Source organism: Podarcis pityusensis, assembly GCF_964106645.2.
Source record: "Podarcis pityusensis genome assembly, chromosome: 17".
Taxonomy (NCBI): domain Eukaryota; kingdom Metazoa; phylum Chordata; class Lepidosauria; order Squamata; family Lacertidae; genus Podarcis; species Podarcis pityusensis.
The window spans coordinates 39,225,843-39,334,112 of NC_138042.1; the positions used below are offsets into that span (position 1 = coordinate 39,225,843).

At 46.2% G+C, this 108,270-nt stretch overlaps 4 protein-coding genes across 6 annotated transcripts; 1 reads left to right on the plus strand and 3 right to left on the minus strand.

Annotated features, from left to right (window-relative positions):
* Nucleotides 1-69: 69 nt before the first annotated feature.
* Nucleotides 70-27,344, minus strand: LPCAT3 (lysophosphatidylcholine acyltransferase 3). Of its 3 annotated transcripts, none has more exons than XM_080987172.1 (13): nucleotides 26,846-27,344; nucleotides 8,222-8,329; nucleotides 8,003-8,109; nucleotides 7,759-7,852; nucleotides 7,206-7,243; nucleotides 5,484-5,662; nucleotides 4,997-5,105; nucleotides 4,213-4,299; nucleotides 3,943-4,109; nucleotides 2,070-2,217; nucleotides 717-875; nucleotides 491-617; nucleotides 70-397 (listed from the first exon to the last, which is right to left on the minus strand). In XM_080987172.1, the coding sequence occupies exons 1-12, from the start codon at nucleotides 27,057-27,059 to the stop codon at nucleotides 501-503; spliced, it is 1,527 nt and encodes a 508-aa protein (XP_080843298.1). In that variant the 5' UTR covers nucleotides 27,060-27,344; the 3' UTR covers nucleotides 70-397; nucleotides 491-500. The 3 variants fall into 3 exon arrangements, with proteins under 3 accessions (XP_080843298.1, XP_080843299.1, XP_080843300.1); XM_080987173.1 differs by lacking the exon at nucleotides 26,846-27,344 and adding an exon at nucleotides 19,107-19,295; XM_080987174.1 differs by lacking the exon at nucleotides 26,846-27,344 and adding an exon at nucleotides 14,876-15,137.
* Nucleotides 27,345-33,765: 6,421 nt separating this feature from the next.
* C1S (complement C1s) lies at nucleotides 33,766-55,980 on the plus strand. Its single transcript, XM_080987127.1, has 12 exons — nucleotides 33,766-34,001; nucleotides 34,398-34,510; nucleotides 35,544-35,748; nucleotides 36,231-36,408; nucleotides 37,761-37,886; nucleotides 41,814-42,013; nucleotides 42,709-42,862; nucleotides 43,900-44,015; nucleotides 46,157-46,235; nucleotides 47,988-48,122; nucleotides 50,456-50,530; nucleotides 52,765-55,980. Exons 2-12 carry the CDS (start codon nucleotides 34,491-34,493, stop codon nucleotides 53,562-53,564), a joined length of 2,088 nt encoding a protein of 695 aa, XP_080843253.1. The 5' UTR covers nucleotides 33,766-34,001; nucleotides 34,398-34,490; the 3' UTR covers nucleotides 53,565-55,980.
* A 6,362-nt stretch (nucleotides 55,981-62,342) lies between these two features.
* Nucleotides 62,343-79,198, minus strand: C1R (complement C1r). The gene is made up of 11 exons (XM_080987123.1): nucleotides 79,046-79,198; nucleotides 77,040-77,280; nucleotides 74,785-74,977; nucleotides 73,065-73,205; nucleotides 71,688-71,884; nucleotides 70,798-70,945; nucleotides 70,590-70,711; nucleotides 67,127-67,205; nucleotides 66,078-66,215; nucleotides 64,650-64,724; nucleotides 62,343-63,386 (listed from the first exon to the last, which is right to left on the minus strand). Coding segments are annotated over exons 1-11 (2,172 nt in total). The 5' UTR covers nucleotides 79,048-79,198; the 3' UTR covers nucleotides 62,343-62,550.
* Nucleotides 79,199-88,051: 8,853 nt separating this feature from the next.
* On the minus strand, nucleotides 88,052-99,133 carry RBP5 (retinol binding protein 5). The gene is made up of 4 exons (XM_080987274.1): nucleotides 98,779-99,133; nucleotides 97,032-97,210; nucleotides 91,422-91,523; nucleotides 88,052-88,240 (listed from the first exon to the last, which is right to left on the minus strand). Exons 1-4 carry the CDS (start codon nucleotides 98,849-98,851, stop codon nucleotides 88,187-88,189), a joined length of 408 nt encoding a protein of 135 aa, XP_080843400.1. The 5' UTR covers nucleotides 98,852-99,133; the 3' UTR covers nucleotides 88,052-88,186.
* Nucleotides 99,134-108,270: the final 9,137 nt, after the last annotated feature.

Below are 108,270 nucleotides of genomic sequence, written 5' to 3' on the forward strand. Positions count from 1 at the left end.
AGCTAGGAGACAGAAACAGCACCAGCTTCCCCAGCCAGTTTGTTTTTTAAAAAGCAGATGAGGCACGAGTGAAAAACCAACTGGGACCAATTTTATCTAACAGAATTGGAAAGTAGAAAAAGTCAGGCGGTGGCTCCATTCCTAGATGGCAGCTGCGTCAAGTGCTTTACAATCATCTGACATTTCCAGAGACTGGAGTGTCCGTAGGGAGAAGTTGAGAGATAAGGCAACCTGTAGAAGGGGGGAGGGAGTTTGCAGCCAGTTCCCCAGTCCCCCTCAGTCTGGGGTCTTCGCCCCTGTGCTCTTTTCCCAATGTCACTCTGCATGGGTTTGACCGCAGCAAGTTTGGCAGGTGATGCTTCTACCATCCCCATAATAAATGCACGCGTGGTACAATCTAGAAGAGAAAGAATCAAAATTAATTAGCTGCGTGCCACCTGATTCTGCTTACGAAGCAGTAGCACACCCCCATGGCTTTTTTTTTTTTTACCTTTTGGTTGTTACTCGGCTTTCTTTAACTTTTCTTTTCGTGGCACAAGTACTTTCCGCATGTAAGGCATTGCAAACAGTAATGTGAAGAACACCACGTGGCCTAGGAAATAAATAGACTTGTATACCTAGAAGGAGCGAATGAGGAAGCGAGAGTTAAGACATGCTACTGCTGACAGTAAGGGGGGGGGAGTCCTCCTTCCCCATGGATTAGACTTCTTCAGTACCTTGAGCCACTTTTCCAAACTGAAGAGGCAAAATGGCACCAGAGAATATCCCATGAACATCCAGTGGACAGCTTGCTGAATCACGTAGAAGAAAGGCCGCAAGATAGTAGTCGAGGCCATGGCAGCCAGAGGCGGACTGTCGTGTACCAGGTCAATAAGCTGTAAGAACAAGAACTTGGTCTCCATGGCTAGGCTCAGAACACCAAACCTTACTTTGTACTAACAGCAATTAAGGGCCCACACCATAGTTTGAGCTTCCACTGACTGGACAGGTCTTAGCTGTTTTTCTGATTTCTGTTTGTTCAGTACTAGAATCCAATGAGCAGCAGCTCTTAAAGTGGAACAGCAGCCCCAGCTGTGGCTTGTCAGTGGTCTTAAAAGTGCTCAGTAAACCCCCCAAAAAGCTAGTTTGTGGGCAGGCTTGAGTTGAGACAACATGAGCCAGAGTTTTGTGTGGTCTAAAAGCAGACTACATATGAAACAGGGATGGGGAAACTCCAGACCTCCAGATGTTGCTGGACCCCCACCCCTGGCCATCCGCTATGCTGGGCATGAGCTGGGAGTTGACAAAAATGTAGGATGAACACAGGCACCCTAGCCTGGTCTACAGAATTAGATTTCACCGAAGGGACATGTATAATAAATTGACTGCTTAATATAGCTGTCAACCTATAGCCCCCAATCTTAAATCGGTTTGATTCATTGGCATTTACGAAAGCCTTGGGTACTGTAGTGAGAAGAAAACATTTTCTTTCATTCTGCAGTCTAGAACACAAAAGATAGCCTGAAAAACCAAAACCCAACATGTCCCTTTGTAAAACTGATGCTGCTCACTTAGGAATCACACAAGGATGAAGTCAACTAACCTCCAATTCAGAAACTTCATTCCACATCCTTCCTGGCAATCTGGTGTTGCCAATTTATAAGATCTGATGGAGGACTTTCCAAGAAAGGCATAGTACCAAGATAAAGGTGAGCCACCTCGTGCTGCCATACCAAAGCTGGGTGAGGCCCTGGATTTTGGGGCTGAGGCCTGAAGGCTCTGACAGGGTCCTAGAGTCCTCCCATCTCCTTCCCTAAGTCTAGCTAGCACTTTAGGGAGTAGGTGGGAGGGCTTTAAGACCCTGCCAGAGCCTTGTGCCTCTTTCCCTAAGCCTCTGGGAAGGCAGCGACTTTGGGAAGAGGGCTGGGAGGGGACATCAAAACTTTTGCCTCGCTTCCCACCTCCAGTGAAATAAGGCTGTGTGCAGCCCATGGCTTCTGTGGTGAAGCACTCTTGCAGCCCACTTGGTGTGAAAAGGTGGGCCGCCCTGACCTAGAGGCTGACTTTACCACTCATTTAAAGCTGCTCACCTGTCTCTCAACAATGACAATGAGGAACTCCATTTGGAAGCACACCAAGTATCCACAGTGCAGACCATGCCAGATAGCCAGGAAAAGCAAGGACAGTGCTTGAGATAATAACTTGTTCCCCAGGAATTTCAACCGCTTATAAATGTAGCTGTAGATGGAAAACAATAAATCCTTTCAGTTGCCAGTCCTGAAGGCATTAATCACCATTTAGTTTTCTCAAGAAAAGAAACAATGTCATCTCCAAAAGGTAATGGTGGTTTCATCAAGTTTTGGTTTGGTTTGGTTTTTTGCTGCAGGAGGCTCAAACAGCAAAAGAAAAGGGTTTTAAACTAGCACTTAAAAACACTGGCGGGCCCTGGTTCAAAGTTATCTTTCTCCATGTAGCAGAAATAATTTGATCTCAATTTTATGGAAATAGCTGGTTTTAGTTAGATTGGGGTGGGGGCACTGGGCAAACAGATTAATTAGATGCTAAGAATCAAACTTGGGACGTATGCTTTGGTACTGCGCTATGGCTTTCTTTATATACAAGATTTCTGTGCAAGTTAAATCTATTGCTATAGACTGCCATGGTGATCACTTCTAACCTCTTAATTAGTTAACTTCTTAGCATAATTTGTGTTCTGTATCTTGGATTTGTTGTTGTGCCAACCTTCATATAGGTTTTATTTTACTGCATGAATTTTTTTCTTTATTGGACTAAAAGATAAGGAGAATGCTTTTCAGTTAGGGAAATACAAACATCATTTGCCCACAAGAAAACCCTCAAGTTGAACAACTTGCGTTCCGGCTTAATTTCTCAATGAGCGGTTCTGGGGGCTCAAACTTTGTGTGGAATCCATTTCCACTATCATAGGCATGCAGTGGATATTTTCTATTTCATGTGTAAAAGCACTTTATTGATTGGTGCTGTACAATTCCCAGAGTAGCCAAGGTGGTAGTCAACTACGGTTTACTGAGTGAAATTAACAAAAGTGACTAAATTAGGTCCATTCATTTCGTCTCCTCTGAGTAAAACCTATTTGAATACCACCCAGGGTATTAAAAATCATGATCCCACCAGCTCCAAACGTTACCAGCTTGTAATTCGTAATAGGACTTTGTCAAGCCAATTTGCAAAATAAGGATAGTTGCATAGTCGTCACCACTCCAGGTGATGTAAAGAAGGAAAAATGGGTTGGGGATGAACACCTTGCTCTGAAGAAGGTAATCATGTGAATCTACTGTGGAGCAGCTGGGTTATGCACAAAGACATTAGGTGAGGCATGGTGAACCTGCGGCTCCTTCAAATGTTGTTCAACTCCCAATTGGTAGTACCCTAGACAGCAGGGCCAGGAACCACACCGTGTGGCAACATCTGAAGGACCACAGGTTCCCCCATCCCAGAGATTTTGTGTGCATGCTGGGAAGGTACATGGTGCTTTTGTTCCTTGCTGAAGCTAAGCAGGTCTCAGGCTTGCTCACTTCCTGGTTGGGAGACCGCCAAAGAAGCCTTCTATATTACACCTAGAATTCCATGGGCAAAGAATGGTGGGTATACATTTACTAAGTAAGATTGCTTTACTTAGTAGTAAATCTAATCAAGAAATAAATCCTACTGAGTTCAAACAAGGAGACTTACTACATTGGGCTAATCGTGAGCTCAGAAGCCCTGTCCCTGCCCACTGGTATTTCTACTGATTTCCCTTAAGCTCTGGATATATGCTTTTTCTAAAAAAATTAAACACTGCTCACATTTCAAAAGTGAGCCAAGGTAGCAAACACAAAAAAAAGATAGCATCAGGACTTTTTCTGGTCTTGTACAAAAGGCTACCTCCTCTCTAGCCAGGTTTGGGGACAAGTGTTGTGCAGAAAAGCTATCAGCATTGCTCACCGAGCCACCCAGGCGTTGGTGTTAGTGTTGAAGGAGGCGATGGTGCCTGTAAAATAAGGGGTTGTCTCGAATAGCCAGACTTTCATGTTGGCACAAGCATCCCACTTTGGCCTCCCCTTTTCATCCTTTCCATTGTAGCCAAGTCCCGTGATGATGCAGACTCCTTCCTGCAACGAAACCGGCGAAGATTAACAAGTTGTCTTGACACTGCTTGGCCTTACTCAACAGGCGAAAGTGGTTTAGCAGGCCAAGTTTAGCTTCCAGGCTTACCGTGACCAGCCAGCAGGTAACATACTTATAGAGCATCGTCTTGCCCCAGATCAATATATAAACGCAGCGGAACCAGAAGGGTTGTTCCTGCAGGAAACAAAAAAATCTGTGAGGTATGTTAAATCATGGGTAACTAGCCCTCAGTTTGGGGACCTGATCTTGTTTCTTAGATTTATTAATAATAAATAATAGAGGATCCCTATCCCCACCCCAATGCGACTAATTTTGACAAAGCAATTTTGACAAAGCAATAAAAAGGTTGACACAGTACTGGGGTAGGTTAAGCCCAGTGCCCGGATAAGGTTGCAAATTGCCCTGTCCCTGGTCATTTGCAGGGATCAGCCAAGGTGGGCAGTCTGTATACTTGCAATGTGCACTTTTAGCCATATTAATATTATATGACTCTGGGGTTGCGGAGTTCATCTCGCTTTATTGGCCGAGGGAGCCGGCATACAGCTTCCGGGTCATGTGTCCAGCATGAATAAGCCACTTCTGGCGAACCAGGGCAGTGCACGGAAACGCTGTTTACCTTCCCGGCGGAGCGGTACCTATTGATCTACTTGCACTTTGACGTGCTTTCGAACTGCTAGGTTGGCAGGAGCAGGGACTGAGCAACGGGAGCTCACCCTGTCGCGGGGATTCGAACTGCTGACCTTTTGATCGGCAAGCCCTAGGCTCTGTGGTTTAGCCCACATACAAATACTCTAGCAATAATAATAATAATTACTAATACTATTCCTCCTGGAGTTACTGCTCTTTCTCCTCCAAGCCCTTCTTTTCTTACCAGGTAAGCATCTGAGACAAGGTATTCCTCAGGGATGTATGGGGCCACGACAGTGTAGACTACCATGAAGAAGAGGCCCAAGCCCAGGCGCTTAAGGGCAGGCACAAAGCTGAAATGAACGTTGGGGAGCAGGGGAGGGGAAAGACAGAGAGAGAGGAAATCAGTCATCCAGTGGTGCACTATTTCAGAACAAAGGGAAACTGGACTGTGGCTCAAATGGACAATGTTATGTGCTTTTAATTACAATGACTACCTTTATGGAGGGAACCCTGGAGAACCTGAAATCTTGGGCACTGCACATGAGTCTGTAATATTTTGCTTGACCCAATAAAGTTACAGCCCTTACATGGATTTTGGAATCACCACCATGAGGAAGCTGGAATGCCCCACACCCCGCAATGTTTGGAGTCTTGATTAGTAGCGCTAGGATGCCCAGGAAATGGACAAGAATACTCCAGGCACTGGGAAGCGGGGCAAGGAAAATTACCTGTTGGGTCTTTGGCCTGGAACGTCAGTCAACTCGCCTCTTGTCAGCTTATGATATTGTGTCATGGAGAACTGTGGCCCCACCATGAAGGCACCATAGAAATACACGAAGCCAGTGACTTCCAGTAAAGTAGGAACTCCCCGAACAGCAAACTGTCGTTGTTCAGGAGTGAGAGCCTGCTGTAGAAAAATAATAAAGACACCAACAACAGCATCAGCATTCGTGAATTTGCTTTTGCTTGCATGCATGAGATTTTTTGTTAGTCTTAAAGCTGCCTAACTCACTTGCTCTAAATGCTTTGAAGAACAAGATCCACCATTAGGAATCCCATAGGTCAATCATGGACAGAAATCTCTAGGTTCATAGCATGCTTTGTAGTGTCGTTCATAATCCTAATAGCGAACTGTTCTGGTATTTGCTTTCCTAAGGACTTGTCAACTGCAACTTTTTCTGGCTTTGTTCCCTGGAGTTCTAGAAATGGAAGCAGGGACTGGCACAGAAGAAGCCATGATAAGCTCAAGGGCACAGTAACAGATAGCATTTCTCTACCCAATCCTCCCTAACATCCTCAAATGAACTAACCCCCACTCCCACCCACATATGTCCTAACTTCAAGAAATACTGCTTGATAGACCTGAAAGCAAGCGGTTTTTGCAAAGGAGCAGGAGGATACAAAGTCAGCATTTGCACCAACTTTGTTATTTTTTTCCTTAAGTCATCACTCTATTATCTGTAATCTTTGCTTCAGGCCTATGGCCTGTTTAAAAGAAACTTCATTTAAAAGAGCCCTTCATTTTTCTGGCCTTGTTCCCAGAACCCTTATGCACAAAAGCAAAGGCATGATTTGGAGTCCTGCCCTCCCCCTCGAATCATGATCTGGATACTGCCGTTGACAGGTGTGAGTGGATTAATGCTTCATAGGTGTTTCAGCATATTCAACGTCCCAGCTGACCGCCCCCTCAGACTGGAAGTTTAAAGTCACCTTCTCATGGGCCAAGTTTATCAAGTCTCATTTGGATGGGATGAAGCACATTTTCTGCTCAGCCCCAAGGATAACATTAAAATAAGAAAGTGAGTTGTGTGTCTGTGTAGTGTTAAGGTGATCAAAATGGCTTAGGAATTTTGGCCCCATTTTCTTTGTATCCAAGGCTTTGTAAGTCTGCCAGCTTTGTTTGCTTCTTGCACCTTTTCTGCTTTCACTGCCTCATCTTTCAAATACAGTTGTACCTTGGAAGTCAAACGCCTTGCTCCCAAACGTCGCAAACCCAGAAGTGATTGTTCTGGTTTGCGAACGTTCTTTGGAACCTGAATGTCAGTCGCGGCTTCTGATTGGCTACAGGAGCTTCCTGCGGCTAATTGGAAGCCACGCCTTGGTTCCTGAACATTTTGGAAGTCAAACGGACTTCCGGAACCGATTCCGTTCGACTTCCGAGGTACCACTGTATCTGTAACTTTCTGATTCTCTTAACAAGCCTGACGTTTGACTTCTTATACCAGATTTTTCCTCACTGCTTGTTTGTACAAGTGTTTGGAATTCAGAGGTTCACTCATAACCTGTTTGAGAAGTGGACGTCTTCTACCCTGAAAGGAACACTTTCCTGGGTACCCAGCCTGCTCCACTGGACCCTTTCCTAATTGCTGCAGCCTTTATCTCCAATAACTCCCCTGAACACAATCCCGTTGAGAGGAATGGGGGAAAGAAAATGATTCCATTTCACTCACCACTTCCTTTCTGCCATCATAGTAATCAATGACCAAACCTAGGGGTAGAAAGAGATACCACATAATCAAGGAGGCCAACACTGTACAAAAAGACAGCCCACCGAATGGCCTGAAAAACCCAATGTTGCAGTTCAGTGAGTATGAACCAGATTACTATCTGCTTGAGAGGCCACTGGAAGCCCCATGTAATCTGCCCTGGGATTTCCCATTACGGTCGTAGCTTGGTTCTTGAACAGAATCCGTTCCGGAAGTCTGTTCCGACTTCCAAAACGTTCGGAAACCAAAGTTTGCCTTCTGATTGTCTGCAGGAAGGTCCTGCAGCCAATCGGAAGCCATCAGACATTCGGCTTCCAAAAATAGTTCGCAAACTGGAACAGTCACTTCCGAGTTTGCGGCATTCAGGAGCCAAAATGTTTGAGCCGCAAGGCGTTCGTTCGCAAACCAAGGCACGACTGTACACGTTTTAAAAGAGAAACATAGCTGGACCGTAGGAGGGAATCTGTGGCGCCAAAGCACGACGATGGAACAGAACTGGATGAGCAAAATTGCTTACCTATCAGCTTGAGAGTCAAGACACAGTGTGGCATGGTCCATTTGATGTCATAGCTCTCTGTGGCAGTGAAGAAATAGCCGGCCATCAGATATATCTGAAAGACATTAGCCATGAGGATAAACCACTGCTTCCCCTATCTGCCTTCCCGCCCCCACTCCCCGGGCTCCTGCTCAGCTCTTGCTGGGCAGAGCAAAAGACAGCAAGATCAGAATTTCAGAGAGGAACACAGAAGGAACAGGTTTACCATCTGAAAGCAGAAGGAAGTGCAGACGGCAGTGACTGTGCGGCCCATGAGCCTCAGTATGAGAAACTGAACGAAGACACATATGAGGGAGTGACAGAACTGCGGCCCTGAGGAGGTAAATGTGAGACAATTAGAAACTGCAAGGAAAATCAACATCACCCCCCCCACCCCCACTCTGGTACTCACTGGTCGGGCAGCCATCTTCTCAGCCCCCCTTACCAAAGTTGAAGTAGGCAACCGAGAGCCCCGTTAGCGTGTTGTACAGGTGTATGAGGTAGAGCTCTTTCTGGAAAAGGAAATAGCGCTGGAACAAGGCAAAAGGGTATCCTATAGGGAAAGAACAGGAAGACAGATCAGTCCAGACGAACACAAACGGATTCTATAAAAGCATTCCCTTTTGATTATTCTACTATCCAGGGGACGCAGAGGGTGCACCAAATTGACCATTTAGGACTCACATTAGCTAAATAAGACTTTACTGTGAGCTCATGGCTATCTTCTAGACTCAGCCCATTCTGTAAGGAGGAACAGGGAAGTTAACAGTGCCTTGCTCCAGGGTTTTTTTTCTGGGGGGGACGCAGGGGTACACATACCCCAAAATGTTTTGTGAATTAAGTTTGTACTCATTGAGGGGCAGTATTTCAATATGAGTAGAAAATGAGAGAACCCATAAACATTTTTTGAGGAAAAAAGCAAAATTAAAACCCCCAAAAGAGGCAAATAAAATTTTATAAAGACTTCAAACCATACAAAAATTATGACAGCATTTTTAAATGAGCACCAGTTCTCAATGACAAGAGAACTACATCAGATGTCCAACACTACGTAGTGATCAGAGAAAAAATAAACTTAGACACTCTTTGGAAGTAGAAACTCTGGAAAACTGCATCAATCTTCTAACAGACCCACCAAGGCTAATCCTGATAAAGATCTGCCCCATGGAGACAGAAAAAATTCACCACCCACTGAGTCAGTTTTAACTGGGCTGTTGGCAATGGCTGAGTATCCTTGGTTTCTCCACACACCCAGAATACTCTCCAGGCATACTAATGCTGTTAATAATAATAAATTTTATTTATATCCCGCCCTCCCCAGCCGAAGCCGGGCTCAGGGCGGCTAACAACAATAAAACAGTACAAAAGTACAGCATAAACAACAGTCTAAAATCATTCGTTATAAAATTAATTAATTCAAGCCACTGGCAACTATTGAGCCAGAGCTCCGCGAAGATTGCCGAGGGAGGGAGTCAGGCTGTTAAGTGATGATGCGATCTTCAGAGTGGTATACAAATTTAATAAATAATGATAATAATAAAATGTTCTTTTAGCACAATTCACTGTGATGCTGCCACATCTTTCTCTCTGTACTCAACAATTTAAAGTGACTAAGAAACAGAGCTTTGGAAGAAAGGTCTGGGGGAAGCTTTGGCTGACACCCTAAACACACCTTTCCTTTTTTTCAGTTCAGTCCTATGGAGGAAGAACTAAAGTGCTGCATTTGGAGGCACTGTTGCAGAAGCGGCAAAACTTGCCACCCCCACCCACCCCCATGACCTGGATGTTGGGGAGCTGGAGTTCACCAAGAACCTGTGATGAGCTGCAATGTATTCTAGGGTGCAGGATAGACCGAAATGCCATGTGCCATCCCAAAGAACCCTTGTAAATTAAAATGATTTGTTTCACACACGTCTCATTCCAAAACGCCGACGATAAACTTACCAGTGAAATTTCCTCGGTCGACTATTTCGTATTCAGGCAGTTTACTGATTACACAAGTTTTACTCTCTCTAACGTTTTGTAAGTCTGCATCAAGTCCTTCAACGCTCTGAACTGCAATGCAGTTCTAACCAAGAGCCCCCTTGCCTCACCTCTTCTCTCCCCCCCCCAATTCATGACTGACAGTTGCACATTTCAGTCAGTTGCACAATGAACTAGATTCTAGTAAGTGTAATCTGCCACACAAGCCATATTTTACCACTGCTCTCCAGTACAACCAGCCATGCTATAAATATTACCTAGTAACCAAGTGACATTGTAATTGGATCTCACACTCCTTTCCCCTGAAGAAGTGGTTTATTTATGAGTCTCCTACAGAGCTTTCTGGATTATTTTAATATCAGATATATAGCACAGCTACAACTTCTCTTGCATTTACTCTCATACCAATCCTGTGAGGTTGTACTCCATTATTTTGTTTGTTTTGAAATTAAAGAAACACATCGACAAATCCACAAGTTTATAGCCCAAAGGCTTCATGCCTCAAGGTTCAAATCTTCCTACTCCCCACCCTCAGGTTTAATGATTTACTAATGGAATCAAAGGTTCAAATCCCATTAGTCTTATTCTGTGCCACCTAATCCTTTTAGCAGAATTAGCAGCAGCCCACATTCTTGGGAGCTTTTAGACTGCAGATACTCACTAGATTTTTAAAAAACAAAGTGAGATGATGCATGACACACCAATTTAGCACACTTGCACCTCTGGTGAAACAAGTTTCTGAAGCACTGTAGAAATCTGCAAAACCTTAGTTTCCCAGTAATGATTGTAGGATAAAAAGAAATAAGTTGGTGAGCGCTTATTTCTAAGAGCACCCTGAGCTACAAGGGCTGTCACACTTCAACTTTCCTGGAAAGCGGAAGACAAACTAATGCAGCCACAGATAAACTGCTTCTCCTCTCTCAAACTAAAAAAATAACTAGCTATCAAGATCCAGGACCAAGCAGTAATTTTAAGGGATAAATTCACACACAAGTGTTCTGGTACGCAATGTGGATTATTGTCCTTATGACATGCCTTGCCAATGCAATGATGTCGTTAATCACGGGCACTATTCGCTTCAAACTTATCTTTGCAGCTATAAAAGCAAGGAGTTCCAAAAGAAATGCTGATTCTCAGAATGCTCCTGACGGTAGGAGGTAGGTGGCAAAGTTCTTGGCAAAGTTGAGGACGTAGAGCAACCATAAACTAAGAGTCTCTGAATACCATGAAACTGAGTCATGATTCCAATGTACTCATAATACCAGAGGCTTTGCCTAGGAGCTTGATGAAGAAAAAGCAGGTAGTATTTACACAGAGCACTGCTTACAGTCTGGACCAGGAGGAGATCTTACTAGCACCTTCCGTGTCCACTCCCATTAGATCTTCAGTGAGGTCCGTCTCTGGGTTCCCTTCTACTGGAGATGTGACCAGCATCCAGCTGGGGACTGGCCCTTCCTGGCTGTGGCCACCCAACAGTGGGCCGCTCTCCTCAAGGAGGCTGAACTGGTGCCTCCTTTGAAATCATTTCAGCAGCAAGCACAGGCTATTTTCCAGGCCTCTTAGTCCAATCAGTTTTTATCTCGGATGGTGATTTGTTGCTATCTTCTTATATTTTTAGAGTGCCTTCATACATTTTAAATGTTTTATTGGATTTTGTATTATAGTACCGTAAGTCACCCTAGGAATTAATTGAGAAGCAGGGCAGAAATTCCTGTAACTAAAAATAAGATAAGAGGGATCAATGTTTGGGGAAATTATCCTGTCGAGGCCCTATCTGATACAGTTTGGAGCTGCACCAGCGGTACGTGCCAATGGGGTTTGCACAGAACTCCCCAATCGATTGTACGCTGTGTGTCAAATTTGTATTCCTCCTATTCTGATCCCTTTCTTAGTGACCCCAAACTGCCCCCTCAGCTTCTCTCCTGGCATGGCCATCCCTGACCTCAACATGTATCCAAAAGAATGTTATTTAATCCAACATTAGACTTCCTGAGGACCTGGCAATGCTCACCTGGGAAGGGTCATCTGTCTGTGGTCCAGCACAGGTGTTGCAAGCTGAATGTCCCAGGTTGTATTTCCAGCCCCTCCAGTAAAAACATCTCAGGCTCCTGCGCTAGGAAATAGCACTTGGCCTTGACCTTGGGAAGTTGATGCCAATCAGAGTGAGCGGTACTGAGCTAATAAACCAATGACCCAACTCAAGATCATAGAATTGTAGAGCCTGAGGATAATCTAGTCCAGTCCCCTGCAATACAGGAATGTGCTGCTGTTCCGTATGGGGATTAAACCTGCAACCTTGGCATTGTTAGCACCGCTCTAACCAACTGAGCTATCAGTAGCAAACCCTTCTTCTCAGGGACAGGCTGTGGAACAAGTACAGTCAAAAGTGAGTTGGTGGAAACATAGCAGATTTTGTGCACTGCGAATCTTGTTCGCATCCAACCGTATCAATGCATCCAGAGACATGAAAACATGCAGAAGGAGTGTGAGTGGTACAGAATGCTGATATCATATTATCACTAGACAGCTGAGAACAAAAGCCCCAAATGCTGGACATCAAGACAGCCAACATGCTAGTGCTGAAGGCTAACTTTCCACTTCAAGTACCAAAAGAATACCAGAAATCCCCATTTCCCAGGGACAGTCCCTGGATTTATAAATCAATCCCCATACAAAATCCATTCAAGTTGAAAAGTGTCCCCGGATTCATTGAAAAAAAATCTGATAACCTTATACTAGAGGGCCAAAAACACTACTGTCAAATGAATACAGAAACTGTTATATGGAAGACTGGGACAGTTAAGAAGCTAGCTGGAGACCTGACATGGAAAAATCAGAAGTACTACATAGTAAATGAAAGCATTCATTCGATAAAAACGTGAGGAGCATGATCACAGTGCTGGATATTAGTTCAAAATGCTATCTTCCTGTAGATCTTACACAATGCCCATTGACATGAATGCACTTTTAATCCAACGCTCACCTGAGATGCGTAAAGCTGCCTCCAATAAGGTGTGGTGCTGAAAGCACAGGTGAAGCTAGGGCAAGATCCAATTACTATACAGCTCATGCCATATAGGATTGCATTTCCAGAAGGAATGACTATACAGGGCATTTTGTAAAGTGCTGTAGCTTATGCTTACTAGGAGTTCCGTGTGCACAGTGCCTCCTGAGTGTGCACCTTGAAGTACAACCACCTTGCCTGGCAGAGAGATAGTGAACTGTCTGTTTACAGACAAGGGAACAGTCACAGTGTCCCACATATGCAGCCCTGCAGAGCCGTTACCTTAGCATAACTTAAAGGCAATGGAGTTGGGTAGGGCTGAGCAGTGTTTCCCAACTTGGGAACCATATGGCCCCCTGGGGGCCCCCAGCGTATTCCAAGGGGGCCACAAGATAAAATCGCACAAATTGGGGGGGGGGGCATAGCACCAGCCTAGAGGGCCACAGAGGGAAGTGAGAAGTGAAGAGAGGGAAATCATTATTTTTTAAAATCCTGATTGACTGGCTATCCACTTGGCCAATCACAGCGGGTAAGGGGGCGGCCCACCAGGGCCTAGCACTCCTTTTTGCCACATGTGTTTTCTTGGAGCAGTCCTGGTTTGTTTCCGGGGGGGGAGAGGGCAATCGCTGAGGCTCCCGTTTTGACCAGTAGAGCTTGCAATCCAGAACCCCCAGCTCAGGCGGGGTGGTAGGGTGGCAATGGGTAGGACTGGGAGAGCCAGGGCTGCTTGTTGCTGCTGCCAGTGCTGGGCCCGGTGGCAGCCTGGGCCTGACTCTGCAAAGTGCAGGGTGCAATCCACCCCACCGTCTAGCCAAGGGGGATCTGATGCTGCTGACTTGCATCTAGTAAGTAAGTGTCTATTCAGAAGAAAGCTGAACTGAATTCAGTGGGCCTTACTCCCAGGTAAGTGTGTTCGGGGCTACAGTGTTTTATCTAGGCAGCCAGGGCACCTCCGGATGACAAGATCTTTTTGCACCAGGTCAGTGAAGCCTTTTAAAATTTTCCCACATATGCAGAACTCCCTATGTGCCTTTTGGACTGTATCTGTAGGTTTCCCCCTCTGTGTCAAATAATTGGGGTCAAATAATCATTGTTTGCTTTTTATAATTCACGGAAGATGGCTCTCCCTCGGGAGGTTCTGGACTCTCCTTCCTTGGAGGTTTCTAAGCAGAGGTTGGCTGGCCATCTGTCATAGATGCTTTAGCTGAGTTTCCTACATAACAGTGGGATGGACTAGAAAGATGATGCTTGGGGTCCCGTCCAGCTCCATGATTCTATGTTCTTCTGCTTCAACATTTCATTATGTTCCTATCATTTTATGTAATTGTATTTTGTTTCAATTATTAAAATTATAACTAAAACCTCTTCTATTTACAAACAAAACATTTAAATAGCTACCTTTCTACCGGTAGGATTGGGGGGGGGGGCGTGGGCATAGCCAGGATTTTTGTTGGGGGGAGGCAGAAACTCAGATTTGTATTGATTTTTACTTATTGGAGGAGGAGCTGTCCCCCTTGGCCACGCCCATGGGGGTCACAGGAAGGAAACAAGGTTGGAAGGGGGCCACGGTCGGAAAAGGGTTGGGAAACACTGGGGTAGGGAACAGAAGGCAAGAGAAAGAGCAGGTGGAGCAGCTCTGGCAAGTGGAGAAGGAGATAGGCAATAACACACACCATCACTAATCTTATAAACAAGACTGATGTAACCAGCATCAGATACATCTGAGATAGACAGGCTATTTTATCTTTGTAAGGAACACAAGAGTCGGGTGCGCACTTCAAAACAGATACAGAAAAAAAGCTTAAAAAATGATTGGTCTAGATTTAAAACAAGATTTATTCTGTCAATCCCTTTAAGTCTCCTCTCTCACTGTTCATAAAAACATGACGCATGGATGGAAATGGCAAAAGTTATTGCGGGAGTGAACTATTCTGCACTGACCAGAAGCGAATAGCCCACGAAAGAAGGGCTCTGCATCAAGCCTTAGTGGGAAGAAGCTGCTGACAGGTGTCAGGGGTTGGGAGAAATCTGGTGCCCCAATGAGAAGAAAGAGAACAAGAAGCTTGTTTGGGAAAGTCGTCGGTGGATACTTGTCTTCTTTCATTCCGCTACCTGATAAGGCAGAGGTGGGTACCTGTCCCCCTCCAGATGTTACTGGGCTCCCATCAGCCCCAAGAAGCATGGTGAATAGTCACAGGTGTTGGGAATAGTAGGACCGCATCTGGAGGACCACAAGTTAATTACTCCCTGACCTAAGGGATGAGAGTGTGGCGGTGCAAGTGACATGCTGATCATGGTCACTGGCTCTGGCACATTCTGGAAACTGGATGGCCACTGTGGGTTTGGCAAACTGGGAGGTTCTGTAAGAGGAGATTGGTTCCAGTTTCATTTACAAAATCATCCTGCAAGTGAGGATCAAGAGAAAGAAATTAGTAAGAGCCTCCTGAAATTAGCAATAATGTTCTTGACCATCAAAGTGAGGAAGGAATTGTGTGGCTCAAGAAAGATGTGCTGCATTTTGACAATGCTGAACCTCTGGAGTGCAGTACATTTGCACAATACTTCTCACGTGAGATCAGTTGATAGCAAGATCAGCAGATCTGCCTCGCCCTACGCAATAATTAACAGTGATCCAACTTTCCCACATGATCCTGTTAGTTAAGACAGCCACACCTTAGCAGAGTTCCCAGTCAGGTTTGGATGCTTCTCCACAGTATGTGCAATGCAAACCTTTTACTTCTGAGAAAACACACATGACCATGCTTGGTCTAAACTGAGACTAAGACATGTGGAGAATTTAAACTGAAGTAGTTGGTTTTTAGAAGTGATTGGCAAAAGCAAGTAAGAGAGACCATAAATAGGTCCCTAGAGCATTGCTTCATTGGAAGCATCACCACTATCCTGTTTGAAAGCAGAGTGGTTCCATCTTGGAGTATTACCACCTCAGGTTTCCCCATCAGAGGTCTTTACATAAACCCAGAGCTAGTTTTCATTTGCACAATTAAGATACAGTCCTCCTAGTTAAACTGAACACAGCCAGTTATCTTTTTCCTTTGATATGCATTCCTAAACATCTAAAAACCAAAACATTTTAAAATTAAGCCTGGTGATAGTGATTCATATTTAGCTGAACAGGTCTCCCTGGAAAAAAGAGAGTCCACCACCCACATTTCAGAATGCCAAGAGATCCAAAGGAACACAGAAAAAGACATTCTAACGTTGCAGCTCTGAATTGAGGGACTATTTCTTTTGGCCTGGGAACACACACACACAAAACTGCAAAGATGGCTTCTGTGGAACACAGATATGCTTTCCTCCTAGCAGAACTTAGCTTTGTGCCACCAAAATGTATATTAACCATGAGAGCTGGAGAGAGATAAAGAATACATGTAAGTTCCTGCCATAGCAGTGCCTCTCCAAGCCGTCTGGCTAGCTGGCTTTAGGAGGAAATTTGAGATGTCCTGTAATTGTTCACTTCTAATGCCAAGTTTGATTCATGCCCAAACTTACAGATCCTTATGCACAGCAGCAGATGGCACACACAAATTCAATGGCGTAAAGAAGGTATACACTTTCCTGCCAAAGAGAGGACTAAGGGTGAATGGGGTATCTGGTTTAGGTGAATTAGACTTAGAAGACTGTCAGAATTCAGAAAAACCACCCTAAGCCATCCAGATCCATTGTAAAGGCTGTTGGGAAGCCACAAATCCAAAACATAGCTATGACTCATCCTTTACTTTCAAGCCTGCCTATCAATCTGCATGTGGTGCCATGAGCCCAGCAATGTGCAGCACTCAACATGGTGCCCCCACAATCTTCACTGATGCTTGGAGACATAACCTTTCTTTCATCTAAAAATAACCTGGAATCCTTCCACCCTTTCTTTTCTTGTGTTGTGCTGGACTTGGAATAGGGCAGACAGAACTAGAAATTCTCCAGCCCTAACCACGTCTACTTAGAAATATGTCAATGGAAGTATGCTTAGAACTGTGTCACAGGTTACAACTCCAGCACTACTCATTTTATGACATGCATATGTGCTCCCAGGTCACTCATATATTTTTCTGCCCTAGACTTGGGCTGCAGGCAGACCACCAGGAGTTTCAAGCAGCTGTAACCAGGGGGTGATTGCTGATTCAGAAGGCAGGCAGCTGAACTCATGCACCTTTAAGAACTGCACAGAACATTTGTAAAGTAACTGCACCTGTTTCTGCTTCCTTCTTCTCCGCAATCATGAAAAAAGGAAAGGAGCCATGCTGCCCTTATTCAGTGCTCACTGCTCTAACTCTTAATGGCAGATCAGTGCTAATTTCACACAGCTGTACACAAGGAGTGATTGCAGATTAGGAGTGGCTAACCCAAGATCCTCCAGATGTTGAACTCTTAACTCCCATTAGCTCCAGTTAGCAAAGCTCAGGGGATGATGGGAATTGTTGTTGGTGTCTGTCTGCCAAACCACTATGTTAGCAGCATCGAAGCGGCCTTCCTGGGGCGCAAGCCTGGGCAGTGTGTATGGAGGTCCTGGGTTGCTCAAACGAGAAGACTCCCCTCTCAGCCTTGCTGACATGGTCCAAAGGAAAACAAAGTAATACATCTGGCACCAGCTTGGCTGCAGGAGTTGGCAAAATGAAGTGTACAAGGCACCATCCAACTCTCTCGGGAACTCCACTCTGGATTTGTGGGGTTTACCCCTTAGCCTTTTCATCTCCTGAAGATGTCCCGCAAAGCAGCTGAGGTTTAGGACCAGAGTTTTCCTTCTCTTAGATGGGCTACCTTTCCAGGCTGACAAGCTTCACCTGCCCCTCAATTCCCTCTACAGCATGTGCAGAAACTGCCTACTTGACCACTGGACCCACCATTGGTTTGATCTGCTCCGTCCACCGGAGCCTGTCTTCGCATGCAGGGGAAGTCCCTAACTCGCCAAGAATTTGAGACCCATCAACTGCCCTCACCTGGTTTAGCCAGCCAGTTGAAGCCGTTTCCTGGGGTGTGGCTGCTATCACACTGCAACAGCTTCTAGGAGCCACAGGTGAGAACTGAGTGCAGGGTGAGGATCAAAGGTGGACAGGACAAACTACCCCAGAAGGAGCATGATGTGTCCCCCAGCAGAGGTACTACCCCTCCCCTAGCACACCATCTGCAACAACATCTGGAGGCCTAGAGGTTAGCCACCTTTGCCATACATGTAATGAAGGACAGTAGGGTTCCCATGGCTTTGACAGCTATGTAAAACAAACAGCAGAGTTCGGCAGGACCCTTAAGACTAGCTGATTTATTACAGCATAAGCTTTTATGGATTCCGAGAGAGAAGACTGGTATGTGAAACCCACTGCATAGGACTGAGAAGCCACTGCTTAACTCAAGTTCTGTCTTCTACACAGTTATTAAAAGTAGGTAAGTCTTGCTGTCCCCTTCCTTGGCAGACAGTCAGTCAAACAACTTGCTGATCCCAATCTCTATGGCAGACATCTGTAACAAAGGCAAGGGGAACAGAGACCAGAAAGGCTATGGAGGTCAGTATATATATGTATATATATGTATATATATATATATATATATATATATATATATATATATATATGAACAGCCTTGCTAGGTCAAACAGAAGAACCTTTCCCTGTTTCGAAGTGATCAGCCACATGCTTCTAAGAAGCCCACACAGAAGGGCAGCCCACCATTTCCTGTTTTCTCTCTCTCACTCACACTCACACACACACACACACACACACACAACTGCAATTTAGGATAAGCAGCCTTATGGTAAATCAGACTATTTGTCCATACAGCTCTCAGTGGCCTACTGAGAAGAAGTAGCAGTGGCTCTCCAGCAGAGTTCTTTCCCAGCACCTGCTCCTCAAGATTTATTCTTATAACTTTACTTGTAAAACAATTAAGATCCTCCAGATGCAACGGGCTACCCAAAAACCCCAACAACCCCCCCCCCACTTCCTCTGCATGTAAACCGCATGCTACAGGCTCCCTCCCAGTTTTCCCAGGAAGTGCATTTCAGAGAATATGCGGGTTATTATAATTATTCTGTTTATTCCTACCCCGCCCTCCTCCCCCCCCCCCGACAGGGGCTCAAGGCGGCTTGTAGACGAAAATAGGAACAGCTGGAACATGTGCAGGAAGGAGGAATGGGCTTTGGGCGGGTGCGGCTCTATCCCTCGCGCCACAGGTGAGCTGCTCCACGCGGAGAAGGGTCCGCCTGCCCTCCTCCATGCCACACACGTGTGCGCGGGGTACGTGGGAACGGGGTGTCCCGCCCGCAAGCCACGACCCGCTCCCCTCTCTCTCGCACAGCACCACCACCACCCGCCGCTCCGCCCCGTCCCTTACCCACCCATGAAGATGGACAGGATGAGGCGCAGCGCCTGCTCCGAAGTGCCCAGCGAGCTCGCCACCTCCGCCAGGCTGGTGGCTATGTGGAAACCGGACCCGGCCCCGCCGCCGCCGCCGCCCTCGTCCGCCATCTTCTCCGCCCGCCCGACTGGACCCGCTCTGGTGACCCCTTCCGACGCCCGGCAACGGCACTGGCAGCACCGGCGGCGGCGGCGCGGCGGCCCCCTCACCCAAGCCACGCCCCCCGCGGCGCCCCGCCTCTCGGGCCTATTGGCCTCCGGGCCGCCAGCTCCCGCGCCTCATTGGCTAACAGGTGGCAGGGGGCGGAGCGAGCGGCTCCGAAGCGTAACTGAGGCAAAGGTTACTCACGCCTCCCCGCCCCCCCCCCACGCGAGAGGGCGGCGTCTAGGAGTGGGAGGGGGGAGAGGGAGGGGGAGGCCGTTTCCTATTGGGGAGGAAGGGCGGCGTCCTGAGCGCGAGGCGGATCCCCGCTTCTCATTGGCTCCCTTCAGACAGGAGAGACCCAGGGAGGGAGGGGGGACGGAGGAGGAGGCGTTGCCGGGGTTACTGTCGGGCACGAGGCGGGAGGAAGGGGCGCGCGCGGCCTTTGGGGTTGCATTGCACGTTCAGCCGCTGAAAAAAGAATTATATATATAATTCACACCGGTGTTTAAAATAAAATCATCGTCATCTTCAGAATAATAAAAACCCATAATTATAATGGAAATTAAGTTTCATCATCGAAATAAGCCCATTATCATCATCATCATCTGGCTTTTTTTTTTTTTTTTAAGGCACGTATGAAAATAAGGAGGGCATACTGGATCAGGCCGATGAATTGCCTAGTCACTTATGACAGCCCTTTCCTGAACTCCAGAACCCTTTCCTGATTTCTTCAGTATTCCATGCTCAACATCAAAAAACCTAAGATCATGGCCACTGGGCCCATCACCTCCTGGCAAATAGAAGGGGAAGAAATGGAGGCAGTGAGAGATTTTACTTTCTTGGGCTCCATGATCACTGCAGATGGTGACAGCAGCCACGAAATTAAAAGACGCCTGCTTCTTGGGAAAAAAGCAATGACAAACCTAGACAGCATCTTAAAAAGCAGAGACATCACCTTGCCGACAAAGGTCCGTATAGTTCAAGCTATGGTTTTCCCAGTAGTGATGTATGGAAGTGAGAGCTGGACAATAAAGAAGGCTGATCGCCAAAGAATTGATGCTTTTGAATTATGGTGCTGGAGGAGACTCTTGAGAGTCCCATGGACCGCAAGAAGATCAAACCTCTCGATTCTGAAGGAAATCAGCCCTGAGCGCTCACTGGAAGGACAGATCCTGAAGCTGAGGCTCCAATACTTTGGCCACCTCATGAGAAGAGAAGACTCCCTGGAAAAGACCCTGATGTTGGGAAAGATGGAGGGCACAAGGAGAAGGGGACGACAGAGGACGAGATGGTTGGACAGTGTTCTCGAAGCTACCAGCATGAGTTTGACCAACCTGCGGGAGGCAGTGGAAGACAGGAATGCCTGGCGTGCTCTGGTCCAGGGGGTCACGAAGAGGCGGACACGACTAAACGACTAAACAACAGCAACAACATGTGCAGGAAGCAAAGCTGAGATAGGGAGAAAGCCGATGCTGTCCTTCAGTTTGTTAAAGGCAAGGATGTCCATTCTGACTTGCCTATAAATTGTCTGGCCTATAATTGTTTTAAAAATAAAAATGGCATGCTTTAGATGATACAAACGACTCCACGTTATTGCTTTATAACTATTTCCATTCTGCTGTTCTGCTAGTTCCTAACAATGCAAATTCTTTAAAAGGGCAATACTGATTAAAAAGGAAGGCCCATTAAGCAGCAAACTTATTTCCCTAAAACTTTTGTGCCTGGCTTCCTTCCGAGGTAAACAAAATGAATTTTCACTTGCTGTTTAAGGACATCATTCTATACTCCAGATAGGCTGCTCACCCGTCCTTAGCTTCTCAGCCAGCCAGCCTTCTGCAAAAGGTTGCCATCCCTCTGGGTAATATGTCAGGGGGCACTGATACCATTTTCTCTCATTCGGCCACCCCCTTTTCTTTCTCTCTTCCCCTGTTATAGAAAAAAAACCTGCTCCTTTTCCCTCATGGGGAACGTTCATTATATACTTCTGTATGTGTTTGCCTTGTACATTTATGAACGTTCCATAGCCCGTATAGAGTCCTTAAGTGTGTCCCCTATCGGTAGGAGAAAATAACAGAGGCCAACCAGAGTATACTGAAAAGCAACAGAGTCCTTACTCACCTCATGCAGGAGGGAGGAGGAACCCCCAAAAATGGTGCGCAAGCCCTTATATAGACTTTTGAAATTGCCCACCCTGTAGCTCAAGACCACCCCCCAAAGCATCACAGAAGAGGGTGGTCTACAGCAGAAATACATCACAGGAGGTGGTCTGCAGCAGAAATCCTGTTTGCCAGGATATCTGTTAATGGTCACTGGTTGCTTTACCTGGGTGGCCTGGCCATTCTTTCATGATGGTAAATATTTTAATTCCTGAAACCAGGTCACAGGCTCACCCTATTCATACACAAATACGCTCTTAAGACAGGTAAGGAAAAGACAATGGAGAGGCTTCCCCATTTGCTTCCTCCTTGCAGGTAAATATTTGAGGTCAATTTGGGAGAGTCAAAATGGCTTCAGGATTGCTCTCCTGTTCTATTTCAGACACGTGGTTTATATACTTATGTATGTGTTTGCCTTGTACATTTATGAACGTTTATTTTATATTTGGAACCTTAGAATTCTTTTAACACCCCAATCCCAGCAGGCTGCTGGTTGGGCGGGGGGCAAATCACTCTTGCCAGCTCTGAGATGACGACTTGAGGAGGGCTTTTAAAGTTAGGCAGAGGAGGACCAAGGTTGTCAGGTGGGGGGTGGAAAAAATAAGGGCCCCTCCACCTTTAAGAGAAGGTTAAGCCATGCTATGTTCAGGGGCCCTGTCTGTGCATCCGATTGCCCATCCAAGTCAGCATCAAATTAGGCTGAATGACTAGGTTGCTCACTCTGAGCTACTGGCTATGAAGACTTGCTGTACCAGCAGAACATGAAATACTGAATGTTGCCACCACAGATGAAAGGCTTGCACAACATCCTACTGGTGTATCTATTCTGATGGGAACAACTCTGTCAACAGAACAGGGCAAGGATGTCAGTGGGATGTGGGGAACGTGGGAGGGGAACAGACTTATTCTCAGTTTTATCTTCCTTCAGCGTCCTCCTATGCCCCCAACAATGGTGGAACTGTACACAACAACAGAACTGCAAAATTCAACCCCCTCCTATAAAACTCAATGGAAGAGGGGGGCACCAGCCAACTGTTCTGCTCACACCCCCATTTTGACTATAGGATATGGCAGAACTCTGAGCCCCATCACAGCACTCCAACACCCCTATTTAAACTCCACACAAGGTACCCGTAATAACTCAAGTGACCCAGTGCGCAGCATGGGGCTGTATTTATTCTAGTTTCACGTGCATACAAAGAACTCGGGGATGGGAAACGGGGCAGCCCACAGGAAAAACAATAAACTGCTTAGCAGGGACAGCAAATTCCTCAAATGTTTCCTAAAACTCTCATGGGCAGGGGTGCCAACTTGAATAAAATATGGGGGGCAGGTAAGCCCCACCCACATAATCAATCGCATGACGCGGTGCATGCACACGATTTGAGTGGCAATGCCTATCAACTTGGGGGGGGGGAGGTGTCGGCCATCTCAAATATTTCATTGGAGGGGGTGAAGACCCCTTGGCCCCTAGGAATTGGCTCCTATGCTCACGGGTATCCCACCAATGATTGGCGTTGTGATCTCAAATTTCAGCAGCGCTCTGTGCGGCACTAAAATTACGCCCCCCCCCCAATCTCAACAGCATTGTTGTGGCGTCCCCTGCAGCGAGGTGTCCAGTGTGGCCGAACCAGTCTCGCTACCCTAAAACTGCCTCTGATCCCACACAAGTGAGCAACTGCCTCTGACCCCACATGAGTAAGCAAGGCAAAGCCGAATCCGTGTTACAGCTGCTGCAACCGTCTCCCACGCCCCTCACTGCAATTCTTTGCCATTGGTGAAAATTGCAACTTGGCTTCAGCTGTATCACTCCAGCACGCCGTCTCCCTGTGATAGCCGAGAGCTGTGTCTCTCACGCAGATAAGCTGGCAAAGGCCAAGCACTCCAACTATCTAGTTATATGAGCACGTTTGCCTCACAGGGACACGGCTCAGGCGCACGAAGCAGAACAAACTGTCACTTCATGCTGCATTCCACTGCAACCCCTTCAGGGGGATGTGGGTAAGTATTGCCTCAGTTACGGCAGGCAGTTTCTCTCTCTCTCTCTCTCTCTCTCTCTCTCTCTCTCTCACACACACACACACACACCCACAAACAAACACGAGTGGTAGCCCTAACATACCCCACAACCATAAGAATATCATAGGAACCAGACTGCTGACTCAGACCAAAGGCCCCTCAAAGGGTGGGCAAACCCAAAACAGAACAGGAGCACAATAGCTGTCTCCCGCTCATGATCCCCCCACTCAAATTGGTATTGGTTCTCAAACTTTTTTCTCTGGCCCACACTTCCAGAATAAAAATTTACTTCTGCCTCACCAGATTTTTTATTAATACACTGAAAAACAAGAAGCAACAACTCTTAGCAGGGCTTGATTTGTAACACAGAACACAACTTCATAATATGATCACGGGACGTCCAAAAAGTATAAAGCAATGCAGCTACATAAGAACATGAGTCACCTCCCCAAACACAATTATGAACGAGCCTGTAACATATGTACCTTAAGTATGTACACAAACTCAATGAGAGGTGTGAGCTTGTTTTTGTTGGGTAATTTCATTTTTGTGGGGTCTAATTTGAGACAAACTCCCATCTCCTCATCAGTGCAAAGCAGCCTCTCTCTTTTCTGATCGTTCTTATTATATAATAATAATAATACCTTTATTGTCAATGTACAACTTGTGTACAATGAAATTAACAGAGCCTCCCTCGCACAAACACTTAATCTCATTGCACTCTGTGTGCTTGTCGCACAACACACCAACCCCGAAAGTCAGTTGCACTATATTATTTTCCGTTCAGCAGCCTAACAGCCCATGGATAGAAACTGTTTTTTAGCCTGTTGGTACAACTGATTATACTTCTATATCTCCTGTCCGAGGGTAGAAGATTAAAGAGGTGCTGGCCGGGGTGTGAATCGTCCCTGAGAATTTTTCTTGCTCTCCTAAGGCATCGATCCCTTGCGATTTGCCAAGGCTGAAAATCACCATTCACAAGAATGTGTCATGGAGAACTGTAGAAGAATAGCCAACACTATTCTCCAGCACTGCAGTTTGAACGGCAATTCTGCATCACAACCAGGATTGTCTGCAGATTGCTCTCATTTTGAAATCTACCCATATTCTGCGATTAACAAAAAAAGTTAACACTAGACTACACTGAAATGTTTAAATGTTTCTTTGATTGCCCTTGAATCTTCCTGCCACACTTGCCATTCTCTCCTGACACACATCCTCTCCTGCCCTCCCTGGCCAGAGCCGGGCTCAGGGCGCCTAACACCAATAAAATTTAAGTAAAAACAAAATAAGAAAAAAAAATTAAATACAGGTTAAAATGCAATTTAAAATGCAGCCTCATTTTAAAAATCAAAACCATAAGGGGAGGGAAACATAAGGGTCAGACTGAGTCCAAACCAAAGGCTTGCTGAAGGGAATGCGTAATATCCATCAGAAGCTTTATTCTGCACAAATTGTTGAGGTCTAATGAAGATCATATTGACTAAGAAAGAAGAGAAGACATTTCTGGAGGAAGCAGGCCCATCATAGGACAAAGGTGGGGGATAACTTTCAGCCAGAGGGCTACTTTCCCTTGTTGCCAGCGGTGGCTGGTTTCAAAGGCAGAAGTCGGTATAGCAATGCATATGACAATTATCTTTCTTCACTAGGTTACGTTCCAGCGATGCAAATGTCACCGACTTCTACACACACAGTTACAGATGAGTAGCCGTGTTGGTCTGCCATAGTCGAAATAAAAAAATTCCTTCCTGTAGCACCTTAAAGACCAACTAAGTTAGTTCTTGGTATAAGCTTTCGTGTGCATGCTTTACAGGAAAAGGCAAGGGGTGAGAAGGTGAGAAATGGCTTAGTCATTTAGTAAGACCTATTGCAGTCGTTAAGAGTCGTCAACAGGCTCATCTCAGCTATCTGCCAATCTCCGATTCCCACCACCCTTCTAAGTAATACCCCTCCCCACCTTCTCAATATATAGAAGGATCTGGTAACTTCTGTTTCAGTGTATCTGAAGAAGTGTGCATGCACACGAAAGCTTATACCAAGAACTAACTTAGTTGGTCTTTAAGGTGCTACAGGAAGGAATTTTTTTATTTCTACACACACAGATATACGTACATCCAGCCAACCAGGCAAGCAAGAGGCATTATTACAATTCAAGGACACATTCCAGCCAGGCAAAAGCATTCAAGGAAGGTGATGAGAAACAGCAATGATGGTCTGGCAGGGCTGGCCCACCCATGAAGCAAGGTGAGGCGACCTCCTAGGGCGGCAGGATCCACAGGGGCAGATCCAGCCTCCAAGAAACACATTGCCTGCTGCCGCTGCCAAAATATATTGAGCTGGCCCTGGCGTGTGACCTGGGAATAGCCCCAAAGGCCAAACAAAGAAGCCAGGAATGCTGTGCTTTCTCATTTCTTCAGTCTCAGACGCAGAGAAGCCCCTACCGGAATTCACAGCCTGACTATTGCCAGTTTCAGAAACTTGCATGAAACTAATTTTTACTGAGATGCATTTTGGAGACCTTCACCAGGCTTCCCCGGAGGGGGGTGCAGTGAAATCTGGTGGGAAGCCGTGGGGATGGGATTTGGGAAGCAAGACCAGCGTAAGTGACCATACAGGAATTTGGGGCAGAATGGCCCATTCCAGTTAAAATCAAAGCCTGAGCCTGGAGCAGCGGTGTATGGTCAGTGGACTAGGCTAGTTTCCCTCATGTTTCCCTGGCACCTCCTTCCCAAAGCTCAGGAAGCTTCTTCCTGGCACAGGGAGGGAGGCACGATGCCCACATGCTTGACCATTCGCGTGACGTCGCCTCCCCCCAATCACGTCCTCAAGCTGGTGCCTCTGCCCCTAACTGTTCCCCTACGAAAAATTTCACCGCGTGCCACTGCTACATGTGCACTCACATCGCTCCATCCCTCACTTAAGCAAGCAAGACGAATGGTCCAAGGACACATTCCAGCCAATCAAACCTTGGAAGGACTGCTCCAGTCCCCGACTCCAGGCCTGAATCTTTTCATAGGGAAACAGTTTGCAAACGTGATGTGGGAGCGACGTCACGCACCTCCCTCCCTAAGCCAGGCAGCAGCTTCCTGGGCTGTGAAAAGGAAGCACCAGGGGAACATTTAAGAGACTAGCTTACTCCCCTAGTCCACTGACCACACGCCACTGTCCCATGAGAACTGCCACATCTTTTGCACTACCGACTTTGTCAGCAGTCCCCTGCTGACTATAGCCCTCTAATGTTGCCATGGGGGAATTGTGGCCCCTGGTTTGGAAAAGGCTCCCTGCCCCATCCTACATGCAGAAGTGGCTCACCTGGTGGCACAAAGTGGCCACGCTCACTTCCTGTCAGGTGTGACGCCTTCAGTTGCCCACCTTGCCAATACCTGAGCTAAAGCATCACCTGAGGCAGCGTATGGCTCTCTTCCTGTATGGTTGATCTGCAGGCTATCTTGCTTCCAACTAGATGCGTTTGTCTTGGCTCTCGTAGCTGCGTTATGTGCATCTGCCAGTGTCCAATGGATGGTGTGGTATGTCGACAACATTGTGGGCATCAGCAGCCCTGGCCTTGTAGGGATTGGGCTCTGGGGCACCTGTTCTCTGCATAGAGCTACCATCAAGAAGATAAACGTAGTGTGCACAGCATTAGCTGATCATGAGTCCTTCCCTTCCAAAATGATTATTGATCAGGGTTTCATGCCATTAGCCTCCATTGCAAATGTGCTCAGTTTTTTGGATGCCCTGTATAATGTCTTCAAGCCCAGAAAACACAAAGGTTTCATCTTTACTCTCTTCCCCCCATCCCCACTGGAGCCATTCTGGACTTAGCTGCAGGAACATTCGTGCTCAATTTCCTGGAATATGTCTTCCATCCTAGCGAAGGAAGGAAGTTCCCTGCAGTTTTGGGATCGCCGCTCTTTCCATAAGAGCAATGCATTGGAGCTTCTATTTATGTGGGGTACTTTGCTGCAGGTACACACAGCTCTGAAGCAGAACGCTTGTTCTTGGTGAAAAGTATTTCTGGAGATTCAGGGAAATAGACTCTTCCAAGGAAGCAATGGCCACTGATCCAGAAAACGTCATGGAAATTGAGAGCCCAACCCTGAGGCTAAATTGAAGGCCATGTGGATCTGCTGTGAAACTTGAGTTCAAAGACCACTCCACTACTTCAGGGAGATATAAAAGGCATATGAAAACGGAATCTATGCCAAACTCAGTTCTGTGGCTATGGGATGGCTCCAATCCTGGATATTACAGTATCCAATTTGTTGCTCTTATGTACATTCCATTCAAATTATTGTTTTATTCCTGTTGTATCCTACCCTGGGTTCTTCAACTGGACTCTAGTACTCAAGGGCTTTTTCCAGTTCTTCCTTACTTGTGTCTGACCTAAAAGATCTGAAAAGACCGGCGCTCGTCTGATCTGGTAACTGTAGCAACTGGAGCTCCTTTCAGTTCCTTGGCAGTTAGAATGCAGCTTGTTTTGAACGTTCACAACAGCACAAATCATAACTCCAGGCTACTGGCCGTTTGGAACGTTCGGCAAACAGAATTTTCAGGAGAACTCAATTTTCTCCTTTACCAAGGCAGACTGTATTTTTTAAAAAATACTTTATTGTCACTTGTACAACTTGTATACAGTGAGATTACACGAGCACCCCCCACTCAGCTCTCTTAGTCTTAATTCCCCTCGTTTACTGACGCACACCCACCAAACCCGAAATTCAGTTGCCCTGTTGTTATCTTTTCATTCAGCAGCCTAACAGCCCACGGATAGAAGCTGTTCTTTACCCTGTTGGTGCGAATAATCATGCTTCTATGTCTTCTGCCTGAGGGCAGGAGATCAAGAAAGTGCCGGCCAGGGTGTGAATCATCCCTGAGAATTTTCCACACTCTCCTGAGGCAACATTCTTCCGCACTTTCATCCAGCGGATTCACGGGACAACCTATAATATCTTGTGCTGTATTCACCACCCTCTGTAGGCGCTTCCTATCATATGATGTCAAACAGCGTACCACACCATGATCCAGTATGAAAGGACACTTTCTATTGTTGACCGGTAGAAGGAGATCATCAAATGTTGATTGACATCGTTCTTTTGTTTGAATAAACATTCAGAAACTATTGTAATATATAGATAGATAATTTGAGGATCTTTACAATTTTACAACATGCAGACAGAAAGATGTGTTGAGAAACCAGAGAAAGGAGCTGAGGGAAGTCCGGTGGGGTGGGAAACAATGTGGATGACGTATTTTTGTTAAAATCACTGTGTTGAAATTTCTAATAAAATTTCTTTTTTTTAAAAAAGGCATCGTTCTTTTGCAATACTCTGAGGAGATGGAGTCTCTGTATATATATATATATATTTAGAGAAACTGGAATTTTATGTATTTCAGCCATTTACATACCACTTATAAGAGGCAGTATGCTGTGAGAGTCCAGACAACCTGAACTAGTTGGGAGGAAAGGAGGAGCTGCTAATGGGATTTTCAGGGCCCCCCACCCCACACCCCTACTCTTTACCTTTCAAGCGCTTGCCTGGAAGGCAGGAATTCAAATGGTGCAGGCTTCCCGGCAGCCAAGATGCAGTTGATGGGCAAAGCTTCAGTACTAGGGGTTGGGTTTATCATCATCATAATTATTATTACAAGTGATTTATCAATCACCTTCTCAACCACTGTCTCAAGGCGACTTGCACATGAGTTGCTGACCGTGCATCTGCTAAAAACACAGCAGCGCTGGTGGAAACAAAGGCTGTGACCAGTGACTGTGTAGAGAGAATTAATATTCCTCAGTTCCGAAGAAGTAGTCTTATCTGGTGGCTAGGAAAGCAACCAATCACCTTGGGAAAAACTCTGACTCAAAGATCACCACCACGAATTCACTGAGTGGTCTTAAGCAAGAAATTATCTTCAGAAATCTCCACACCTCTGCCAGACTGCAATATGGAGATAATAATTTGCCTGTCTTTTCAGAGTTGTTAAGAATCAAAAGGTTTGGGCCCCTTCCCTACAAGAAATGACTGGAGAATATGAAGACTTTTTGTTGTTTTATTTTGTTGGCTCATGGAGGAGGGGAAGGAGTGACATGACAGAAACTTATAAAATTACGAATGATGTGGAGAAATAAATGTTTTCTTCTTATCTTCCAGCACTCAAGCTCAGGCTATATATACACCATGCATTTAAAGCACTTTACTTGGTCTGATCCATCAATACTACTGAATAAAACTGCTGTAATTCAGAGCGGTGTTCAAATCCCATGGAGACAATAAAATAGCACTGAACAGAAAGACTGGGAGAGAGTGTACTGGGGGTGGGGGTGGGAATCAACATTTTAATTTGTGCTAAACACATGCATTTAAGCCCTAATACATGAATATATCATTTTTTAAAAATAGATCAAAAGGTACGCTGTGATGATAGCGCTGATACTGAATTTGTGTTACAGTGTAGCTACATGTAAAAATAAATCTTTAAAAATAGATGGAAGAGTAGGACTAATGCAATCCGTACCTGTTCTGCTGTTCTGTTCTCTCTCCCCCACAAAAAACCCCCAGCTTTTCTACAGTCTGAAAAGGGGCTCAAAGAAGATAAAAGGCAGGCAGTGATTGGATTATAATATCACAAAAAGTGAGTCGATAAAGCTTGCCAACTCTGGAGTAACCACCAAGGGTGGAATTCAACGCCGGTGCTCTTATAAATGTTCCACCAACAAGGTTCTTGAGGTGCCTCCTGCTCCTAGTGTGGAAGCACCTGTAGTTATGGAACATAAATTCAATCCTGGCATTTGTCAGAGAAAAGCAAACCCTTTTGTAAAGGTAAAGGTACCCCGACCTTTAGGTCCAGTCGCGGACAACTCTGGAGTTACATGCTCATCTCACTCTATAGGCCAAGGGAGCTGGCGTTTGTCCGCAGACAGCTTCCGGGTCATGTGGCCAGCATGACTAAGCCGCTTCTGGTGAACCAGAGCAGTGCACGGAAACGCCGTTTACCTTCCCATTGGAGCAGTACCTATTTATCTATTTGCACTTTGACGTGCTTTCGAACTGCTAGGTGGGCAGGAGCAGGGACTGAGCAATGGGAGCTCACCCCGTCGTGGGGATTCGAACTGCCGACCTTCTGATTGGCAAGCCCAAGAGGCTCAGTAGTTTAGACCACAGCGCCACCAGCGTCCCAACCCTTTTGTTACCTTTGACTCAAATCTCTTTCTCCCTCCAGCTCTTGCAGCGGCGTAGCGTGGGTTATCAGCACCCGGGGCAAGGCAAGTAATTTGCGCCCCCTAACCCGGGGCAAGGCAAATAATTTGCGCCCCCTAACCCGGGGCAAGGCAAGTACAGTAATTTACTCTCCCAAGCAGCAGCAGCAGCGAGGCTTCTCTTTCCCCCGCGCTCTCCTGGAGCTGCCTCTTTTCTTTCCTTTTTTCCCTTTCTCCAAGGCTTTTCGCTTTCTCTCCTTAATTGATTCCTCCTCCACACCGCAGCGTTTCCTAGCTGCTCCCCCCCCCCTTCCCCTCTCTCTCCTCCTCGCTCTGCTTGCCTTGCCCTGCACCGGCAGCAGCAGGCGCAGCCAGACCCCCGCCAGCCAGCCCGCCCGCCCGCCCACCCGGCTTCCTCTCCTTTTTTTGCCCGCGGCAGAAGGCTTCGCTCTCCCCCTTCCGCGACCTCCTCGCCAAGCCGAGCGAGCGCGGGCTCCCTAACCCATGGATTTTAGTAGGGGCAGAGAGCTGCTAGTGCGAGCGCGCCCCCCGCCCATGTTGCGCCCGGTGCGGCCGGCCCCCCTGGCACCCCCCACGCTACGCCACTGAGCTCTTGTACTCTGTGCTTGGGGGTTGCAAACAGATTTCAACAAGCTCTTAACCTTGTTAGCTGAGATTCGGTGAAGTTGGGGCAGTGGACCATGCTGAGAGAGAGTTGGTCTCTAAAATCAGTTGGGCCATTGAGATGGTGCCCTTTAAGTTGTGATCTGCTGCCCCCTGCTGTCCTTATATATGTGGAGCTGGGGATTGACGTTTCACAGGGTTAGGCAATCTGTGGCTATCCAGATGTTGCTTGTCTACAAATCCCACCACTCCTGAGCCAAGCTAATAATAATAATAATAATAATAATAATAATATACCCCATCCATCTGGCTGGGTTTCCCCAGACACTCTGGGAGGCTCCCAACAGAACATTAAAAACACGATAAAAGAGCAAACATTAAAACGTCCCTAAACAGTGCTACTTTCAGATGTCTTCTAAAAGTCAGATAGTGGTTTATTTCCTTGACATCTGATGGGAAAGCGTTCCACAGGGCGGGTGCCACTACCAAGAAGGCCCTCTGCCTGGTTCCCTGTAGCTTCACTTCTCACAGTGAGGGAACCGCCAGAAGGCCCTCGGAGCTGGACCTCAGTGTCCAGGCTGAACGATGGGAGTGGAGGTGTGTCGCGCATGTCCGGGGGGGCCGGCTGCGATGGTACCCCCCTCCCCGATGGTGCCGGGGGCGGTACACTCCCCCCGCCCACCGTTCCTCCACCAGTGAAGGCGAGTGAGTGAGCAAGCTTGCGGGTGGGTGGTGGCAGGTGCAAGTAGGCCCATGATGGGGGTTGTAATGTGGGAGGAGCACCCCAAATTGCCCTCCCAAAACACTGGAGGATGTGATAATCCGCTGACACTCCATTCTATCACTGTTTCCTGTAGAAATGAGGAAAAGGCATTCACTTTGCTTTTTTCCATATGTTTTGGAGGCATTGTTAGACTGCTACTAATCTCTGGCTAAATTTCATTTCCACGTCTACCTAACAATGCATTTCAGCATAACTGTTTTGCCCTGCTATCAGCTCTATCAGCCATGAAATTTCCAGCAATTTAAAAAGAGAGCAATTAAGTAATAGTTTCTACAGCATCGCAGAAGAAGTAGAACTATGTTAAACCACATCAAAGGGGAGACCTTTGCTGACTGAAAACTGCCATTCTAAACACGCTTTCTTGGGAAGAACTACCTCTGAAAGGAATATAATTTACTTCTGAGTCAACATGCTGAAAACCTATCACATTACCAGTTCCAACTTAGTAATATTCACCCATTTTTTGGCTTAGCTGTGTGGCTGTAGCATTGTGAAAAAGCTAAATGTGGTGTAATATAGAAACACAACTGCAGTTCTATTTCCAGGTCATCATAAAAAAGACTGGTGCTTCGGCTGCACAAAAGGACTTTGGAATGGAAGGCCCTATCTGATGTAGAAAAAAGAAAACGGGGGCGTCCTACCATACCCTCCAACATTTTGCTGATGAAAATAGGGACGTCCTAAGGAACGCAGGTGGCGCTGTGGGTTAAACCACAGAGCCTAGGACTTGCTGATCAGAAGGTCAGCGGTTCAAATCCCTGTGATGGGGTGAGCTCCCGTTGTTCGGTCCCTGCTCCTGCCAACCTAGCAGTTCGAAAGCACGTCAAAGTGCAAGTAGATAAATAGGTACCACTCCGGCGGGAAGGTAAATGGCGTTTCCGTGCGCTGCTCTGGTTCGCCAGAAGCGGCTTAGTCCTGCTGGCCACAGGACCCGGAAGCTGTACGCTGGCTCCCTGGTCAATAAAGCGAGATGAGTGCCGCAACCCCAGAGTCGGCCACGACTGGACCTAATGGTCAGGGGTCCCTTTACCTTTACCTAAGGAAAAGTGGGACATTCCAGGATCAAATCAGAAACCAGAACGGCTTCTGTAAATCCAGGGCTGCCCCTGGAAATGAGGGGCACTTGGAGGGTCTTCAAAGTACCATGAGACTCTGTTGTCTCTCGCATTGCTTGACTTTTTGGTCTCATGCAGGGCTTTTTTTCCCAGCTGGAACTCAGTTCCAGCACCTCTCACGTGGCCCCATGGCCATTATAAGAGAATGGGGAGGCATTCACAGTGAGTTCTGGCACCTCTTTTCCTAGAAAAATATCACTGTTCTAACGGTGCGAAAAAAACAACACCTCAAAGTTGTTTCTCCTCTTGGTAATCAGGATATATGTTTCTAGCCATACCTACATATGTGACCATATAGACACTAAATAAGTGTGACAAAAAACATACATGATAAAAAACCTGTTTTCATCTTTTGGGTGCTTCTAATTCTCCATGTGTGTTTTGTGTGTTTGTTTTTTGCCCTTTCTGGAAAGTGATTGGAGGTCAACGGATGACGACGAACAAAAAGGCGAGGGAAGATTGCATAATGTTTGAACTTTTTCCCCCAATCTGGAATTCCCCGTCCCCTGTTCTCTTTGCAGAAGTCACCTGACTTCCCCGAAAAATGCCCAGTTTGAAAGGATCCAGCCTTCCCCATCTCGCAGACTTGGGCCTGGCCAAAAAAGAAAAACAGAGAGGATTGTGCAACCAGACACTATTAGAACTTTCTCTCTCGGATAGGATTTCTTAGTAAAGCCGGAGGATGGCATCTTTCAAACAGCAGAGGGCAATGGAGGTCTGCAATTAAGTGACATTAACAGCTCAGAAATGTGGATAAGGGTCGGTGAGGATTATGAAGAGGGAGATAGAAGAGGCAGACAAAGAGAGAAACAGCTGCAGAGACGAGGAGTGCAAGGTAAAATTCTTTTTAAAAACTTGTTTTTTATGTATAAAAAACCCAGAATCTGAGTATTAGCATTTGAGTTAAATGTTTCCTGATGGGAGTCAGCCTTTCTGGGAAAGAAAATGATGCTTCTCCTAAGCTTCTATGGTTGTTTTGTGGGGTGGGGTAGAGATAGCTGCCTTGCATAAGTTGCAGGTAATGTCTGTGATGAATCTCTCTCTTTGGCTCAGTTCCTGACCTATTGCCTTTACATGGCGCTATGACCCTGTTGCCACTTTGTGGGCAAGCGTGCATCATGTTGCACCCTGCTCTACTCTAGGAATCAGTTTCCCTTGCTAAAGGTGGGAACTGGGTGCCTATGGCTTCCGTGAGCTGGGTTTTAACTCCATTGCTCTGCCCACCAACCAGGCCCGCTTCAGGGGAAGAAGACAAACAAGCCAGCGTGCTTTGTTTGTCTAAATCTGAAGTCCAGCCACAGTGGATTTGAGGAAGAAGGCCAAGATGGAACTCTTGCAGACTTGGTAAGTTATTGAAAATATGAGCTAATAAGGTGAGACTCTGGCCAGCAACTACTTTTGCTGAAGAAGGGGTTGGGGGAGGCAGGCAAGACGCACAGCCCTCTTCCCACAAGAGTTTGTGGCTTTGTTCTACAGTGGAACCTCAGTTTTTGAACGTAATCCATTCTGGAAGACTGTTCGACTTCCGAAACATTTGAAAACCAAGGAGCAATGGGCAGCCGGCAAAATCCATTGGGGAAAAAATAAAAACATGCAGCGGAAGCCATTCGACTTCCAAGGTGTGTTTGAAAACGGAAGCAGGTTTTCAGCGTTTGGCTTCTGAAACGTTTGGCTTCTGAGAAGCTCAAAAACCAAGGTTCCACTGTAATAGTTGCCAAAGATGCTTCTTGTCCACACTCCTCATTTGCCAACGGTCTAAATACTACCCATCAAAGAAAAGCATCTTCCTCAGTGGCCCCTGTTGCTGACCTCAAATCTAGGAACCAAATTCCCTCAGTTGTGTTTTCAGCAGTGCAACTTTACCACCTACTCCCTAGATAGTAGAAGCAATCCTGTGCTGCTTAGGGGTGCTGAATCAAATTGACTTAACTCTTCCACCCCTTGGGTCATAGGTAGATGGGGCAGAGAGTAGAATTGGTAGCCACTATCAATATTCCTTTCTCCTATTTAGAGGGACGTGGGTGGCACTGTGCCTAGGACTTGCTGATCAGAAGGTCGGCAGTTCGAATCCCCACAACGGGGTGAGCTCCCGTTGCTTGGTCCCTGCTCCTGCCAACCTAGCAGTTCAAAAGCACTTCAAAGTGCAAGTAGATAAATAGGTACCGCTCCAGCGGGAAGGTAAACGGTGTTTCTGTGCGCTGCTCTGGTTCGCCAGAAGCGGCTTAGTCATGCTGGCCACATGACCCAGAAGCTGTACGCCGGCTCCCTCGGCCAGTAAAGCGAGATGAGTGCCACAACCACAGAGCTGGTCATGACTGGACCTAATGGTCAGGGGTCCCTTTACCTTTACCTATCAATATTCCTTTCTCCTATTTAGGGGCTTTGTTTCCTGCTTCCTCTTGGCTTGCACTGAGGCAGCTTCCATGTACGGGGAAATCCTGTCTCCAAACTATCCTCAGGCATATCCCAACAATGCTCTGGAATCCTGGGAAATCAGCGTGCCTCCTGGTTACGGCATCCATCTTTACTTCACCCACCTGGACATAGAGCCGTCTCAAAACTGCCAATATGACTCCGTGAAGGTACAGGGGCCCCATTCCACTGCTGGGGCAGGTAGATACACAGCATGGGGGGGGGCGGTGCTGGTGCTGAACCAATGTGTCTAAAACATTGAGCCTCTTGGGCTTGCCGATCGGAAGGTTGGCAGTTTGAATCCCCACGACGGGGTGAGCTCCCGTTGTTCGGTCCCAGCTCCTGCCAACCTAGCAGTTCGAAAGCACTCCAGTGCAAGTAGATAAATAGGTACCACTTTGGCGGGAAGGTAAACGGTGTTTCCATGCGCTGCTCTGGTTCGCTAGAAGCGACTTAGTCATGCTGGCCACATGACCCGGAAGCTGTACGCCGGCTCCCTCGGCCTATAGAGCGAGATGAGCGCCGCAACCCCAGAGTCGTCTGCGACTGGACCTAATGGTCAGGGGTACCTTTACCTTTACCTTTACCTTTACAATCTATTTCTATAAGCAGAAGCTAAGAGAGACTTGTCTTGTGTGCCTGTCACTTTTAGGTCCTGATTGGTAACCACATTGAGGGTCAGTTCTGCGGGCGGAAGAAGAGCCGCACTCCTGGCTCACCTGTCCTGGAAGAATTCCATGTCCCATATAACACGTTGACAGTCACCTTTCAGTCTGACTTTTCCAATGAAGAGCGATTCACTGGCTTTGCTGCCTATTACATTGCAGAGGGTAAGCCCTGGTCTGTCTCATCCTGGTGTATGAAACACTTTGTAGATATTGTATTCCTCCCAGCAATGCTTTGGGATGGCTATAGGAGGAACCCGTTTAGATTCCACTGAATGGACAAGCCAGATTCTTAGCAAGGCTCAAGGGCCCACTTCAAGATTAAATATCTCTCCCTACCCCCCTGCTAAGAAGAAGGGCAGAGTATTAAGAACACTGGTTATGGAAATTGTTTAGGAATTATAGCAAGGATATCATAACAACAGAAGAAGAAGAAGAAGAAGAAGAAGAAGAAGAAGAAGAAGAAGAAGAAGAAGAAGAAGAATTTGGATTTGATATCCTGCTTTATCACTACCCTAAGGAGTCTCAAAGCGGCTAACATTCTCCTTTCCCTTCCTCCCTCACAACAAACACTCTGTGAGGTGAGTGAGGCTGAGAGACTTCAGAGAAGTGTGCCTGGCCCAAGGTCACCCAGCAGCTGCATGTGGAGAAGCAGGGAAGTGAACCTGGTTCACCAGATTACGAGTCTACCGCTCTTAACCACTACACCACACTGGCTCTCACTTAAGCCATCATCTAGTACATATCTGCATATTTAGTACATAGATTGCTTAGGATGCAGAACTAGGAGTTGACCAAGAATGGAGGTGTTCCTGAGGAACTGTCACGTGTGGTCTGAAATGGCCTGATGGTTGCGTGCATAAAAGACCACAAACTTCCCAATAGTCACCCTGGGTGATAACTTGAAGCCATTGATTCGAGTCTTAACCCCCAGAGCAGGAGAAAACAAGCATGCTCCATCCTCCATGTGGCAGTCCTTGAGATATTTGAAGATGGCTATCCTTTCTCCTCTCAGTCTCCTCATTTCCAGGCTAAACATACCCAGCTCCTTCAACCGTTCCTCATAAGGCTTGGTTTCCAGACCCTTGATCATCTTGGTTGCCCTCCTCTGCACATGTTCCAGCTTCTCAACATCCTTCTTAAATTGTAGTGCCCAAATAAAAGTTATTTATTTCTGCCCCACCTTTCCCCCTTACGGCACTCAAGGCTGCTTACAGATCTGTTTTGGATCCCATAAGAGACAGCTGTCTTTTAAGCACTTGGGGGGGTCAGGCTCCGAACTCTGAGAGGAAGGCAAGTGGAGGTTTATGAGAGGTGGCAGGGCCTACCTGAATTTGGCTGTTCCAGTGAGGCTGTGTGAGGGTTGCAAAAAAGAAGGAATAATTGGGACTCTACCTTAAATGAAGGACCTCTCCTCCCTTAACCAGCACAGTGTTTATCCCACTGTCTATTTTCCTTTCTGCCTTTTATGATATTCCACACACATTCTTACCTCCATCTCTGTTCACTTCTTGCAGATGTGGATGAATGCACAGATTTTGTGGAAGAGGCCTGCAGCCATTACTGCAACAACTATATTGGTGGCTACTATTGCTCTTGCCCACCTGAATATTTCTTGCATGAGGATCTGAAGACATGTGGAGGTAGGAGCCTGGTTGCTACTGCTCCAGCAATCACAGTCCTTATCCCCACTGCTGATACGGTACTTGAAATGGGAAGAACTTCAGCAGTCTACTGTGGAACTGTGGCTGTTTACACACTATACCTTTAAAGTACATTCAAAGCACACACACCCTCAAAGAATTCTGGGTACTGTAGTTTGTTACGGGTTGCTAGGAATTGTAACCCCGTGAGGAGTAAAATACAGTGGACACTCGGGTTGCAAACGTGATCCGTGCGGGAGGCACATTCGCAACCCGTAGCGCCGTGTCTGCACACGTGCGGGTCACGATTTAGTGCTTCTGCGCATCCGCAAAGCACGATTTAGTGTTTTTGCACATGCGCAAGCGCCGAAACCAGAACATAACCCATTCTGGTACTTCCGGGTTCGGCACGGTGCGCAACCCAAAAATACGCAACCTGAAGCATCTGGAACCCGAGGTATGACTGTACAGTGCCCAGATTTCTTTGAGAGAAACATTGCACTTTAAAGTGTTTGCAGCCTGTGAACTTCCACAGAGGCTGATAAATGGAAAGAAACTGCGGTTGCTCACAAGGAAAGGAAAATAAACTAGCATTGCATAATAAAGAAATATAATTAAATCATCCCAAACACTGGGAGCTAAGACCCCGCCTCCCTCCGATGTAATGGAAGGAGACTTAGAATGAGGAATCTGAAAAAAGGGTTTGGCTTTTTACAAAAAGCAGCTGAAGGATGTTTAGATAATGTGTCATACAGCAGGCCAAGGGGGCAGCAAGATGCAGCCTGCATAGACGTCATTCAGGATTCAGATCTGAGCCCTTGAATCTTAGAAATATGTTGATAAACTGTGGGAGACTAAGTGAGGGCATAGGAAACAGAGGCATGGAAATTCTGGTATGACTTTGCCAAGCCCAGTGGAAACACAGTCAAGATAGGCATGTGCAAATTCTTGGCACTAATTCACTTGAATATATATTTTTGTTTCTTATTTCTTATTAAGATTTTTAAAATCATGAAAGAATAAGTCACATTTTAAAAGCGACAACCTATCACAGAAACTCACTACAGTAGAAAAGAAAAGTTGGCTTTGCTTACATGTACTAACGAGCTAGATTTTTTTCTTACCACAGCATGCTGGTGCATGTTGCTCAGTCATCCCAACGTCGCTCCTCGCCTGGCACAAGCAGGAGAAATCTTTGACTTCCCAGTACACTTGATCCAAGTCTCCCTCGCACGGCATGATGGCTAGGAAATTACCGAAAGTGGCTTCTTAGGGAGCAACAAACCACATTCAAACCGCGGTGCCTGGTTCGAAGGCTGCAAGAAGCCAAGCCTTCTTGGTTTGTTTCTCCCGCTTGGTCCATGGGAGGAGCAAACTGGAAGCAATTGAGCAATGTGCGGCAGCACACTGCTCATTCATGCTAAAGCCCATTAAGCCAGAAACCCCAGCATATCATAACAGGTAGTATTGGGCAGCATGACATCATTTTGAGGTTGAATCCTGACAAGACAGAAGTACTGTTCTTGGGGGACAGGGGGCGAGTGGGTGTGGAGGACTCCCTGGTCCTGAATGGGGTAACTGTGTCCATGTAGGACTAGGTGTGCAGCCTGGGAGTCATTCTGGACTCACAGCTGTCCATGGAGGCGCAGGTCAATTCTGTGTCCAGGGCAGCTGTTTACCAGCTCCATCTGGTACGCAGGATGAGACCCTACCTGCCCGCAGACTGTCTTGCCAGAGTGGTGCATGCTCTGGTTATCTCCCGCTTGGACTATTGCAATGCACTCTGCGTGGGGCTGCCTTTGAAGGTGACCCGGAAACTACAACTAATCCAGAATGCAGAAGTTAGACTGGTGACTGGGAGCGGCCGCCGAGTCCATATAACACCGGTCTTGAAAGACCTACACTGGCTCCCAGTACGTTTCCGAGCACGATCACAATTCAAAGTGTTGGTGTTGACTTTTAAAGCCCTAAACGGCCTCAGTCCAGTATACCTGAAGGAGCGTCTCCACCTCCATCGTTCTGCCCAGACACTGAGGTCCAGCGCTGAGGGCCTTCTGGTGGTTCCCTCGCTGTGAGAAGCAAAGCTACAGGGAACCAGGCAGAGGGCCTTCTCGGTAGTGGCACCCGCCCTGTGGAACGCCCTCCCACCAGATGTCAAAGAGAAAAATAACTGCCAAACTTTTAGAAGACATCTGAAGGCAGCCCTGTTTAGGGAAGCTTTTAATGTTTAATAGGTTATTGTATTTTAGTGTTTTGTTGGAAGCCGCCCAGAGTAGCTGGGGAAACCCAGCCAGATGAGCAGGGTATAAATAAATTATTATTATTATTATTATTATTATTATTATTATTATTATTAGTTTTCAAATCACTTGAACAGGGAAAACACAGGCAAGTAGCAACAAAAGTTTAAAATCAGCGCTGTGTGTTTGCCATGGTCCTCTGGGTGCACAGAAAAAAAAGCATACAGTGTATATATTTCAGCTTCCTAAGAATATTTGCTTTAATTATTTTATTTTAAAGAGAAAGTTTCTAGTCCTTATGGCTGTTTAATATATGCTTGAAAGTGTGCAGAAATCTCAGAAGCCAAAAGGCTTCCGTGTCCTTATCTCTTCTGTGCCCAGCAAAACAAAACAAAAAACCATGCAAAATAGCTATATGTATATATATCAGAATAAACACACAGGTTAAGAGAAATTATGCACATTTTCTTGATAAACCATTATTAATACAGGTTACAGAATCCAGCTTCCCTCGGATTTTGGATTGCCTGTGAGCAGAATTTCACTTTAAGAAAATATGGAATATATCATAATCGGATGAAATCACTGGCAGGATTTGAAATTTGAGCAATAGGAAAATAATGATAATATATGAAATACAGAAAGATGTATTGGAGGAAATATGTGATATAATAGAGGAATGTGTATTAGGTGAAATGTATGATGTCATGCAGTGAATAAAAGGGATGGGTTTAAAAACAACATGGAAGGAAAGTTGGGAAGTCAATTCATAAGAGAACTGTATAAAATAATTGAAATTAATTGGTTAAAGTTATGAAAATCTAATAAGAAAAAAGAAAATATGGAATATGAAAAAAATCCTGCTTCATTGGCAGTATCAGTTACTTTTGTGTTTTTTAAAATACATGTATTTTTGCAGAAAACCTTTTATTTACAAGTTAGAAACGGGTAGCAAAAAAAAATATCATGCAACAAATAATATTAAACAAACATCCTAATTTGCTTTTGCTTATTGCAAAATGAACCTGAAACATAAAGAGAAGGATGGTGCTTTGCTGGTGTTTTGAGTCTGAAAGCTTAAGGGAAACAGTGAGAGTTCACCAAGGGAACTGATGTCAGGAAGTACCGTATTTTTTGCTCTATAAGACACACCAGACCATAAGACGCAGCTAGTTTTTGGAGGAGGAAAACAAGAAAAAAAATATTCTGAATCTCAGAAGCCAGAACAACAAGAGGGATCGCTGCGCAGCGAAAGCAGCGATCCCTCTTGCTGTTCTGGCTTCTGGGATAGCTGCACAGCCTGCATTCGCTCCATAAGATGCACACACATTTCCCCTTACTTTTTAGGAGGGAAAAAGTGAGTCTTATAGAGCAAAAAATACGGTATTTACTATTACTGACACTTATTGGAGAAGCCCATGATATTTTGTTTTCTGAGATGGAAACACGGCATGCATCCGTGTGCAAGCACACACACACATGCCATGAGGGTGGTAAAAATGCAATTGGTTAAGTGTTGCCCTTTGTTGATACTTTAGCCCATCTAATATTTGGGCCTTAACACAAGGGGCAAAAGATATTTTGGGAGGTAGCTTCAAGCAAGATACCTAGAAGAGCGCTAGCTTCAGCAGAAAGTAATCTAACTTTGTTACAGATCTCCTGGCCGTTTCTCTTCCCTAAACTCTAGTGAACTGCACTGGGAATGTGTACACTGACTTGTCCGGGGAGATCACCAGCCCCAACTACCCCAGCCTGTACCCTGAGAACTCTCACTGCGATTACCGTGTCATCCTGGAGCCAGGATACCGCGTGGTCTTGACCATTGGCAAGAAGGACTTCGACATCGAGCCGGCTGACTCGGAAGGAAACTGCCCTGACGCCTTGAGAGTATGTGGTGTCTTTGCTCCTGTTCTGAATACATCTTAGCTGTGTGTCCCTAGAAGCCAAATGGCAGACCGGAGTCCCAGGGGCAACATTTGCCGTTGGGGGTTGTGGCACACTTGGGCAGGAGCCTGGTTTGGGGCACGGTGTCCGCCCTTTGCTCCTGCTTGCCTTTGCAGCACCACGCTGTTGTTTGCGCACCAGCTTAGTAAACTAAAAGGGGGAAAACCTCAGGACATGGGAAAGAGAGGACTGCATAGGTACGCACACTCTTATGGTCTGCCCCGCAGAGGACCTTAAGGTCCATGAATAATCATAGTTTAGAGGTCCCGGGCCCTAAAGAAGTCAGATTATCCTCCACCAGGGCCAGGGCCTTCTCAGTGATGGCTCCGACCTGGTGGAATGCTCTGTCCCATGAGACCAGGGCCCTGCAGGATTTAACTTCCTTCTGCAGGGCCTGTAAGACAGAGCTATTCCACCTGGCTTTCAATTTGAACTTAGCCTGATCTTTTATTCCCCTTCCTTCCCTCCCTCCCCCTCCCCTCTTTATCCTTAATCCCTCAAGTACCAAATTTCTGCTTCCCATACACCTTCTCCTCTCCAGATCTTGAGTGTATTTCTTTTAGATGCATTTCCTGTTAAATATGCCTCTTTTGTCTTCCTCTATTATTTTTCCTTAATCTGTTTCGTTCTTCTTGCAGTTCTCAGCAGGCGACCAGCAATTTGGCCCCTACTGTGGCAACACATTCCCTGGCCCTCCAGAAATCAAGACTAGAAGCAATATACTTGACATTTTCTTCCAAACGGACCAGTCAGAGCAAGGCAGAGGCTGGAAAATCCGCTACTTTGGGGATCGTGAGTAGATATCCCATGAGAGCAAACCTGTGGGGCACATGCGTGAGCGCTCTGGGACAGAGATATGTGTCGTTCTTAGGAGAATGGGCATGTGCTTGCAAGTAGCAAAGGTGCACCTTGAGTTGGAAGTCTAGTGCAGGAGAAAACAATTGCAGACAAGGAATGCCATTCAAGCAGAATGGCCGCTGTTTCTGAGAGCAGTTGTTCTTGGGGTGAATTGCTGCAGGAGAGAACACTTGAGGTTTGCTATGCACCCAAATTGTGAATGGGTATTTGGGTATAGCTAAGACTACAAATCTGGTGCACTGCTGGCAGAACATCTAAGGGGTTGGCTGGTGTGTTGACAAGTGGCTTCCTGGCTAGGGATGAGCCCCACCAGAACTAGAAGCAGGGAAAGAAGGAAAACCCAATGGGGACCTTGGGGTCTTGAATTTCAATGGCACCCTGTGCAGCGCCAAAATTCCACCTCCTCTTGCCTTTCACTCTACATCAAAGTTGCAGTAGCCCCTGCAGCAACCCCGAGGCTCCACCAACTAGTCACCCTAAATCCACCTCTGTAAAACCCATAGAAATCTGATAAATCTTCTGATCTCTGGTGGGCAATGGGGAAATTGAAAGGGGAACAAGGGTTCCAGCTGAAGGCCCTGCAGGCTACAGCTGCTAGCTCTCAGGAGACAGGGTGAACCAATCCGTTCTTCCTCATCAGTGGAACCTGGTCCATTAGGGCAAGGGAGGCACTGCCCGTCATGTCATGGTCCTATGCCAGATCCCACAGAAAAGGCAGATAGCCTTTCTCCTCCTGAGTCTTGGTGTTGCCTTTGTAGAACTCAACAGGGAGGAGGGAGGGGCACAATACTGGAATCATGTGTCTGTGCCTGTCAATGTCTGTGCCTGTCAAAGCATGGCTTCTGTTGACTTGGCTGTGACTGCTGGGGACAGAAAATGACAAGGGGCATGTGCATGTGTGAGAGAGCGTGTGCCAGGTGATTCAGTGATTGTTGACTGGTTTCCTTTTCCCCCCCTTTCCATTTGCAAAGCAATGCCCTGCAAAGAAACGGTCATTCCGCATTCCAGTATGGAACCCGTGAGAGAACGTTACGTCTTTAAGGATTCAGTGAAGGTGACCTGTGTCAAAGGCTATGAGATTGTACAGGTAAGTCCGTGCCCACCAAGGTCAGTTAGGCTCTGAGAATCCCCTTGGCATGAACAGTACATTGCTGCTACTTCTACACCGATATGCATTGTGCCTCTTCTCCATCTCAACATAGCAGTGAGAGAGGATTCTTTCTGCACTGATGTCAGGGGCCCAGACCAGTGGGCAGCCAGGTCTTCTGAAATGCAAGCTTCAGGCAGATTGGCTGGCTGAATAAACAACTACCTAGGAACAATCTTGGGGACGCGGGTGGTGCTGTGGGTTAAACCACAGAGCCTAGGACTTGCCGATCAGAAGGTCGGCGGTTCAAATCCCCACGACGGGGTGAGCTCTCGTTGCTCGGTCCCTGCTCCTGCCAACCTAGCAGTTCGAAAGCACATCAAAGTGCAAGTAGATAAATAGGTACCACTCTGTGACGGGAAGGTAAATGGCGTTACCATGCACTGCTCTGGTTCGCCAGAAGTGGCTTAGTCATGCTGGCCACATGACCCGGAAGCTGTCTGCGGACAAATGCCGGCTCCCTCGGCCTATAGAGCGAGATGAGCGCTGCAACCCCAGAGACGGTCACGACCGGACCTAATGGTCAGGGGTCCCTTTACCTTTACCTTTAGGAACAATCTGGGACCAGCCAATGGCTTGATTCACCAAATGAGAGCTGTGTGGCCTCCTTCAGGGACAAGCCTCCCACAATAAGAGTCTTTATACTTGCTGGTGGCACCAGATTGGTTCTCCCATATCACCAGACGTCCCAGGCCAGGTGGATTGTGGGCTGTTATATCAGCCTCCTGTGGCCAGCAGTATTAGCAGCACAAAGAGCCAGCAGCCATTGTCTGATCTACAGGGCTATTGACATGTCACTAGCCACCCTTCACTCCCCTCAGTACTTGACAATTGGTGCCATGGCCACAGACCAGGAATCCTGAGAGACATAGCCATCAGGAGGAGGAGGAGGAGGAGGAGGAGATGAATCTACTACAGGTGTTTTGCATGTGATGCTGAAGTCACCAGAACCTGCATCTCCTCCTTTGAACCCCAAGGAGATACTTCTGCCACAGAAATCTTCAGATGATCAGCAGAGTCCTCAGGATATATCCCCCCATCTTGAAACCTCGGTTCCTAGAAAGCTAACAGCTGCAGAGATATGCCCTGGCCCTTAAGCTGGCCAGATATGATGCTTCAGCTGCAGGATCAGTCACTGTGCTCCTGAAACCTACACTTAGGTCCCTTTCTAAGGCCCTGAGTGTGGCAGATATGTAGTCAAATCTAACAACACAAAGTTTTGCTAGTTAGCAAGTGAAGGGGTTAAGACCATAGAGCTGCATTGCTGATAGGCAGACTCAGGCCATAGAAATGTAATTGGTAGAGAAGGCTCTGTATGATGTCGTTTCCCATCCTCTCCTGGGAAGGAAGAAGCAAAGAAGTACCGTATTTTTCGCTCTATAACACGCACCCGACCATAACACGCACGTAGTTTTTAGAGGAGGAAAATCCGTAGGCATGCCACCCGTAGGCATTCCCTCCATAACACGCACAGACATTTCCCCTTACTTTTTAGGAGGAAAAAAGTGAGTGTTATGGTGCAAAAAATACGGTATTTTCTGTTTTGTCTCTCTCTCTTCCACCAGCCATGTATATGGACATCTGTCTGCTTGCTCCAGCATCAGGCACTTGCCTGAAGCTATTTTTGCTGTAAACACAAGTATTTTACCTGCCTTTATTTTTACTGCTGTTGCTGCTAAGGACAAATGCTTGATTGTGAGAAAAATACATGCTTTAAACTTCATTTTCAGTCTGTAGACTGTTTCTTTGATAAACTGGATAACAAAGGGGGAGACCAGCCTAATGGCTAGTTCCTACACTTGCAATTAAACTGTTCAAGATGGGATTTAAACTCTGTTTAGCCCCATGCTTTTAAATGCAAGCGGTAAGCTCAGAGATGAAATGCCAGCAGTTTTGCTTAGTGCAAATGTTCCACCTCCTTAAACAGCTTTTTTGCATCCTCTCCATATATCTTCTCACTTTACACAAGGGCCCAAGACTCCCCTCATGTAACAAGGGAGAGAGAGCAGTGTGTATGTCATTCTGATACATTTCTCAACCAATGAATTAACTCCAGTGTCTCTCAATTCTGTTCCCTTCAGTCAAAAGGCAGCCTCACATCCTTCTACTCTGTCTGTCAAAGCAATGGCGAGTGGAGCAACTCTGATCTCGAATGTGTCCGTAAGTGCTTGGCTTCCTATATTGGTGGTCCATAACATACTTTCAATTGGTCTTGAGACCACAGGGATCATAACAGAGAAGAATACTTGAGAAGCAGGAGGCTTTCTGAAGTTTTGACAAGATGCTGAAGAGGCAAGCCACTTCTAAATTTAAACTGGAAAGCAGCTTGCTTCTTCAGCAGTGTGAGTAATCACAAAGAAACTTCCAGCTCTCTTCATAACACTCTTCATAGCTGAGCTGGACGGCAGTCACACAGAATGATTGTTCCCCTTTGCGGTGGCTGTGTAAAGTAAGAAAATACAGTGATCCACAAAGTAATAAGGCAACCAAAATAGTGGTCCTCAGCAGTGCTTTTTTCTAGGGGGGAGGGACGACGCAGGGGGACACATACCCCTAAACATTTTGTGAATCTTTGTACTTTTGTCCATTTACTGTATTTATTTCCCCCGATTTGACCTATAAAATGGTGATTTTCTCAAGTCAAAATGAGAGTACCCCTAAACATTTTTTAAGAAAAAAAGCACTGGTCCTCAGTTCAGTTAAGCTTAAACACCATTGTGTGGATTACCCGAGATAAATGGGACTTTTCAATGGAGAGGGAATTTATGCCATTCCAGTTCTAGGCAACTGGTCCTGGAAGGAGATGGAAATAGGAAGGGATAACTTGGAAGTTAAAAACTGGCACCCATGAAGGCTTTCAGTGGTTCCCCTGGGCAGGTGCCCCAACCTTTGAGCTCTCATTTGGGGGGGGGAGTATTTAGTCACCCTAGAAAGAAAGCTGTGGGACCAAATGTGTAGTTAAGTGATTCCTATAGCTTGTATATTGTTCTAGATTGTGGGGGGCTAAACCCTAGAACTTAATAAATGGTAGGATTTTGATTATTTGTAATGCGAAGGGAGAAATACAAGCTGCAGAGGAATTCCTGAGCTAGTCTGTTCAAAATGACCTGGCCAAGCTAGGACCATTAAGAAACAATAGAGGGTCATTGGCAATGCAAGAGAACTGTCCTCCCCACTTGTCCTGAGGTGTGAACAGAGAGGGGGGGGTTGGGAGGTTGGGAAGGTTGCCAGGGTAACTAGGAGTGGGGTGACAGGAAAAAGAGAGTCTTGAGCAGGGGTTGCTGGGAAGGAGAAGGAGGAAGAAGGACTGGGATCCATCTTGGGCATGCTGGCTGAAGGCTGGCCTGAGAGAGATGCCTTGGACTCCAGGGCTGCACTGCTGTGGGAGACAAGGCCCTCTTGAAATCACCATGCTGTACAATCTGGACTCCATGCAGACTGAAGGTGTAAATAGGTGAATAAACCATATTTCCTTAAAGCTACGACAGTCTCCACTCTGTGTCAGTTCTCCAAAGGAGCACAAGACCTCTGGCAGACAGTGGGGGGTGGTGCCCAACTTCTGTAACAATAGTTTTCCTGGTACTGAGGGACCATAATCAGGAGCAGCAGGACATGACCAACTTCCCATGGTAAGCCTAAGGTTGTCACAGGTCGGTGCCTCTCTGATTTTGCATTATGCCACACCCCCTCCATGGCAGCCATCTTGCGACCGACACCCTCACCAATTTCTCAAAATTTGAAGTGTGCCCACTAGTCCAAAAAGGTTGGCAACCCCTGCTTTATGCACCATACGAGAAAAAGAAATGGAAAGTATGTTCAGGCCTGACGGAATATGGGTTGACCAGGATGAGGTGGCAGGTGGCAGCAGAGTGAAGATTCTAGTCTAACACCCCATCTTTTTCCCCCCGGCAGCCGTAAACTGTGGCGAGCCTGAGCCCCTTGCAAATGGGAAAGTCATTTACCTGTCAGGAACCGAGGACAACACGGAGTATCAAGACACGATCAGCTATTCATGCAACGAGAAGTTTTATACAATGCAGGGCAAAGGTAATGATGTTTCCCATCCTTTTCAGATCCAAGCATCTGATTCAGAGCTTAAAAAGAGCGTCATTGTACTCAGTTTATGATGACAGAATTAGAGGTGGCCAATGTTACGACAAACTCATTCCAAGAGTCTTTCACTTACGCTTCATCCCAGTATCGTTGTGAAACTGGTTGGTGTGTTTTCACTCACTTTGCATCCACTAAAGCAACACCGTCAAAAGTGGCTGCTTTCTTCTTATAGGCAGAGTCAGTGTAGAATTTAATGAGTCGTAAACACTGAAACGATTCCTTCCAAAGCACAGTTAAAACTTACGGCGTGTGCATGTGTGTGAGAGAGAGACAACCAAAGAACAAAGTTGAGATGAACAAGGAGACAGGGATGTGAAGCTCTTCCTGCAGAGTGTTTCTGCTTCCACCTTCTTCAGCTGATGTGAATCAAAGGGTGCTGTAGCCAAGGTGGCCATTCCTTGGCTCCTCCAGGCAACCTCTTTTTTGAGCATTCATTCTCATTGCTTGCATGCACAAAGCTTGCGCAGAGGTGATGCAATGGGTGGGATGTAGGATAGTGCTAAGAGGCATAAAAAGTAAAAAGATAAAGGACCCCTGGATGGTTAAGTCCAGTCAAAGGTAACAATGGGGTTGCAGCGCTCATCTCGCTTTCAGGCCGAAGGAGCCAGTGTTTGTCCGCAGACAGCTTTCTGGGTCATGTGGCCAGCTTCTGGCACAATGGAACACTGTGACAGAAACCAGAGCGCATGGAAACACTGTTTACTTTCCTGCCACAACAGTACCTCTTTATCTACTTGCACTGGCGTGCTTTTGAACTGCTAGGTTGGCAGGAGCTGGGACAGAGCAACAGGCGCTCACTTCGTCACAGGGATTCAAACCACCGACCTTCCGATTGGCAAGCCCAAGAGGCTCAGTGGTTTGGACCACAGCGCCACCCGCGTCCCTACTAAGAGGTGTAGGGGTGTGTGGAACAAGGTCTACTCATGCAACTGGACTACTTCCCTCCCCCCCCACTGTGTGCCCAGGGGCAGCCAATCTTGTTTCACCACCTGCGCCAAATTAGGAATGTGTCACGTCCTGCTCCCACCCACCGTCGCTCCTTCTCTCCACTTCTGCCCCCTCCAAAGTCGATGAGAGCTCAGGCACTCCTCAAGGCATTGCTGCTCATTTTATTCCAGCTGGTTTTGGACTACAACTCCCATCAGCCCTAGCTATCAAGACCAGTGGTCAGGGATGATGGGAATTGTAGTCTGAAAAACAGCTGGAGACCCAAGTTTGGGAAACACGGAGTTAAAGCATAGCTAATCTGTGTTAAGCGACCCAGTGTATCCATTCTTGGTTAAGCACATTAGAAGTGCATTGCTGGATCCATAGCTGTCAACCGTCCCTTATTTGGCGGGAAACTCCCTTATCCCAGCGCCGTGTCCCACTGCTGTCCCTTATTGATGATGTCCCTTAAATTTCCCGGGTTTCAAAGGAAGCAGCTCCTCTCCCTCCCTCCCTGCCGGCCTCCCCTCTGCCCATTGCCGCCGCCGCTCCCGCTAGGCCGTACCCCAGATGAGATGGGCAGCCTGGCATGGCCTATGAATTGCTGAGGAGCCTTGAGAGGAGAGCAAGGGCAACCATAGAGAAAGCAGTTCAGAGAGAGGAGGAGGAGGCGGAGGCGCGGGCAGGTGTTCCAAGGGCTAACCATAGAGGGGGAAAGCGGAGGAAGGACCGCAAGCACTTCTCCCATAGATTTGTAGTGGTAGACTAGCATAGATGGTCTGATCTGCGGGTTTACTTCAGGCGCTGTTTCCCCCCCCCCCTTCTTCCTCCCGCCCCGCCTGATGGAACTGAGAGCTGCAGATGGAGCACGAGAGAAAAGATACAGAATTGCAGCAGCATCTTCGTAGCTTGGACTTCATTTTGCGCGAAAAGTGGTTGCTGCTTGTAGTTATTTCATTGCAGTGTTTCATCGGCTGGTGTCTTGAGCAGCAACCTCTGGAAACGAAGGGCTAAAAACCGGCGCTGCTCTCCAAAATTATCTGGTCCCTTTTAACTGGTTGACTAAAATCCCTTATTTTGGCTGCTGGTCCCTTATTTTCAAGGCTGCTGGTCCCTTATTTTGAAATCTGTAAGTTGACAGCTATGGCTGGATCAGATCTGGAGCCAACATTATTTACAGGAACCCCATGGACAAGCAGACGCTACATGGCTTGCTAGAAATTGGCCAAAGGGCTACCAATGGCCTGCAATCTGTTTTCTGATCTCACCTGCATTTGGGTATGAAACACAGATTAAAAACAAACAACTGAATAGTGCTATGTGTTCTTTTATTCCAAAAGGACTTTATAGGTGTTCAGCCAGTGGGAAATGGGTGGATGAAGATGAGAAAACGGAGATTCCGGTTTGTGTCCCAGGTACGGTACACAGCCCTCTATTTCTAAATGTGGATATTGTGGTCAAAGTCCTGTGACAAGAGTCCACCACATTGTCTAGTTTACAGAAGAGCCTGCCAATATTTTAAAATTCTTGCTTCCTCTGCTGGGACATGTTCTTGAATTGCCTCAATGATTTGAGATGGTTGAAAACCAGAGCTTTAAAACCTGCTCTCCTCTTAGATGTTTCCGCAAAGCACCAGCCCTGCAGGAAGCAACAATGTTCCATGTTTCAAGAGTCCCTTCTTGCTGATCACGTTGTTGAGGACAGCCATCTTGGGGGTTAGGAAAAGGGAAGAGAGCATAGACCCACTGAAATATATTCAGAGTCGAGTGTGGATTTCATGCTTTTTATTCAGCTCATAGTAGTGAGGAATGGAAGTTCCCCTGAAATGTCTGCTTTCTATACATTATTTACACAATGGGCCCCATGTGACTGGCCAGTTCCGGGATTCTCCTGTAGGCCAATCAGGTTGCGGATTCACTTCCACCTGGAGCTGGATTGGGTGGCTCCTGTGGGCCAATCAGACTGCTGCATTCTGGATCCTATTGTTGTAGGACCAATCAGACTGCTGCATCCTGAAACCTATTGTTGTAGGACCAGTCAGACTGTTGCAATATGGATCCTATTCAACTCAGTACATAACACCCACAGTAGAAGAAGAGGCACAGGAGCCAAACCTGCAGCTAGTTTCTAATAGTTTTGCACCCAGCCCTAGTATGTCTGTTGTGTACATTCAGCAGTTATGGGGCTTGTGGGCTCCTGCAGGTTCTGAAGAACAAAACACCCCCTCCTGCATACCCGCAACTGATACCTATTGGACTATTTTTAATGGGCTATTTATTTATTGTTCTTCATACACATCTCTGATCGTATAATTCTTTGTGAAGCAATTTCCCTGAAAAGCAGTCTTTTAAATAAATAAAGCAAGCAAGCAAATCTCAGAATGGGGATATATGCATGGGCATAGCCAGGATTTATGTTGGAGGGATGGACAGGGCACCCACCTGTCCTGCTCCAGAACCAAGTTACCTGCCACACGATTGGTCAGTTTGCGGAAGCCATGCCTATCACTCAGTCGGGTTGCCAGTTGCATCGCTAGAATGCACCACAACAAGTTAGGTTTAAATACGGTTGAGATTTATGTTTGTTTGTTTGTTTGTTTGTTTATTTTTTGAAAACCCTTTAAAAAAATTGAGGGGGGGGGGAGAATGCACCACAACATCATCCAAGTGACCAAATATTCTGGTTATTTCTACTTCTAGTTAAGTATTTTTATTTATTTACTTGATTGGGGGGGAGCTGCCCCCATGGCTACGCCCATAGATATGTGTAGAGCAGGCTTCATTCTCAATACAGTCGTACCTTGGATCCCAAATGCCTTGCAAGTCGAACGTTTTAGCTCCCAAATGCGGCAAACCCGGAAGTGAGTGTTCCAGTTTGCAAATGTTCTTTGGAACCCAAATGTCCGACGCAGGTTCTGCGGCTTCCAATTGGATGCAGGAGCTTCCTGCAGCCAATCAGAAGCCGCGCTTTGGTTTCTGAACGTTTTGGAAGTCGAACGGACTTCCGGAATGGATTCTGTTTGACTTCCAAGGTACGACTGTACTACCCAGTTAATGTTTCTGGGCAAAGTTAGCAAGCTGCAGCAAGCAAAAACTTTGGGAGAGGTCCACACGCATGCATGCCCACAGGCCCCAAAACCGGATTCAACCTGAACCCTCTACCCTAAAGTTATTGCTTGCTTTCCCTCACGTCAGCGAACATACAGTGGTACCTCGCAAGAGGAATGCCTCGCAAGACGGAAAACTCGCAAAACGAAAGGGTTTTGGTTTTTTGAGCTGCTTCGCAAGACGATTTTCCCTATGGGCTTGCTTCGCAAGACGGAAACGTCTTGCAAGTTTGTTTCCTTTTTCTTAAAACCGTTAATACAGTTGCGACTTGACTTCGAGGAGCAACTCATAGCACGCGGTGTGGTAGCCTTTTTTGAGGTTTTTGAAGACTTTGGTGATTTTTGAAGCTTTTCCAAAACTTTTCCGACACCGTGCTTCGCAAGACGAGAAAAACCGCAAGACAAAAAACCTCGCGGAACGAATTAATTTCGTCTTGCGAGGCACCACTGTAAATGGCTTTGATTATTTCATTTGTGCAAATCCGGTCTTCCTGCTGCTCGCAAGCTCTTATTTCTGCTGTTGTTGTTCTATCCTTTCTCTAGTTTGCGGAGTTCCCTCTGAGCCCGTTAAAGGGGCAGGGAGGATTTTTGGAGGCAAACAAGCCGAAAAAGGAAACTTCCCTTGGCAAATCTATTTTGAATACCCACGTGCTGGCGGGGCTCTGATTTCGGACCGCTGGGTTCTGACTGCAGCTCACGTGCTGGATGAGACCCGGTGCCCGGTCATCCACGCAGGGATTCTTCGCATTGGGGGAAATGCCATGGAAGGCGCTAGGCCACTGGATGTGGAAGCCACGTTCGTCCATCCCGACTGGTTGGAAATGGCAAACAACCAGCCCCGGACAAACTTTGACAATGACATTGCTCTAGTGAAGTTGGCGAAACCCTTGACGATGGGTCCTACCATCTCGCCCATTTGCTTGCCTGGTGCATCGTCCGACTACGATTTGCCGATGGGGATCCTGGGCTACATATCTGGCTGGGGCAGGACACCTAAGACGCGTGTGGCAATACACCTTAGGTACGCCCGGATCCCTGTGGTTAACATGGACAGGTGCCGAAGCGTGAGGCCAGATCCCCCAGCAGATTCTTTGACCTATGTGTTCACAGACAATATGATTTGTGGAGGGGGCAACGGGAAGGACAGCTGCGATGGAGACAGCGGTGGGGCGTTTGCTGTCAAATATCTCCACGACGAATTGCACTACTATGTCGCTGGCCTGGTTTCTTGGGGGCCAAAGTGCGGCACCTACGGCCTCTACACTAAGGTGTCAAATTACGTGGATTGGATCGCAAACGTCATGAGCCAGAATGAGACCAGAAGGATGCATTTGTGTCCGTAAAGGCACCAGGCTCCCTTGACGTTTTCTTCAATCCTTTGGGCTCGTGGCATTTCTCCAAAGTGGGACCCAAGCTGTTGTTGGACTACAGCTCCCATCATCCCTAGCTAGCAGAGACAGTGGTCAGGAATGATGGGAGTTGTAGTCCAACAACAGCAGAAAACCCAAGTTAGAGAAATACTGGTAATGCAAGAGAGGGGAGGTTGGAGTGAAGGTCCGTGCACTGCCAATTTCTTTACACAACCTGTTTTCTTGAGAAGCAAATAGAGCAACCAAAAGCTTTCAGGCTGGATTTGTTCTTAAACGATTTCCTGTCTGCTTAATTTCTTCTTTTAGATCTTATGTCTTTCTTTGTAGCTGCTTAAACTCCTTTGGAAAGTGCCCTATACCACAGATCTTTTTTAAAAAACAAACAAACCAACAACACACATTTTATTAGAAGAATTTCATTTATTAAAAAAGAGAGTGAGGGGGGTGGGAAGAAAGAGAGTAAAAAGTGAGTGAAAAAATACTGTTACATACCCATACATTGATATACAGGTGTGTATATTCTTATTATCCTAATGTACATATAATTGTCAATAACCTAATGTGTTCTGTGTAAACAGATGGTGCCAATAGGGATAAGAACTTCATATGCTTATGGTTTGAACCAGACGCGGGTGGCGCTGTGGGTTAAACCACAGAGCCTAGGACTTGCCGATCAGAAGGTCAGCGGTTCAAATCCCCATGACGGGGTGAGCTCCCGTTGCTCGGTCCCAGCTCCTGCCAACCTTGCAGTTTGAAAGCACGTAAAAGTGCAAGTAGATAAATAGGTACTGCTCCAGCGGGAAGGTAAATGGCGTTTCCGTGCGCTGCTCTGGTTCGGCAGAAGTGGCTTAGTCATGCTGGCCACATGACCTGGAAGCTGTACGCCGGCTCCCTCGGCCAATAAAGCGAGATGAGCAACCCCAGAGTCGGCCACGACTGGACCTAATGGTCAGGGGTTCCTTTACCTTTGTGGTTTGAACCAACTGAAGAAAGCACAGTGCTCATCTCAACTTGTGCTTGCCCTGCCACTTTCTCCTGGTGAAACCTGATCTTTACCGCTGAATCGGAGTAAATGTCAATTTGGTTTTCTCCAGACTGAAGTTTGCTCTGAGCGGGTTTTCCAGGGGAGAGGAAGAACAGCTCTTCAGTGGGGGGAGGAAGCCTGTTCACACCCTTAAGAAAATAATTATAAAGGTGCCCTGCAGTGTTGGAGAAGGCAGGTGTGACTATACTTCAGAGACAGCAGGGGCCAACATTTCTGGCAATTGTGTCACATGTAGAACACAAATGGGGGGGGAAAGCAAAGACAGACCCTCCAAGTGTCCCTATTTTCCAGGGACAGTCCCAGATTTACAGAAGCCGTCCCGGTTTCCGATTTGATCCTGGAATGTCCTGCTTTTCCTTGGTTGTTGTTGTTTAGTTGTTTAGTCATTTAGTCGTGTCCAACACTTTGTGACCCCATGGACCAAAGCATGCCAGGCACTCCTGTCTTCCACTGCCTGCCGCAGTTTGGTCAAGTTAGTAGCTTCGAGAACACTGTCTAACCATCTCGTCCTCTGTCATCCCCTTGTGCCCTCCATCTTTCCCAACATCAGGGTCTTTTCCAGGGAGTCTTCTCTTCTCATGAGGTGGCCAAAGTACTGGAGCCTCAGCTTCACAATCTGTCCTTCCAGTGAGCACTCAGGGCTGATTTCCTTCAGAATGGATAGGTTTGATCTTCTTGCAGTCCATGGGACTCTCAAGAGTCTCCTCCAGCACCAGAATTCAAAAGCATCAATTCTTCCGCGATCAGCCTTCTTGATGGTCCAGCTCTCACTTCCATACATCACTACTGGGAAAACCATAGCTTTAACTATACAGACCTTTGTTGCTTTTCCTTAGGACGTCCCTATTTCCATCAGAAAAATGTTGGGAGTTTCTGCAAAGAGCACAAACCAAAACCCCTTTAAAAACCATTCCAAAAGCTGCATAGGCAGGGGGAGAGAAACAGTTCCTGGTCCTCAGCGATGCTGTAGAAGCTTTCTAGCAGATGACCATACAATCTATAATCTACATATCTCTATTGCAGTAAGTTTTTTTCTTCCTGGAGGGTGGTTTTGGATTGAGGGAGGTGCCACTAGGAAGTGCAACGAAGTCTGGTTTGCTGCCACTGATGGATAGTGGGGGGAAACAGCATGTATTGTGTGCAACAGGAAGACAGGAGAACTTCCCTGTCTCTGATAGTTAGCCGATCCTTGGAACAAGCCCTCGCTGCTGCTTCTGCTGCTGCTACAGAATCTCCACAGCTTCGTTTGTATGTTGAACGCAGCCCTGATTTTACAAATACATTACATATTACTTGTAACACATACTCAGTTGGATTATATTAAAAAGAGAACCAAATGCAGAATCATGTGTGCTGCCTTCTTGACCCCCCCCCCCATAGACTGCAAAGGATCTTTACTGCTTTGTTAATGTATTGCTCCTGGCAGTCAAACGTTGACATTTTGTGAAACTTTGGGCTTGACCATATTTGAGCTGGATCTCACTTAGAATCCACGTTGACTCCATTCAAATTTGGCCTCATTAGTCGAAACATGCATGTATTTGCAGTTGAAAAATCAAAACCACTTTCCTCTTTGATCCCTTTCCTCTTCGATACCGTCTTCTAATTTGTTGCTTTAAATGTGTTAATTTTGTACAAACGTATGTGTGCAAGGATCAGATGAGCAGCGTGCTTTTCCCCCCCAAGTGTTTGCCTAGGAATTGCACAATAGCACACATCCAGGAATTCCCAACTCAACACAAGCTTGCACACTCACATTTTATGTTGTCTTAAAATGATGGGCATTTTGCATTCTGAAACAGGAAGTTGGTTGTTGGAGAAATCAATACAGTAATATAGAGTTAAATCAGTAAGAGGAGAGGAAGTGTAGCAGGGAGATCTGGAGAAACCACTGTTTTTCATTATTGCACAAATCTGATTTTTAGAAAAATGGTTGTGGTTTCTGAAGCTCATTTGAAGTCTTAAAAAAATAATAATGGTATAAGCACTGATAACTGGGAAACATTGGCCTGCAAGGGCTGCAATTGGAGATCAGCCTATACCAAAGGTGTTAAGTTGTGGGTGAACATATCAGACGACCAGCGATTCTTCAAACAGCTCTTGTTAATTCAGAGGCCAGAACTGAACTGAACTGAAGAGCTCAGTCAGCCTGCTTATATAGAGCTCCAGAACAATGTAACTGTAACAACTTTCTAAAACTATCCAATCACTGAACGTCACTTTCAATCCTTCATTTGCATACAAACTATCCAATCACTGAACGTCACTTTCGATCCTTCATTTGCATAACTATGTACAGTATCCCCCTGCTGGCCCAGGGTGAGAACTTCAGTACATAACAAAAGGTGTCATGTGTTATGTATTCAACGGTACAGTGGTACCTCGGTTTACGAACTTAATCCATTCTGGAAGTCCAAAACCATTCTTAAACCAAGGCGCGCTTTCCCTAATGAGGCCTCCCACCGCCGGTGCCCTTCCACCGTTCGGATTCCATTCTTAGACCAAGGTAAAGTTTGCAAACCGGGACACTACTTCCAGTTTTGTGGCGTTTGTAAACCAAATTGTTCTTAAACCGAACTGTTTTTAAACCGAGGTACCACTGTATGTGTTTGCCTGAGCTTGAGTCTGGACTAAGGATTCTGAGCTCCTGTGTTCTGATTCATTACATGATATCCAATCACAGAACATTTCAGGATTTGGGCCTCTGCCATTGGCTCTTAAACTCTGACTCCTGATTCGCAGCTTGGAAGTTTAGACAGCCAATAACGTAGGGAGTGGGAGTGGCCCGTGCCTTCAGAAAAGTAAGCAGTTGCTTTGCCCCATTGTCCAGTTCTGTTAGTTCATTAACGGTTCTTGCTGTTATCACTGTTTATCTTGCCTCATGGGAACCCACGAGGACTTTGAAGAAGCATGAACTCAGGGCGAAAAAAGGAGAAACAAGCTAAGAGGAAGGCACGTTTGGCAAACCTTCACCGTGATCAACTCCCAGCCGAAAACCTATGTCCCCACTGTGGAAGGACGTGTGGATCCAGAACTGGCCTCCACAGTCACTTACGGACTCACTGTTAAGACTGTGTTCATGGAGACATAACTGGTGTTATGTCCCTGGGGGAAAAGAGACACTTGGAAGGTCTGGAAAATCCGTATTACTGGGTCCAGCTTTGGGGGGGGGTATAAGCACTCAGACCTTTCCCCCACCCCCTCTGCTGACTCCTGCAGTGGTCACATATTACACACCCACACACCCATTTCACAGATTGTTTCCCTTTCCTTTGTAACCTCCCAGTTGCTCCACCATTTGTTCAGAAGCTCAGGCACCATCCGTGTCTTTAAAAGTACATTGTGCTGAAAGAAGAAGTGGCAAAAGACTATTGCTTTTCCAACTTCCTCCTCCCAACAATATATACTTTTCAAGATGGAGACCCCATAACAAACTGAGCAGTCAGTCAGTAGGATGCTGGGAGATTTGGCAGGCACCAGAGGAAGCCTTCAAGGTCGCATGCCTTAACCGGAGCTGTATAAAATGGTGACATAGCCGGAAAGGTGCTTTTTAAAAAGGAAATTCAAGAAATCCGGGGTTCTCTTAGTTATGTGTTGGGATACTACATGTGCAAAATAGAGCTGTTGCAGCAGCTGTTTAAATAAACACCAGGGTCAGGATCCTCGGAATTAATGACTAAGCAAGCTGGGATTTTCCCCATCTGGGCTCAATAACTTGGAGAAAACAAAGACACAGTTTCATGATCTAAGGCTTTTCTACCAAAACAGTAACATTCTTTCCTCATTAAAAAAAAATAAATTAAAAATCCCCAGATTTCTGCATCTTAGAAATTCCTTTGGAGGAGGAGGAGAGCTATCCCAAAGCACTGAATTCAGGGAGTGGCAAAGAGGAAGGGAAGGCTTGAAGGAGTTTCCAAAGAGGAGGGACAGAAGGACTGAAAGGTCGCGAGGAACTCAAGGGAGATCGATGTGGAGGGAAGTCATGTCCCTGCACTTCCCATTAGCCATTTGTTCTCAGGCTCTTCTGGGGTGTCATAAAGGTTTGAGTCCTGACTTCCTTTTTCTAAACAGAAAGCTGAAAAATGCACACCACTCTGCCTCCTTTTTACCTGGGATAAATGATTTTTATGTGGTGGGTGGGTGGGTGTGACCACAAGGTAGGCCAACCCTATGGACCAGGTATTATTATTATTATTATTATTATTATTATTATTATACTGCCCTATACCCTAGGATCTCAGGGCAGTTCACAGAATAAAATGAAGATATAAAACCATAAAACACATGATAAAAACAACAAGCTAATAACCCCCCCCCCAAAAAAACACATTTTAAAAGGGCATAGGATGTATAGGCATAGGCTGAAAAGTGGGACAGAAATTGATCTGCTATCCCCCAAAAAAACTAATAACTACCAGCAGGTTGTTGAAAGTCTAGAGGGTGAAACCCAGAGTTTTGTAGGGAAACGGTGATTACTGAATGACCGCATGACTTAATAAGAGACATGTGGGGAGCTGAAGCCTCCTAGAGTTTGTGCTTTGTGTAGACACACAGTTTGTTGTCCTGGGGTGAGAACACTTTTGGGATTATTTTCCAAGAATCTTCCCCAGTTTGGTGCTTTTCAGATGTTTTGGACTGCACTGTCCATCACCCCAGACAGCATGTGAGACAAGGTGCCCTGTCACGGTTCTGTTGACCATCTGTCATTCTCAGGATGAAGGCCGGGCTTTAGCTGCTCTGCAAACAGTGCTCCAAATGCAGCCCTTTACTTTTGCCCACTGAAGTGAATGGCAGCCCTTATGTTATGTGGCAGAAAGAAAAGGGGTGCGTTCAGGGTGACGCCTTAACCCCATCTTTGCTCCTGCTGACCCCCACTTACTCAAAACACAACAGTCCCTCCAACTGCATTGCCAAACCTGTGTACAGTGGTACCTTGGTTGTTGAACTTAATCTATTCTGGGAGTCCGTTCAACTCCCAGAACCATTTGAAAACGAAGGTGAGGCTTCCAATTTGCTGAAGGAGCTTCCTGCACTCAATCAGAAGCTGCAGAAGCTATGTTGGAAGTTCGGCTTCCAAAAAATGTTTGCAAACCAGAACACTTACTTCTGGGTTTGCGACATTCGGGAGCCAATTTGTTCGGGAGCCAAGCTGTTTGACAACCAAGGTACCACTGTATTTGCAAAGTCCCATTGTATTTCCTGGGTCATGGCAGGCTGCAAAAGAACATTGGGTTAGCATGACTGCTTTATGTATAGAGTGAAAACAGAAAAGCACAGAAGAGTCTTAAAACAGAACCCAAAGTTTTGTGCAGCAGTAATTTTAATATTTGTAGAATGCCATTTTTGTGAGGCAATACATGCAAATTTACAGTTAGGCAGGAGCATTCTTTGGGGTGCACATAAGATGTGGTTGAGAATCTCTTGGCCAATAGTGGGACAGGTTCTAGAAGTCTGGATTGCACCATCAAGAGTTGGATTAAAAGTATTGCACTAATATAGCTTTACTCAGTAGGGTAGTTGCACTAGGAAAAAACATCAGCAGATAATTTGACTAGTAGTGAAGTAGGTTCTTTGGAGAAGTATGACTAATAATAACCTTTTAAAGGAAGAACAACTGGGCTAAAGCCTGACTCACAGATTCACGTTTATCACTTGAGTACTGTACACTTGACGACTGTGTGATCATCAGCTACCCTTCAAAAGCATTAAGATGTGAAAGTTCTGTGTGTCATGTTAGATCTGTCATGGCTCCATTGAAACATGAAAGTTTGGATGGGGCAGTCACCAAGCGATAAATATGCATGTGTGAATCAGTCCTTCGTTGCCCCTTAACCACAAAGAGCCCAGTTGTAGCCTGGGCAGAATGTGAAGCCATTTTATCTAGCTCTCAGCAGTCCTAACAAATTTGAATCAAGGCATGGAGAAATGTTTTATCTGTTTTGGGCGGTGGGAGCGAGCTCAAAAGTGGTTAGAGATGTTCTACACTTAAACCTCTCTTTGGTGTTTGAATGCAATAGCCCAGGAATCTCCAAAAGTGAAGTAGGCTTGGCAACATTTGATCTAGCTACTGTAAAGGTAAAGGGTAAAGGGACCCCTGACCATTAGGTCAAGTCATGGCCGACTCTGGGGTTGCGGCGCTCATCTCGCTTTATTGGCCGAGGGAGTTTTGTGCAGCAGTAATTTTAATATTTGTAGAATGCCATTTTTGTGAGGCAATAAATGCAAATTTACAGTTAGGCAGGAGCATTCTTTGGGGTGCACGGCGTACAGCTTCCTGGTCATGTGGCCAGCATGACTAAGCCACTTCTGGCGAACCAGAGCAGCCCACGGAAACGCCGTTTACCTTCCCGCCAGAGTGGTACCCATTTATCTGCTTGCACTTTGACGTGCTTTTGAACTGCTAGGTGGGCAGGAGCAGGGTCCAAGCAATGGGAGCTCACCCCGTCGCAGGCATTCGAACCACTGACCTTCTCATCGGCAAGCCCTAGGCTCTGTAGTTTAACCCACAGCGCCACCCGCGTCCCCTAGCTACTGTAGCTGTGCCTTTATTAGTAGCTTGCAGACATTAACAGGGAATGATTTCCTCCAAACTGTAAAAAGCTGCTAATTTTTGTGGGCCATTATCCTGTTAAAGGCAGAATAAGCACAACAGCCTTTTTGTTGTTGTTCTTCATCCACTGCCAACATTAGTGTAAAACTCACTGCTAGGTGGCAATGACTTTATTTTAGATGAGGGACGCGGGTGGTGCTGTGGGTAAAACCTCAGCGCCTAGGACTTGCCGATCGTATGGTCGGTGGTTCGAATCCCCGCGGCGGGGTGAGCTCCCGTCTTTCGGTCCCAGCTCCTGCCCACCTAGCAGTTCGAAAGCACGTCAAAGTGCAAGTAGATAAACAGGTACCACTTTATAGCGGGAAGGTAAACGGCGTTTCCGTGTGCTGCGCTGGTGCAGGCTCGCCAGAGCAGCTTCGTCACGCTGGCCACGTGACCCGGAAGTGTCTCCGGACAGCGCTGGCTCCCGGCCTCTTATGCGAGATGAGCACGCAACCCCAGAGTCGGACACGACTGGCCCATACGGGCAGGGGTACCTTTACCTTTACCTTTAAGAAATGGAGGAGGATGGAAGAACGGAAGCCCCTGTTGGACTATTTAAAGAAATATTATAATGTGATGGATTTGTGATCAGGATTTGAACTATGAACATCAGAAATAATTAGAGACTATTGTATTATGGCTATCGTATAGAAGAGTGAAGATAAGCTGTGGCAATAAGAATAAAAACACCACGGAAAATGGGATGGGAAGTCGATAAAACAGAAGAAAAATTATTATGTATGGGAATTTTATGTGAAAGTTGTGGAAATTCAATAAAACATATTATAAAAGAAAAAAGAAATGGAGGAGGAGAGGATGTCAGATTCAGGCTCCTGGACCACCTTTTGGAGAATGGAGCTGATCCTGAATATAGTGCCTATGACTATCCCTTGTGACAGCCACCCCTGCCTGACATATTTGGATCCACTGACAACATCTGCAGCTGCCTTATTAACTACAAGAAACTAGCATTCTTCCTAGCACAAGGATGTAATCAAAGGCATGCTGTGCTCCTTTGGGGATAGTGACACAGGAATATAATACATCGTTTCTATCTGTCCATTACGAAAGCAAGTAGTACAGAAATCTTTTAGCGATTATAACATCGACACGGTTTCAAACAAGCTATCATTTATTTGATTGTTATATCAATGAGCTAAACCTTAGATTGATTAATGAAGAGGATTTGCTAAACCGTGAGTTAAGGTCCTACTTATTCATTCCTGGGAGGGAGCTATGAAACAATACATTGGAGGTGACAGTTCTTTACAAAATGGCGGGAGCTTCCATTGAATCGCAACGGAGGCTTACATTCCAATATGTTAATCTGACCCTTGCATTGAGACCCAATCCTTCCCCACTATGCCCTTGATCCAGTCCAGGTAGTTCATGACTTTGGTGTAAAAGCCATAGCCGTTGCCGCAATCGATGCCCCAAGAAACAATCCCTGAGACCACCCAGCGCCCAGTCTGCGGGTCGCGCACAGCAAAAGCCCCCCCACTGTCGCCCTGGCAGGTATCTTTTGTTTCGTGAGGGGAACCTGCACAAAACATGTTCTCTGTGAAGACTGGGTCCCGGCCGTCAATCTTCTGCCCTTTCAGCCACTGCTGACAGGATGAACGCCTTGCTACTGGAATCGGTACGTATTTTAGCTTGTAAGCAAGGATGTTCTTCTCTACTCCAAAGCCACTGGCATAACCCATCCATCCTTGAGCGTAGAAGGTGCTGTTCCCTGGATCCGGGAGACAGATTGGCAGCATGGCAGGCCCAAGTGTCACTGGGTCCTCCAGCTCCAGAAGGGCAATGTCCCCGTCAAAGTTCTCCGGAAGGCCCTGGTTGTACGCTGGGTGGATGTAAACCTTACGGACGGGGCGATTGCCCAGCTTTACGAGTTCCTCCACGTCCGTGTGTCCCAAGAAGACTTGAGTCTTCTTAATCACCTCAGAGAGCTCAGGGCTCTGAGCCATCCGAGATGCACTGCTCGGCTTGGGGTACAAATTGTGCGCTGCGGTCAAGATCCAGCGGTCACCCAGCAATGCCCCGCCTCCACGTCCGGTGACGAATGTTTTCGCTTGCCATGGGAAGCTGCCTTCTGGCGCCTCTTGGCCATCAATAATCCGTTGGGTTATTTTGATGGGATTGTCCGGTCTTCCACAGACTGCAAGAGAGACAATATGGTCAAGAAAGGCGACAGCCTCCTGCCTTTTCCCATTTCCCACGTGACATTTCCTTATTTTGAATGCTTCCATTCGCTCTTAATAGAACATGTCAGACCTTCCCCACATAATCAGCTTTTCCCCACCAGCATTTGCTCTTATTATTAACACACTTAGCCCAGTACCTGGAGATTCAGGACAGATAAGAGAACATACTCTTCTTAAACAGGGCATTGTTAAACTGTGTCATTCACCACCATAAGCTGGGTGGCTTTGTCCAGTGCTTTTTTTCTGGGAGGGACTCATGGGTACACTTACCCCTAAACATTTTGTGACTCTAATGGGAGAAGAAACTAAAATTTTAAGTTTCTTCTCTAGCATGGTGAATCATCAGTTCCGTTGCTAACCCCGATGGCAGCCTTATTTCCTGTCACGGTGTTTCCTGAGTCTCAGATGGAAGCGAGCGTTTAATGTGTGAAGCAGTGTGGAATGTGGATGTGTGGAATCGGGAAGATGTTAGTGCACACAACCTCGTGCCAATGTGGAAGTCACTGTGAGCTGTCAGCTGCGTAATATGAGATAACACATGTTCTTTGTACTTTTGTCCATTTACTGTATTTATTTTCCCCGATTTGAACTATAAAATGGTGATTTTCTTGATTCAAAATGAGAGTGCCCTTAAACATTTTTTAGAAGAAGGGAAAAAAAGCACTGGCTTTATCATAGAATTGTAGAGGATAAGGCTATAAATGGCTACTTTTCATGATGGGTAAACTCTAACACCAGGACTAGAGGCAGAATAACATCAAATACTAGTCAATGGTTCATTGATCCTTCTCGCCTCTTCAATGGTGTCCCTCAGCTTTAGCTTCGACTTCTCACCTGAGCTGTGGGCTCCACCCTTACTCACTGCCTCTGCCTTTGGCAGACTGTTCACCTGAAGGAACCTAACCTTTGGGACACTAAGGAACGGAGTGCCTGACACAAAAATCTGTTTCTCCCCCCCTCCCCACTCCAACAAAATAAATCGCCCATCCCTGGCAAAGATCCCTTTTAACCAGGAATTGCTTGAACCTCAGAACCTTAGGGCAGAGAGAACGTGCTTCACCATCAGGCTGTTGTCTCTCTGTTTTCGATCCCATCTTTTCTCCCTCCTCTCCCTCCTCTCCCTTAACCTCATGTTCTAGCTTGCTCTTTTCTGCAGTGTTTGCCTGGTTTGTTTTTTTTAGACAACATGAGGAGGAGGATGAAAGAGTGCCGATTACCTGGCAGGCACACAGGGATGTCCTCATGGTCATCTTGGTCTGTCCAAGACCCCTTAGCAGAGCAGGTATATATATCTGAGGAAGGAAACCAGAATAATGAGAGCACAGTCTGAATAAACTTTGCCTGCTTAAACACCTCGGTTTTTCGACTCTGTAAGGGCACATCTGCACAGGCTGGGATGGAAGGAGCCATTCTTGGAAGGAACAGTTCTCTCAGTTTCTCATTTTTTCCAGTCACAAATTCAGTTCTCTCTCCACATACCTGCAACAACTTGTGATTATTATTATTTTTCAGCTCCCAAAGACAAGACCCAGCAGTTGTACTGCTTCTCTTGCCTTAACTACTTTCCCACCTTCCTTGTGTCTTTAATGCAGAATAGCATTAACCCCCCCGCACCCCAGAACTGACCCATTTCTGCTTTTCCAGCTTCTGCCACACAGTACCGTACTTTTCCATCTATAAGATGCCCCCATGCATAAGATGCCCCCTATTTTGGGGGGACTCTAAGAAAATTGGGGGTGGGGGATGGCACCGAGTTGTTGAGATTTTTTAAGGAGGGATTGCCGAAAATCACTCACCCACACGCGTCACAAAATCTGCCTCCCTTCTGTCCCATTGCCAGCAAAAGCTGCCAATCGCCCGCACAAATGCCCGAGCGTCAGCCAATCAACATCACCCATTGACGCAGCAACCAATAACACGCACAATAGCTGCTGACAGCTGCGGCAGCAACCAATCAAACGTCCACCCTATGCACCACCCATGTATAAGACGACCCCCACTTTTTAGCATGATTTTTTAATTAAAAAAAAAATAGTCTTATACACGGAAAAGTACAGTAAGTACAGTAATGCCAGAGCTACACCCTGTGCTTCTGCCCTAATGTGATCATGCAGACTTTGTGAGGCAATTATTCTCCATGGGCAGATGCCACAAAAGTGGAATCCCGTAGTGAAATGGCTGTGAACATGGCTGAGAGGCCCCTCGTGGAATGGAGGGGAATTCCTGCGTCCGCACTTCACCTTTAAAGCACATTCAAAGTGTTAAGTTGTGGGTGAACATATCAGACGACACAGCGATTCTTCAACAGCTCTTGTTTATTCACAGGCCAGGACAGAACTGAACTGAACTGAACTGAAGGGTTCAGTCAGCCTGCTTATATAGAGCTCCAGTACAATGTTACCGTAGCAACTTTCTAAAACTATCCAATCACTGAATGTCACTTTCGATCCTTCATTTGCATAACTATCTACAGTATCCCCCTGCTGGCCCAGGGTGAGAACTTCAGTACATAACACAAAGCACATTCTTTTCCGGGAACCGCAGCTTTACCTGTCACAGGGATACAATTCTCAGCAATGCTTAAAAGACAGAATAGGAAAGGATTGGGACTGAGGGGGGCACAGTTTGTGCTGAGCAGGACTCACCTCCTCCATTACTGAAAAGGCGGTAATAGCGTTCTTTGCAGCTGTACTTGACAACTGACAGGTAGTCGTTATTGTTTGGCTGGGACTCATAGCTGAAGTCCCCATTGGTCAGGCTTTTCGGTTCGCCGCAGTTCACAACTATGAGACAAATTCGACAAATAAATGAAGGGGAGGAAATATTTCTTTCAGGAATCCTTTCAAAGTCCAGCTGGGTCACAATCATTCAGTGGTGATTTCCTGCTACCAGTTGCCTACTAAAAAAAACCCCACACCCCTCAAGATGGCTTCCCACCCATGGCAAAATGATTACAGACCCTCCAAGCACCCCTATTTTCCAGGGACAGTCCCAGATTTACAGGTGCCATCCCAGTTTCTGATTTGATCCCAGAATGTCCAGCTTTTCCTTAGGAACAAGAGTCTCCTAACAATTATCAGCATCCTTCACAAAACCTTCCCTCTGAGGGAAGAAGCCACGACTGCTTAAAGAGATTTGATGCTGCTTTCAAGGTTGAGTGCAGAAGGGGCCTAGACCTTGGGAACAGGCCTAGCCCTAGATGTTTTGGCATTTGAAGGCTGCCCCCCACCCCATCCCTCTAGCAACTAAATGACCTTAAAATAAATGAATAAAATCATTGGCAACTTGCCATCTTTAATAGTACCGTATTTTTCGCTCTATAAGACACACTTTTCCGCTCCTAAAAAGTAAGGGGAAATGTGTGTGTGTCTTATGGAGCGAATGCAGGCGGGAGGCTCTGCTCAGCGCTCCCTTTAAAGAGCCACGTGGAGTGTGTGTGCAGCTCTTGGGGGCTTTTCCCCGAGGAGGGAGAAGGGCTGCCCTTCTCCCTCCTTGGAGAAAAGCCTGCAAGCGCAGCACACACGCTCCACGCGGCTCGTGAAAGGGAGCGCTGAGCAGAGCCTGGGATGCATACAGGCTTTGCTCAGCGCTCCATTTAAAGAATATTTTTTTCCTTGCATTCCCCCTCTAAAAACTAAGGTGCGTCTTATGGAGCGAAGAATACGGCACTTCAGATCTGTGACTAGCTACTCACTTTCACATTGGGGCATCGGGCGGTGCCACGTCCCATCCTTTTGGCAGACAGCAGTGAAGGATTTCAGTGCTTTGTCACCCTGCTCAAAAACAAAAAGGCAGTCGAGGGTTGGGCAAGTCCCTGCACACAGCTATGCCCCTTACCTTTGTCTCAGGCAATGTCGAAATTAACCAGGTTACCGGTCACTTGCGATGCCTGGGGATCATTGGATTAGGACTGATTTCACACACAAATATCACATCCTGTAGAAATCGACCAGCTATATTTTATCTGCACAATCAGAATGAATTTCAGGAACCAAAATGCGTTTTTTGTGCAACCTGAGCAGGAGCAGTGGACGACGTCATAGCTAATTGTTGTCGCTTGACTTCACTTACCCCACCCCCACAGTTGGGAAGGCTATCCCTGCATTTATGAATGGTCCGTGTCACCATTAAGAAAAAGCAGTTGGACTAGGCCAATAGATATGTGGACAGTCCCTGGACATTCAAGTGGCTTTTCTTCTTTACATTCTCAAAGCTCTTAACCTGGCTCAAGGTTGCCATCTGAACTAACCAGATGAATCAATCACAGTCAGTCCATCATTTGAAACATAAGAGTGGCAACTATACATTCAGTTTTGGATTAAGGAGCCATTTGGTGCCTAGCTTATATATCTGAATTTCTAGCACTGGTCTCAGGTAGCTGTTCTCCTGTCCCCAAACTTCTTGTAGCATTACTACTAAACAAAAACCAATTATTTGTATACTTGTTGTTAGTCAAAAGGTTGAGAAGCTATTGAAAAGCAGTGTTTTTTGTTTTGTTTTTAATAGAAAAGACTTGTAACCGCAACACAACCACAGTGGCCTTTTCAGCGTTCTAGCCCCCGGCACACCTCCATTTTCAGAGAAGTCTGGGAAGGCATAAAAACAGCCTAGGAGGCGAACAGAGTGTCCTTGTGCCATAGAGAGCTCCCTCACATCAGGCATAGCTCCAGGAAGGCAAGCTGACAAGCTACAGTTGACAAGAATTATCTTTCTTATTTTGTTTTGTTTTGTTTTGCCTTTCTCCTGACACTTTGCAGCACTCATGAAAATTGATAAAATGAGCAATGTGTTCTAGCTCAGGCGCCTACATATAGTGCTCCTTTGGTTTGGTCAACCTTAGCTGGAGTCCAAAATGACAAGAACAGCTTTGCTGCACCCCACCTGGGATGGCTTCATGACCCACCTGTTGGATCCTGGCCAGTGGGTGGAAGACCTATATCTTAAGATAGCAAATACTGTTTAAAAATCTGTTAATTTGTTCAAAATTCTACCTCAGATTCAGGATCACTGGGTGGCAGTTTTTCTTATTTTCATTGTGGATATGTGTGTGTGTGTGTGTTAAGGTGCCAAGGGGTTGCTCGAGAGCAAGTAGGCAAATGCCTCCCTGCTTGGCTGTGAAGCCTTGCTTTTGATGCCAAAATAAACTTTATCTGTCCAGAGCGCCACTCTCCCGTGTCTTGCTCATTCACTGGCAGAATCTGTGAGTGGGCGGCGCTTAAACCTTCCCCAGCAGAGTAGTTTCTTGGAGCCCAATCTGCGCCTCCCCTCTCGGCGCGGAAGCCTACTGCGCAGGGAGGGCGTGGGTAACGGAGGACCTCTCTGCTCCCCACTTTGCTCAGGCAAGGTGTCCTGGCACCGCATGGCCTGCTTCCCACGATCTTTGGGGGCTCTCTGTAATCCATCCGGCTTTTAACCTCTCGCCCCTGAGCCGATGGCAGTTCCCTGACAATATATATATTCTGATGCTCAGCTCTGCACAGAATCCACACCCTCTGCCTTGAATACCCTGCTACCTAGATATCAAGTGTGGAGGGTGCTGGAGGCTTAGCATGTTTTGGGAAATCCCCTTGGACATGCTTAAAGGAACTCCCCATTGCTACTTTAAACCAGCCTTTCCCAACATCTCCCATCATCTCTGCTTTGAGACCAAAATATCTGGAGGGCACCAGGTTGGGGAAATGCGGTTTTAGATCCTGGCAGAGCTGAGTCAAAACTACCAAAACAAATTCTGGGGCTGAACACTGGATCAATTTCAGGCCTGCTTGTTTGTTCTGCTCTACTTTCGATTTCCCCACTTATTCATGACGCTGGCCAGAAATTATGCAATCGTCACATCTCTTTCTGCCTTAATCAGATCCACAAGCGCAGATGCCTTTGGGAGATAAATATTTGTTGAATCAGATGTTTCTCTTGCCCTGACATATTCCTTAAACTGTTCCTAGGATAAAAACTGGGAGATGTAAAAGGGAAGAGAAGCGTTTAGGAATGGAAGAATACACACACACACACACACACACACACACAGCCTGAGGGATCATGAGGTCATCAGAGGAGGGAAAGGCTTAGAAGGCAGAGAGATAAAGTAATGGAGAATAATAATAATAATAATAATAATAATAATAATAATAATAATAAAATTGTATTTATATCCTGCCCTCCCCAGCCGAAGCCGGGCTCAGGGCTGCTAACAACAATAAAATAATACAACACTCAATGTACACATTATACCTTTAAAACACATCCAAAGCACATTCTTTCCTTCTCTAAAGGTTTTGAGGTGTTTAATAAGCGTTTACGCTAATGTAATTGAGATTCATGTGTGTAAACCTACTTCTGAGCATCAGCAATTAGCATGTGATGAGTTAATTTAACCTGGGCAAAGGTCCAAAGTGTGTACCAGCCTTTAATCCTACGTGTTGATGAAGTCACACAAGGAATCATGCTTGTATGTGCCCTGGAGACCAAGACAGGTTGCAGAACAATAAAGGAGCCTGATCGTGCTGCCGTAAAGATAAGCTGGCACCTTTACGGGTGCTCCTGCTGTGCGCCCCTTCATTGCAGGGAGTTGGACTAGTTGGTCCCATCCAACTGCAGTTCCGTGTTTCTATGACTGAAGACTAAAGGTTGCATATAAGTGTATAATAAGCCACATATTATTAAGAGACTAGCCTCCATTTTTGCAGTGCCGGATTGCCAAATACACAGAGGAGGCCTTTTAGGGCCTTCGCAACAATGGATCAAAATAATATTGATTTAGCTTATTAAAATTGTTGGTTGTTAAAATAAAAAAAATATTAGGAAATAATTTGCAAGTGGGCTCCTGAGATTTTGAATGCCTAGGGGTCTCTACAGGGTTTAATCCTGCACTGCCATTGTGCCTAATTTCCCCATAAGAACACAGACACCAATGGAGAGCCAAGACCCCCTGAAATCTTGTGCACTGCTAGGCAGAGATTGGTGTGGCTTGCAACACTGGTGTCAGAAGTGGAGTCTCTTCCTTGCCCTGCTCAAAAAGTTCTGGGCGCTGCTGTTTATTAAGGCTTGCTGGGAATTGTAACTCTATGAGGGGCAAACTGGGGTGCCGATAATTCTTTGAGGGGCAAATGTGCTTCAAATGTGCTTCAATGTGTCTGCAGCCCTAGATAAATGAGTCCCACCTCCATCAGCCGATATCCAGTCCTGCAGCTGGCAATGAAGTAGTCCTGGTATTGATACAATGGCTGTAGGTCTTGAATGATGGTGAACTCATCATTTGGAACAGGCTGTGGGCAAGGGACTCCTGTTGGAGATAAGAGAGGAATGAAGGAAGCGGTGGCAGATGGCTGAGTACCATTTATCTCCGTCTGCTGGATGGGGATACTTTACTTTCTGTGCTGTACCGGATCTTCCACCCACGGCTGTATCCTGAATCATCCGTGTGGAAAAGGACGTCCACCGAAGAGCCATTGGTTTCGATGCTTCCTGGAGACGTTGTGCCACAGAATTCGCCAACCTCTTCCCCACCAACTTGGATCTGGGGAGAAGCAGAGAGTTTGGGAGCAAAGGATTTGCTGGCCGTACGAGTGTGAACGCTATTCAGCACTACACTTACTACTACTACTACTAATAATAATAATAATTTATTTGTACCCTGCCCATCTGGCTGGCTCCCAACAGAATAATAATAATAATAATAATAATAATAATAATAGTAGTAGTAATAATAATAATAATAATAATAATAATAATAATGTGATAAAACATCAAACATAAAAAACTTCCCTAAAGAGGGCTGCCTTCAGATGTCTTCTAAACGTCAGATACCGGTAGTTGCTTATTCCTTTGACATCTGATGGGAGGGCATTCCACAGGGCAGGTGCCACTACTGAGAAGGCCCGCTGCCTGGTTCCCAATAGCTTCACTTCTCGCAGTGAGGGGAACACCAGAAGGCCCTCGGACCTGGAGCTCAGTGTCCAGGCTAAACGATGGTATTTGCGAATATATTAGCTATTTCAAAAACACTCTAATGATTTCTCTTTCCAAAAGAAGTTCAGCCTGCAGGGAAGGTGGCAATGAACATACAGAAGAACATTCTCGATCTATTCAAAAAACGGCTTTCAAGAAAAGAGCAGGACTTCTTTATTCCACATGCTGAGAACTAGATACTTCAAAGATAGATTGCAGATATTTGTACATTTTGGAGCATCCCTCTTTCCTCATTTATGATCCATTTGGAGCAAGCAGGGCTGAGTGGGGGGTACAGTGGTCTACAATACCTTGAGCTGGTCATAAGGACAGTGGACTTGCTGGTGATCATCAATTTCGAAAGGCTCCAGGAATTTGAGTGTGATGATCAGGCCTGCCTCCACTCGTATGCTGTAGTTACAGCGCAAATCAGCTGGGTAGGGTTGAGGGTAACCAGGGCTTGACAAGTACCCAGATTGCTCCGTGAACAGTTCGTTGCTGCAATTCACTGCAGGGCAAGGAAGCAAAATAAGGTTTGCTGAAAGCCAGGGACCCACAGAGCATCCTTTCCTTGTAGGTGGTCCATTTTTCTCTCTTTCACCACACTATTCAACTGGAAGAATGATCGGTCCCTGTTCTGTAGCCACAATTTCTAACACAGACTAAGCCGCTTCTGGCGAACCAGAGCAGCGCATGGAAATGCCGTTTACCTTCCCGCCGGAGCGGTACCTATTTATCTACTTGCACCTTGATGTGCTTTCGAACTGCTAGGTTGGCAGGAGCAGGGACCGAGCAATGGGAGCTCACCCCATCGCGGGGATTCGAGCCGCCGACCTTCTTATCGACAAGCCCAAGAGGCTCTGTGGTTTAACCCACAGCGCCACCCGTGTCCCTTAACACAGATTATAGACCTCACCTATATCAACACGGATTGAAAGTGCAGGAAAAGCTCCCCTTTTTTCGCTCCGATGACCCATACTGTGAATGCAACAGATCAAATGGGATTATGAAGGTAGCTAATCCATACTCAGTTTTATCTTCAGTATGGAGCACATGGCTAAAACAGGAATACTGAGCATTTGTACAGCATTTGCCATGTTCAAAATACTTCACATGCTATGATTACAGTAATCTTTACATCCACACTGTAGCAAAAACCACTACCATTTTCTATACATTGCAGGTGTGAGACTGAGGCCAAAAGAGAGTGGCTTACTTAAGAAATTAATAATAATAATAATAATAATAATAATAATAATAATAATATGCCCCACCCAACTGGCTGGGTTTCCCCAGCCACTCTGGGCGGTTTCCAGCACATATAAACACGTAATAAAACATTCCCAATACAGGCAAGTTTTTAATGTTTAACGTTTTCTTCTGTTTTTATGTGATTAGTCTCAGACGGGTGACATCTTGGACCACAGCTTTCCATAAGCACTATAATGCGGCAGTCCTCCGTAGTCCCACCCATTAACTTTCTGCAATATACACGCTATAACTTTACAGCATGCATTCGAAGCACACTGTTTCCCTCAAAGAATTCTGGGCGCTGTCGGTTAAAGGTTGCTGGGAAGTGTGACACTGTGAGGCCTCAGCGACAGTGCCCAGAATCCTTTGCAGCGGGAAATGTGCTTCAAATGTGTTTCAGAGGTATAGTGTGCATACAGCCTGGCTCGTCCTCTTACCTTTACAGGAATGTTGGTCGCTCTGGAGATGGTAGCCGGGCTGACAAGAGCAGAAGTAGCCCCCTATGTAGTTGTGGCAGAAGTGCTGGCACCGAGGTGCGCCATCTTCGACGTCGTTTTCAAGGGCGCACTCATCCAAGTCTGGGGATATCCCACAACGAAAGTTAGAAAAGGTTTATACACTAATTTGGCTTAAAGGTTTGCAGGGGGTTGGACTTGATGACCCTCCGAGTCCTAATAATAATAATAATAATAATAATAATAATAATAATTTATTTATACCCCGCCCATCTGGCTGGGTTTCCCCAGCCGCTCTGGGCGGCTTCCAGCAGAACACTAAAATGCAATAGTCTATTAAACATTAAAAGCTTCCCATGTGCTGGGAGGGTGTTCCAAAGGGCGGGTGCCACCACCGAGAAGGCCCTCTGCCTGGTTCCCTGTAGCTTGGCTTTTCGCAGCGAGGGAACCGCCAGAAGGCCCTCGGTGCTGGACCTCAGTGTCCGGGCAGAATGATGGAGGTGGAGACGCTCCTTCTGTGATTCTATGCTCTGTGATTCTAGTCAGACTGACCTTTAACCTTTAGTAAGGTTAAAGCTTACTGGGAATTGATATATAATGAATTGAAAAAAGAAGTTTAAAATAACATTTGTAAAAAAACAAACCCAGAAGCTTTCCTTTGGGGAATTATAGGGACAGAACTACTCAAAGGGTATAGAAATTTATTTATGTATGCGACTACAGTGGCAAGAATGTTATTTGCCCAAAAATGGAAAGAAGAAGAAGTCCTGATGAAAGAAGAATGGATACAAAAACTAATGGAATACGCAGAAATGGCAAAACTTACCAGAAAAAAAAGAAATCAAGGTAACAAACTTTTAATAAAAGAATGGAAATGGTTTATTGAATATCTGCAAACAAACTGTAAACAGAGATGAACATTGGCGAGATTATTGTAATAACCTGCAGTTTTATAAGAGTATACATTTAAAGTTGATGAACAAATGATTAAGTTAATTTGGAATATGCATAAAATATTTAAAAATAAATTTAAGGAACTGGAGAAAGAGGGGGAAGGAAGTCAAGTTTTGAAATGTTAAAATGATAGTAAAATTATTGAAATGTATAAAATTGAAAATCATAAATTAAAATTTTAAAACAATTCTAGTCAGAGTGAAGCTGGTTTGAAAAAAACCCCCCACACCAAACAGCAGTGTTTGTCAAGAAACTACAGGATCAGTATGAATTGTGCCTACTATTGTGTGCATGCAGCTTTGAAAACTAGCAGTGCGAGCACAATGGATGGTAGTCTGAACACACCTGACACAGGGGGGCGACTTTATACTGAGAGACCCCTCCCTACTCACAGCAGTAAGCTTTGTCCATAACTCCCCAGTCAGGCCTCTGCCTGTACAGTCATACCTTGGAAGTCAAACTGAAGTCCTTTCAACTTCCAAAATGTTTGGAAACCAAGGTGAGACTTCTGATTGGCTGCAGGAAGCTCCTGCAACCAGTCGGAAGCTGCAGAACCCGCACCGGACGTTCGGGTTCCAAAGAACATTCGCAAACCGCAACACTCACCTCCGGGTTTGCGGCGTTCGGGAACCCAAACATTCCGAGTCGAAAGGGGTTCGACTTCTGAGGTACGGCTGTAGTCAGACTGCCATCATTTGCATCAGCCCCGCCTGTCCCCTTCTGCGGAGAATGGAGGCTCTATGCTCACCTACTGCTTGATAATAAGCCTGGAAGCCCTTGTAGAAGACGTTGGTGCCATTTTCTTCATTGGAGAAGTCGGAGTGGAACAGCAGCCGCATTCGGTTCCCAGCCGACAAAATCTCTTTGCCTCTAGGGTGGTTGCCGGTGGTTGAGTCTTGCTGGCCGCAGAACCTGCCTAAGTCTTTCTTGTTGGCTGTGATCTGCCAGAACCCAGTAAGGGGAGGAGAAAGTATTAGAAACAGTGGTCTTAATTGACCAAGATCCAAAGAACCTCATCCCTAGGTCTGCATGCACCCAAGCCCAGTGGGTTCCTGGCTTCCATTTCTTAAGCTGTGGTGTCTCTTTGAGGAGGACGCCATGTTGTGGTGAATTGTTTTTGAAACTGGGGGGTGGGTTAAAAAAACCAGTGCTGCTGCTATATGTTGGCCTGCGGTTTGAAAAAGAGGGAAAGGCCCTTGGAAGGTAGGTTGTTGACATCCGTCTGTCTCGAGAGACAATGGAGTGCACCTCCATGGGTGAAGTCAAACTGTTGCTTGAGCAACACCAAAGTGACCTCTCCTGGGTGCAAGTGTGGGCAGTGTCGATGGAGGTCCTGGGCTGCCCAGACAACAAGACCCCCCTCTTGGTCTCGCTGATGTGGTCCAAAGGAAAGCAGAGCAATACATTTGGCACCAGTTTGGCTACAGGAGTTGCTGGAAGGAGGCTTACAAGGTGCCATCCACTTTGGATTTGTGCAGGGCTTTGTCAGGAGTCCAGGTTCCCAGCTTGATAACACAGTAGGCATAGGTAAAGGGGGATTTATTGCAAAAGCAAACAGATAGCTCTGGCAGGTCTGACAAAGCCTCCAGCATCATTACTCAAGATGACCCTTCTGAAGACTTCTTCCGGCTGCGACAGAAGAAATTGAACTTCTGACTCTTACATCTCTTGTTTTGCTTCCTATCTAACAACCCTCCCATTCACAGACTCTTAGGGCTGAGTGGATCAGCTCCAACCTCTTCCTGGGAGCTTTGGCTGTGTTCCCGCCTGCTCTCAGCTACTGTCTTAACAGCCGGTTCGTCAAGGTCAGGAAGAGCCGAAGTCTGCAGCTGCTGGCTCTCTCCTGTCTGACTAACATCTAAGCCTCTCTGTTCCTGGCTGCTTTCTGCAGTTGGCTGCAAATCTTCTCTGGGAGCTGGCTCATTCCTGACAGGTTTACTCCTTAGCATTTTCTTCTCCTGAAGATGTCCTGCTAGGCAGCAGGGGTTTAGGATCAGGCTTTCTTTCTCCTAGATGAGCCATCTTCCCAGGTGGATGAGCTCCATCTGCCCCTCACTTCCCTCCTCAGTACATGCAGAAACCGCCTTCTTGAGCGATGGACTCACTATTGCTCTCATCTGTTCAATCCACCAGAACCTGTCTTTGCATGCAGGGGAAGTCCCTAACTCACCAGCTACCCTAAGGTTACCAGATTTTTTTCAATGAATCCGGGGACACTTTTCAACTTCAGTCGGAATGATAGTATTTTGTATGGGGACTGATTTGTAAATCTGGGGACTGTCCCCAGGAAACAGGGGCATCTGGTAACCTTAAGCTACCCTCACCTGGTTTAGCCAGTCAGTGGAAGCCATTCCTGGGGTGTGGCTGCTGTCACATGCTGACAGCTTCTAGGAGGTGAGAGCTGAGTGCAGGGTGGGGACCAAAGGTGGACAAACCGCCCCAGAAGGAGTGCATCATGTCCCCCAGCAGAGGTACTAGAGGTAAAAGTAAAGGGACCCCTGACCATTAGGTCCAGTCATGAACAACTCTGAGGTTGCGGCACTTATCTCGCTTTATTGGCCGAGGGAGCCGGCATACAGCTTCCGGGTCATGTGGCCAGCATGACTAACCCGCTTCTGGCAAACCAGAGCAGCACACGGAAACGCCGTTTACCTTCCCACCGGAGTGGTACCTATTTATCTACTTGCACTTTGACGTGCTTTCAAATTGCTAGGTGGGCAGAAGCTGGGACTGAGCAATAGGAGCTCACCCCGTCACAGGGATTCGAACCGCCGACCTTCTGATTGGCAAGCCCTAGGCTCTGTGGTTTAGACCACAGCACCACCCGTGTGGTGAGGTACTGCCCCACCCCTAATACCCCATACACCCTGGGTAGAGAGGGAAACATAATAACAGAGCAGAGACTTGTGGGGCCAAGCTATGCAAAATGGAGATTCAGCCACTTGGAAATGCAGCAATTCCTCTACCACCCCTCTGCATCCCAGGCTCTGTCCACACACACACCTTGACGTAGTCATAAGTGCAGTCCTCAGATGGCTCCAGATCGAACTGCCAGAAATTCAGCTTCACTCTGAAGCCCTTTGGCACAGAAATGTCCCAGGTACTTTCATTGTTGTTTGGGTACGGCTTGGGGTAATTGGGGGACCTGACCTCCCCAAAGAGCTTCCTTGTGGCTGGCATGGAACTGACAACTCCGAAGATGAAAGCTCCCTGCAGAAGGAGGAGTTGGAGGAGTCGGGGAAACCTGTAAACACAACACACACATTTGAGAATGAAGACCAAAAGGAAAAGGAACTTGGTGCTAAAGACCCTCACATTCAGCACTATGAAAAATCTGCTTCCGTTGAAATGTTTTTGCATCTGTTTCTGATAGTCACTGGATGGGCAAAGGAGCTAGATTGTGATCTTAAGTCATATTAAATATCTGGCTTAGATACTATTCGTGATTTAGATGTTACACCAGGGATTCCCTGTGTAATTTTAATCTTATATGTGTAGCCTTAAGGGCTAAAAATTTGCTTTTTAAAAAAGGAAAAAAATAGAAGCTTATATTTAGCAGACTGGTGAATTCTGCACTCAGTTCGGCACTTGTGCAGTAATGATGATTGCATAGTCACACTATAAAACAACTCGTTATGTGGGCTAGATGTGGAACTGGGTCTTGCATCCTTGGGCACAATTATGGATGTGCTGGGAACTGCACTAAAAAGGGTCCTAATTTTTTTTCTAGAAAAGGCGTAAATCAGCACCCATTAAATGTGAGGTGGCTAGTCTTTGGCCATGCAGATGTTGTTGGTTTCCAGGTCCCATCAACCCTGGCCATTAGCCACGCTGACTGGAGGGTTAAAAACCTGGATCCCTCAGAAATGGCATGACAGCAAGCGAGCATCATGCATTCGGTGGTCCTTGACGGCTATGCACATCTGTTCAGAGACCCTGGAACCAGTGAGGAAGAGTTGCAGGCAGCACTGAGGCCTAGCGAGAAGCCACAATCCTCTTGTGCAGTTCTTAGTTTTGCTTCCACTACTCTCAAGGCAGCAGCTTTTGTTTTTGCTATTTCTCTGAGTATGTTCTGTGCACAGCTCCTTAGACCTGAAGGCCACAAACTTTCTGGAGAAGGGGCTGGGAGGGAAATCATTAGCCATTCGCAAGAACTAAAGGCTTTGGGTCTATACAACCCCTGCTTTGACTAGTGTGGTTGTGGCTACAAAGCGTCTTGGAAGAAGCACCCTGTTGAGATAAGAGAAGCATCTAAATGGTAGTGCCAGCCTCTTCAGGGGGCTACTAGAGCAGACTGAGAACATGCCAGGTTAGAGACATCTTTAGACTATAAGTTGCACTCCTTTAAATCCGCTCTATAGGTCACTTCCCAGGGGGTTTCCAGCTGAGGTTAATACTGCAAATGGGCCATGCAGATACAGTGGTACCTCTGGTTACAGACGCTTCAGGTTACAGACTCCGCTAACCCAGAAATAGTACCTCAGGTTAAGAACTTTGCTTCAGGATGAGAACAGAAATCACACAGTGGCGGTGTAGCGGTAGTGGGAGGCCCCATTAGCCAAAGTGGTGCTTCAGGTTAAGAACAGTTTCAGGTTAAGAACGGACCTCCAGAACAAATTAAGCTCTTAACCCGAGGTACCACTGTACTGCAAAGGGGGTGTTGGCAATACCTTGTTGTTGTTGTTGTTGTTTCAAACCTTATTGAAATTTCCCCAGAAAGAGTAAATGGGGACAAAATATAGGCTGGCATTTTGATGCCAATGAAGTCGGGTGCACACTGCGAAAAAATCTGCGTGCACAAAGAGCACCCATCCCACAACAAACACCCATCTGGCAGCCGCCCCAGACACCATGCTTTGTCCATGCATCCAGCGTCATTTGATAATGGAGACACTGTAATATAGTCTTTGGATATTAGATTTGGCCCCAGGCTTTGCCAGAGTAAAGCGAAGCCTTTTGCTACCGTTACGCATGCCACCCTCTCCCTTCGCCACACAGTCAACACTCACATGCTTGCAGACTTGAGTTAACTCTCTTCCTCCCTCCCGTTCTGGTGGTCTGTGCTTGGGAGCAGCAAACAGATTTCAACAAACACTTAACCCTGTTAAGCTGAGATTCGGGGAAGTTGGGGCAGACCTTGCTGAGAGGGAGGGAAGGGGGAGATAACTGGTTTCCAAATCAGTTGGGCAAGAGAGGTGTTTTCCTTTCTGCTGTGTTCTGCTGCCCTCTGCTGTCGCCACAGAGGTGAAGTGATGGACAGAAGCTTTCACAATCAGATTCCAGAGGAGTAAAACTGTTGCACAAACAGTTCAGTTGTGCCTTAACTGCAAAGGTTGTGAACCTTGCAAAGCTCCAACCCACATCAGATGCAGAAGCGGACAGCCTCAAGCAACACTTTCAAAAAAAACATCTCCAGTGCCTTCACCTCCAAAGAAAATCAAAGCATGGGGAGTGCTCCCCTGAAATGTCTCGCTGCTTGGGGAAATGGGGAGCTTGGAAGAACAGAAATACAAGTAACCTCCCTGGGACATGTCAACATGGAGTTTGCCAGTCTTTAGGTAAAAAAGGTAAAGGACCCCTGGACAGTTAAGTCCAGTCAAAGGCGACTATGGGGTTGCGACTCTCATCTCACTTTCAGGCTGAAGGAGCCGGCGTTTGTCTGCAGACAGCTTCCCGGGTCATGTGGCCAACATGACTAAACCGCTTCTGGCACAACAGAACACCATGACGGAAACCAGAGTGCTAGTTACCTTCCCGCCACAGCTGTACCCATTTATCTACTTGCACTGGCGTGCTTTCGAACTGCTAGGTTGGCAGGAGCTGGGACAGAGCAACGGGAGCTCACTCTGTTACAGGGATTCGAACCGCTGACCTTCCGATCAGCAAGCCCAAGAGCCTCAGTAGTTTTGACTACAGCACCACCCACATCCCCAGTGCACTGCTCACATATGAGATGTATGAAAGCTGTCTTATACTGAGATAGGCTGCTGGCTCATCCAAGCAAGAGTGAGAGCACATCACCATACATTTAAAGCACACCAGACATACATCAAAAGCACATGACTACCCCCAAAGAATCCTGGGAACTGTAGTTTTTTAAGGGTACTATGTATTGTAGGGGAAAACCATAGTTCCCTGTATTCTCTGGGGGGTCATCATGTGCTTTGGATGCACTTTAAATATCTGCTGTGCATCTGCCTTGATTCTAGTTGGCTGTGTCTCTTCAGAGGAAGCTTCCTTATACTGAGCCAGACCAGTGGCCCATGTGGTTCGGTGCAGTCTACACTGATCGGCAGTGTAGGATTTCAGACAGTGGATTGTCCCTACCCTACCCAGAGGTGCCAGCGATTGATCTGGGGTATTCTGCATGCAAAGCAGATGCTCAGGGTGCATAAACATGACAATTTAAATTATAAAATGGGTACTTTTGCATAATTTATTTTATTTTGCAAAGTTTACTGTTTTGTTAGTCAAGGGGAGGAAGGCAAGGAGTTACAGAATAATAATAATAATAATAATAATAATAATAATAATAATAATAAATTTTATTTATATCCCGCCCTCCCCAGCCGAAGCCGGGCTCAGGGCGGCTAACAACAATAAAACAGGACAAAAGTACAGCATAAACAACACTCTAAAATCATTCATTATAAAATTAATTAATTCAAGCCACTGGCAACCATTGGGCCAGAGCTCCGCGAAGATTGCCGAGGGAGGGAGTCAGGCTGTGCCCTGGCCAAAGGCCTGGTGGAACAGCTCTGTCTTGCAGGCCCTGCGGAAAGATGTCAAGTCCCGCAGGGCCCTGGTCTCTTGTGACAGAGTGTTCCACCAGATCGGAGCCACAGCCGAAAAAGCCCTGCCTCTAGTTGAGGCCAGCCTAACTTCTCTGTGGCCTGGGACCTTCAAGATGTTTTTATTTGAAGACCGTAAGTTTCTCTGTGGGGCATACCAGGAGAGGCGGTCCCGTAGGTACGAGGGTCCTAGGCCGTATAGGGCTTTAAAGGTTAAAACCAGCACCTTAAACCTGATCCTGTACTCCACCGGGAGCCAGTGCAGCTGGTATAGCACCGGGTGAATGTGATCTAGCAGCGAAGACCTCGTAAGGAGTCTCGCTGCAGCATTCTGCACCCGCTGGAGTTTCTGGGTCAGTCTCAAGGGCAGCCCCACGTAGAGCGAGTTACAATAATCCAGTCTGGAGGTGACCGCCGCGTGGATCACAGTGGCTAGGTCAGGGTGAGAGAGGTAAGGAGCCAACTGCTTAGCTTGGCAGAGATGGAAAAATGCCACCTTTGTTATAGCTGCAATCTGCGCCTCCATGGAAAGGGAGGTGTCGAAGATTACACCCAAACTCTTAACGGACGGTGCTGGCACTAACTGCGCCCCCGCAAGAGATGGGAGTTGCCCCCCCCAATCCCATATCGCCCCGTCCCAGCCACAGGACCTCTGTCTTCGAAGGATTTAGCTTCAACCGGCTCCCATGTAACCATCCAGCCACAGCTTCCAAACATCTGGTCAGTGTGTCTGGGGCCGAGTCAGGATAGCCATCCATCAACAGATAGAGTTGGGTGTCATCGGCATACTGATGGCAACCCAGCCCAAAACTCCGAACAAGCTGGGCGAGGGGACGCATAAAGATGTTGAAAAGCATCGGGGAGAGTATCGCACCCTGAGGTACTCCACACACCAAGGAGTGGCGCGATGACAATTCCCCCCCAAGCGCCACCCTCTGTCCCCGACCAGAGAGAAACGAGCGCAGCCATTGAAGGACTGTGCCCTGGATCCCCACGTCGGCAAGGCGGTGGTCCAGAAGTTCGTGATCGACCATGTCGAAAGCTGCTGACAGATCTAGAAGAATCAGCAGCCCCGACCCGCCTCGATCCAGCTGTCTACGAAGATCATCTGTTAGGGCAACCAGAGCCGTCTCGGTCCCATGACCAGTGCGGAAGCCGGACTGGAATGGATCCAGAGCCGATGTTTCATCCAGAAACCCACCAAGCTGTTCAGCAACCGCTCTCTCAATCACCTTACCCAGGAACGGAAGATTCGAAACCGGGCGGTAATTGGATAGATCTAAAGGATCTAAAGGATCTAATGATCTAAAGGATCTAATGATCTAATGATGTTTTCTTTAAGAGCGGGTGCACCACTGCCTCCTTCAGTTCTCCTGGGAATGTCCCCGTGCCAAGGGACAAATTGATGATATCCCCCAGGAGGGCCCGCACCTCGTCTGGACATGCTCTAATCAGCCAAGACGGGCACGGGTCGAGAGGACAGGTGGTGGGCTTTCCAGCTCGGAGGAGTCTGTCCACATCGGCTGGGGATATCCGGTCGAAGTGGTCCAATACTGGACCCGAGGACAGTCGAGGGGCCTCCAGTTCCTTTATTGTATCCAAATTTGGATACAAAGCCCCCACCCACCCATCACAAATCACCTTCCTCTGACTTCTGAGGGTTCACCAAGAATTGCCACACACTTTCCAGCAGATCTCCACAGACATTAAATCTAGCAACTTCCTCATTAACGGTTCCTCCCGTTCCTCTTTATTGCATATCCATCCTGATTTCTTTGCTCAAAGTTTGCATGATGATTACATGGTCTCTGGTCTTTATTCGGCATGCAATCAGATTTGTTTGTCGGAAATTATATGACAATGAGCATCCAGCTTGATTTTCTTGCCAGGTGTATAGACATCTTCCTGTGTATCATTTGCCCATCACTTGCATGCACATTTCACTGTTACTTTCCTAACTGCAAAAAGTCAGTGGTCCTTTTTTAAAGAGTAGAATTGTTGCTTTGATCCACTTTAAAGTGCTTTAATCCACTTTAACTGAGCAACTCTATATTTCCAGTATGTGCTTGAATCCATTCCACGAAATAATGACAATCTGGGGGCAGCCCCGGGATTTTGTACTGTTCCTGTTGCTAGAGGGGACTGGGGTGGGGAGGAACTAATCCTGCCTTACTAAAGCCATAATTAATAAGACCGCCTCCAGATTGTCACTCTTTTGCAGGGGGGATTCCAGCTCCTACCAGAAATTAAAGTGGATTAAAGCACTCTGTCGCCCTAGCACAACAAATCCACTTTAAAAAAGAATCAGACTTAGGTCCCCTTCAGACGACCTGCAAAAAGTCTGTAGATATTTTTAAGTGGATTTGTTGTGCTAGGGTGACAGAGCACTTTAATCCACTTTAATTGCATGGACCTAAAGTTCTGGTATGTGCTTGCATCTCTCCCACAATATAGAGACAAGTTGGAAGCATCCTAAAAATCAAAATGGAGATTCTCCAAAAGCTGAATTGTTTACTCAGGATGACCATGTTATCCTATTTTTTCTGTGCTCTTGAAGAAGCCCAGCAAATGCACAATCTGGCTCAACCCACACTTTCGCTTGACCTGTATTTTGCTTGTATTGTGTACCAATTAGTTCCCCCAGGTCTGAGAGCTTTTCCTGTTGCTCTGCAGCTCTGCCTTATGAAAACCTTACCCACTGAACTGAAGCTTGGCTAAGCAAAATCTCTCTGTGGGTTTTCTCTCTGTGGGTTTTCCACGAATCTTATCAGATCCAATTCAGCAGGTAAGATCAGATTTTTCGCAAGGCACAGCCATAGAACGAGAAAGCTCCAGTTCCCAAGGAAATTCATTGTTACACAATACCATACGATCAAAATATGGGTCAAGCCCTGAAAGCCAGAATGTTGCTCTACTGCCCAATGCCACTCCACACCCTTAGGAAACCACAACGCTTAATTTTCTTCCTCTTTGTCCCTGCACCAGGCACTGCGCTCTGAGTGTTCATTTGCCTTAGGCTGAATTTTCGAGTTTCATGGATAAAGTTATTAACACTCAATGTGGTTGCTGACAGTTCAATATCTATGCCCTCGCCCAGGATACTATCAAGTTTATAATGCTTCTGAAAGGTAGGAGGGGTATGTGGGACTTGCGGGATGGAGAAAGGAAGAATGCAGGCAGGGGACCGGCTGGTTTTATTTGGCAAACGGTGTGATTGAACATTTAGATTAAAATTGGGGGAAAGGGGGAGGCAGAACTGCAGGAGTTTGGATGGGATGGCTAGCATGTCCCAAGCAGCTATTCAGAGAAACCATGGTACAGTTAGTACCTCTTTTGCAAAGGGCCAACTTTAGCACTTAGAAGTTGAAAAAGGAGTGCAGATCTGGAATGAAGCCCAGTACATTCTCATTCATCACCAGCGCAGTCTGCATGCAGATCATTGTGCACACCTATAGCTGGGAAAGGCAGCCCAGGAAAGGAAATTTGCAGGAACTTGACCTGCTTCCAGGCAGGCAGGAGCCTTACATCCCAACTAGCTCACAAGGATCTGGTTTTCCTGTGCATACTTTTGGCCCATTAGCTTTCCCCACATTCTTGGTTTCAGCCACGGATTTTCATTGTTACTTTTCTGCTTTGCCGCCCAAGCCGGTGAGCAGAGCGTAATGGTATGTACGGGGGTGGAGTTGCACCTCTCCCACTCACTCCTCCTTTGCCATCAGCTGCCTTGTTCTGTTCTGGGCACGCACACACACAGGTATTTCTGTACCTGTGAACCTGCACTTTCAAAGAAAATCGAGCCAGGAAGTGCAGAAAAGAAAAGTTGCCATCCTTAACGATCATATTTCGCAGCATGCACAATGGAGTCTTGTGTTTATTTGGAGGAAAGGGCTGCAATATCAATTTTCATTAAATAATAAACAAGAATATACCGAGGTATTGTGCAAGAGCGGCATTCGCCTAACTTGCATAAGACTTGGATAAAGAGGTCCTGTGCAAAACCTCTGTATTAAAAGCTATTTTCTTTTTAAGCCCAGATGGCTCAGTTGGTTAGAGCATGGTGCTGATAACACCAAGGTTGCAGGTTCGATCCCCGGATGGGGCAGCTGCATCTTCCTGTGTTGAAGGGGGTTGGACTAGATGATCCCTAGGATCCCTCCCAACTCTAAAACAATCCTATGATTCTAAGCCCAAAATATGTACCACAATTACAGCCTTCAAGATACTCCTTCGCGTGTACAGCGTGGTGAGATCTCAAGAGTATAATGTCTCCCAGCTGGGTTGCTGGAATTCAAATGTGCCATCTGCATGGGACAATCGGTGGAAATAGGCACACATATATTGCACCTGGTGAGGAGCAAATGGAAATAGTAGTGTGACAAGAGGCCGCCCATCAAAACATCACAATGCATGCAACAAACTGCACACATTCCACTTCCGCCCCAAAATGCACTGACAAGTGTCCACACCAGCAGGGGTTATTTTTAGGATTTTCCATGTTAAAGGGGAATCTGAATTAAATATATTTTTTAAAAGTATTTCAATGATCATCGAGTTGTGGGGGTGCTGTGAAACACGCACAAGAAAAGCATCGGCTCCACAATCAACCCACCTGGAAGCACCCTTGGCTCTTTCTCAGTAATTCTGCTCCTCGCAGGAATAAGAATTAAACATGCTGAGACGGCTGAACCCTCATTTTTCATAAACCATGCCCAGGATTTCTGCTGCCGCTCTGAGCGATGCTTTACAGGGCTCCAGGGCATCCTGCTTCACATTCTTAACTTTGCTCCGTCTCCACCCTGCGCTTTAAGACGAAAGAATGTCCTTGCTCCGCTCATTACTGAACTACAGACATCCTTTTGCTGAAGTTCTCCAGCAGAGAACTGTCCTTTGTTACCAGTAGCTCCTCCCTTCCGCCTGGGATGCCAGAACTCTTATTCTGAAAAGAATCTCGCTGCAACTTGAAGCTCCAGTCCCCCCCTTCCTATCCCCAACTCACTCCCTGCCTAGGTCCTAGCCGCTAGGACATCCTCAAAGAGAGTGTGGTTTTGGCAGGCAGAATCTGCCTGCATGACTTATGGGTTTTCCCCTGCACAGAGATAACTAGACTTGCTTGCCTGAGCTTGTGTGCATTGCCTCTCTGTTCCTGCACTAACCATGGAGCAGAGCTGCCTCAACCAGGAATCTGTGGCCCTCAAGATGCTTTTGGGATGCATTGGCCATCACCCACCCCTGCTGGTTGAGGCTGATGGCAGTTGGGGGGGTCCAACAACCTCAGAGAAGGCCACAGGCTTCCTCATCCTTGTTTTAGGCTCATAAGCTATAGCCATAGATAGCAGCTCCTTTCCCAAGCCTTTCCCCCAGCTCAGCCATGAAGGGGACAGGGCTCTATTTCATAGGGATGTTGCTGTGAGGGTGGAGGAAGGAAAATGCACATTTTTTTCGCCGTTTTGAGCTCCTTAGCAGGAAGACATTAATCATAAATTTGGTTTTGGCAAAGGCTATAATTTCTTCTTTTTTAAAAGAAACAAGTGTAGCAAATGATTGTGCTTGAACGCTTCCTCTTTGATCTGAATACATCTGCTATGTTTAGATACCTCTTTACTGCCGCAATACATCAGGGTGGGGAATCACATTCCCTTCTGGGCAACATTTCAAGGCCCAAATGCCAGCAGTGGGCAGGGCCAAGGCAACAAAGGTGAATTTTGCTTTTGTACCCGTGCTTGTTTTTCTAGAAAAAGAAGTGCTCAAGCTCACCATGAACTTCTCCCTTGTTCTGTAAGAATGGCAATGGAGTCCACCTGAAAGATGCCGGAACTGAGATCTGGTGAGCTCTGGCTGAAAAAAAGCCCCACTTTGTAATCATCATCATAAGTTATTATTTATACCCCACCCATCTGGCTGGGTTTCCCCAGCCACTCTTGTCGGCTCCCAACAGAATATTAAAAACATGATAAAACATCAAACATTAAAAACTTCCCTAATCTGGGCTGCCTTCAGATGTCTTCTAAAAGTCAGATAGTTGTTTATTTCCTTGACATCTGAAGGGAGCACGTTCCATAGGGAGGGTGCCACTACCGAGAAGGCTCTCTGCCTGGTTCCCTGTAACCTCACTTCTCGCAGTGAGGGAACCGCCAGAAGGCCCTCGGCGCTGGACCTCAGTGTCTGGGCTGAATGATGGGGGTGGAGATACTCCTTCAGGTATACTGATAATAATGATACAGTATTTACCTAGCAATGATGATGTTATCAATGTGTTAATGATAACTAGCATCATAATGATAACTAGTATCATGCAACATAGCACTGTTGCAACTGCTTTCTGCACATTATCTCCTGCTGTTTTTTTATATAACGAAGTTGGTCAGCAATTCTATTTGAAAGCATTGCTTTCTATCTCTAACCTTATACTTTGGGTAGCTGTAGGCTAGCTCCTACACCATGAGTAGGCAAACTAAGGCCTGGGGGCCTTCTAAATCCGGCCCATGGACGGTCTGGGAATCAGTATGAGTAGAATGTGTCCTTTTATTTAAAATGCATCTCTGAGTTATTTGTGGGGCATAGGAACTCGTTTTTTCTTTCTTTCCAAAATATAGTCTGGCCCCCCACAAGGTCTGAGGGACAGTGGACTGGCCCCCTGCTGAAAAAGTTTGCTGACCCCTGTTCTACACAGACTCACAGTAGGTCTGGGTGATGTATTGATACATTGCCCAGGACCAGTCTGAGGGCCAGAGTGTGATGGCGTCTTCACCTGGCAATATATCACAGGTTGGGCTTGTCTATGCCTTACCTTCCTTCTCCTGTTGCTGCCAGCTTCCTCCCTGTGCCGGGCACTGGTGGCAGAGGGAACTCTGGCAGTTTTACCCCAGCACCTCGTGAGACCAGGGCCAATGAGCCTTCCTTTTCACCATCGCAATGTATCACTATATCACAATGTTTAGGTGATGATACATAGCAATGTTGAAAAGCTGATATCGTCGAGCCATAACTCACAAACCCTGCTCTGTCCACTAGCCTGGCAGGCCAGAGGCAATATCAGAGTTCAAGTCAGCCAAAACGCTCAGAGACTTTTCCCCGAGGGCAAAGTCTGTCATAGTGCAGGATGTGAACCCGAGGTATGGCGAGGACAGACTGGAAGGGGGAAGACGAACCTGCCTACGTATCTACGTTATTCAGTAACAAAAGCCAGCGCAGGCAGCAGTTAACAAAAACACATTAACGCCAAGCTGTTGGTCATCTGTATTATTTTAATCCAAAAGAGAAGGTTCAGGACAAGGAATGAAAAGCTGATGGCTCGATTCTGGTCCCAGTTTGAGGCTCCAGTGCCTGTTGCATCCAGAAGTTAGCGCTTGCTGCTAAGAATCATTTCACTTTCTGAAAAACCTGGACACAAACCACATCCTCTGCTGTCAAGCGCTAGGAGGAGAGAGAGAGAGAAAAGAAAAAGAGAAAAAAAGAGTGAGGGAAGAGACTCTTTAGGCCCGAGACCTTTGGAGCATTTTTCATTTGTGAAGCTTAAAACAGCTCATAACAGTAATGGAAAAACCCATTTTGGCTACCATGTACGTCCAATTTCTCTTTTGTGTTTTTTGTCCTGGATTGACAACACTCAAGTCACACAACATGACGCAAGCAGCGTCGAGACAGCAAATTTAAGTGTAGGACTGCTGCTTGGGAGCAGGCAAGAATAATAGCAAGGTTCCAGGGCCTGCTTCTGAAATTAAAATACAGCAATTACTTGCATTTTAAGAGCAATTGTTGTGCTGACTTTTGAATACTTTAATGTCTATACCAATAATCACATGCATCTTGACATGCGGGGGGGGGAGGGGAGGCTGCTCAAATGGAGATTCTGCTTCAAGCATCTTGTGTGCAAACTCCGAGTGATAATCCAATGCCTGACCAGTGTTCTCTGTGTGGACCTCCTCTATGGACATGATCCACCAGGAAGCTCTCCTCCACAGAAGTTGCTGAAAGAAACTGAAATCCCTCAGCTGTACAGTAGTGGCAGCTCACATTCATTTTTCAATGGCATATATTAAAGAGCATCTCCTACCAGTTTACTCGTACACACAATCAGTTCTGTATCCCACCCTTAATGGCAACTCATGAGCTACTTGTTCTTAAAAACAGGAAGTTTTACTGCCTGGGATATATGGTTCGCAAATTCTTTCTGTAGTATAGGAAGAGCCCATTCAGAAGCATTTTAACAGCCAAATGAAATTCGACCCTTCCCTTGCACTTGGCCAATTTGCTCTGCTTGGATCTCACAGACATTAATAGTTGCATGTCACCAAGGAAGATCAGCAAGCCAAAGTAAATCTGGCCATTGGAGGCTTTTTTGTATAAAGCATTTTAGCAGATAAAATTGTAGACATGCAGTTCAAGCCAATCACGTGAGTGAATGAACACGCACTTCCATCATTAGTGCTGTGGCTTCATTCTCCAAAGTTAATGTTACTCAGCTTAGTTTTTTTAAAAAATCACTGTATTTAGCTTATATGCAATAATAAGCTAACAGCAACAAGAAAAGTGCTTTGTGCCAGAACTGGCATTTTATTTTATTTTATTATCGTATCGTATCGTATCGTAGGCTTTAAGATGCCGGGGGGCCCGCTAAGGGCGCCTTGGAAGATGGCCGACAATACCATCTCTCCGGCTCACACGAGGTAATTTAGGGGCTGATTATGGGAATATATCAGCCTCCCGTGATTTTCCCAGGGGATGGGAAGATGCTGCCTCGCCCGCGGATGCCCATAAATCACCCCCGAGTTCGAAAGAAGGAGGGGGTGGGGGCACTGGACGGAAAGCCCTCGAGCGAGTTCTGGATCTCCCGGACGCTACTTCCAAGAGCAAAACTAGTTGCATTGCTTAAGATAAAATAATTGGAGAAAGTAAATGCACATGTTTCGAGTGAAGTAAGGATGTATTATCTGCTAATTAAATCTACCACTGAGAAGTCGACAGTGATGGGACGGAATGAACAGAAGATTACATCAAAGAATGACAGCTATGCCGGTATGTTGAAACGGAACGGAAAGGAGGGGGGACTTTCTTTCTTTTTCATTATGATTTACCTAACAACCCCTCCCCTAGAAGAACCGTCACATGATTGACAGCAAGTGAGATTGGAAATAAACTGTGTGGAAATAAAAATATTAACCAAAGGCTTTGTTTTGTGGAAGATCTGGAAAGAACGAAAGGCTTTCCTGTGGCGCAGTTATTTTGGGATCCGCCATTATGAGACAGACTTTGTTGCGAGATTTACAGTCAAAGGGGGAGGTGAGCCACTATTCTGCTATCATGTTTGGATTGTATATCTGAATGGGCAAAAACTCCCCTGGAAAGACTGATTTATGGTGCAACTGGGCTGGAAAAATTAAGGAGCAGACGCTTAGACTGTATTTCATCGGAACTGACGAAAATGGCGCTGGCCGCTTGAACAGGACTTTTGGATCAGCGTGAGATGAATTACGGGAGAGCATTACAAAAGTTCACACAGAAACATAAATAATGCTTGCTTCAACTCGCCTGTGGATACAACTCGGAGGTTATTAAGAAGAAATACGATAACAATAAGGAGATGGGAAGATGGGACTTGTGAATATCAAAGCAGCAGAAATATGAGATGAACTCAAAGCATGGGTACCCCCAACAAAAAAATTTAAAATTCGGTTAAATATTTGGAGTTTATGGTTCGTATTGATATAATTTGGAATAACTAATATGATATGATTGGTTTGTTAAATGGAAATTTAATAAAAAAAATTTTTTTAAAAAAATGCCACAACAGCTCGTTGTTTTTGTATTTAGCAGATGTCTTCTGATTTCAAGCATCTCTCTGAACACTTTGAATAAATTATTTTTGTAGCCTAACTCTTGAGAGCAAGGCAGATGTTTTTACTCCTTGTTAAATCATTTCACCTGTGCAACTTCATGGACCTGCGAGAGACTCTCCATGAATACAACAGGAATCTGCAGCTGAGCTTTTCCCCCAAGCCTCTGGTACAGTTATCCAGCACAGATGGCGGTCATCCCTTCATACTTGAGGTAGCAGAGGGTGATGGCAGTGGGAGATGCCGTGAATTAATGGACGGCACAGAATGGCATGCCATGGACACCTTCTGTGAATCACTGCTTCGCCCTCCCCTTGAAACAGCTTACCAGCATTGTTGCATTGGCAGTTGTGTGGAGATCCTGCATGGGCCATGCACAGAGCTTGTGAGCAACACTAAAGCCGTTTTTTAAAAGCGTGTCATGCACAGAGGTGCTGTGTTTTGACTTAATCATTTCCCCGCTCCCTTACAGAAAGCCCCAGGAGCTGAGGTCAAATTTCAAGGAAGATGCAGGACAATGGGTGGCTCCCACTGAGCTCAGCCAAGTCAACTTTTGAACTCTTGGGAAAGGATGTTTTTGTCAAGGGGCCATTGCCTCCATAGATGACAGGCATAACTCATGGGGCCTAGCTGTGGCTTTTCAGGACCGGAGCTATAGAAGGAGAGGGCTAGCCCATGCTAAGCCTCAGAAAACTCCCAACTGCCTCGCCTAAAGGCTTCCTCTGTGCTTGGGGCAAGCTTCTCAGGCTGCCTTTCCTCACCAGATGCAGCTGGTCCCCTTCTAGCCAGTGTTTCCAGCCTCGATTTCGTTTCTCTCCTTTCTGTTCACACACCAACTGATCTCCATCCCAGAAGACGGTTGTCTGAAGGGGGGGGGGGCAAGAGAAAGCAGAGACAGCAATATCGTTAGCTAACAGAATACGCCTTCAATTCTAGAGTGGTGTAGAGCATGTGACAGATCCACTTTACTATAAAAAAAACACAGAGCTGGATAAACTGGATAGAAGTACAGTCGTACCTTGGTTCTCGAATTTAATCCATTCTGGGAGTCTGTTCAACTCCCGAAATGGTTCGAAAACCAAGGCACAGCTTCCAATTGGCTGCAGGAGCTTCCTGAAGCCCCAGAAGCCCCATCAGACATTTGGCTTCCAAAAAATGTTTGTAAACCAGAACACTCACTTCTGGGTTTGCAACATTCGGGAGCCAATTTGTTCAATAACTAAGGCGTTCAACGACCAAGGTATGACTGTAGTAGGTAACAGGCTGATTTGCAGACCTCTGCCACGAACTCACTAGGGAGCTCCCAGTCCACAGTGTGGGAATAACACTGATATACCTTACAAGGTTGTTGTAAATGTTTCAAAATAACGAAGGAATCTCAACACTCAAGAGCACTATAAATGCTGAGTAGTATGGTCAAATCTTACCAATGCCTGTGGATTTTGCTTTCTGGAAAGGCCATTTGATCAAACAGGACACACACAAAAATAGAACAGGGTTGCTGTGGTCCTGAAATTGTGTAGAACCTACTGGAGAAAACAATATGTTCCACTTTTTAAATCCTGATAGCTAGATTATAGCCACAGCTTCTAGACAGCCCAGGAGTCTGGTGCTTTTATGGCCCAACTTGGAATCATTTCAGAATAAGGTCCTAAAGGCTATTTCAAGCATCCCAGGATACCTTTGGTTTTTATTATGAACTGAAATGGGAGCCTGTCTTTTGCTTGTAAACCACCCTGGGAACTGTTTCGGCTGAATGATGGTATACAAATAGCCCCAAAGCAAACAAACAAACCACCATCTCTCTGATTATTGGTTAAAACTTATGCGGATGGCAGAAATAAACTTCCAAGATATGACTTCCCAAATCTTTGCATTTTTTTTCGTTTTACCCAAGGCTGACCACTTGGTCTCCGGCAACAATTCAGTTGCTTTAATTCTATGGCTTTTTCTAGATTGTTTTCCTGAATTTGATGTGTCAATTGTTAAAATGGAATTTAAAAAGAGGATCGGAGTTCTCTTTGTTCAATTTAATGTCTCTCTAATGGCCAATGTTAACGTGGCTCCCCAGTACAAAATGATTAGGTTTCAGCATGGAGTTGAAATTTTATTATTTTAAATATAAGTTTATTGTTGTAGCCAAAGGCCATGGCAAACCTGCAGCAACAGTACCGATAGAACAATACGGGTCAAACATCCATAATTCAAGCCAGCATCCATGATGTAAGAGAGCGGTTGCCAAAGACACCAACAAACGGAAATCCAGCTTGACTTCAAATTAAACCTCCGAGTCATCACAACAATTTACAACAATTTTATCTAACTCCTTTTTTCCTTCACCGCTCCTTTTTTTGCAGCCAGTACTTAAGAGAGTCACTCTCTGTGTTATGAAGCTATCATTGTCACTCAAAAGAAAACCAGACCATTTCTGCCAAGGTGTGCCTGCTTGCTTGTGTGAACAAAGGTTTCAGAAAGTGATCTCTTGGGTCTAAATATAAGGGGCGGGCTAACAGATTATGATGTCTTCCACCTGAGGATGACCACAAATACAAAGTTTGTCCATGTACAGGGACCTCGTTGTAGCAGCCACCCAAGACTGCAATGGGTATCACTTGGAAACACAGATCAATAAAGGCATTTCCTAAGGAAGCCGGTGACAGTTTGGGTTTGGTCAGATAACTAGGTCTAAAATGCTCTGTTCTCAAGTGTGGAAAATATGGTGTTTCTAATTAGTTTCAGGTCCCCTCTTGATTCGATTCGGAAGCACCAATCCCTTAGTTGACACTTACTGTATTTTTTGCTCTATAAGACTCACTTTTTCCCTCCTAAAAAGTAAGGGGAAATGTGTGTGCATCTTATGGAGCGAATGCAGGCTGCGCAGCTATCCCAGAAGCCAGAACAGCAAGAGGGATTGCTGCTTTCACTGCACAGCGATCCCTCTTGCTGTTCTGGCTTCTGAGATTCAGAATATTTTTTTTCTTGTTTTCCTCCTCCAAAAACTAGGTGCGTCTTGTGGTCTGGTGCGTCTTATAGAGCGAAAAATACGGTATTCAAGGTCAAAGCATAGCTCATTTCTGGAAAACAACAATAATCTAAAACATCTTGACAAGCTCAAAAAGCTTTGGAAATGATATTGTTACATTATGTGTTGCTTTGTGTTGTATTCTCTGTTTTATTGAACTTGTATGTAGCTATTTTACTGCATTTTAAATTAAAAGTAAAAAAAAAAAATTATATTGACAAGCTGCTTTCCAGTGTTGGTTATCTCCTAATTCCATATAGCACAGAGCAGGAAAATGCGCAACAGGCACAGCAGCAATTTTTAAAATATACTTTAACTGAGCGAGTTCGCTCTTGCCTTAATTATTGGCCACCCAGATTCTGTATGAAGAAGAGTTACTGATCCAAAACTTTAATGGAATTCAAACCAGAGCCCCAGATTTCAATGCCACAGAGTATTTGAGTAAGCACTTTGCTACCAAATATCTTTTGGGCAGGTTCAATCAGCTGCCCATCCTTATCGTAACAGAACTCCATCAATGCCCCTATGTTTTTCTGTGCTTTGACTTTCACTGCCTCTGTACGGCGCTTCCAAGAGAGGATTTCAATAGAGTACACCCAAGTATCTGAATGAGCGAGTTTGTTCTATAGCCTGCTGATTTAACACCATCTATACCTTAGGACAGGGACACAGGTGGCGCTGTGGGTTAAACCACAGAGCCTAGGACTTGCGATCAGAAGGTTGGCGGTTCGAATCCCCGCAACGGGGTGAGCTCCCGTTGCTCGGTCCCTGCTCCTGCCCACCTAGCAGTTCAAAAGCACGTCAAAGTGCAAGTAGATAAATAGGTACTGCTCTGGCGGAGAGGTAAACAGTGTTTCCGTGCACTGCTCTGGTTCGCCAGAAGCAGCTTAGTCCTGCTGGCCACATGACCTGGAAGCTGTACGCCGGCTCCCTCGGCCAGTAAAGCGAGATGAGCGCCACAACCCCAGAGTCAGTCACGACTGGACCTAATGGTCAGGGGTCCCTTTACCTTTACCTTTATGGCTTAGGGCTGTGTCTGCCAAAAATCACAACCCTACTGCTCACCTGAAAGGACCCAGCTATTGATTACAGGAAGTTCCACAAGGAGGGAGCTACTTTTGAGAAAGAGTGTCCAGATGTGCACTACAGAAGTCTTCTCACATTGCTAAGATTTCAGTTAATGCCCTCTCTTTTGAGCTAGGTGGGCTGCATTTCAACTTTCTTCCTGTATAATTTTGTGGCAAGGGAGGAGTAAAAGACAGAACAACTAAATAAATGTTGGCTATTCCAGGACAGTGACCATTGCTTGAAGAGTAAGCCAGCAATAAAAAAAATAAAATAGAAGCCAACAATTATTATTTTTCTTGCCAAGCTTTAAAATATCAAAATAACATTATAGTAAGGGGCAGACAGTTGCTTCAGGTAGCAGCCTCTGGTGGAGGGCAGTTTTCCTACCCCCGATATCAACCACATGCCTCCCTTTTAAAAAATAGTTCTTAATCTATAGCAGTGGGATGACTTTTTTAAAAGATGAAACAAAACACAAATCATCCCAATCCACAATAACAATACAGTGGTACCTTGGTTGTCAAACTTAATCCATTCCGGGACTCCTGAAACTTCCAGGTTTGCGGCATTTGGGAGCCAATTTGTTCGGGAGTCAAGCCATTCAGCAACCAAGGTACCACTGTATTCAATCAAGGGAGAGGCATTGCATGATGAGTTCCAGAAATGGAAGCAGTAATGGTGAGACGACCTGAAGTTGAGATATAACTGGTGGAGTACAGCTACCCCAGTAACTGATTCCAGAAGGGCTATATTATTATTTTATTCAGGTGTGAAAACAACCATGGCTGGTTTTAGGCAAAGAACTCTTGAGAAGAAATTCTCCCATTAACCCCACAGATATCAAATGCAATTTTTAGCCACTGTTCCAAGATCTGGAGGCAGTATACATTTAGTAATAAAAGCAAATTAATACAAAGTTCATTGACTGGCTTTGTCATAATCTCGTTAGACAAGCTACTCACTCTCAGACCCCCATCTGGGGATAATATGGGCCTAGCTTCCAATGCCATTCAAATTACCAAAAAGAAAGCCAGCAACTTTGAATGCTTGACAAACCCTTCATTAGCTTTCAAAAATTATTTCTACTATTACTACTACTTCCTCTGCCCATGGCCTTAATTTCCAAAACCTTTATTTGAGGCTGTGCCTTCATTTTATTTGCTGTGCTTAGCCATTGATGGAGTGTTTGTCTATCCCTCATTTGTAAAATGGAGTTCTCCTAAAAGGGTGCAACATCTCTGGCAGCTACAAATGAAGTTGCCCCTCTCCTAGACTGGAGCTGGTGTGAATACTGAGCTCCTAATAAAAGCCACCTTGGAAAGAGAGGGAGACCCTGAAAGATGTTTTTGTTCCAAACACATCCTTCCCCAAAACCAGGCTGCTGGTGTATCAGAAGCACAGCCCTCGTGAAACCATGACTCACAAAGATGAAAAGTGCCCACAAGAGGTCAACAAGTTTGTTTTGCCGCATGTATGCAAAAGAGACAGGCCTCGTCAAGCATCGGAGAGTTCACTAGAGGTAGCAGTTGTGCTACAAGTCGTGCAGGCTTGGCATGGAGCCTAGTTTGGGCAACAAATAAGTTTCAGTTTGCACAAGCAACTCAGGTGAGTTTAGTTGTCTCCTTGTGTGAACAGTGCAACACAGGAGGAGATGTTATGAGTAGGCATTTCTGCACCTCCAACACATGGAGATAAATATTACGCCTTCAAAAAATATATCTTCTCTTTTTTTAACTCCTTTCCATGTGAGTAGGCCGCTCCACTGACTGGATTTTATTTGCACAAATGTGCTTCTTTCTGTTTGTCAGGTGAACAGAAATTTTGACAACACTGCTGAGCCAGCACAACCAGTGGCAGAGAAAGCCGGTTGGGCGCCTGGGGCAGCGTGTGTGCCCTGCGCCCGGGGACAGGGCCAGCTGCCCGTGGGGTGGGGCAAGCTGGGGCAGGATGCTCTGCCAGGCAGACAGTTTGGAGCAGCGCAGAGCCTGCGGGAGCCCAAGCTACCACGTCACTCCCAGGAGAGATGCCTGGCTCGGGTGCACTGCAGGCCCTGCAGTAAGTGCCGCCTGGCATTTTGTCACCCCCCCCCATGGAGACACCTGGGGCGGCCTCCACCAACCGCACTCCCCTTCCTCCACCCCTGAGCACAACCCAAGGCCAAGAATCAATGTGTGTGAAGCCATGTCGACACTATAACTCTCCTCTTGCAATCTCTCTCATGGATGGCCACCAAACGGGTCTGTTCCCGCAGTCCAAGGGCAGACAAGCTTCCACTTCTTACCTGGCACTTGCGTCCATCCACTGGTCCCAAGTCCTCTTCAAACTCAACCCCAAGGTCAAAGTCCATGATGTAATTCCGAAGCGAAGTCAACGTGCGGATGGTCATGTGGTTTCCGTTGTGGATGATCTCCTTCTCTGGCTTCAAGAGGCAAACCAGCTTCCTTAGAGCGACATTGATGTCTAACATACGACAGTGTGAGAAAATAAGTTGGATAGATCAGGGCTGTGTGTGTGCATGCAATTGTGATGCAGAAGGAGAAGTACAGTTGTACTTTGGTTCTCGAACAGAATGCATTCTGGGAGTCTGTTTGAATACCAAGGCGTGGCTTCCGATTGGCTGCAGGAGCATCCTGCAGTCAATTGGAAGCTGCACCAGACGTTTGACCTCTGAAAGTCATTGGAAAACAGGAACACGCACTTCCAGGTTTCGATCGTCTGGAGCCAATTTGTTCAGAAGACAAGGTGTTTGAGATCCGAGGTACGACTGTAACAGCTTAGTACAGTGGTACCTTGGGTTACATACACTTCAGGTTGCAGACTCCGCTAACCCAGAAATAGTACCTCAGGTTAAGAACTTTACCTCAGGATGAGAACAGAAATCACGCCGCCGCGGCACAGCGACAGCAGGAGGCCCCATTAGCTAAATGGGTACCTCAGGTTAAGAACAGTTTCAGGTTAAGAACAGACCTCCAGAACGAATTAAGTTCTTAACCCAAGGTACCACTGTATACAGAAACAGCAATGGCCTTTCTTGTTACTTAGCCCTTGCTGTAGAAAAGTTCTCCAGTGTTGAAGCCACCTTGCCCAACCCTTAGTAAGGAAGGAATCATCAAATCATAGAGCTGGAAGGGACCATGAGGGTCATCTAGTCCAACCCCTGCAATGCAGGGATCTTTTGCCCAACGTGGGGCTCGAACCCATGACCGTGAGAATAAGAGTCTCATGCTCTACTGACTGAGCTATCAGGAGGATAGACACAAGAACACATCCGTCTCAGGCATGTATATTGAAACTTACACCCCGTCTTCCCTCCCCAGATGCAGCCAACATAGTAAACTCAAGTAAAAATGCAATTAAATATAGCATTTAAAAAATAATTATTTTAATATCTGTGCATTCTTTCCCACACCTAGAAAATTGGACCCTGGTTAAGAAACTGAGCTACATCTCAGGAAGTCCGTATTTGAATCTCATTCATTCCACAAATGCACTCTCCTATTTGCAATACAGTGGTTAATAATACAGACCTACCTTACAGACCTGTGGTAAGGATTGCCAAGTTGGTAGCCAGTGGCTAGACCCTTCAAAATTACCACATAAATGCTAAGTTGCTTTGGTCTCAGATGACAAGATATTGAAAAAGCATCACTGAAGCATCCTGGAAGAAGCGACCCCGGTCCTAATGCAAGAATGTGTGGGGCCCAGCTGCAGGATCTCATGTGGGGCCCCAAAGGCACTCTGCACATGCTCCAGTTAATGTTTTTATACATGTTCCAGATCTTCAAGTTAGGTCTTCATGGGGGTTTGGGAGGGAATATTAAGCATTGCATCAAATTTATTCTCAGAGTTTGTGGGGTTGGTGTGAAAGGGGGAATGGGTGTGTGTGAGAGAATAACAGAATCCCGGAATTACAGAGCTGGAAGGGACTCACACCCCGTGGTCATCTAGTCCAACCCCCTGCAATGCAAGGAGAGAGAGGGGGGGGGAGAGAGAGAGAGAGAGAGAGAGAGAGAGAGACTGGCGCTTACCTAAGGCACGAAGGTAGTTGTCCATGTTGTCCTGGGAGACGAATCGGTAGTAGCCGGTGAGATTGGGAGGCATCAGAAGGCAGGAGCAGGAACGGAAGAGAGAAAGAACAGCCGCGGGGGAGAGAGAGAGAGAGAGACAGAAGAGCGCCAAGCTGCACGTGTGAACACGACAAGAGAGCAGACCCGGAGGAAAGAAAAGACTCTGCTTCAGCTTCTCTCCCCACGGAGCCGTCTGCTGACTTTGCCGGATGCCTTAAGCCGCCGGGTCTGTCTCTCTGCCTTCCTCGCTTGCCCTTCTCTGCCTCGGCTTATATAGCGCCGCTGCGCTCCCAAATCTCGCCGCCGTAAGAGTCGCTTCGCCCCGGCCCCCGGGAGGGGGGGACGCGGCGGGGGAGGAGCCGGGAAGACGGCCTCCCTCCCCCTTTCTCCTTCTTCTTCTTCTTCCTTTCTTCTTCCGATTAAGACTTTAAAACACACACACACACACACACACACACACACACACACACACAGCGCTGAAAGAAAAGAGGAAAAACTTTAAAGGGACAGCTCGACTTTGCGCTGCTCCAGGAATGATGCGCAACGACTGTCAAGTTTCCAATGGCTTAAAACAGGGTCAGCATCCTCGGGATCATCTCTCACACACAGCAGCCCCGAGGATCCTGCAAACCCCAGAAACCTGGTTTGCCCTAAAACCACTTATTTCTCTCGGGGCCACACTTTCAGAATACAAATTGTAACAACTTTTTACTGATAAAAAATACATTTGGAAACAAAAAGGAACAACTCCTAGCAGCGCTTGATTTGTAACCTAGAATGCAGCTACTTTGTAATATGATCACAGGATCATAAAGCAACGCAGCTACGTAAGAACATGAACCGTTCCTAAAATATAATGATAAACAAGCCTCTTATATATGTACCTTAAGCATGTATACAATTCAGTGAGAGGTGTGAGCTTGCTTTTGCCAGGCGATCTCATTTATATGAGGTCTGATTTGAGACAAACTCTCATCTCCCCATGGACACAAAGAAGCCTTTCCCTTTTCTGATGTTTCATGTTTGTCAGAGTTGAAAATCCCTGATCACAGCAATACGTCGCGGAGAATATTGTAGAAGAATAAAGGTAAAGGGACCCCTGACCATTAGGTCCAGTCGTGGCCGACTCTGGGGTTGCGGTGCTCATCTCGCTTTATTGGCCAAGAGAGCCAGCGTACAGCTTCCGGGTCATGTGGCCAGCATGACTGAGCTGCTTCTGATGAACCAGAGCAGCGCACAGAAACGCCGTTTACCTTCCCGCTGGAGCGGTATCTATTTATCTACTTGAACTTGATGTGCTTTCAAACTGCTAGGTGGGCAGGAGCAGGGACCGAGCAACGGGAGCTCACCCCATCGCGGGGATTTGAACCACCGACCTTCCGATCGGCAAGCCCTAGGCTCATTGTAGAAGAATAACTGATACTTTTGAAGAGAGAGGGGTGTGGATACTGTTTTTGGTTGTATATTTTTAAAAAAAATATGTTGATACTATACAATACTACACTGAAATGTTTAAATGTTTCTTTGATTGCTCTTGAATCTTCCCACAACCCTTACCATCTTCTCCTGCCATGCCAGTGTGCTGTGCCACCCAAACCTTTTGAGAACCACTGACCTAAAGCAAATTGCATGGGACCAAGCGTTTCTCAGCTCAGGATCATGCAGTCCAGTGGTTTTGTTGTTGTTGTTTAGTCACCTTAGTTGTTTTGGCTCTCTGTGACCCCATGAAACAGAGCATGCCTTGGAAACTCTCGCTTTCTTCTCAAAGCTTCTCCTTCTCCATGGAATTCAAGGGGATTTTTCACCTAATTAAGAGCCTGTAAGAAGGGCAAGGACAGATGTTGTTGGAGTCCAGCACTCAGCTGTTCCAGCTGCCATGGACAAAGGGCAAGGATTGTGGGAGTTGTGGTTCAAGGGCATGGGGGGGGCACAAGACAAGCCCCCATCCCTGGCCTACAGGATTGCCTGCCTTGTTGCTTGCTTTGCCTGCTTTGCCTGGTCTGGCCGCTGCAAACTTAATACAGCTGGTTCCCCCGTGTTTAAATACCAAAAAGAGAGGTACCAACACTCCTTGGAAGTTCCAATCCATTCTTTGCTGTAAATCCCAGATGTGCAGTGGAAGGAGTTAGGATTAGCCATCTTGAGGGGGGGAAATCCCTCTGTCTGTACATATCAAGACACAGCTCTCTAATGTTTCTAAAGGTGTCTGGGCTCAGCCTTGCATGTCTCTCTCTCTCTCTTTTTAAAAATAATATTTATTACTTTTCCAACAATTTAAACACTACAAAAAAAAAATGAACAATACAATACAATACAATACAAAAACACTACATAACACTAACACATTAAACTAACAAAACCAAACAAAAACAGTTTAAAACACATCAAACAATTTCAGTATCTTATCTTTCATTCACTTATTTCAACGACCTCCTCACACCTCCCTTTTTGTACTCCACTTCTATTAATTGTTTCAGCAATTCCTTTCCATCTTCCTCTGTTTCCTATCCTATAATTATCTTAACACATTCTAACCTTATTTTTCCTTTAATATTCTATTAATCTATTTATACTTAATTCTTTATAACATTTCTACTAAAGCCATATAACTTCATTCCAACATTGTTCTAACATTCATTAATTTTACAGTATTTCTGTAAATAGTCTTTAAACTTTTTCCAGTCTTCTTCCACCGACTCTTCTCCCTGGTCTCGGATTCTGCCAGTCATTTCCGCCAGTTCCATATAGTCCATCAATTTCATCTGCCATTCCTCCAGTGTGGGTAGATCAGCCTTGCATGTCTCAAAGCTGCATGTAGTGTTTTTGCATTTTTGAAGCACTTCACTAGCACTAGCTCAGTTGTTGGCACCTGTCTGTCTCAATAGACTATGCTGTGTGTCTCCAGGGGTGGAGTCAAACTGCTGCATTAGCAGCAGCAAAGTGACCTCTCTGGGGCACAGGCAGTGTGTATGGAGGTCCATATATATATATATCCATTACACTGTGTCACATTCATTGAATATAACCGTACATTCAATCGCTGACTTCCATTTCCCCCCTTCCATGGTTCCATTTATTTATCCATTAAAACTGCATATTTTAATTTCTCCATATATTAACATTTCTCCCTTCCCCTTATATCTTCTATACTTTTGAACTGCTGAATTTACACTAAACCCTGCTGACGCTTTACCTATTTAACATAAGTCTTCAGATATTCTCCAGACATTTTCCACTCTTCCTTAAATACTCCCTGATCTCTTACTCTACTAGTTAAATTTGCTAATTCTACATATTCCGTTAATTTCATCTGCCACTCTTCCTTTGTTGGTATTACTCTCTCTTTCCATTTCTGAGCACATACCATTCGGGCTGCCATAATTGCACAGAGAAATAAGTTCCTTTGATCTGTGGGGACCTGCATTCCAAATATTCCTAACGAAAAGGTTTCTGATCTTTTTATAAAAGTTTTATTGAACTTTTTTTTTCCATTTCATTATATATCATCTCCCAGAAATGCTTCACAAATTTACATGTCCACCACAGTGTGTAAGGAGCTCCTAGGCTGCCCAGGCAACTAGACCTCCCTTCTCAGCCTCTCTGTTGTGGCCCAAAGGAAAACACAGCAATACATTTGGCATCAACTTGGTGACAGGGAGTTGCTGGAAAGAGGCGTACAAGGCGCCATCTAACCATCTTAGGGACTCCACTCTGAATTTGTGTAGGGTTTATTCCATAGTCTTGTTGTTGTTGTTTAGTCGTTTAGTCGTGTCCGACTCTTCGTGACCCCATGGACCAGAGCACGCCAGGCACTCCTGTCTTCCAGTGCCTCCCCCTTCATGGATCACTGCCTTGCCGTGGCGAAGGGGCTTGAATAACTCAGAGACGCTATGAACTATGCCGAGCAGGGCCACCCAAGATGGACAGGTCATAGTGGAGAGTTTTGACCAAACGTGATCCACCTGGAGCAGGAACCGGCAAGCCACTCTAGTATCCCTGCCAAGAAAACTCCATGGACAAAGGCAACAGGAATTCCATAGTCTTATCTTCTCCCAAAGATATCCCGCAAGGCAGTGGAGGTATAGGATCAGCGTGTTCCTTCTCCTAGGTGGGCTACCTTCCCAGGTTGACGAGCCCCATCTGCCCCTTACTTCCCTCTGCAGCACATGCAGAAACCATCTTCTTGACTCTTGACCCACTCTTGGTCTCATCTGCTCAATCCGCCAGAGCCTGTCTTTGCATGCAGCGGAAGTCCCTAACTCACCAGCTACTGTGATAGGAATTTTATGGTTTTAAATATATGGCAACGTTCATAACCACACGTACATAGATCAGCACAGGAAAGCCAACCTGGAACCATTTTGATTCCTAAACTGAGCAAGTGTTTCTCTACATGGTAAAAATGGAAAAGCCTCCCCATTGTCTCTTCCTTCACAAATCCTGTCTTAATCTGTGTTTGAATAAGGGTGTGAGCCTTATCATTACAAAAGACTGCCAAGGCTCCCCAAGAAATCCAATCAAGTAACCTGCCAGACAGGAAATAAACAAAGCGACAGGAGAAAACAACATGCAAATGTTCTGTTTTAGACTGCCTTATCTGAGGGGTGGTCTTAGGTTACACCCCTTCTGTGAGGAATGCATAATGTTTCTGGGGGTGGTCTTGATCTAGAGGATGGGAATTTCAAAAGTCTTTATAAGCCCTTGCACAGCATTTTTGGAGGTCCTCTTCCTCTCCTGCGTGTGAGGGGAGCACCCTGTTGCAACAGATTAATAAAGATCAAGCTTACTAGCTGCTTTGCTTCTCAATATTCTCTGGCTGGCCTCTGTTATTTTCTCCTACCAATAGGGAACCTATGTAAGGACTCTATATGGGCTCTTGGATACCCCATAAGGGAAAAGGGCATATTTTTATTTACAACACTACCCTCACCTGGCTTAGCCAGCCGGTGGAAGCCATTCCTGGGTTGTAGCTGCTGTTGCATGCTGACAGCTTCTAGGAGCCACAGGTGAGAGCTGAGTGCAAGGTGGGAACCAAAGGTGGACAAACTGCCCCAGAAGGAGCACAACATGTCTACCACCAGAGATATACTGCCCCTCCCCTAACACCCCTAAACCACTAAACTAAACCACTGAGCCTCTTGGGTTTGCCGATCGGAAGGTTGGCGGTTCGAATCCCTGCGACGGGGTGAGCTCCCGTTGATCTGTCCCAGCACCTGCCAACCTAGCAGTTCAAAAGCATGCCAGTGTGAGTAAATAGGTACCACTGCGGCGGGAAGGTAAACAGTGTCTCCGTGTGCTCTCTCTCGTCACAGTCCTCCATGTACCAGTAGCGGTTTAGTCATGCTGGCCACATGACCTGGAAAACTGTCTGTGGACAAACACCGGCTCCCTTGGCCTGTAAGTGAGATGAGCGCCGCAACCCCATAGTCGCCTTTGACTGGACTTAACCATCCAGGGGTCCTTTAGCTTTAGCTTTACATTCTCCACTAGTCCAGTAATCCCTATTATTCCTGTTTTTTTGTAAACTGCTTTGAGGGTTTCCCCCTCTACAATCAAACAGCATATAACTTTTAGGAAATAAGCAATAAAGTAAATAAATAAAGTAGGCCACTGTTGTTATGATGTCCATATTGCAGATGGGAGGCTGAGAGACAGCATCTTGCTTAGCCTCCTGAGTTTGCAGCTGGAGGAGGATTGGCCATTCCACTTTACCAGCTCATATACCGTATGTAGGGGACGCGGGTGGCGCTGTGGGTTAAACCACAGAGCCTAGGACTTGCCGATCAGAAGGTCAGCGGTTCGAATCCCCATGACAGGGTGAGCTCCCGTTGCTCGGTCCCTGCTCGTGCCCACCTAGTGGTTCAAAAGCATGTCAAAGTGCAAGTAGATAAATAGGCACTGCTCTGGCGGGAAGGTAAACGGCGTTTCCGTGCGCTGCTCTGGTTCGCCAGAAGCGGCTTAGTCATGCTGGCCACATGACCCGGAAGCTGTCTGCCAACTAACGCTGGCTCCCTCAGCCTATAGAGCGAGATGAGCGCCGCAACCCCAGAGTCAGTCACGACTGGACCTAATGGTCAGGGGTCCCTTTACCTTTTTATACCGTATGTATACAGAGCATGGATTGTCTTTGTACCTTCTTCCTTCTGCATCTTATGCCATGGAGAGTTCTCTCCCACCCAGCCCCATTTGTCAGTCTGGCATGTTCTTCAGGCTCATTCACACATGCAAATTCAGTTGACTTGATGGCTGTAAGTGTGAATGAGTCACCTCAGAACACCACCATTTTCAATATTATGCAATGACTTGGGCCTCATCTTGTACTTCCATTCATTCTCTGTTATCCATAGGACATTCAGATCATGGCCTGGGCATAGCCAGGATTTTTGTGGGGGGTGGGGCAGGACTTTGTTAGGGGAGGGAGAACCGAGGTGATTGGTCAGTTAGTTAAATATTTCTATAGTTTTACTTGATGGGGGGGGCGGCTGCCCCCCTGGCTACGCCCATGTTCCTCAGTCTGGATTTTTATCATGCCTCTGAAAAGGAGAGGGTATGAGAGAATCTGGATTGTGAGAGGGGAAAGTGTGGGAAGGCAGTGATTTGGAGAAGACTGTCACATGGGCAATGGAGAATTAATGGAGAGGCAGGAGGCTCACTATCCACATTAAATGTCAGTGAACGCTAGCTCACTCACTGTCATTCAAGTTATCATACATTGCAGATGTGTGAACTGCTGTTCATCAGTGGTGAACTTTGGGCTCTCAAATTTCAGCAGTATCCTGTGCAATGCTAAAATCTGGCGCCTCCTACCTCTCATGCTCCATTATACATCATTGTTGCAGTGCCCCCTACAGTGCTGGCCATCCAATGCGGCTGAACCAGTCATGCTACCATAAAACTGCCTCTACCTTGGGACCATGCAATATCTATGGGCTGATTCACACACATGTCCATCACTTTGTGATGGCAGATATCATAGGTTACCCTCATGGTCCCTTCGAACTCTACAGTTCTATGATCCTATGTGGTGACTTTCATGTGTGAATGATCCACCAGAGATCAAGTGCCAGGCAGGAGTTTACATCTCACCTGATGACATGGGTGGCACTGTGGTCTAAACACTGAGCCTCTTGGGCTTGCCAGTCAGAAGGTCGGGGGTTCAAATCCCTGCAATGGGGTGAGCTCCCGTTGCTCTGTCCCAGCTCCTGCCAACCTAGCAGTTCGAAAGCTTGCCAGTGCAAGTAGATGAATAGGTACCACTGCGGTGGGAAGGTAAGTGGCATTTCTGTGCGCTCTGGTTTCTGTCACGGTGTTCCGTTGCAGTTTAGTCATGCTGGCCACATGACCCGGAAAGCTGTCTGTGGACAAATGCTGGCTCCCTTAGCCTGCAAGCGAGATGAGCACCACAACTCCATAGTTGCCTTTGACTAGATTTAACTGTCCAGGGGTCCTTTACCTTTACCTTTTTACCTGATGTCACACCAGTGACAGACCTACATTTTGGGGGGCTCTGAAGCTTGAACTGATATGGGGGGTGCTTTGCAAGCAGCAACAAGTTCTGGGAAACCACTGTTATCTTCTTCAGTGGGGTTGCTCCATGACAGATCACCACATTTATTATTATTATTATTATTATTATTAATAATAACAACTACATCTCAGATTTTTGATTAAGATTGCTGTACAGTGGTACCTCGAGTAAAGTACTTAATTTGTTCCGGAGGTCTGTTCTTAACCTGAAACTGTTCTTAACCTGAAGCACCACTTTAGCTAATGGGGCCTTCTGCTGCTGCCGCGCCATCGGAGCACGATTTCTGTTCTTAACCTGAAGCACTATTTCTGGGTTAGCGGAGTCTGTAACCTGAAGCATCTGTAACCTGAAGCGTATGTAACCTGAGGTACCACTGTACTGGATTATCTCACTTATCAAAGTTATTGATGTGAACAAAAATTTGCTATGCCTTATAGTTTTCGAGTTGTGTGACTTATATTGGGTCTACTAGACGCAACATTTTAAACCAGTGTGGACTAAAGTGGGCACCTCTCTGAGATTAGGGTCCCTGAAGCATAAGCTTCATTAGTTTCACAGTAGATCAGACCCTTGGCGTCACACGAATCCAAAAAAGGTTTCTCTGGTGGAGGCAGCTCATACTGTCACCCTAGAGAAATCAAGTGCTGTGTGTTGGGCCGGTGAAAGGTTGTACCACGTACCTACACACGTGAACCAGCCCTGTGTTCTCTACAGCACATAGCACATTTGCCAGCACTGAATGAATATGGTGTGGCCAATTTGCCTCTCAGGATGCCAAGATGCTCTGCCCCTACCCTAAATAAGTGTGGCAGAAACACAAGCAACTGTGTGAACCTCATCAAGGGAAGACCAGATGTTCTCCAGCCCAGGATGTATCCTCCTTCTAATAGTGCCCTGCCTCTGGCATACAACTACATGACTAACATCCTATATCAGTGGTTCTCAAACTTTTCCTTCTGGGCCACACTTTCAGAATAAAAATTTGCTCACACCATACTAAATGCTTTATATATATATATAAGAAACACATTGGAAAACAAAAAAGAAACAACTTCCAGCAATGCTTGATTTATAACATAGAACACAACTACTTTATAATATGATCATGGGACATCCAGAAAGTATAAAGTATAAAGCAATGCAGCTACATAAGGACTCAAGTCATCCCCAAAATATAATTATGAACAAGGCTCTTCCATATGTACTTTGAGTATATATACAAACTCCGTGAGAGGTGTGAGCTTGCTTTTGCCGGGTAATCTAATTTATATGAGGTCTGACTTGAGACAAACTCTCATCTCCTCATCGACACCAAGAAGTCTTTCCCTTTTCTGATGTTTCATGTTTGTCAGAGAATATAGCAGCAGAATACCTAATACTCTTGAAGAGAGGTGTGGGTGCTGTTTCTGTTTGTATTTCCAAGAAAAATGATTTGAATGCTATTCTATGTTGTTGTTTAGTCGTTTAGCTGTGTCCGACTCTTCATGACCCCATGGACCAGAGCACGCCAGGCACTCCTGTCTTCCACTGCCTCCCACAGTTTGGGCAAACTCATGTTTGTAGCTTCGAGAACACTGTCCCACCATCTCATCCTCTGTCGTCTCCTTCTCCTTGTGCCCTCCATCTTTCCCAACATCAGGGTCTTTTCCAGGGAGTCTTCTCTTCTCGTGAGGTGGCCAAAGTCTTGGAGCCTCAGCTTCAGGATCTGTCCTTCCAGTGAGCACTCAAGGCTGATTTCCTTGAGAATGGAGAGGTTTGATCTATACTACAGAGCAATGTTTAAATGTTTCTTTCTTTGTCCTTGCCACACTTGCCATCCTTTGAGAACCACTATCCTATGTCCTTTTAAATGTGTTTTGTGGTATGAGGGGGTAATTGGTTTATTTTGTTGTTGTTTCTTGTCTTTATTACGCATTCGGTGTTTT

Bases quoted from the DNA above. Each gene is read 5' to 3' on its own strand.
- RBP5 (XM_080987274.1), bottom strand. From the start codon at position 98,851: ATGCCTCCCAATCTCACCGGCTACTACCGATTCGTCTCCCAGGACAAC. The intron at 91,524-97,031 runs GTAAGAAGTGGA...CCCCCCCTTCAG, and splicing joins TGGATGGACGCAAGTGCCAG to ACAACCGTCTTCTGGGATGG. The intron at 88,241-91,421 runs GTGAGGAAAGGC...CTCTCCTCCTAG, and splicing joins AAGGGGACCAGCTGCATCTG to CGCTTGACAGCAGAGGATGT.
- LPCAT3 (XM_080987172.1), bottom strand. From the start codon at position 27,059: ATGGTAGCTCTATGCAGAGAACAGGTGCCCCAGAGCCCAATCCCTACA. The intron at 4,110-4,212 runs GTAAGCCTGGAA...GTTTCGTTGCAG, and splicing joins TTACCTGCTGGCTGGTCACG to GAAGGAGTCTGCATCATCAC. The intron at 618-716 runs GTACTGAAGAAG...CGCTCCTTCTAG, and splicing joins GTTTGGAAAAGTGGCTCAAG to GTATACAAGTCTATTTATTT.
- C1R (XM_080987123.1), bottom strand. The intron at 70,712-70,797 runs GTAAAGTATCCC...TATCTCCAACAG, and splicing joins GATCCGGTACAGCACAGAAA to GAGTCCCTTGCCCACAGCCT. The intron at 63,387-64,649 runs GTAATCGGCACT...TCTCTCTTGCAG, and splicing joins CATCCCTGTGTGCCTGCCAG to TCTGTGGAAGACCGGACAAT.
- C1S (XM_080987127.1), top strand. From the start codon at position 34,491: ATGGAACTCTTGCAGACTTG. The intron at 46,236-47,987 runs GTAAGTGCTTGG...TCCCCCCGGCAG, and splicing joins CTCTGATCTCGAATGTGTCC to CCGTAAACTGTGGCGAGCCT. The intron at 48,123-50,455 runs GTAATGATGTTT...TTATTCCAAAAG, and splicing joins TTATACAATGCAGGGCAAAG to GACTTTATAGGTGTTCAGCC.